Genomic DNA, 125,518 nt, shown 5'->3' on the forward strand with positions numbered 1-125,518 from the left:
TTGAATTTTCATCTTTGTATTTGGGACATAATAAAACTTAATTTTAGCACAGAAATATTTGACCAACACAATAATAAATAAATACAAATAAGTTTTTTTCCAGCCATTTATGGGAACAAATTATTATTTAGAATTTCTACAACCAAAAACCAAACTCAAAAATATAATGATTTGGTAGTAACAGATGTTTAGTTACTTTAATTATTTCACATAATTAACTAAATTAATAAAGAGATTTACATATTGTTCTCTGGGAGAAAGTGGACTTCATGGCAAATATTCAAAATGTTGTAATTCCATAATCGTTCTTACAACTTATCTGTATAGTTTAACATTTTGAAAGAGAAACAAATTTGCTTTCTTGCAGAGTTACATCAGCGGATTAATACACAACAGCTTTTGCCACCGGCCAGTTAGTTTATCTTAGCATAGCATAAAGACTGGAAACAGGGGGGAACAGCAAGCCTAGTTTTGCTAGAAATGAACAAAAGAGCCACCCAGCACCCATGGAAGTGCACATTGTGAATGTTAAGCCATGATCTAAAAGGCAGGAAATTTCAACTTGAAAATTCAGACTTGACATTGACATTAGGCGCGTTAAGGAACACAGAAATTTCAGAGTGCCCCTGAAGTCAGATTTCCTACTTGGAAAATAGAAAGATCCTCATCAGCATACCTCAAAGTCCAATATGGCTGCTCTGTGCACAAACAGTGAGGGAAAGCTGGAGTAATACCCTCTGTCAGAACTACTGTCTTTTGTGTCCCATTAAATCAGCCATAGACATGGTACTGTCCAACTTCAATCTGTGGACATTTGCTATGGTATTTGTATGCACAAAGCACAGTGTAATAACATTATATACTGACAGGGGTTTTTACTTTTACTCCCTTCATTTTAACACAAATATCTGTACTTTATACTCCTTAAACTTTCAAAACAGGCCTATTACTCTAGTTTAAATCCCTTTGAGCAGAACACCGATTTCGGCCTAAATTACTGGGACAATAACACATAGAAAAGACGATTCCTCAGTGACCTAACAAGACGAACAAAACAGACGAGAGGGAGACGCCACCACAGAGAAATGGTGAATAAGCTCAACCAGTAAGCTACTTTTATCAGTATTTTTTCCCACTTGTTGCACTGCAACGCAGTCAACTTGGATGTGATGTCATTCCCAGTCCCAACAGATTTGATACTCAGCATTTGTATTGAGCTAAGCTAACCAGCTCGTGGTGCAGCTTCGTAAAACATGAGCGGTATCAATCTTCTTATCTAACTCTTCGCAAGAAAGCTAACTGGCACATACAAAACGTTCTTTTAAAATAAATAAAATAAATCAAGTTGGATCACATACACAGTCAAAACAGCATAATAAGGGAATACTCTGATTAAGATGGGACAGCTCTGCAAATCCTTGATCAATCTCCAGTTGCCCCCTACCCCCAAAACCCAAAGCACAATATCAATGACACCAAAAATACTGTAGCAAAAATAGCAACCTTAAATTGATAATGTAGTTACAACAAGCTGCAGGTACAGTCAAGCTGCTTGTGCCTCCGTGGAGAGAGTGTACATATATCACAGTACATCTCTGAGTTACATTCGGCCCTCCGTCTGTCTGCTCTCTCACTGCAGATGGCTTCACAACTCGCTGCCCTCACCCCCAGCCCTCCTCCCCGAGCTCTGCCGCCGCCGAGGAACCAGATATCACCCGTGCCCAGATCACTCTGTCAGTCTGCCGGGGCGAGCCTGCTCACACCACCCACTCTGATGGGAACTTTCACCTCCACTCATGTCCAAGTGGCACCGCATGGACAGAGTAGCTCTGATAGCAACCCACCCCAGTCACTTTGATTACTTTTAACCTTTTTAACTTGCAAATGAAGCCAAAGAAGAAGATGGAATCCCTGTCGTGGAGCATCCAGTAGTTTAATTAAAATAATCTGTACATTTAGGGTGGATGTATCTTCTGTCCAGATTGATGTTGGCGTCCGTAAGACAGGTTCAGGAGATGTTTCGGCAAAGTGGTGCCTATACATTGATACATTTCCTGTATTCTTAAGCTTCTTTCGTCTTCAGTTTCTTCATCCTTTTGCCCAGTCGCAGGGTCTGAGGCAGCTAAGTTGGAGTCTGAGGTCAGTGGCGAAAACGCTGCATTTAGCGATCCGTGTTCCCCAGGTGAAGGACACGTGGAAATCAGCTTGGGGGGATTTGGTTTTACTGGTAGCCCACAGGGCTGTCCATGAGCGGGCTGGAGCAGTAGGGGTCCGGGGGGTCTTGGAGCTCAGTCTCATGGGTCTGGGCGTGGTCGTCCTCGCACTCCTCTTCCTCCGCCGGGCCGTGGCCTGAACTCTGGGAGCTGGCCATGGCGCCGTAGCTGTGGTGGGCCGGCGAGGGCATGGGAGTCAAAGCCAGCTCTGGCTCCAGCAGCACAGACGCCACAAACAGCTGAGGGAGGAAGATCAACAGAAAATTTATGATCGCGTAACACAATAAATCACTCAGTTCAAGGGGAGAACATGAGATCAAAGTGTGGTTTTAGATTTGGGCTTGTTTTCCCACCCTACAATTATTAAGTTAAGATACAAGTTCTTAAATTAATAATCCTGAGAGTTCATATCCTGAAAAACTAATTAAAGGAGAAATATTCAGTATATTTACTGTACTACTAATAAAATGACCATGATATGGCATCATAGATTAAGAAAACATGCAAAATTGAAATACTGGCTTCTCTGACAACAATGCAACAGCCAAGATTTTCCGTTCCAGTCTGGGACATCTGTTTTTGTTTTGGCCTGTGTGACTCCACACACAGCCCAGTTAACATTTATTCACTTTTCACGGAGCCAAAATTAATACAGAACGTTTGCTGACTGAGTGAGGGTTTGTGTCTGTTTATGAGTCGTAAGAAATTATTAATAATCTTTTAGAAGGAGTAGATGTTTATAGCAGTTAAACTGAGCAACATGTTAATGGAGTCTGTCAACATATTTCTGCTCGCATTGAAACTTCAAAGTTTCCTTATAAAGAACTTTTTTTTTTAGCCCAGCATTTGTGTTAGCATTCCTTGTCAGTTTGTTACCAATAATAGTGCCTTGGTACTTGCACTCCTGTACACTTTCAATGTTTGTGTTGTTCATAGTTACAGGCCAATGTATTGCCAAACAATATAAATAGTCACTTTTTTCTAGAACTGGGTACCAAAAGGATTGAATGCAGGTTTTGATACTACTCAGTACTTGGTTATTACAATTGATAAAGGTATTGAGTACTAATACCCAGCCCTAGTTATATATAACAAATACTTTTTAAGATGATTGAATGTTTTGCATCTAAAATATCTGCAAAGTAACTAGCAACTTAGGTTGTCAGATAAACATAGTGGGGTAAAATGTATAATATGCTCTTCTGTAATGTAGTGGAGTTGTGTAGCATAAGGTGGAAATACTCAAGAAAACAAGTATCTCAGAGCTGTATTTAGGGTAAAAATAATTCTTCACCACTTCATACAGTATTGGTGGTTTTGCATAATCACTTTACATTATTCTCGACCATTTTCCCAAACATACCATAGTTTATTAGTTTATTAGTGTGGTTTTGATGCCCCTCCAAGACTTAAGCGATCCTATTAAATTCAAATCATACCATCAATGTTTTTGACATCCCTGCAGCACTTACTGTAAATCCACCAGTCTGGAAAAGTAATTGGACAACAATAACCAATGTCATTTTTCCACAAATAAAACTGATTCTCATGTGTCAAATTTCAAGTGTCTGACAACTGTGGCTGCTAGAACTGTAGAAGAAATGCAGTAAGAAAAAAAAATATATAAATGCTTTGTAAGATAGATAGCTAGATAGATAGCTAGATAGCTAGATAGATAGATAGATAGATAGATAGATAGATAGATAGATAGATAGATAGATAGATAGATAGATAGATAACACTGATGAAAACTAAATGTGAATCTGTGAGTCTAGTAAGGATAATAAGTGTTACTGTACACTGGAGGCAGTGGTGGATGTCACAGTACTCCTGTCTGCATCAGTGAACGTCCCCTCTGCTGGTTGATCAGACATCTGAAATAAAACAAAACATTATTATTCAGGCAGTATTAGTTAATCTTGAGCTGAACCTGAGCTCAGAGAGTCATGGTCACTGACCTGGTAGCTTGTTGACTTGTCTGGTTGCTTCCTAAGGCACAAGCGGAAGAGGGAGAAGGCAATAGAGGAGAGCAGGGACACTAAGGTGAAGAGGGTGATGGGATGCATGGGACCTGTGACAATAAGGGGAGATTGAGTTTTAAGGTGCATTCATGATACAGTGAAGGTTACAGAGACTGCAGCAGTGTAGAAATGGAAGTGATACCTAGTCTGAGCACAGAGAAGAAGAGCAGCCAGAACATGCAGAGGATGGGAGCCACGATGACCTGGCTGATGGCTGCTCTGTGGATGCGCTGGTTGAGTTTGGTGGGGACGTATGCATAGTAGATGTTGTATCGGTCAACCATGTGCTTCAGGATCACATAGAGCAGACCTGGAGAGGCACAAGAAAACATACAAACACTGACTTAACTGATCAGTACCTGCAGTATAAAACAGAAAAACAACATTCACAAAGCATTCTTTGGAAAATGGGAGGACTGTATAGTTGATTTATATTAGAAAGACAGAAAATCCTGGTATGATCCTTTAATATCACAGTGATTATTTTTATTTTGTTCTCTCCAGCCTCCACCAAACCCCACACATACAGAAAGACGTTTGGGGTTCAAGTTCTGAACTTCATGCAATGATCAATATGCAATTAAAATTATTGTGACATGGCTACACTTTGATTAATTTTTCAAATTAAAGGGATCGTTTGGATTATTTGATGGAGTTGTGCTGACTACCATCTACTGTAGTTAATAAACTGTATCAATAAGGACCTCATGCCACCCAACCTCTAAATGAAATGCTGCGTTGCTTTGTGGTTCCACCCAATGAGTTTTAATTATCTGCTTCAGAAAAATGTTTATAGCTGATAGCTTAATGCTGATCTACAGAAAGCAACACATGTGAAATGCACAGAACAGCAGGGTATTCTGGATGAAAGGGCCCGCTCGGACTGACGATTTGACTGCAGAAGTAAATAGAAGCTTTTTGAGCTCTGGGCAGAGACAGGAGCAGAGTGGGCGTCTGGCTCGCAACTCACTGTGTCTGGGTGTCTGGGACTACAGCAGCAAATTCACACAGTCTGCATCGGACTGGCAGGCAGTAGAGGAGAGTGAGGTCACAGTATGAGGAGAGACAGCACACACACACACACACAAGGCGAAGAGAGAAGGTGATGGGATGAAGGAGAAAGACAGAAGGTGGACAGAAGGAAGAGGTAGACGAGGATAAAGAAGGGTCACCGTGCTGTATGTTGCTCACCGAAGGGTGTAATGATGGGACATGTGATGCTGTAGGTCATACTGACTGCAAAGATACACATGGTCCAGGCATACTCCAGGCCAAACTGGAACTCATAGGCCTGACTCTGCAGTTAGAAACAGAAATAAGGTAAGATTTCACATCTTAAAGGAACAGTTCACCCCAAAATCAAAAATAATTTTTCTTACATTTTCCTCTAATCCAATTTAGATGGATAAATAGCTGTACACATAGGAGGAAAATATATATGTATTGATTTTGGGGTAAACTGTCACTTTAAAACTGGGCACAGTCTAATGCATGTGACACAAAATCACTGAGAGAAAGATGAAAGACTCCACTAACCCGTTTGACATGAATACGCTCAGCCTGGGACTTGGCGAAGCAGAGGCGAAGGGCGTACACCGTCAGCGCTGGGATGCGAAGCAGCTCCATAGATGTGCCAATCAGACTGGATGTGATCACATAGTTTACGAAGAACGCACCGTTGTCGGGAAGAAACACACATCTGTAACAAGAAAACAATGAAATCCGTTTGGCTCCTGGCATGTCAAGGCTGTGTCAGCTAATTATGCAGCTAGCTCCACAGCTAACTGAGCTAACAAGCTAATGTCAGCTAAAGATAACAGCAGACAGCAGTTAGCGTACTTGGTACCTTGGTACAACACTCTGTCATCAAACTGGCCTCATAACATTTAATGACATCTTTATGCCAAGTCCAAATGGTATCACTTTAGCTTATGTCCATGAAATTATTCATGGCACAGTTACAGCAGCATTTGACAGTGTAATAAAACTTAATGACTTCTTTATGACATGTCCAAAATGAACCACTTTATTGGAGGTCAGGGAAAACATTCATGATATAGTTATAATGGTCTCATGATGACCCGTGTCGAAACCAACCACATATGACAGTATAATGTCATGTTAAAACATAAAGCTGAAGCTTTCTTTTCGCTGTTCATTTCAAGTTGTCATAACATTAACAGGCAAATGTTGTCTTGATTAAACTCAAGTTGTCATAACAAAGACATCTCCAACAATGTCAACTTTGCATTAAAGTTGAGTGTGTCTTACCCACTTGGCCAGTGAATTAGTATGACAACTTGTCCATCTGTGCTCCCATTGTGTACTTAATGTAAGTAAAATCTCATGGTGCATCTGTACTCACATCTGAGCAAAAGATCCTCTATAACACATATTATCACTTTTATCACAATACAAACATTTATTTATTATAATTTCACAAACAACTATATTATTCATGGAACATTTATTAACAAAATAATTGAGGTATTCATTTGAAACTTTGGAAAATGGAATCAAAGCAGCAACACACTGATAAAATTATAGATGAGGTATTGGAACTTGAAAAAAGGAGAGACGGATAAACAAGCTATTCCCACTATGGGAAGGATGGTTTTAAATGAAGTTTTTTTTTAGTAAGTAGAGTATGGAATTTGCCTCTGTATTGGGACACGAGTGTGTAAACTGATATAGTTAAATAATAAATTATGGTCGTCACAAAATCACACTTTGACTTGGTTTGAGAGTCACTGCCTTACTTGACTGAATCTCATTTTCTCTATTTTCCATTTGTGAACAAAGGGAAACTTTCTGTCATATCAGGGCTGTGGGTGGGGAGGAGGAGAGGGTAGTTTGTTTGTTTGTCTTTCTCATGTGTATTTGTTTATGGAAAAAATGCTATTTTGCCTCAATAAAAAACACTTAAAAACACACTGAAGTCTGTGAGTCCTGCAGTAATGCCATGATACTGTTTTATTTCAGCAAAAAAAAAAAAAAAAAACATGCTATCTTACTGGAATTTGACATCCTTTTCATCCAGGAAGTTGACATCAAAGAGCCAGGTGAAGAACAGGTCCAGACTACAGAGAGAATAAAAAATAAAAAAGACATACTTTAAAAAAAAAAAAGTGGTTAAAATCAAAAGAATTACTGAAAAAACATGAAAGCAGAAGCTGTGTTTGATTTGAGTGGAAGTGTACCTGGACAGACCCAGTGAGGGCAGGAGGATGACCATGAAGACCAGCAGTAAAAAACACTTGTGCATCGTCACTTGGTTCTCACCAGATCTGAGACATTAAATGAAGACCAAGTGATCATAAGAACACCATTATGCAATGCATGTTAAGTTATAAAACATATCTGCACAGCTCCCTTCAACATAATCAGTCCATAATGTGCAATAATGTAATGTAAAGTCAGCTGACTCTACATTTACAGGACTGTTGGGCTCATTAGCACGAACTACGCTTTTCACTCCAGTAAACAGTTGATTTGCATTCGCTCCTTCGCACATCACGCCTGCACAACACGTTTGTGGGGGTGGTTATGTAAAGAAAGGGTGCTCATAGGTGCTGCGTGAGGTTGTCTCCGTATGCACAGTTGTTCCGCTCCTCCTCCTGCTAGTCACCATGTGCCGCTCCTCTGTGCATGGTGACTACTGTGCATATCATTATCCTCACATGGAGATCTCTATGACAACCTGCCCAGAATAACAGTGCAGGGAGAGTGACAGAGAAGAGGAGGGAGTGTGTGGGGGGGGGGGGGGAGTAAAAAGAGCAACAGGGTGAAGGAGAAAAAAAAATAATTGAGATGAAAAAAAAAAAGAGGAAATGCTGGGAGTTGAGAGGAAGACAGATGAAGGGTCCATTTGAAGAAGCAAAGGACAGGCATTTCCATTTCAGAGGAGAGAGGAGAGTGGTGGACGATGGCTGGTGAGTACCTGGTCCAGTGGGACTCAAAGAAGGCTGAGTAGTAGACGATGAAGGGCAGGAGCACCGAAAACGCCCACAGCAGGAGGGTCGGGAAGAACTGGGTAATGACCGGGCTCTGGATTGGACAGTGAAATGATTAATTAAAGTCAAGATGAAATGGAAAATGACACACCTCACATCCCCAGTCATATGTTTATCTATTTAACAATATATCCCCAAAATTAGTTTTTATTTTAATATCAAAGTCATGCAAAATCCAATCATGTTTTCCTCTGGTAAAACAAAATATGACATATGTTTACATAAGCTAAAACCAACCAGTTTCATCCAATAATATCACACCCACATGTCAATCAAACCTCAATGTCTCAAGTAGCTAACCACTAACTGACGTTAGCTCAGATAGCCATGCAGCTAAGTTGCTAAAAGCCAAACCCAGCAAAGAAAACCACCTTTGTACTGTATCCCCTGCCATCAAACCTCCATCAGTCTCAGTGATGGTGTTCAGTCCCAGTTTTGCTGTGTTCACAGGGAACTCCCAGGGTCTGCTAGGTTTATGTAATACATAGGTTTATGTATTAACACTCATTTAACATTACTGGCCGCTTCGACAAGTTCTTCACTTGCTGCCTGCTTCATACAGTAAAGGCGTAAATATGCTGAGGCAAACTGCACTCTAATTTCAGTTTCATTTGCAATTTCTGAGGCTGAAGAGGGTTAAAATGTTGTATTAAGGTCACACTGTTCAACTAAATCTCAGAAACTCTGACCCGCAGACTCTCCACAGGCCTTGTGACGTTGAACTTGTCCATGGTGTTGACGATGATGGCGGGAGTAGTGAGGAAGAAGAGCAGCAGGAAGAGGAGGATGTTGAGGAGGACACATCGGAGCCACCAGCGAGATCCACACACTGACAGATTTTCCCTGGTGACGGGAGAAATAATGAGCCTCAATTCACACTCGTCATCCAGCAGGACAGACAGGACTGTTAACACACTACTGTCCCCTGACACTCCTCTACTGTATGTATTGACATAAGCCTGAAATAGCCAGCTCTTTGTATGTGAGCTGGTGAGTGTGTTTCCACTGGAGAGCAGCACACTTCAGCGCTCAGTTTTAATGAAGGAACAGAAGTACCTGCTCCTCCAGTCGTCTATTAGTGCAAAAACACACTTGCACACAAACACACTGCAACCAAACAGGCGTGAAGCACAAAGAGTGAGTGCTACCATCTCTTTGGTTTAATCTCCCATACATATGCATCACCCATTTGTTACATAATCTCGCTGGGACTGCTGCATTTGCTTTCCAAGATAAGAAACATGCATTATGGCTAATCCAATCATGGACAGGGAACAGGCTTTAAATGGTGTTTGCGATCTGCTACACACAAGCAACAACATAGTGATGCATCTTAAAGGGACAGTTCACCCCAAAATCAAAAGTAGCATATTTTTCCTTTTACCTGTAGAGCTATTTAACCATGTAGAATGTTTTAATTTGAGTTTCAGAGTTTTGGTGATATTGGCCGCAGAGATGTTTGCCCTCTAAATGTAACTTAACTAGTTGACACTTGGCTTGTGGTGGTCAAAGCGCTACAAAATACATTGAAATACATTTTCTTTCGACCAAACTAAACTAAACACGACAACCGTATCACCATGCTAGCTAGAGCAGTATTTCCACTCTTTGGTAATGCTTGACTACCCTTGCTTTTTTCCCATTGAGGATAGTACTTAGTACGTGGTACTTCTTTTGGCATCACCTCTTCAGAAGTTCCTGGCGAGCCAAGCCAATACTAAAATGTGACGTGAAAACACTGCAGACCATTTATTAGTCAGAGAGAATCGTCACAAGTACGACATGGGATGTTTGACACGGAATTCAAATCCGCCATCTTTAAATAGCAAAGATACCAGTAACAGCGACCATAGTATCTTTCATTAACTTGACCCAGACTTTTAGAAAATGGCAGCCTGCATCCTCTGTTTGGTTGCCATTGAGAGTATCCAGTGAGAGCCGGATGGAGCAACTCAAAATTAGAGGGTATACCAAGAACTGTTGGCCACACACGCCTACCATCTGATTTTTGAATAGTACAAGGAGAAGTTTTACAAACTAAAGAGCTGGAAGTGGCTTGACCAGGACTCATCATTACATATGTCTATCTGGATGTGATATATACAAACAGACTGGCGAGTAATGGGAAGGAGGAAGGCTTTGACTTGGCCACGGCATTGTTGGAGAAAATGGTGGAAGATGCTAAACATCAACTCTGAAATCTGATTGATCTAGTCAGCTCAGTGGTGCTTGTTTTACAGTTCAGCTGAGGACAACACCATTAATGTTTACATCCTGCGCTGTCACGAGCACGATCCTCTCATCCATGAGCTGATGTACAGTAGAAAGAAAATAGTTCTTGCATGAAACTGCTCACAACAAGATCTGTGGATTATCTTGAGTAACTGGGTCATGATTTACAGAAAGAGCCACTGCTGTTGAGTTTTAACGTCTATGATTTTGTCGCTTTGAGCACCAAAAGCCAAGTGCCATATAGTTCCATTATATTCCAGAGAGGGCAGACATCTCTATAGCTGACATCTCCAAAACTCAGCAGCTCACACCAAAACAATTAAGATGGATAAATAGCACTACGGGTTAAGAGGAAAATTATGCCTCATTTTTAGAGTGAACTGTCCCTTTAAATGCTGCTGTTAGTTATTTTGATTTTCTTTAATAGGAACACAGAGCTCAATGACAAAAGAAGTAGGAATAGTAACTCTAATGCAGACACTCTACAAAAGCCAAGGTGCATAATTTGGCATAATAATGTCTACCACTTGACTAAATAAAAAGACTCTTTGAGGTCCATCATTACGAGCTAATGTTACATTGACAAGAAAAATTACAGCCCACAAAACTTTGGTTAAAAGTCTAGTCACGATCCCGAGGTTTTCCAAAGATACCCAATATGTCAGGGTTAATTACAGGGAAATGTGTCTAACTGATGCGTAAAACATGTAAAACTGGATATTACACTCAAAATATGTGTCTGGATGGGTTTTTCTCCGAGTGCTCCAGTTTCCTCCCACAGTCCAAAGACGTGCAGGTTAATAAACTGCTTGTACTGAAGGTGTGAATGTGAGTGTGAACGGTTGTCTGTCGGTATACCATGTTTCTGTTCAATGCATGCTGGGATCGGTTACAGCTCCCTACAGGCACACACGGGATGAGTATAGACATGATTTTTTTGGAGTGGGGTTGTGTGAGGTACTCCATGGTCAGTGTATTGACTACAGTGGATGGCGGTCAGTACACCTCTGGTTTGGAGAAGCAGAGAGGAGTACCAGCATGGAAACAAAAAAGGTCCATCTAAATAAATCAACATCATACAAACATTGTCACTGTCATGCCAACATCGTCCACCGAAATTCATTGCTTAGCTTCATTGCTGGTGCTTCTGTTTCTGGAAACGGGGTCATGCTGACTGTCATCTACTGTAAGTAATACACAAACACTGTTTTACCTCATACAACCCACTTAAAAACCTGAACTATTCCTTTAAGTAGAAAACTAGTGTGATGTGGACTTTGAGGTTAATCAAGGAGAAATAAGAGTAATTGGACCATTAAGATTTAAGAGGCACAAATAAAACAAAAATAAAACCTGTTCCAGTGATGTCAGTACTGACCAGATGATGTCACTAGGAGCAGGTGCGTAGCTGACCCCCCATTTGTGCGACTGCACCACCGTCGTTATGCTGGACTGCTGCGGTCTGCGGCGGCAGTGCACGCGACTGTAGTCCTTCACAATGCTGGAAAACAAAACAAGATTTATAAAAGCGCTGCAGAAATCAGCACCAACACTCAGTAACGCCTGTTTTTATGTCCCTGCATGGGTTTTATGGCTGCTCCCTGCTGTGACAGGGTTTGCATGATGAGAGGACCTGACAGACACAAACCTCGGTGTCATGCTTTTTGTTTACTCACACAGCAGTCATCCTCTCATCACGGAAAGTCACAAAGGCGATGCCAAGCCTCTTCATGGAGATGCGGTTCTTCTCAGCATTAAACTCGTCTGTGCGCTTCTCTTCTAACTCGCTGTAGTACTGTTCTGCATCCACCTGCAGAGAAAAAGTTAGAGCACACATTACTCACTGCATCTTACAGAGATCCCCAGATTTGAAGCAAGACCTACATTTGGATTATAGTGCCATCCAGTGGCAACACACTTTCTGTGCAGCACCATGCAATCACCTACTGATCCCAATTAGATTGATAAAAAAGTACCTTCTCAAAGCCACAGATGTCGCAGCAGAATATCTGAGCACACGGATGGGTCTTGATCATGATCTTTCCTTCCTTTTGTGCCTTTGTGGCAAAGTACAGCCTGCCTTTCATCGCCTTGCGCCTGCAAAACACATCATCCTCATGAGTCTGGCATTGATCACAAACTGTGCTGTTCCAGTATGTAACAGTTATTGTACCTCTCTAAGTCCAGCCTCATCAGCTTGTGGACATCGAAGCAGAAACGGATGTCAGTGACAGTGCAGCTGGGGTAGGCCTCACTGGCGAATGAAGCAGAATGAGTGGGTCAGAATCAAGGTGGTGAGATCGTCAGTGTGACATGAATCAAACCCAGGGAAAAGATTTAACTCGACGTAATGAAATAGAGAAGAAAACAAGCGTACTGGAAGTGTTTGGTGATGAGTCCTGGGTCAGAGATCTCTCTCGGTATGGAGGTGATCATCAGTGTCCTGGCTACCTGCAACACACAATGCAACCACCATGAGTAGTTTTGTTATAATGAACTGCAAGAACACCATCTTATCAAGTGATATCAACAAAGCTAGCAGTGTGGCTCTATGGAGAGCAATGCTGGTCTCTTGGTCCACCACATTGGTACAAATATCTAAACACATTTGATACACACATTCATTGTAACCAGAAGTTGAATCCTGATGAAGTGGCCGTGATCCTGTTAGAATTCTGTACAACTTAAGTCGGCCAGTGGAATATTGATTCAGACGTGTCATACACACAGCAACCAGACGTTTTGGTGATTTTGGTGCTGGGAAGACGTTTAATTCCACACTTGCAGCTTGATAACTCGTCTGGATAACTGAGGGAGACTGCTACTTCTGTTGCTGAAATGTACACACAGCTTTTAAACTACGTCAGACCTAAAAGGGTCTATAGAGCGCCTAAGTCACAGCCCTTCTGGTGAACCACCATGGAACTGTAGTCATCCCGCTTGAATTGTGCCATGAATTACACATAATAAATTTACAAGTCAAGACACCTGCAATTTTTCATAAAACTGTTTTAGTGTCAGACTGTGAAGATACATAAATAGAAAGACTACACACCCAGATTTTCTCCCTCCAAAAGCTAATGTTAGCTGCTTAAGCTACAGTGTCTGTGTGTTGTTGAACTGGGATGTAGTCACACAGCAGAGGATCTTACTCTTTCTTTTTTGTCACAGCTGATAAAAGCACCAAGAGTCGCTAAATAAAAAACTTCAGGTAAGACAATGATGCAAGAGACAGTGAGATTGATGTGGGTGACGTATATTGTGCAAGATGCAGAGATGTAGTTCACTGAGCGGTTTTATACAAAATTAAACCAAACTATGACAAACCTACCACAAATTGAAATTTTCTTGACTTGTACAGTTATGTTTTAACTTGACAAACAACATGTGTAAAAATAATTTGTCTCTCATCACTGTTTATATTTTTTCCAAATTTAAGGCCCATGGGGAACACTGGAAGGGGCGTGGCTTTGGCACTCCAATAACATGTGAGCTAGCTTCCTGTTTCCTGCACTTAGATATGCTATATGCTAAACTCAACTATGTTGAAAAGAATGCATGCTAACATGCTAAACTACAGAAATGGACTTGATAACATGGACGTTGTTGCAGTGGAAGAATGAACTTGATGTGTAAACAGCATGACGTGTTGGTGACAGACCTTTTCATCCTCTCTGTACTCCAGCCGTATGGAGTGATGAGCCATGCACAGCAATGTGATGATGAAGTAGACCAGAGCAAGGATGCTGTGGAGCCACAGAAACTTGTCCCTGTGAAACAGAAAAAACACTGTTGTAATTTAAAGGAGTCCAGTGTTATTTCAGGAGATTTGATGTCATTCATGAAGTGTTAGACTTACTTTGCGCTAACATTAGCCAGTGTTGTTCTTCCAAAGTTTTCAGGACTGTCTCCTGTAGAAATAATGAAACATGACAGAGAGTGAGACATTTTAATTTCTAAATGACTTCAAGGAAAACCCCTCCTCTTTTGTCTGGAGCCTGAGGCAACAACGAAGCAATGTCACTATTCAGGGAAAACTATTTCCATCCAGTTTAATGAAATCTCTCATCTCAATGAAATTTCACACAAAATTCAAACATCGCCATCATGCCTAACTCTGCTCTTTTAATTTGGGCACCCTTTGTTTGCTGTTGCCATGGCAGCCTGTCGATGGGTGTTGGTTTATTTAATGAGCAGGGTGACACACTGGTCTATAAGATGACAGCCAGCAGTAATAAAACAGTTTCTGTGGACAGCCCAGCTTCTCGTAGACCCCATAATGGCTCCTGCCTTCATCCTGTTATGGAATGGCTTACTCAACACTTCCTACAAAATAAACACACAGCTGCCAGAAGGCATTTCTGCAGCGATTTAGCAGCTAATTTGCCACCCCATGCCACCCCTGACACCTACATGTGTGTGTTCACAGGAAATGAAGCACTTTCTATTTCTATAGTCTTACTTGGGGAACCACTTGATGAATTGCCAGTGGTATGCTGGCAACTCCCATTAAGTGAAATGAAACTTTTGACAAGTTCAAGATTTACTTTGAAATTTGAAACGGAAAATGGGCTTCAGCCCAAACATAAACTGTAAAAAAGAAACTACTTTTAACTAATAAAAGTTAGTGTCCACCCTGCCTTAAATATCTGAAAAGACAAGTTAAGGTAATTTTGTAATGATTCAAAACAAATAAACTTTTCTAATCAAATAAACCTGATATTAATTTAGTTGAACCAACTTTTACGTTACACCAATGAACATTCAAAAAAAAAATCGATTTCCTTTTACATTTTCTCAGTTTGAAATGTTTGTTTTGTTTGTTTTGAGACTGAATTCAATACTAACCTTCATCATGGTTTGCAGTGTTTTCATCATTGTGTAAACAAGCAGCCATGACTTATCTTAAAGTATATTAGAGACACATAAAGTTTTCATCATGTATGTTATTTGTCAAACTATAAAAAAGAAGGGTCACAAGAGAGCGTTATCTCTCAAACAATGCATGCTTGGACGTCTGCTAATTTGCTGATCATGTTTCTTTAGAAACTTAATCGAATGAGCTGACTGAACTCTGAACAGTACATTCATTAAACTCACACATCAAGTTAGAAGAACTCATGTTTATAAGTTCAGAAACAAATACCAGAACTTTTAAATTAATTAACTTGAATAAATAAAACCTGTATATTTACATTAAATTAATGAGAAATGATTAGTTTATTTCACTAAATACCTGTATGATTTATTTTAAAGTGTTCCATAAATACATTTACAAGATAGAAGAAAAGTATCTGAGAACATACTATGAACATAATAGTAAAACATAAAACATAAAAGACATGACGCTAAATAGATAAAAACCTATAGAACAAAAAAAGTACACAAAGGGGCTAAAACTGGAAAGTAGGCTTGGCATGGTTGCCTTAAAATGTATTCTGATACAACTACTAATGACCTGTTAAAAAAGTAGTCAGTAACCTAATCCAAGTATCACAATATTAAAGTAATGTAAACTGATTACTTTCTCATACTTTTAGATTGCCTCAGTACCAACTTTGGTCAAATTGTTTAGCTTAATTTCTTTTATGTTTGTTATTAAGTTTATCAGTTATTCCCTCTTTGTTATGCACAAAAGCATGTTTAGATGAAAAGCGGCAATCGTGTACTAAACACTCAAACTTCAAGTAAAGTGCTGGGTCATAATCCTGCAAAGGAATCCCCATTTTTTACCAAATGTAACTGTATTCTGATTACTTCTTTTTGGAATGGAATACAGTTACCTTTCATTTGTATCTTGATTAAATAATACATGTAATACATGTAATCCCTTAAGCCTGTCAATAAATAAGTAAAACAGCTCTGTTGATTTTTATATCACTTCATCCAGATTTCATCTTCCCCCATTTAAATTGTGGTAGTAGTTTTACCTCGTAGTGTTGTTTTATGGGTCATTTTAAGTTACAATTATGCTTAATATAACTTATGCAAGAGAGTTTGGCTTTTTTTTAAACTCAGCTTCACCACAGATTGTTTTAAACTTAAGTTTCTGACCATTTAACTAACAAATCATTTGGTGTGTGGCTGTGTGCGATCGTCTCTGTGTGGCCTGGCTGCTCTCCCTGTGAGGTGCCCCACGTGTCTCTCTTGACTGAGGTTAAGGATATCCCTTGGTTTTTCAAACGGTCGGCTAGCTAGACCATCATGTAGGGATGAAAATACCCAGGAGTTTCCCGGAAAAGTTGACCGGCAGGATTACGGCCAAAGACAGCAAGCAAACCACCATCATGAGCAGGATGATGTGGCGTTGGAAGGACAGGTATGTGACAGCGTCAATGCCGCATTTGCTACGGATCTCTTCATCCCTGCAAAAATAGAGAAAGGGGGAACTTTCAGAGTCTCTTAATCGTGTTTTCAAGACATCCCAAATACTGTATCAGCCATAATAATATCAGAGATGCTGCAAATTCCCAGAGGTGTGGACTCCAGGATTTGAGTCAAAAACTTGATGGCTTTGGCCTCAATTTTGATTTTAACATCAGTTAAAGGCTCATCATCTTGAGCCTTTTAAACACACAATATGTAATTTCTGATTAGGGGGACTGCTTCACCTTAAAACAATTTGGGACTTGAGTGCAAAGACTGGGGACTTGAGCCTGAATCTGCTCGAGGATTCTGCCTGTTAGTTTTTAAGTTTTTCCTCATCACAGTTGCTTCAGTGCTTGCTCTTGGTGGGAACAATTGGTTTTATAAGGAGTAGAGTCTAGACCTGCTCTATATGTAAAGTGCCCCGAGATAACTTTGTTATGATTTGGCACCATATAAATGAAGCTGAATTGAGCTAAATTACTTGAGACTGTCCCACCTCTGGAATTTCCACAGATCCAGATGTGAAGATAATCAGAGAATCTTGATCTACCATATGTATGCAGCTCTGTCAACTGCCAGTGCAAATGGGCTGACAGCTTATACCTCATCATGAGTAAAACTGTGGCACCACTACTTTGGTGCCAGAAGCTGTGGTTACCAGACTGGAGGTTCAGGAAACCCAGTGTCATAAAATAGAACAAAAAAAAAAAAAGAAAGAAAGAAAGAAAAGAGGGGCATGCTGGTCTCATGGCAGCCCACACATTGCGAACTTGCAGGGTGGGTTTTGCACTTTCCCAGGGATCCCAGGGTGAGCCACTGGCATGAGAGCTAAAAACAGAAGCACCCAAACTCCACCACAATACTATGGAAACCATGGTCACCATGCAAATCTTCTTTTTTACTGGCCCAAATCTGTTGTGTGCAGTCAGACTCAAGCAAGTGCAAATATTCAACGGGAAAACCACGGCACCAGTGGTCACATGAGCCCAGACTCGTTTGTTTTTCCTGCTAAATGAGATATAACACGAGACTTTACATTTGACGGTGACATCAGCTTTGAAGACGGAGGGCCAATAAAAGGATGGGAGCTAAGATGGGAGAAGGGTAAAATAATTACAACTGCTTTGTGCACTTACTTCATATGGTAAAGCGATGAGAGCCACGAGCAGAAGCCCTGGAAGGAGAGGAGAATCATAAAACAGCCAATGGATTCGTTATTGAAGATAATAAATGACATATGTATGCAAGTCTGTGCACACCACGTCTGGCTACTTGCATGCATCCACTATTTGCATAGTAATAAGGTCTGCAGAGTGACACAGATTTAATAGGTCTAGCCTGGAGCAGTAACCACTTTACTGCAGCCTCAGCTCTGTGTAGGCACAGGACAATGACTCCAGTCTGAGTCTTTGTCTTACACCGTTATAAACATGCAGGCAGTGACCTCAGTCTATCACACAGGTGTCATGGAGTCACAGACAGTCCAGCTGAGTCATGATCCAAACTTTCCTCTTACAACAGTTGATGCGGTGCCATCTCAAACAAGTGGACCTTATTATAAAAGTGCAGCAGGCAGCATTTTTAGACATCAATATGTCACTGACAAATTAACTGTGACACATTGCAAATACTTGAGAACAAATCCAGGAAGACTGATAGACTGTTTGTGGTATTGTTGGTGATAAAGTGTCTTAAAAATAAGATGTGTCTCAACATCTCCCATAATGCCTTCTCCTTTATATTTAGCAGTGTACAAGCAACTGGAGACTGTCTGTGTTTCTTACCCAAACTATTCTATTTTACTTCTTAAAGGTACCCTGGACAGTTTTTCACCACAGGTGGCGCTGTAGAGCAGAATTAAGGATGAGCAGGTTCCTTTATTGTTTGTATGTGTTCTACCAGCAGATGCATGGATAGAAAGGAGTCTGGACCAAAACAGAAGTGGGACTGTTTTCACTGGGTTAGGTTTACATTTTTGTAGCACAGTTATGCCTGTATTGAGTTCTCTGTGGTTAGCTAGCTCAGTTAGCTGTGCAGCTAGCAGTCCTTACCTTTAAAGATCAAATAAAGCTTTATTAAACCTCCTCATCCCAGTGGTCCAAAGCAATTGTGCTAGTAGTGTGAGCACAAACACTCCCCCGGTGATCTGAGGTCCCAGTCTGGGGGTCCGAGGTTCCAATCAGCTAAAGGCGAAGATGTACTTTTTCGCCACACATTTGCGCAAGCATAGTGTTAATTTCAGAAGAACTACACAACCATCACGCCAAACAAATTTAGGATACATGAGGCAAAAGCAAGTATATCTTCAACCTAATAGGACAGATGGCTAACCTGGTTAGTGGCTAGCAGTTAGCAAGAGTTAGTGGTTGTATGTACTACCACCCCAGCAAAAGACGTCAGTTATGCAGGTGTTTCTTTAATATGTGGCCCAGCACGTATTAATGTACAGAAGGTAGGTGGTCAAACATGTTCCAGATCACTGCAGCAAGTGGTTTGAGCGAATAGATCACAATGTGTCTTGGTGGTTATTTACACTTGCATTTAGTGCTGTTCACTTGTGATTGGCTCATCCAAGACCCATGCTAATACCAAGTCTAAACAGGCTAATAGTTATGTGATACATTGTTAATAACAAAATATTAATCAGTATATCTTTTAAAGGAAGGCCACAGAAAAGAATACTCAAGTAAACACAGCATGTAAACACTTTCGGTTCCAACACATAAAACAGACTTTGCAAAAAATTTTATCAGGTGAAAAGTACAATCAACTTTTTTGTTAGACCTTAAGGACACATAAAATGTGTTTTGCTGACAGAGGCTTGGTGTAAACAAAACAATGAAATCCACAAGGCATCTTTAATTGATTTGAAAAAGCTATTAAGGGATTCCTTGGTGCTTTTAGAGGCTGATGAAAAACTCACCATGTCCTTGGTCTCAGAGTCGGAGGGGCTGGACTCTGATGGAGACTTCTCTTTCTCACTTGGTTCTCCATAAAAGAGGGATGTGAGACTGAATCGGGAGGATGATACACAAAGAAATATGAAGAGCGACATATCGATTATGGCCTGACACGACCTCGTCAATAAATCTCATATTTAACGCAGTGCTGTGAAGGAGATCACATAAAGAAGACATAATGTAACTGCTCTAGACAGCACCTGTTTGGAATCAATCCCTCTGTGTTTCTATACATAGAGCAGACATAAAACACATACAGTCCGATCAAATCTAATAAAGCCAGTGTGATGATTGAGTTTGTGGATATTTCTCTGTGGGCCATACCACTGACAATTCAACAGCGTGTCAAATTAAGCAGCATAATTGAATTAGTATGAGAGCGGACCGCTTGGCAAAACACACAGATGCTGTGTGCCCTCGGGTGCCGTGAAGCCGCTGCCGGTCAGGCAGAACTAATCAAGCCTGCAGTCCCCTGGAGAGGAGACTCAGGTCAAGCAGAGGAAAACCACTGCAGACTCATGCAGACTGATGGGCAGACTTGACTCTTTTTGTACTCTTAAAGGTATCTGAATAGGTGCTGAAACAATTCATTTAGTCGATCGACCAAATTTTGAACAGTGTCTGGTGATATTCTATATTTCTGTCAACCAATCCCATGAAAAGACCAAAACACACAATGAATTATCCTCACAAGTATTGTCTGTGTTGTACGGCTGCACAAATAATGGACATATTATCGAAATCACAATATGGCCAAGTGCAACATTAAAATCACAGAAGCTAAAGGAGAAATGTTTCACTGAACGGTATTATGATGAAATACTGTGGTGCTGCAGAGATACAAATCTTGTTCTCCAGATATAAGAAAACATGCTTTTTTGGTACTGATCCCAACAAATGTCACATCAACATGATTTTAATTTAGTTTGAAAATGAAAATGGTGATGTAAAAATGATTATTCCAACTAATTGTGAATCATAACACAATTGCAATAATGCAGCCCTACTGTTTTCTTTTCCAAAGCATATTCTTTTGTCCTGTCACTGAAAATACTCACATGCACCATATGTGTCTGAATATAGTTCCTCAAAAATACCTGACTTATTTGTGTTTGGGTAATATTTGCTTCAGTTCAGCTGTTTTAGGAAATTATTTAGATTTCTACAAAGCAAAAATTGTATTCGATTTTCTGACATTTAATATCTTATAGGCTGTGTAAAGCAATAGTATATATGTATTCTGAGTTTGTCACACCACAGAATCATGCGTTAGTATCCACCTAGCCAAATTTGAATGACTACAAAAATGTTAAGTATACAAAATTAGGTTTCAGATTTATGGAAAAATACAACATGGCAAATCCCAACAGTCTAGCAGTTTAATGCTACATGATTCAGTCTTTTCACATGTTTTCAGCAGTAATATTTTAACATGTCTAACATGTACAGAAACAAATATCTGAATTTCCTTTATAAAGACTTTAAATGAAAACTAAAATATTCACATTATTAATCAATAATGGAAATTATTATTGGTTGCAGGCATAATATTAACGGACTAACAGGACTGTTCCATTGAATTGAACTTCCCTGTAATGTTGTAATGAAGGTTAGTTCCACTGACCTTCACTGTGTGGTCATTAATAAATGATTGATTGATTGATCCAAACCACACTGTGTTTGGCATACCTCTGCTGCAACCTCAGCATAGAATAGGTTGCAGAATAACTTGAAACGCAAAGAAATAATCTTGGTAAATGCTTTTAAAATCTAAAGAATTAGAGACAGATTCATTAGGATGTCAGAGTATTTGATTTACTTGGTTATGCAACTATTCCTGCAAATGTATATTTTTGAAATGTGAGTTCTCAATCCTTGTTCATCACATGTTTTCTCATTTTCTGTTTCTGTGTGTAACTTTGTGTTTCTGCTGCTGACTGACTTGCCCAGGTCTCCCTTGAAATAGAGATTCTTATTCTTCATGGGACTCTCCTTGTTAAATTCAGGTTAAAATATAAATACAGTAATGTGTATATGTATGTCTGGCCTGTGTTAACACTTAAATACATGAATAAATTACCATGTTGCACTCACTATGTTCACTGCAATAACAACAAATACATCACAAATTATTAAAAGCAAAAGCAGAGCAGAGGATCTTTGTGGTACTTTGCTTCCTATGCAGTACCGTTTATACTCAGCAGAGGGCGCTGGAGGCCTCAGGATCTGGATTCAGGAGTGGTTCCACTGAGATTTATTTCTCCATCTTAAATGTTGACGTGGCTCACAGACTGGAAAGTGTGTGAGATTTTAAGTTGAAAAATACGAGTGATGGATGTATTCACCTGTCATTCTCCATCAGCAGAGCCAGGCGGCCATAGTCCCACGCAGCTTTCCTCAGGCAGGAGAAGATGAGCAACAGGAACTGAAACACAGGACCAGAACATGAATGCAGAGCTCCACACACAGTCTGTCCTCATCTGCTCTGGTCCTAATATTACCCCAAACCTCTCCATACTGCTTGATTTGAAAGCTGAGGCCCCTCATAAATAGCCTACAAATAATACTGTAGGTTCAAAATGCAGCAGCAATAATGAGCCGTCTTCTTTCTTTAGAGTAGTACGTGGTTGTCTTGGAAACTACCAGAGACAGGTCAGCATGCACACGCGAACACATGCTGCGCACTAATGACGAATGAGCGTGGTCAATAACAAAAATAAACCTGAATAGCCTTTATTCTGCCACAAACAGAGAGCTAAACTAACATCACAATGAATAGGAAGAAGCATTTTTGTTGAAATATTACGGTGAATTCATGCTCTGGTTAGATATCTAAGAGCAGAACTGGGCGGTGATGGATTCATGCTGACAAATGCAAATTGAGTGAAAGTGCTGATGAATGTTTGACTTTAATTATGGTATTAAATCATTAACTCATTTGACTTTAGAAGACATTTGGTTTAGTGGGCAGAGATGACAGCCATGTTAATAAGAAAAAAAGCTTCCATAAATGTTTAATGAATCAGTCTTTAGTGATCTAGAGCAGTGGTTAACAAAGTGGGATCCAGGGACCCCCAGGGACCCCTTGGAACCTCCTTAAAGACTTAAGGGGTTTCCACGGGGTCCCCTGCAGAAAGGGGAATCATTTATTTTCACTGGCTGCACTTTCAATTCAAAGTTAATTATATATTATTAATTATTTATCTAGAAGCTTGTTTTTTCTAGGTAACGAAATAAATTAATCCATTATCTCAAGAAAATGAGATCTTAGCTCGATATGACGAAATAATGAACCTGTTTTCATGAGAAAACAAGCTTTATTATCTTGAGATAACTAAATGATTAACCTGTTATCACAACAAATTAATTTTTTTATCTTAGGATAATCAAATAATTAACCTGTTATCACATGAACTGTGTTCGCCCGATATTAGGAAATAATAAATCTGTTATTACGAGAAAACAAAATTTGTTGTGTTACGATAATGAAATAATTCACTTATCTTAACAGCATTAAAAAATAACTGCACATACAGCTGCTTTCGGCTTCCGAACAATAGCGAAAAAAAAAAAAAAGACACAATGTATGACTATTTTGGTGATGTTTTTTTTATACACTTTCTGTAATAAAACATCTAATAGTGAAAAACTTAATCAGATGGGGGACTGTGGGACAAAATCTTGATGGGGGTCCATGGTCTAATTTGTGTCACTTTAGGAGTCCTTGACATGAAATACTTAGAGAGCCACTGATCTGGAGTCATGCATAGACAAGCAGGGCATCCTTGACTGAGACCTGGAGATGAATAATGAGCACGGTGTGCTCACATTAGCAGTCAGGGCCCAAACTCCTTCTTTAAATATGAATCTCTCCACTGTTTTCCCGCTGTCTTTCTCCTCCCTGTTGTTTTATTTCATTTTGGTCTTGATGCGTGGGCATATTCTCCTCAAATCCCACAGATGATTTATTCTGTATGATGGTGGGATTGATGCAGAGGCGTGCTCCCGTCACCTGGGGGGGGGAGTGTGTTTTGACTCATGCTTGTCATTAAGAGACAGCGCTCAACCCTCTGTGTTGTCTTGACAACCAGGCAGCGATGAAATGAGCCAATTAAAACGCGGAGGTGGCAGATTGAGAGTGATACCAGTGCAGAGATCAGGCTTGACAAAGCCTGACAGTGGAACCGAGGTGGTTGTCGAGTGGAATCTGAAGACTATTATTATGTGGAGACAGCAGGAACAATATGCAGCTCTGTGTGTAAACAGTGTATACATGGATTATACAATGTGAAAGGAACGCTTAAACATGCAGATTTAATGTTATTTGATATCCATGACATGCACATAATGTGTGTTTGGATTTGTGTGTGTTCTTGTACATTATTATAAGACAAATCCCAGACAAGCAGGAGACAAGCAAAAACATCCACTGTGTTTTGCAAGGCAATGGCTAAATTTAAAGTTTGGGTTAATTTTTTAGAGATATTTCCCTGAGACAATAAAAATTTAAAGGGCAACTTCTGTATTTTTCAACTTTTTTTCACATGTTTTTGTGTCTAAGTGACTAATGGGGCCAACATTTTTTGAAATTTGTCCAGTATTGAGGTTGCAATGTAATCCCTGTTGTGTTTTTCTCACTGACAAGCTCAGACTGTTATTCAAAGTGTCTGACAACATTATGATCAAAATGATCTTTACAGAGACAGACATTTTTGTCAAAGAGTAAGATATGTTTCGTTTAACCAGAAACAGCTGTTTCATTGCCCTCGCCAAACTAACCAGACTCCCTTGACAGAAACAGTAATTTATCACTGTCATTGTCATCTTCATTCAACTTGAAAGGAGCTAAATAAAACTCACCAAAAATGTCTCATCTCATCTGACTACCACTCTAACAATCATCAACTCTGGTTTGTCAAAATAAACCCTTTGTTCGCCATGTTAGATGAGAAAATATTGGGAGAGGAGCGAGAGGGAGGTCACACATTATCACATCAAACATGGTGGATAAGAGGTTTATTTTGACCAAAGAACCGGAGCTGGTTATTGATGGAGCAGTGGAAAGGTGGACAAGATGTTTTTGGTGAGTTTTGCTCTGCCTATTGAATGAACATTATGATGATACATTTACTGCATCTGTAAATGGAGTCTGGTTGGTTTTGTGAGGGAAATACGATATCTGTTTTTCATTAAAACTACTATACACAGAGTATTTAACCGGTTATATTACAGGTGCCTTTGTAGCAATCCTTTCCATAATGTTGTCAGACATTTTAAAAATCAACCTGAGCAAGTCAGCGGCAAAAAAAGCATTGTTAGTGTATGATGAAGTGCAGTTGCTTGAAGGGATTACATTACAGCCAAGTTTGACTTCTTCTGGCTGCGGTGCTCTCCTTCAATACTGGACCAATTTAAAAAAATGTTGTCTGCATTATTCACTTTGACAAAACCATGGGAAAATATGGTTTAGGTTGAAATACACCAAAGTCACCCTTTAAAGCTCCCGGCTCAGCAGAGGAATATGAAACAAATGAAGTATTCCTCGGTTTCATATTCTCTCAGCTGAACCTTTGCTTACTTTTTCTTTAACTGAAAAATATCACATACAGATATATATGACTGTGTATCCAACCATCCATCATGTATTCCTGCTTTTACTTGACAGGGTCACTAAGGGCTGGAGACTATCCCAGCATGCACCAATGGTCACCAGTCGATCATACAGACGGACAGCCGTTCGCACCTAGGAGGAGTTTTTAAGTCTCCAATTAACCTATGCACATGTGTCTGGACTGCAGGGGGCATCCCACACATTTTGAAGGTGATATCCAGTTTTAGATGGAGGAAATCGAGGCGGGGGGAGAACATGCTCCAGACAGAAAGGCCCTAGACCTTCTTGATACGAGGTGAGAGTTTTAACTTCTTCACCACCAAGCACTCCACATGACATCAGCAATACAAAAGTCCCAGTTTATGTTTTTGGGCCATTGGACTGTGAAGTTTGTCTGACTCATAAATGAAGTCATAATATTTTGTGTTTCTCTGCTTAATGAAAATAGTCCTGTCTTCCTCCTGTGGTACAAACATTACTGACAGAGCGCACTGAGTGGAACAACAGCATCGGAAAACATTAATAACTTTAGCTGCTTTTTATTTTGTCTAGACTAGTCTTGGTTGTTGTATTAAAGGTGTTCTCCAGAGATATGATGTCATGTCATAAAGCTGGGGGCTTATGAGAGAGGAATTTAAAAAACAGTGCTCAAAGATGAAGCAGCAGCGGTTGAGGTGATTTGATTATACTCTTGCCACCTGGTAAAAGATCATGTCTTTCAAACTTGACTTACATTTGAATGACAGAGTTTGCCTTTCAGCATCATCATCAAACAGGAGGAGGACGTATCAATACAAACACTGCCTGCTGATGCAGAGTCATACTGTACCTGCAGCTTTGACATTCCTGCTTTCATCAGCTAATGGAGACACATGTGCAGAGTCTGATATAATAAAGTATATGCACTAAAGTACAATAATGACACTGACCTCAACTGAGTACAATTAGGATTAGGTTATGAAATTCAATTGTTTAAAATAAAACTTTGCCTGACACCAACTTTTTTGTTGGAGATCTGTTTTTTATTTGATTAGTTTTGAATATTTTGTAATTTGTATTTTGCTGGGCTATAAAAATAAAGTGTAATTTGTAACACATACTTCAAAAGCTTGCAGCTGTATATTTGAATACTTAGAGTACATTATTTAATGTGTGTTTATTCTAAAACTGAACACAGCCTTTGTACAGAATGTATTTTTGTGTTTTCAAATAGCCAACAAGACAAATACTGGCTGATCAGATGCCATTCAGTACGTGACTAATATGAATTAGTTGGTGCTTTGGTTGAGGGTTTAAGTAAAGACTAGGTTTAATGTTAGGATTACTATTATATTTAGGTCATGAGCACGAGTGTGTTGACATTTCTCCAATAGACAGTATGCCTGCATTAATTTCCGACATCCATGTGTGATGTCCAGCATGTCTAACCCTCCTGATGCTGCTGTTGTTCTTTATTATCATCAAGAGCTGGAGACAGATGTCCATTAGATACTGTATATTTACAGAAGCAGCCCTCTGACCATGTGTCACCTCCTGTTGTCTGTTTGTATCAGGGCTCTTCATAACATCTCAACAGGGTGTTGGCAGCTTGGATATATTCAGAAACCTTGTTGTCAAGGTCCTCTGAGCTGCAGCTCAATACAAATAAGAGATGGAGCAGAAGAAGCTTCCTGTTTAAAGAGAAAACATGGATCTAGCAAGAACTGAAATGACTGATGGATCAGTTGATTTCTGATGTATTTTGATCATTTATAGTTTTGCATTTTGAATGTTTTTTTTTTTGAGTTATCAGTAAGTTTTAGAAGTCATCGATTTCTATTTGATCTTTTAAGCAAAAACACTGTTTCCAGCTTCTCAAATGTTAACATTTCTATGATAGTCTCTTAGTCAAACATCACTATTGGCTTTGTCAGTAAACGATAATGAAATATGGTGTTATTCTAACATCCCTCTATTGCATAACTTAAAAAAAATCAGCTGCACTGGCTATTAAGTGGGACATGTTATTTTCCAAACAAATGTTAATTGACCATGGCTTTTCTGGAGTTAATTCTGTAAACTGTGTTGGTTGGATGGGTGTGTGTGACTGTGTGTGTGAGTCTGTACCATCCAGAGCACCACATTGATGGCAAGGACCGTGGGCACCCCTCCAAATGGCAGACCCTGGAGGACGCTGCTGCGGGAGTGCGAGCGGTAGCATCTCTCAGCTGTGCTGTTTTCTTCCCCAAACGAGTCCAGAAAGCTCAGAACATCCAGCTCCACCGCTCTCCCCTCCACAGGGGAGGCTCTCGTCACAAACAGCTCAGAGTGCGCCATCAGCCCTGGACCATACCTGACAGGAAAAATAGATAAAAAATAAAACTAAATCAACTTTATTTATCACATACACAGTTGTACAAGTATAATGTATATAATGTAATGACTCCTCTGCATCTGACACTAGTATTGACAGCAGTGAGGAGCCACTGCACAGCGCCTGGGGACCAACTCTAGTTCTAAACCAACACCTTGGTCAAGGGCACTGACAGCAGAAATTAACCCAACCTAAGCCCACAAGTTTTGATAGTGGGAGAAACTGGAGCACCAAGAGAAAATCCATTCAAACACAGGGAGAACATGCAAACTCCACACATAAAGTGAAGTGCAAAGGTCTATGGGGATTGACTTGCTTTTGGAGACAGCCTCAAGTACCCACATGAGGAACCGCAGTTTTTGGCACATCCATGTTGGATTAATTTTTTTCAGCTCTCAGATGCCAGCACATACACTGATTCTTAGTGCAATCACACTGGGTTTACTGACACTTCATACCATTTGCTTTAACATTTGCAAAACAGCGGCCCCTGTGGCAACATGTGGCAATTTCCAGTTAATGCTAAATGTTAGCATTTAGTAGTTTAGCTAACCCACTGTTGAGCATTTAGCTAAAATGCTAAGTTGTTTTCACAGTAGCACAAGATGAGGGAAGTCAGAATGATGCAAACGTTACCTGTAATGTGGGTTATATGACAAAAAGTTCTGAGCAGTCACACAATCTCTCTTTAAACAGGTTTTGAAGGATCAGTGTGTGGGATTTAATGGCATCTAGGTGAGTGTGAGTTTGTTAATTGCACACAGTTAATCTCGTCTTCCCCTTTCATGTGTTCAGGACAACTTTCTGTGGCCACGAAACTTGCAAAACATGTGACATATTTAGAGCCAGTGATTGGCTTATCTGTTCTGGGCTACTGTAGAAACTAGCGGTAAAACATGGCGGCCTCCATGAAAGAAGACCCGTACCCTCTGTACATAATAGCTCATTCTAAAGTAACACAATCACCATTATTGTTTTCAGATGATTATACACTAACGAAAACGTATTTATGAATATTATATTCCAATTCTGCCATATTCTGCTAATAAATCCCTGCAAATCATGCACACTGGACCTTTTACTTTTACTAAACAGTTGGCAATGAAACTACAAGTGACTAATGTTAAGATATTGCTAAATCCTAGCATTTAGTAGGCTACTTTAGCTAACCTACTGTTAGCATAGGCATTTAGCTAAAATGCTAGGCTGTTTTTGCAGTTGCACAGGAGGGGAAAAGTCATGAAGCCAGCAAACTAAATCTGTACTGCATTATGCAACAAGTTTATGCAACATTTGCAAACTTTAGCCAACATAAGCTAGTGCTTATGAATTCAACTTTTCATTTCATGTGTTATTTCTCCTCTGAAAAGTTGCATAGTCTTGCTTTAAACAGGAGCTTTAAGTCTTAGTCTTGTCATTTGTTGCTATAAAACTATAAGCCTGTATTTACATTAACTGGGAATTATGCTGTTTGTTCTTTTTAATGGAGACAGTGTGTGAGGCTGTGGTTATGTGATAAGCAATGAAATTGGGATTTAATGGTCTGTTTTTTCAACATACAACTGCTCTGACTCATTTTTCTCAGACAAGTGTCTGCCACTCACTCTAAGTGCAGTTATGATAGTATTTGCAAGAATCATCACGGTCCATTAGCAGCTATTGATCTGCTTCTTTTTCTGACAAATGGAAGTGGAGATGTCACATGGAAGCGACAAACTGATTGGATGACAGATATACTGCATGCTCTTTAAAAAGCTATAATACAGAACAGGAAACAGGAGCTAATGAGCCCATTTAATGACACAGACAAGAACATAGTTCTGTTGTCAGAGTGAAGAGACACGAGTCAGAGCTTAAACTGTGTACTCTGCGGTTCGAACAGCTTGTTGAGGATTGGCAGTTATTGCCACTTTTTGTGTACTTCCTTTTATCTGGAGAAGCACGTACAGGATATGATCATTCGCACTGCCATGACCACAGAAAGAAGGCCTGAACCATCTGTCCTCCAGCAGCACACACTTGCCTCAGTCCTCACTCTGGATCAATACAATCCCGACTCCCAGCTGCTCGGCGTGTGTACACTGCTCACTGAATAAACATTGTGAGGAAATGGAGCAGCAACAGACTGCTGACAAAGCTTTGCATCAATACTGTGATTCCACCTGAATAAAAGGCGTCAATCATCACATTTCACAGGAAAATAAAACTCCACAGTATATTGAAGAGATGCTGTTACCAATGTCAGTTTTGACAATAATTTTTCATTTAGTTTTTGTTTCGCTTTTTAAAAAAATTTAGTTTAGTAATTTTAGTCTAGGGTTGGTTTTAGTCTCTACCAACATTGTTATTTAAAAGCCTTCTGTATTTGAAATAGTGTGTCCCTTCAAATTTGCTGTTTTTTGACTTGTGGGAGAGGGAAAAAAAGGTATGTCTCTTTGTTTATTGCTTTGTAATTACGCCTAAAAAGTCATGTTGTAGTTATAATTTTACTCAAAATTAAAGTCGTAATTTTAGTCAGTGTTTTAGTTGTAATATTAGTCAATGTTTGCAAGATAATTTTACACAGTTTTTAGTCATAATTTTAGTCATAATATTCTCAGATAGTTTCATGATACTGCTATGAATTTTACTGATGCATATTTTTCTTGGCTGTAAAAACAATTCTATGAGAAGTAAGCCTTCCTTGAACTATGTGTGATCTAGGCTGAGAATGTCTTAGTGTCAAATCATTTCATATCATAGAAATATGAATACACAAGCCATTATTGATGCATTATTATTGATTTTCAGAAACTGTTCATGTTTACTACCTGAAAAAAAAAAAGACTTTATATTACTGAGGTCGTCTGCTAAATCCAGCGTCATTATTACAGTGACAGTGCGGCGTGCCCTGTAGTAAACACAGCTCTGCAGCAGTAAATGGCAGCCAAAACTGCATCACAACAACCCTCTGCTGTCCAACTCTCACAAGAGCTGTGAGGTAACACAATGATTGAAACAAGTGAGAAAAGGGAGAGGAAGCTAAAGGCCTCCGAACTGGCACACATCACAGAACCCAACCTCGGTGTGATTTATCACTGCGCCAATGATGTCACTTCCTCAGAAGCTCCATCACAGTTTTGTGAAGCATTTTACCAAACAGCACTTGTTGTGCAACAGAAGCCGCAGCAGGATGTCTGATGTGGGAGGCGAGCTGATCAATGGCTTACTGCTGGACTGCTGCTGTACATCACACCACCACAGAGGACTGGAGATGTACAGAAGTATAAAAATACAACCCAACAGCTCTCTTTGTGCCACTGTAGTCTCTCTTTCCTACTTCCTGTTGTGAAAGAGTAAAGCTTGCAGTCGATATTCTGATACTGTCAGATACACAACATCTGAGCCTCCCTGTGGAGACAACTGGGGAGGAGAATCCCCGAGGATGGATCACAGAGCAAATCCATAACGTACACTCACACAGTCTGCAGTCAGTCAGCAGAGCTGCATTTCCACTGAAGCCAATGCACCATACATCTCTCCCTGCCAATAAACGATGAAGCCATCGAAATCCACAAAAGGATTATTTTACAGCTAAAAATGGATTAATAACCACACAGGCTTACAGGACAAGGAGAGATCATGCAGTTCTAAAATAAAACACAGTCTTCCTCTCATTACTAGAGATGATACAGTATGAACACAATTATTATTATCACAGTATAATATTATTATTAAAATGTGATGAAAATGTTCAAAAAGTACTGATATACACACTGAAAGTTTTATAGTGAAAACCTCTTGAAATGGCATCTCGTCCCTGGCTGCTCTGCCTGCATCTGGGAGACTGTTGCTGTCTTTGCTGGATGCTGGAAATGATCTAGATTTTCAAAGTGTGGTATTCAAACAAAGTTATGAAAATGATTGAAATTTGAATCAACAATAGCAATTTTATTATGATACTGATTATTGTTTCATCCCTGTTAGGGATGTTAATGATTAATCATTAATTGATTAATTACTACTATATAAGAATTTAACTGAATAAAAATGTATTAATCAATAATTAATTGGCAGTACACAAGTGGAAATAATTGTGCCTTAGTTGACATTGTTTTGTCTAGCTGAGCTGTTTGTTGAATAAGAAAACTAATGAAAGTTAGGAAGAAAGAGAAAAAAATGTGGGTTTTGTATCTTAGTAATTATTTATGATTAAGCAAATAATTGATTTTTAGCATTTTTAACTATTTAGGTCAGTGAATTCTATATCTTATTACAGATATTTAAAATAAATACATTTTAGAGGAAGATTTTGTGTCTAAAATTATCATTTTGGAAACACATTTTTAGACATAATCAAAAGGGCTGCAACTAGTGACTGTTTTTATTTTCAATGAATCTGACTTTTCATTTTCACAATTAATTAATTAATTTATCAAATGACAAAAATTTGCTTCTCATTTGTCCAACTAAAAGTCCAAAACCCAAGGACCTGTTATGTACTATCATATGTGGCAAAGAAAAGCAACAAATTCTTATGTTTAAGATGTCGGAAACTGCAAATGTTTGAGATGTTTGCTTGGAAAATGACTGAAACTATCAAAATAATTGGCAACTAATATTATTTTGATCAACCAATCAATTAGTCGATTCAATAAATCAACCAAAGCATTTTTTAAATAAATCACATTGCTAGTGGCAGCACTATGTGATACTGTTTAAGTATTTATCCTATTTATCCTGTTTTTCTAACTGATTCAGTCATGTCAAAGTCTGAAATGGAAAGCTGCAGTAAACTGTTCTGTGACTATTTTTATATCCCTGTGATGAGCTGATGGTTGCAAACAATCAAGCAGCAACAGGAGCTAAATCTAACACAAATGACGACTTACAAACAACCAGCTAAATCTAAACTGGAAGCATACTGAGCTCTAACAAACTTTGACATGCAGAAGCTTAGACAGACCTTTATCGGCTCACTGAGCTGCTCCTCTTCCTGCATCAGACGGGTCATTCACTTTGAACGCTGCCGGCTTCTGATGCAAACAGCGAAACTCTTCCTCTCCACCTCCAGAACAGAGCAGGATGCTGAGGGATACAGGCTGACTATGGTGTGGTTTCACACAACATTTGGACAAAACGTCACAGCATGACTCAGCAGTTTAACCACGAGACTCCGTGGATATTCTCTTTCTGTCTCATCCATCACATATGAACACTCAAACATGCTCACAGTTATCCTATGGTATCCATTTCCTCCCCAGCTTACTGAACTCTGCAAATCTGAAGTCTGTCTAATCCTCTCCCTCTGCTCATTTCTCTCCTCCTCATCCCTGAATCAGGCTGCTGCCAAGCCAACGCAGCAGATTACAAACTGATGTTTGGCTTGGAAAGCAGTGTTGTGCCTCCCGCTGGCAGCACGAGTGAAATCTCTCCTCTCTGCTCAGTCAGGCTATTATCATCACAGATGCTGAAGTCAGAGCAGGAGCCGTGAGCCAATGATGAGATATACCTGAGTTTGAGTCAGAGAAGCAGAAAAAAGGGCAAGCTGTAAAGAAGAAACAGCTAGCTCAGGTCAGCTAATCTGCTCGTTGCACCAGAAAAAAACAGCTGAGGTATCTGTGTGTGTTTGAGTGTGAGACAGAGAGATAACATCCCTGAGGTGATAGAAACAAAACAATTGAACTGTAAATCAGAAGATCGATAACTGGCAATAAACTCTGATTCAATCCAGATGTCTGTCATCACCCCCTCATAATATTGTGATCACATCAACTTCGGCTGTAGGCGTAGCAGGGATTGTTTGAAAGCACCATTTTGTAGGATGTGTCACCAACTCCTCATTAAAAAAAATATAAAGAGAAAAAACAAGACTAAGACTCTACAGCCATGTTGACAATTCTATGAGTCTTTCGGCACACGTCATGAAAACATGTTCACAAAAACATAAAAGAGCTCATGTTCAGCTGGTATAATGTTTACCATGTTAACATCTTAGTTTAGCATGCTATCACATGCTAATTAGCACTATTTGTTTTGTAGGTATTTAGTCATATGTATTAGGCAGAGGTGGCACCAGTCATTTGGTTTGCAAGTCACAAATAAGACTCAAGTTTCAAGTCCTAAACTTTGAGTTTTGAGGCCCAAACAAGCCATAATGTGCTCTTCACTGAGTCTAATGCCATTTTAACAACAGAGCCTGAACTTACTTTTCTGTGTGCAACTGAAAATGACAAACAAAGTTGGAAGTTGTTACGTCTCCGTCTTTAATTTTTGACTCTCATGTTGTGCATACTGCAAATTGTCTTTTGTTGACCATCTTGTAGTTTTCTTGTATGCAAGCAAAGTTATCTTTGCTATTTTTTTCAACTGGCGCTCAGTGACGTGACGTTAGTTTCTTCATGGCTCTCTCCTATAATTTGACTGGATGTTGTCAGATTGTCCAAACAAAGTGGATCCGGGGTGCCAACTTACTGTGAATGCATAGCATTAAATTAATGCATTAATTCATGGCACGTTTTTTAAATAAAATAAATCAAACCATCCAGTGATTTTTGAGGCATTTCATTCAAAAATTAACCTCATGGCGGTGCTACAAAAAAAGTCAGGGGATCACTGAAATTCACACAATTGGTACAAAATAACATCTTTAAGGAGCCACTAGCAAGAACATTGGGCAGTGGTGTGCAACAATGTTCCCTGCCAAGCTTCCAACCAAGTGCTTTGGCATCCACTACTCACTTTTATCATCCTTTAAATCACTTCACCAGATCCCTAAACAAGTGCTCTGTCATGCTGAAATGAGGAGCTGAACCTGTGTCATCACATATAAAGTCATGACAGGAAGCATCTTTACATCTAAACATGTTTTAAACAGGCTGGATCCTCATTTCCAGCTGCACCAAGGCCTCGTCAGCAACATAAACCATTTGGTGGACAGCGCTGGAAGAGCGTTCCCTTCCGTCGTCAAACACTCATTTGGATCCAGATACATTACCTGCCTGAGAGACTGAAAGAGAGATGGCTCTGTTTTGCCAGAGAGATAAACCATAAATAAAATGTGAACTTGCGTTGACTTACAAACCTCTGCACCTTATCAACTGTCAGATACTGTGAGATAAAAGTCTACCCCCAAGGACAACTTGCAATCACCATAAATAAAAGAGTAATGGCTTCAGAGTTGTTGTTCTCTTCTTGACTGAACTGGCTGCAGCCTTGTTAAACATGCAGTTTTCCCCCGCCGCTGCTCTGTTTGTGCTGGCAAAGACTGTTCTCTCAGCTTGAGACAGCGATACCTGTGTGGAAGGGAAAGGTTTGACGTCTCCCCTGTCATTGACTTCATCTCAAAGGCTCAGAGCTGGTAGAATATGGATGAGCAATTTTTAGCTGTGCTCTGCATGTTAATCTGAAGCCGAGACCCTGATTATGGAAATCCTGGTGTTAAAAAGGTATTCTGTTAAAACAATCCCTCTCTAATTAACTGTTAACAAGCCAATAACACTCCGGGGACATGAGATGACATGTTGTGGAAACTGATTATCTTTTACAGCACTTCTCACTTGCAGTATGCTGACAGGTATGGGAGCACATTATAAAGGAAGCCAGGAGTAGACAATATAGTGCAAACACATCTTGTGTAAGAGTGTCAGCTTTAAAGTTGCATTGTTTTTTCACCTTTGTAACAAGGTGAACACTAACCAGATCAGCAAAAGAAAATGCAAGTAAATCCTTCTTTCCATCCACTACCATTATGCGATTATTAGGGCTTGTTTCTACAACAGTTCTGGTGAGTTTCACATGCATTGTTTGCTGACTGAATACAGTGTGTTTTTCTAGAAGTTAACAAGCCAATTAAACTCGTCTTAGTTTGATAAAAATAGAGAAACTTGAGTTCAGAAGATATGCAGCTGTATTTCTCTCTTTAAAAAGGAAAACAAACCTCTTCAAATGCAGCAAATCGACACTGAACCTTTGTGGCAGCGTTTGTAATTGTGACGATGCTGCTTCAGAGTTGAAGTCATCCTTCGCTGGGAGTTTATATTATTATGTTGACCCCCCTGCAGTTTTCCATCAACACACCAAAGAGCATTTGCGACTCCTACATTTTCCGCCGGTCACAGGTAAGACATCCAATAATCCACATGGACCAGAGGCTGAGTAATAGCTTAATAATGTCTTATCAAAATGGAGCTCAAATATAATCATAGACGCATTTGCAAAATCACATGAGGGGTGTAATGAGACGTCTCCAGCTTATCAGTGCTCTCATTCAGTTACACTCACTACATTGGCAAGAAGTGTCTGCACACCTGAACATTACAGCTGCATGTGGCCGTTGAAGATCTCAAAACCCTGAGCATCAATACGCTGCCTTTGTTCTCCTGGGAGGGTTAGGATTCTACGGGGTTGAGGTCACACCAAAAGGGAAAAGCTACATCTTTTTGAACCTGGTTTTGTGCACATGGGTATTTTCACAAATTGCTGAATGGAAGCACACTAGTTTTTCTAATACATACTGTATACTGTAGCATTTAAGGGATAATTCATTTTATTTGATGTGGGGTTGCATGAGGTACTTATCAATGGTCATATTAGCTCCAATAGTGTGTTAGCTACAGCAGGCTCACAGTTACAAGAGGCAGAGAGAAGTACCAGCAAGCGAGCTAAGCAATGAACTGCTGTGGACAGGCCAAGCAACAAAAGGTATTTTAGTCACTTAAGATCCACCTGAAGAAAAAGTAATATCACTTTATGTTTACACTATATTTAGAACATATTCTCATTGCTTGACTTTGCCTTTAGATGGCCTTTTCTGATGAGAAACCACTGTTAAGCCAAATATTGCTCTCTCTCTCTCTGTATATTTTTACCGTGCAGAATATGGTAGTTGCTGGTCTACTGCTGCCTTGGCCGGTTAGTTTGTTTCTACTATTGCATGACTTTGGTGAATCCAAGCCAACTTTTTTAATACCAAAGTCACTCAATACCACAAAGCAACAGCGGTTGCCCAGCAACTCCTGTGTTTTGTTGGTTTGGTTGGTTTCAGAGAGTGATATTTGGCTTATATAACAGCTGTTTCCTGTTAGAAAAGGCTGTCTGATTGCAAATTAATGCAGTGAAAATATTCTAAATATAGCATATGCTTATACTGGTATTGTTTTTTTAGGTGGATCTTTTTTTTTAAGTGGCTAAAATATGTTAAGTGTTAAAAATATGTACTGTTTAGCTTCCATCACCGGTTCTCCTGCCGCTTCTTCAAACTGGGGGGATGCAACTGCTATCTACTGTAATACAATGATTATTAATGAGTACCACATATAACCCCACTTCAAAAAATCCAAACTATCCCTTTAAGATTATTTAGATTATTAAGATTATTTTCCTTAAACTGGAACTGAGGGACCAAGACTACCAAGATAGTGTAGTGTCCGCAGTTTGTTGGGATATATTTTAATGGGGATGTCATGTGTGAGAGCATCTTATTTTGACTCTACAGGAGCCACAGGCCACTGCTGTGATGGTTGTGGTTGGAGGGTGGTGCTGGGCTGTGCGTGTGGATGGGCAACCCTTGTCAGACTCAGCCTGAGGGGAAGGAGAGGGCGGAGGTTTAAGCACAATCTGCTCACCACCTGCTCAGTGGAGCAGGGAGGGGGCTCTACTCTTTTCATACCTCACTCTCTCTCCATCACACAAACACAGATCAGTGAGGTGTGCCTGCTCAGAGCGTACAGTTAATGCAGCACCCCCACCCAGCCGGCCTCCGTCTGAAGGCTGAATGAGCTGTAGCATGACTGGAGCGATGACTGCACACGCACACGTACACGGGTGCTCAACAATCCAAACACCTGCTTTCTGTCCGTCTGCACATGCTCAGTAGGCCCCCAGGGGATCGCTGTGTGTCTGCGCTGCTGCTGCTGCTGCTGCTGTGTGGACTGAGCCATTCCTCATTAGACCCCATCTGGCATCAGTGATGGCTTCACTATAACGTGTGCGGTGGATGACAGTGAACCTGACTCTGGAGCTGCCTCGTCTGTGTTTTCTCTGCACACCTCTGAGCTTCTGGAAGATTCCACCCACAGCATATTATATTGCAAAACCTGCTGGAGCTGATCCTAAAGAGAAAACCTGAGCTCAGAGTCAAAATTACCTTCACACCCACATCTACAAAAAAGTGCAAACACTGCTCATCATAACAGATTCCTTCAGAGAAACCTGCACTCTCTGTAAGCATCTAAACTATATTTAGCATAAAATAAATTAAAATACGGTATATAGATGGTATATTAAATAAACTGAATCCATATTTAATACCCCTCCTCCCACACCTCGAAGCTCAGGCAGGTTGACACTGACCATGAGCACAAGACAAGCCTAACAATATACTTTCACACTGACAAGTGACACTGATCAGATGTTTATAACAGTCAATGGATAGCTCAGCCTGTTATCCCAAGATGATTTAAGTAGAATATTCAAAGAGAAACTGTGGCCCACTTATTACCACAGGCCAGAAGGACCAGAGAAAACTACCAACCCAGAAAAGAGGGTTACACAATCGTACTTGGCAGCATCACTTTCTCAGTGTGGCTATTTGTATCTAAGCTATTAATCATTTTGACTCAAGGTAGTCTGGATACTTAATGAATTAGTGTTTTTTTTTAATGTTTTATGCAAATAATTATGTATTTATTACACTTCATTTTGATTCCAGTCAGACTGTCAAGCCAACATTTGTGGTTTAGAGTCAAATAGCATCAATTTTTATTAATGCTGCTTTCCAATAATCTTGCACCTACAGTTGATATGCATTAATTATATTCCCTGTGAATACTACATTACTGCCAATCATATTCCAAAGCATACAGAGTTTTCTAATTCATTTCTTACTTTCCAGGACGTCAGTGGTTTTCATTCATTTCTGTCTGATATGAAAACAAAGTTCAAGTTGAAGTGCGCTTATTAGTGTGATTTATTTATATGTTGCCAATGTTTCATTGTAATTGTGTGGCAGTGACTCAGCAGTTAAGGATAAGATAGGATAGAAAGTTACTGTGCCATTGATTACTCAAAAAAAATCCCAGTAACATAAGAAAAAACAAACAAACAAAACAAACAAAAACAATAGAGTAATAAATATAAAGTGTAGAAGGAGTAACTGCAGTGCCTAACAATTGTTAAAGCCTAACAATAAAAATAAGATAAATTCAGAAAAATAAGTAAACTAAAATAAATAAATAAAATAGAAAGTATTGATACGATATTAAAGAGTAATTATATTTTAACAATTCAACTGTTTGTGTTGTGATGAAGAAAGTTCTAACATTTGAGTTCTGAGAGACTGTGCCACAGCTTTTACAGTTTCCAAATCTATAATATTCTTTCCTCAACATCCGTGTTTGATTATCAATTTGAGTATCAATTTTCTCTGGAAGCTAATTTTCATCCAGTAATGAAATAAATGGCACACAATGGACTTTTGGAAGATACCAATCTAAAAATTCATAGTAAGCTTCAGAAAATGGTCCGCAATAAGACTGAAACTATTATTCTAATTATCAATGAATTTGCTGAGATTTTGTTTTTATTTTCAATTAATTATTTGGTCTACAAAATATCACAAAATGGTGAAAAATGTTTGTTACATGGAACAAAATGTAGAGATATTTAGTTTACTGTCATAATCGACTAAAAAATACAATAGTCAGGCAATTGATTTATTATCAAATTAGTTGTTGATGCATTTCCAGTCATTAGACTAATAGATTAATTGACTGATTGTTCCAGCTCTAATGGGACGTGTGTTTCATTTGTAGTTAATGGATAAAAAATGCATAATCACCCATGTTATCATTTAAAAATGACTGAGCATCTGGATCACAGCCGACTAGAAGTCATAGTCTGCTCATATCACAGCATCGGATGTATAACAGATACATAAAAAGGTCCTGCAGGTGTATCAGATGGGACTAGCAGCCTTCAGAGCATACAACAGGCAGAATAAAATGTGTGACAAGTGACAGGATGAGCTAGGATAAGACGCTCCTACATGGGAAGCTTATGGTGGCATGGCCTTTGCTGTGTGTATCTGTGTACATCAGTGACAGTGCTGCATGCGTCTGCATCACTGTGACGGACCCCTGTGGAATAGCAGCAAAGTTCACAGCAGGAATCTCAAACAGCAGGGCGCCTACTCTCCACCGAAGACATAAAAAGAACAAAGGCGAGCCTATGCTACATAACTGCCGTGGTTAGATGGCAGGTGGAATACAAATGGAGGTTTCACAGCTAACCATGATACAATCAGCCACTGCTTTGTTCTGATATTCTGTTTGTGTTCGATTTTTCTGTCAAGAGGCTTCCACCAAAGTGTTTTCTGACATTTTTATTCATACCCAGCAGCCCTGTGACATGTGGCTGGGGAGATGACTCACAGAAATACATCTCACATATGATGCAATCTTGGATGTATTGCACACACACACACACACACACACACACACACACACACACACACACATGCCACACATCTCACTGCAATCACCACCACCCTCATCATCATCATCATCACTACCAGAGGGAGGGAAAGTGCACAGGAAGATGCCTGCATGGTGCTACACAGGAGTGTGTGTGCAATCTGTTAACAGCGTGGGCTGTTCCTCTCAGATCTTCAGTCTGGGCTCAAGTGGAACACTAACTCTCATTCATTACTGTATTAAAGGCACAACAACAAATATTTCCACATGTAGTACGGCACTACGATGATGTAAACCATGAGACAAAAGAAGTTTTTAAGCTAATTCTCTGGTCTCTCTGTGTGTATTAGGCAACTTGGGGCAATGTTTATGGCAATATTGGATATTTATACTACTTGAAAATCAACGTAATAAAAGACTTGATTGGTCAGATCATTTAGCACCCAGGTGTCTGTAGCCAACAATGCTATTTGCACCTACGGGGTATAAGTTGCCGATGTGGCTATTTACACCTGCATGGCAAAGACAAACCATGACGTCAGGTTGACGTTTAATTTTTAGACTTAACTGAATTATTTTTAACAGTTTTGAATTTTTATTTTCAGCTTTCAGTCACAGTTTGGTTTCATTTAGGAAACAAAACTACTTTGTTGAGCTTTGAAAAAGATCATGGTTTGTATCTGCCATAGTAATAATGCGACTAGTTACACCTCTTGGTGCAAATAGCGTTATTGGCTACAGACATCTTGGTGCTATACACCCAGGTGTATGGAGCCATATTGACTATTTCACCATGGGTGCAAATAGTGTCTGCCTTTCTTAATGGGATTAGACATAAAAACATACATTGTTGTTTGGTAACTTAAATTATAAATGGTTTTTCACTTCGCAGTATAAAATGACTGTGAAAGAAGATTTAATAAGTTTTGCCCTGTGTAGTGATATATTTTGGTGCAGCAGTGATTCTGGACAAAGATAGTTGATTGTTGAGGCTCATTCCCAGGTAGTCAAACTACGTTTTGGGTATGAGACTCTGCAGTCAACTCTCTTACTGACCTGTGTCCTGTCACAAGCTAGTGTATTTAAAAACTGAAAACAGTCAAGAAGAGAAGCAAAAGTAACTGCCTACCCCAGCTTTAAGGTACAAGATCAACAGAATTAAAATGAAATTAAAAATGATTTGATTTAATGTCATTTTTAAACTACATCAAGAATGAAGTCATGTTTAAACCTGCTGGTTTCATGTTTGACAACCCTGGAGTTTAAACCTTAACTGGACATTATTCATCAGCGCAGTGTTTGTTCTGCATCTTAAGCGATTTTCCAGACTTCACAGCACATATGTGATTTTGGCTCTTTGCACTATGGAAAAAAAAGAGACCATTAAAGGATCTTTGTGGATCTACTCAACTGTTTTTCCTGTTTGATCACAGAGTGCAGCTGGAGCTGTCCACCTGCTGACGGTGCTGAAACAAACACTGATAGAAACAAGCCAAACAGATAAAGTAGATCCACGGACAGACAGAGGCCTAACATTACTTGCCACTTGCTATTGTCTGCAGCTGTTTAATGCTGTATATGTACATGATATCCATCTCCCTACTGCAAGCTCTTTTTTCAATCTCAACTTAGAGTCTCCTGAAATATTAATGTCTCTGTGTTAAGATGACCAGCATTCATTTGCTCACTGTTGTTGGGAGACTTACTATGTGTGCACTTTTGCAATTTTAAAGTGACAAGCATTAAAATATGGAACAATTGTATACCTATATTTATAAGTAAAAATGAATGGTAAAAATGAAATGTAAAAATTCCCACTTAATTCCCATTAAAATTGTGCAATAATAATATCAAAATAATCAAGATAATCACAGTATGATTTTTTTTTTATTGACATATAATCAGCCTGACTGCACACTTGGTAAATGCACTTGTCCACCATTAGATGATATATGAAATAGGAGATCATCAAACAACTCACCACCTGTTTGATTAGAAGCTTTTGGTCAAAAGTTGCATTTTTTTTTTTTTTTTTTTGCGTAATCTAAAGTGTCTGTGGTCATCTTCACGTCAGATTCCAATGGTGACCAGTTTTCAAAAGCTACTAAGTTTTTACAGTGACATTTCAAAACCTACAGGGATCAGTGAGCTCCAGAGAGTGAGTTTAAAACCTCAACACTCTTAAAGTGAATAAAGGCTTTCACTGAAATCCTTCTGGAAATTTCTTACATGTTTTCAAAGCATAACAAAATTCATAAAGGAGAGTCTGAGAACATGATCCAGGTCCTGTCTAATTAACACTAATAGCCGTCATCACTGTCATTCATCCTCAGATGTGATGAGCTGCGTGCATTTGGACCTCAGCTATGATATTAGTATGTAACAGGACTCTCTGTGTCCTCGTTAAAATCAGTTTACAAAGACCAAATTTATAGTGTGTTATTACAGGCACATTCAGAGTAAATCATAATGCATTCGTAATGCTTTTTCACTTAACTCCTAAACACTCAAAATGCTTCCTGATGCACTATGTCAGCAGTCATAAAACATTATAGACATAATTTACAATGAATGATAAGTTCAAGTGTCTTAGGGATACTCTTGACTAGTTATAGACCAGAGGTAGACTGATAGGGCTTATAATACATTACGACTACCTATACCCATCTATACACACCTCAGCAATTAACTAGGACTCATATATGTGTTAAATAAAGTGAATTACATACTGATGCATCTATATCAATGTATGTTCCATCATAATGTCTTATTGTAAGTACTACGGTTAATGATGGTTTGTTAGAAAAGCCCAACTGATTGCTTTCATCCCAAAAATTAAGCTTGTCTTTTACTTTGATTATAACATGTAAGTTTTATACCTTATACCATTTCTTTATCTTATTCTTATATTCATTCCGAAACCAGACACATTTTATATAACAGTCACTTATGATACAGCAGAGATTCTTAAAATGAATGACGATGCATTACACTCTACTGACCACCAACAATTAAATGTTATGACGAAGCATGAATTATTACAGAAGCATCAACACAATAACAATGACAACTTATGATACTGCATTAATTTTTACAGTATAGTATGAGTCTCTGCTACAGTTGAGTTGAGTATAGGTAGTCATAATTTATTATAAACTGTATCATTCAACCTGTAGTTTATAACTAATTAAGATCACCCATGAGATATTTGAACTTATATACTTATATTGATTCAATCTTCAACGATTCAATACTATCTATGCAGAATGAAAATATTGATCTCTGGTGTCATCTTTAAGAGTTGATATAATATTGTATTGTGATAAAACTTGTGTTATACACCCCAAGTTACGGGAGTAGTCATAAATCATTATGAATGCATTATAATACACTCTGAATGCCGTATAACACACTATTGATGTGGTCTTCTCTCAGAGAATTAGTGACCTTTCTACACATGAATTTCTCTTTGTCAAACTCTGTCTCACCGTGACATATGGCATGACATATTCTTTGGCGTACCGCCATGCAAATGCTATGCTCGAGCAGCCCACTAAAATGTCAAAAATCCATTATAAAGCTGGCATTTTAAAGGCCACTTCCCTTCATCGTAGTCAGGTGCAAATGGCAGGAGTTGCGAGTTCATTTTCAATGGTGTCTGTGTCTTCCTTTTAAAATGACAAGATTACAAATAAAAGATGCAAACAAAACAGATTTGAGCATATTCAAAAACATCAATACTGTATGACCTCAGTTTACCTCAGGAGTGTTTTCGAAAAAGCTCACAGAGCCAGGCAGAGTTGAAACCTACTGAATATGCAGCAGAATTAACATGGATTCAACAGGTCAGACTACTTACTCACTTGACCAATAAAAGCTTTGTGTCTTTAGAAAATCCAGCAGAGTTCAGACTGAACAACAACAGGGTACAACAGAGAGAAGATAGCATGATCACAGCATGGATAAAAGCCTAAAGACTCCTTATTTATTAGTATTATTCCAGTGGGAACCCCACATTAGAGTTAAAGGTGCTCATTAAAGCTCCTCCACCCATCTGTCTCCATGAGGAACAATAGGTGTTGTAGTGAGGAGGAGGGATGGGTCTGTTTTGGGTGTATTAGTCTGACACGTTGCCAGAAACATCCTCATCCTAACCAGCCAATAACAGCACTCAGCCATGATGCAGGAAGCGTTTGAACGTTCAGATTTCACTTCATTTTAAAATCGGGCTTTTATAATAGAAATAAAAGGTGGTTCTCCCTCAAAACAGGCGATTTTTGGCGATTGAGTGTTCCCCCGCTCACTGCAGCACTCACAACAGTCTGCACACCCACCTTCCTCCAGCTCTGGAACTTGATGAAAAACGATTGCGCCATAAATAGCGCAATAAACCTCCTCCAGTCCGCGAACACATCACCAAACACGGATACATGAGTGTTAAAATTCACACATCGCTCACCTTTAAAAAGCTTCCTGGTCGCTGCCGTCTGCTCCTGATGATGGGGATGCTGTTGTGTGTTTTTTTTCCTCCAACACCAAGAAACAAGAGAAACTCCCACCGACTCAGGGGCCGTCTGACAATGAAACACCTGCCTGAACGATGCTAAGGGAGCGTCAACAATGCTCAACTCACAAAATCTATTTTTTGTCTCTAATTTTAGAATATAGCATTTGATTAGTGGCACAGCATGTGTAATTACATGATCAGCTGTCCAAATTAGAATTACTTATTTTGCTGATGCAATTATTATTATATTTTTAAAGCTGAAAATAAACCAGCTCCATGGTTCAGGATGAGACAACACGAGGTAAATAAACAAAGAGTGGATGTGTTCCGCCTACAAACTAAACAGCATGATATAATTAATCTATATGACCAAGCTGACAGCAGTGTAAAATTAAATCATTGAGGATGTATTGCCACCTACTGGAAAATTGTCTTTCTTGCACTAGAACTTCTACAGTCTTTTATTGGCCCAGACTAAATGAAGTTATTTTTATTTTGCCATGTTTGTCAACACGTGTGCAACATTCAATAACAACTAGATGCAATATTTAGTAATAACTGTACGCAACATTCAACATAGACACACACACACTCACATAAGTGCAATATAATACCGGTGCCTACAGTACAGTATTTTCCACTGCCTCTATATTAATTATTTATTATTGTTGAATATTTTATTTTATGAATGCACATTTTAGTAATTAATGTATACTTTATATTATAAAAATTATATTATTATTATTATTATTATTATTATTATTATTATTATTATTATTATTATTATTGCTCTGTCTGATCACTTAGCTTTGACTTACCTTTTTTACATGGAGCATCCCATTAAAAGTTTTGTAGACGTTTGTACTTGTGTAACCGTAACTATGAAAATAAACAACTTGAATTTCATCAAGTCAAATAGACCTGATTCATATAATGAGCAGTCAGTGGTGAAAAGCCCATGTCCATAGTTTTTCTTGAGTGTTTCCATTTCCTACCACTTTTATTACTCTACAATTTGTTCTTTTTTCTCCACATTATTTTTTATTACTTTAAAATTTGAATTTTACATTGCAAAAATATATGATGAGCATCTAAAATATTTCTACCCAAAAGTACATTAATTAAAGTTTGTTAGTGCAACCAATGACAACAGTAAATTTGTATTTACATATGATGCATAAATAATGACATAAATAATATCCATCTAATAGTATAACACTGAAAAAGACTTGTTTTGAGCACTGAATACATTTATGTGAAATATATTTGAAGTTTATTCAAATATATCTTTGATCCTTTAAATACATCTGCTAATAATACTGATGCACTTTTACTCATGTGATACATTTTCATACTAATGAACAGGGGGAGCTTACCATTATCTAATGGTCACCAATTACTTTAGGCTTTTTGCTAATTAATTATGCCTTTTTTAAAAATCCATACAACAACAGAACAGCTTCTTTCCCGAGGCTGCAGTACTGCTTAATTAAGTTTCTCATTTATGACTTACTATTTATTTAAAAGATCTGAAAGCCCACTCCCTCACTATCACCAATCACATTTCACTTATGTATCCTACTTAATAAGAGCTAGTCACATGCAATGAGTGTCAATAGACTTTTTCACGGCAGCCATTAACATGACACTAATTAAAGTTAGCAGCACCCTGACTCTGACTGACCAGAATTAGTATCATTGACACACCTGTTTACCTCTCTATTTTATATTAAAGGGACATTTCCCCTGAAAATTAAAACTACACATTTTCACATTCTTGCCTGTAGGGCACTTTATCCATCTAGACTGCTTTGGTGTGAGTTGCACACTTTTAGAGATATCAGCTGTAGAGATGTCTGACTTCTCTCCAGTTTTATAGGACTAGATGGCACTCCCCTCACTACTTTCTTCCTTCAGTAGAATCTACCAGAACCAAAGAAAGTAGTTCCTACTTAAAACTGCTCACAAGTTCTGTGAATTATTTTGAGTAACTGGGTCATGATTTATGGGAAGAGACACTGGTATTTTTATGGTGCTTTGAGCACCACAAGGTGAGGGCCATTGAGTCCCATTATACTGAAGAAAAGGTAGACATCTCTACAGCTTATATCTCCAAAACTCTGCAACCCACACCAAAAAAGGCGAGGGGTAAAATATGCATTTTTTATTTTGGGTTGTCCCAAGTGCCCCTATAATATGGCTGCTGTAAACATTTTAAAAAAATATTTTTTCCTCTAGGCCAGAAGCCAAACAATCTATTTTAAGAAACATCAAATGCAGTTCTACTTGAATGCTACACTTGTACATGGCTTTTCCTGCGCCAGATTTGTGCTCTTGCTGTAAGTATTGCTGTATGTGGATGTGGTCTGCTTAAAAAGGCGAGTAAATTAAAAGTAAAATATTAAACCAGGAGTAAAATAGACGCATCCAGACCAACAGGCGGCGGTAGACAAAGGAGCAGACACCCTGATATTGAAGAGAGACGTCGGTGCGGCTCAACAACACCTCCACTGTGTGCGTTTGAATGAATGCGTTGAGCTGAGAGGCTCCGCGGTGCTGAAAGGACAGCAGCTCCTCCGCTCCCTGACGTCTGCAGGTAGGCAGCAGTGATGACGCTGCTTTTATTAGATAATTGTTTTAATTGCGTCGTCATGGGAGTTAAATGACTGACGCCATCAATGGCACCGGTCTCGTCTGTTTCCTGAAGAAAATAGGGAGAGGAAACTGCGATAGACTGTACTGCTGCATATGCTTTCTGTCATCTGGGACATTCACTGGCCTGTAGTAGAGCTTCATAGCGTTTCATATCAGAGCATGAAGAGACAGTTTTAGATTGAATCTATGGCCGCTCCCTCCATCCTTCTTGTTGTGGTTTGATTCTCTGTGATTTGCACATCTGTTCGTGCTGTAGGTTAGGAGATCACAGTGAAAAGGGTGAGATATTCTTGGTATTCTCAATGGCCCATGAGTCCCCAGACTCTTAGCAGAGAAATTAGTTTTTTTTTTTTTTCTCAGCAGCAGACTTACATTCTTTATTAAATTGGATCACTCAATCTGTGTGATGTATCTCGTCTAATAGGGGGTGTGTCACTGTCTCCAGAGGGATTCACGTGGATAGACCTAAACCAAATCCTGCCCTTGGAAGTGATTTTTACTTTGCTCATTTCAGAAGCAGATTTATTGGCCAAGTATGTGCACACCAACAATGAATTGGACCCTGGTGTTAAATTGCTCTCAATGTACAAAGACAGCACAATTTAAAGGCAAATTGAAATAGACAAACATCTAGAAACAAGCTAAAAAAAAGATATATCCAAATGTATGCTTTTTAAAAACAATTAAAGTAAAATGTGTCACACACAACATGATTTATTTACAAAGCATTGTGTTGTTACAGAGATGCCCCAGCCTACAAATAATATTGTCCGGATGCTTCCCTTGGTACAGACCTGCAAAAATCATATTTTTTTTTTTAATGAAAGTCCTATTAAAGTTGTGACTCACAATACCTATCAAAACAACCACAATATGATGTTAAATCATATCAAGCCAAACAGTTTCTTTAGGTTTGATAACTAGGCCTGCTATGGCATGTTTATGACAGTTTATGTCATCTTGGCTACTGTCAAGTTGTCCTAACAAAGACATTGACAGGGTATGCTGTTTTGGTTAATGTCAAGTTGTCATTAGAAAGACATCACAAACAATGTCGACTATACATTTAAATTGGAGATTTATTTTGTGTTAAAGTGCAGCTACATAATGACTCCCCTGAGTTTCCAGCAGTAACCCTCACTCTCTGCTCACTGTGTCTTTCCTCTCCGACAGAAATGTTCACCAGGATGTTAAAACTCAGACTTCTCAATGCTGTAGCACCTGCATACTTCTTCATGGCTACAGCAGTCACCTTCATTTTGCACTTCTGCTTCTTCATCCCAACAATCTTCCCAAATCCGGACACATCACTGAGAACGTCTACGACTCTTCACACAGTTGTTTTCCTTTTCTTGATGTTCAATGCTCTTGGAAATTACGTAATGACTATTAAATATCCTGCTGAAAGTGCCAATGAGACTGCGGTTCCAGTGTGCTCGCCGCACTGCTCGGACAAAGTGGACGCACACTACCTCCTAAATGGCCGCCACTTCTGCAAACTGTGTAAAAAAGTCATTCTCAAGAGGGATCACCACTGCTTTTTCACTGGAAACTGCATTGGCAACAAAAACATGCGCTACTTCATCATGTTCTGCATCTACACATCATGCACTTGTTTGTACTCCTTGGTTCTCGGTGTGGCCTTTCTAACAGTGGAGTACTCCATCTCCTTTGAGAACCCGCTGACCTTCCTGACTCTTCTCCCACTCTCCACTGGTTACTTCTTCATGGGTGAGTTGTTTCATAATGCCAAAAAATAGCTGATAGTCTATGTCAGTAGTTCTCAAAGTGCGGTCCGGGGATCCACAGGGTCCTTAAAGGGATCCCAAGGGGTCCTTAACAAACAGCGCAATCATTTAATTTCACTGTAATTCCATCCATAAGTACAGAAGCTGAGAACAGACAGACTTTATTATCTGGAGATAAATCAATAATTTACCCTGTTATCACAGGAAAATAAGCTTTGCTATCCCGAGATAACAAAATAATTAACCCGATATCTCAAGAACACAAGATTTATAATCTTTATATAACAAAACAGTTAGCCTATTGTGGGTAAAAGAGACTTGTTATCTTGAGATAATGAAACAATTAACCTGTCACAGGAAAACAAATTTCATTATCTTGAGATAATGAATTTAAATGTTATCATCAGAAAATGAGCTTTGTTGTCTTGAGATAAAGAAATAAGTAACCTGTTATTATGAGGAAACAAGATTCATTAATTCAAGATAAATATGTAAACAAGCTTTGTTATATCAAGATAACAAAATAATTTTTCTGTTTCACAAGAAAAAGAGACTCGTTACTTTGAGACAAAGAAATAATCTGTTATCCTGGGAAAATGAGATTTGTTATCTTCAGATAACAAAACAATAATAACAAACATACATGGACATGAAAAAATTTGAGAACCACTGACCCAAGATACATACTGATGCCATCAGAATTAGATTTTTCCTTCTTGTTGTCTCTCCACAGGAACAATCTCAGGATTGCAGTTGTTCTTGGTGCTGATGCTGTACGTGTGGCTTGGCATCGGCCTAGTCTGCGCAGGTTTCTGCTGTCAGCAGGTGCTGCTGGTGGCCCGGGGACAGACCTGGTGTCAGATGCAGAGGGGGCAGCTCGTGGAGAACCACAGCCCCTGGAGAACCAACCTTAAGGACGTGTTTGGTACCCGCTGGATCCTTGGCCTTATCCTGCCTGTGCAGACAGTGGAGACGTGCTCTGAAGACACAGATGCACATAAACAGGACTGAGTGATCACCACGTCATATTGATAGCTCCAAATAGGTCGCAAGTTGTAGAAAATGCTTTCTTGGGAACCATGTGGTGATTGATTTTAAATACTTAAATGGATGCTTTATAACCTTTAAAGTAGTCCATGAAATAGTTAGTCTGTTAGCACACATTCCTTTAAGGACAGGAGCCATACAGTATATCAGTGTGAAACTTTTGAATAAGTGCATAGTGTAAGTGTATCCTTTAAATAAGTAGCTTTTGACAAGGCAATATTAAGACAAATAAGTTGGTTATTTGGGACATCCTGCAGTTTTACATGCATTACTACATGCATCAAATGTAGGGATGCACGATATTGTACTTGTGCCGATATCCGATATTGACATTGCCGATATATCCCAACCAATTCTGGCTGATTGCTAAAGCAACTGCAAAATATTTTTTTTTAACATCTAATTATAGAAAGTCTCTCATGTAATGTAATTAACATTTATGCCTACTCTTATTGTGATGGCCCACTGGCAGTAAAGTAAACTACAATGTAGACATAAAATAGTGTTTTTTGAAATGTAAACTTTAACTAGGAAAAATAAAGCTACTGCTGACAGATATATTTATTCTAAATTCTCTCCTGTATTTATGACTTAAGAATGGGTGATCAAACAGCTTTGCCAAAATCATTTTACTTTAATTTTACAAGCTATTACCTTTTCATCAGGTGCAAAAAGTTTTTGTTGGCAGGGTGTTTGGTATTGTAATACTCTGTAGCTGAAATGAGTATTAGAACAACAAACACTTGTTTCTAACAAAAAAAATAAATAACTACAAAACTTTTCAGCTATTTTCACACTTTATTTATTTATTTCGGATAATTTTTCTAAATGTTGCTGTAATATTTATTTTGGGGAAAAAGAGTGCACCACTATTCCTAACCTTATGTGGAACACAGGGTTGTGTTACACTTGAGGACAAAATTAGTATTACAACACTTTAAATGATCCTGACAAAAAATCATTCGCCAAAATTTTTTTCTCCCTTGCCTCTTAGGGCTCTTTGTTCACAGATTTGTTATAATGATTGGGATGACAGCTCTTAAGATGAGCAATTGAATTTGTAGTGTTGAAGGAAATGTGATTTGGCTCTTTCTCACATGGCTGACATAAAACAATCACTGCAAACTAGCAACTCTGATATCTGTTTCACACCTCAAAACACCTACATACTACAGACATGTTTGTGTCGTGATCGGCTTCTCATGTCAGCAGAATTGTCAATTTCAGGCTGAAATAATATTGAATTTTGAAGTTTTTATCGTCTGATACCGGTGACGTTTTATCGTGCATCCCGAATCAAAATATAAAGACGGCTTTGCATAAGTGCATGCATTCACAGCTTTGCAGTTTTATATAATGTTATTGATTTGAACGCCTCTGAGATTACCAGTCGAGTGTGTTGTTCTTCCACACTTTCTTGTAGGATACTACAATGTGACATTCAGGAAACTGCTGGTAGTTTTTACAACAATAATTTACTTTGACATCAAGGGCTAGCAGAAAAGAAAACTACAGTATGTGTCTACAGCGTAAACTGCCAGGCTCTACAACACTGCTGACAACAAACTGTTACATGTTGAGCCTGATCTTTTCTACTCAAGTGAATGTGACTCAGATAGTTTGATGAAGGTGCAGCGATATGCTCCTTTATAAGAATGGGTGGGGGAAATGTGAAGTTGATTTTACCATATTATTATCCAGGGTATTATTCACAATGTGCCATAAACTCATGCTTACAGATGACCCCAAAGATGAGATATTCACTACACTGCTAATGATAGGGCCCTCTGTATAATAATAGTAAGGACTTTTCACTGTTATGCTGCAGCTACAGCCACTGACATACTCACATCATGTCAAAGATGTTTTGGATTTCAATAAATATACTTTTTAGAGCTATTTTGTCTATTACTGTTATACCAATAAAAGTATTCAAATCACTACAAGCAGCCATCGTCTTCTCTGAGCAATAGAGTGAAATAAATGATGGAGAGGAAATGATCTTCAAACAAGAGTTTTATGACAGTTCAGTATTAGTCAAAGTGACATTTGCTGAAGAAATTATACAGAAAGCACATTTTACAACATGAATCTCTGAAAAGTAATCTTAAAATAATTTTTGTAACACTCCTTTTGCCCCTTTTAAAACCAAGACTGATTATCTTTTAGTTTTATATGATTAGAAAAAAAATGAAACAGTAGTGTATGTTTGCTAAAATAAATAATACAACAGTTAACATAGACTTAACATTTAAAACTCAACCATTTATGACTTCATGCTACTCGTTCTACAGCAACTCCAGATGCATTGCCTAGCCAGGGCAGGATCTGTCGTAATTCAGAGAAGAATATTAACTCTTTGGAGACCTTTAAGTACATTCAGCTTTCCTCCACACAAAGCTCACAATCTAAGCTGCTCAAGCACTGATATGAACAAACATGAACATATGAAGTACAAACATAACCATATCCAAAAAAAGGCACAGGCATTCAGATAAACATTTATATTCACATTGTTTTATCAAGACAGAATGCTTATTTAGGGATAGAAGTCGTAACATGTCTGAAAATGTTGTATGTCAGTAATCGCATAACTAAAGTGCAAGAGTCTAACATGAAACTAGAAAACTTCAGTCACCATATCTTTGCCTTGAAGATTCAACATCACACAGAGTTTAAGCAGCAGGAATGAACATGGCAGCAACATATGCAAAGAAAAAAAAATTATATGGCTACAGTAGGCCTACTTCACTTGCTACAGTTTATGTCTTCAGAAAGTCCTACGAAGTCCTTAAAGGTATATTTTGGAAAAAGGAGCTTGCTTTACCAGTAAATTGGCAAACTCGTTATAGTGTGCTTGGTTTAGTTATATTATTCACACAGCTTTAGTGTTGGTCAGAAACAAAATTACAAATAAATAATACTGCCACAAAGTAACAAAATTAATAAAAAATAAACAATGTAATGGTTTTGCCAGCCCTCTCCCACGTGGAGCCACGCAACTGTTGTGTAGTAGTATTTACACTTCCTCATAAAAGAGGCATTCAGTTTCCTTTACCATACATTTTAAAAATGTAAAATGTAAACATAATAAAAAAAAAATGACAGTAAAGAGGAAATCCATATGGTATTTTCTATTTAATTTAAAAAGTAAAAATGATGCTTATATATTTCTCTAAAGCCATCACATTCAAGGCATGTATAAGGAATCAACCCCATGTGTCCTCACATGTGCCGTAAGGCATGCGTTTTATGCAATTAGGAGTTCAACATGTAGAAGCCATAGCCCTATTGCAAGTGACTCTTGCCATTTTGAAGCAGGAGAGGCAAGAAAATTCATTATAGGCAAGGGTTTGAAATGTTAGCATGCTTCTTAACTCCCACTGGATATTAGTAGATGTGCTTCAGTGACATATTACAACCCTGATTCCAAAAAAGTTTTTACATTGTGTAAAATCTACATAAAAACAGAATGCAATGATTTTCTTTTTTTACCTATATTCAATTGAGTTGTACAAAGACAATATATTTAATATTCAAAATAGATGGGCAAATAGTTACTTAAAAACTATGTTTCTTAACACACAATTGCAAGGAATTTAGGGATTTAACCGTCTACAATCCTTTACTGAGTGCATGTCACAGATTGCCTTTGAAAATCATGGACCTTTTGTCTTGCAGGCTAAAGGAGAAAATGACCATTCAGGTCAAAGGCCAGCATCTGTGATGGTATGGAGGTGTGGATGGATGCAGATGGCATCATAGGTAACTTGCCCATCTACAGGTTTTACATACAGGTTTTGGAACAACATACACTGCCATGCAGATGACTCAGACATGTCTCTGCTTATTTCAGCAAGACGATGCAAAGACACATTCTGCACGTTACAACAGTGTAGCTTTGTAGTAAAAACTTTGGGTATTAGACTGACCTGCCTGCGGTCAAAACCAGCCTCCAGTTGAAAATACGTGGTGCATTATGAAGCGCAAAATACAACAACAGAGACCCCGGACTGTTGAGCGCTTCAGGTCATATATTAAGAAAGCATGGCATTCTGTTTTTTATTTACTTTTTTGGAACCGAGGTTCTTGACCAGCAGTTCTGAATGTTTTGGCTCCTTAACCTGCATATTAAATATATTCTGTACTTAGACGTTTCTGACAAAAGCACGAAAGAATATACTTCAGTTATAGTTTGTTTAGTCGCAATGCTAGATGCTGTAATGACTACTTCACACCAAGAAAGCTTTTACTGTAGAGATGTGTTTACACATTGTGAACCTCTGATTGAGAACTGCTGGTCATGTCCATCAATATTTCACTCCAGTACTCTCTGAGCTTTGGCCCCCCATTGCTCTTTGTCTGTGTGCTGCAGAGACAGCTGCAGTTTAGTCCAGAGTTGCGGGTCTCCACTGCTCAGAGCGTCCAGCAGCAGGCCCGTCTGCTCCTGAAGCTGCTGGAGCTCGCCTTGAGTGCGCTTATTCTCCTTGATCAGCTGCTTTGTGCGCATGGTGATCCCCAGCAAGCCAGACTTGTGGAGGATGTTGTAGGTGTTGCTGAAACGTTTCAGTTTGTTACTGTCCACTGAGAATGGATCCTGGTATTTGTCAGCAGCCATCCTGTTGCTGTCAATCTCTGTCCTGAATTCATCTGTGTAGGGTAGCAGAGAGCAGGTCCCAGCCAGTGGGGAGAGCGCCTTGTCACAGAGTGGCTCCTGACTCTCAGTCGCATGTGATTGGTTGTTTGCTGCTTCAAAGTTAGAGATGGGTTTGACTGGAGTTTGCGGTGCTGGGTGTGGGCTGGAGGAACTGTAGAGCCTGTGGCCACTGTGGTGGTGCCTCCTCTGACGCTGGTCATGTCTTGACGATGAACTCACCCTAACCCTGGAGGAGCCCACCCTCTTGGTGGGCACATCTGCAGGGTGTGGGGCAATTCTGGGATATGACTTAAGGATGGGCATGTAGCTTTTTGATTGTCGTGCATTTTCAGAGCCAGTCTTTGGAGAGCTGCTGCTGCCATTTGATACCATAGGCTGAAGGAGAACCACCTGTGACTGGGGCATCATTTCCATGGGTGAAGGAAAGTTCCACTGTTTTTCTGCTGGAGCCATCTGGGATGGCTGAGGAAAAAAAAAAAAAACATGTCGTAAGCTAAAGTGCAATAGATTTAAAACTGTACTTAGTATTGTTAAAATTTCTGTATTAAAATGCCTAAAAATGTACATATATATAAGTTATATATTTTGTTATAATGCGTACTTATATACAAAAGCACCAATAGTCAGTCCTATATTATTGTTGCAATATTGATATCAAGGCCTTTGGTCATATTTGATCTGATTTTGTACATGTCGCCTCGCCCTATTAGAGAATTTACAGTATGTCATTTTAGAGGAAATGTGTATATCAAGACATATATCAGACATTGTGGAATAGTCTAACAATATCGTAATATTATTTTTAAGCCATAAAATTCAGCCCTACAAGCCACTCCTTGCTATAACATGCAAGTATGTTTGTCAATGTCAGTGTAAGTAAAGAAGTCTGTGAACATGAATACATGTAGTGTGAATAAAAGTCTACCTTTACCTCGTCAAGGACCCTAATTCCCTGCCCGATTCATATCATATAGATTTTTATCTGCACAGATAGTTGGTAATTGTGAAGATAACAGCCCCCGTGATCCCAGACTACTTCACAATATCATCAAACATCTTTTGTTATTGTCTTAATGTGACAGAGTTCCCTACCGACAGTTCTTACATATTATATGTTTAAATACAAGAAGCAAATACAATCTGAACTAACATTCAAGACAATCCAATATACACGTAGGCCATTATTCATCAAGGAATGTCAGCCAGTGTTTCAGCTGCAACAGCTAGTCAAAAACTCATATAAACTGAGAGAAAATCTGTATAAATCCTTTCACCTAACAGAAACAGTGACAAAGTGGATATGTAGAAGATGCACAACTATGTTGCTGTGATGAGACTCTTTTCTGAGGCTTTATCTCTGTTACACACTATCAACTGCTCTCCCTGGTTTTACTCAAATTTCAGAAGAAAAAGCCAAACATGTCAGACTTAATGGCACTGTAAAACACTTAGAGTAATCAGAATTAAAAGCCAAAAAAACTCAAAGGCAATGAGGTAGGTAAAACTCAAGAATACTGAAACAAACTGTGCTACGCAGAGGAAGATAAGTACTGTCATACTTTACCTGCTTTACGACAAAGTTATTCAAAATGATCATCGGAGAAAGTCCAGCGTATGAGCCTCCCATCACAGCCACCTGCGGACCAGTCGGGTCCTGGCCGACTATCGACCCATTCCTTCCTGCATCCTCAGAGTCAGTCAGATCGACTGCACTGAGGTACTCAGAGCTGGCATCTGAGGAAGGGAACACAAGCATATGAGTCTCACCATGCTTAACACTTTTACCTTTCTATTGTGTACCTGAGGTAGAATATTAGTTTTATGAAAACAGTGGCAGATGTTGATAAGCATTTGGAAAAATGATACCATCAAACTGATGAGGAGGGTTTAACCAAATCCAGGTCAGCCTTCATAGTGTAAATAAAAGTCATAAGAAGAATTGACCCAATAGTGGATAACCTACATAGAAAATGTGACCTAGATCTCTAGATTTGATTAGGGTTGACCTTATTTATGACTTGATAGTCATGTTTTCTTATCAGGCAAATGTTAAATATACACAGTAGAGCTGAACAGTTCTTTACAATAAATAAATAAAAAAAATCGAATTGTGATTTTTTTGACTGATACTGCAATTGTTATAAGATTTGTGATAGAAAAGGGAATGATATTTTTTACATCATTATTCTCATCTTCATTGAAAACCATATTTTATTTTATTCTAATACAGATTTTTATGGGAATCTGTAAAAAAGATGTTTCCTTAAGTCTGTAGAATATGATGTGTACTCAAGAACATCTCAGCAGCACAATATTAATTTTAAATGGTATTTTGGCACCCATTTTGCCTAAAACAAATATTGTGTCTCCTGAAATTTGAAAATCACAGTAGGCCACACTGTGATTTTGATAAAATGTTCAGCTGTAATATACTGGTACACCCAGTTCACAACATGCGCCACAACTGGCACAAGACACATGACTTGTCTTGCCAGTTGCCACTTGAAGTGTGTCAAAATAAAACATATATTTTGGGACAAACACAAAACTGTTAAAAGGTGTGTAATTATAACACAGCATTATTGTAACGTAATTGAATCAAACCTGAGAAGCCTGAGTCTCTCTCCAGGTCAGGCTTGGATGCTCCAAGGTGTGTTGCTCTGGTGAATGATGGTGTCCTGTGTCTGTCAGGTCTACTAAAACTGTTCATGCTGGTCTCTTCTGGAAAAACGGAGAGTTAAGAGTTGAAAGCTAACTGACAAGATCAAAACAGTTGAGAAACTGAAATAGTCAAGAGTCAGTAAAATAAAATAAAGTTGCTTGTACATTATTTACACTGTATTATTTAGTTTGTTTCCATCTTCCCTGGCTGGGAATATTTCAGCTCAGTTGGTCATGGAGGGCGTTTCACAGACTGAATTACTATTTAGTCTGCGCTTACATAAATTATCGGCAAGTAACTTAGTGCTGATGGGTCAGTAGGTCAGTACCACCTTCCTGATCAGTCTACTCTACACAAAGGCCCAGAAAATGAGAAACACCAGTACACTACAGTAAATCAAGGCAATTCAATAGTCAATTTAGTTAATAGTTAATCATTATACCAAAAAGTGTTACCAGACCAAGTTTTCCACATTAATTAAGCAAACGCTAATAATGTGATGGGGATCAACTTAATCAATTTCTGCTTTTGTGAAATGCATCGATCTATCGGATGATGAAGAGGAGGAATGAGTAGTGCTTCTACCTAGTGGAACCTTGCAATATGGGTAATCTGAAAGACATTTGATTTGAACATGTTTCAAGATTTATGTAGGACTACAAGTAACTAACAATTATTTTTATTGTCAACTTATGGGTTATTTTCACAATTTAGTGAAGACAGGTGACAAACACTGCTATCTAGCGGTTAGGGCTTTAAGCACAACACAAAATGAACCACTGACTTGAATGTCTGCATATATCACAATACAGTGTTCTAAAATTTGAAACAGTATCGCAACACATAATAATGCGATATTCAAGTGATTTAATATTTTCTTAGATCCCTGAATGTTTAGTCTATTAAATGTCAAGCAAATGTAAAAAAAAAAAAAAAAAAAAAAAAAAAAAAAAAGCACAATCACAATTTCCCAAAACCTAATGTGACATCTTCAAAGGGTCTTCATTTAGAATCATAAATGACTAAGAAAACCAGTGAATCCTCAGGAAGCTGGTACCAGCAAATATTTGACATTTTTGCTTTAAAAAAATACTGAGACGATTAATCAATTATCAAAATAGTTGGCAACTAATTTTCTTCCAACTGACTATTTAATCAACTAATAATTGCAACTCTAGAATTATGACTGCACAAAAGACAGAGAAATTGTTCTTTGTGATTTTGGCTCATCTGTGGCTCAATCTGTTCTTTGGTTGAAAGGTACCCAATTATCTCTTTGTTGTTGTATCCATACGCACATGCGTACAATCGGATGATAAAATGAGGAATGAGTAGGGCCTCTACCTGAGGGAAAACAATCTAATTTTGTGGATCTCATTTACAAACAACACATGGTGCAAACACCTACAAATAGACATTTTTGCACTTTGAAAAGGATAGCAAACAGGTCAAAAGACCAATTAATATTATTCTGAAAGTTGTGGTCATTTATTGAATTGAGCTTGACGTATCAGGGGCCTTTCACACTCACACACGCAGTCTGATTACAGAGCTACTATAAGAGGTGCTCTTCAATATTTGCACAAAGTATGGTAATTATACCAACCAAACCAGCCACCAAAAGATTTCGAGGCAATCAAGCATAAGTTGGGCGTCTTAACTATCCAGTATTTCAGACACCATACAGCTAATGTTCACTGTTAGGGGCGTTGTTGTTCACATCCGCAACTTTGTCAAGACTATGTCCTTAATTGTTAATAACAGTTAACTTGCTGCTATTTACGGGCTGCTATAAGTCACAAAATCTTAGTAAGCGGAACAGAACATGAAGCTAACCTAACGTTAGCTGTTATCTGTTTGACTGTTTACTGCCCTGCGTCTGTTAGCTTAGCTTGGTTAGCTAGGTGACGTTAGCTGCCGTAGCTTCAGCTTGGGAACCAGCTCATCACAAGACTATCGATATGATATTTGGCTAATAGTATTATTTTGTTCAGAACTTACCAATACACCCTTTGCTTGAAAACAAATGTCTGTTTACAGTGGCATCCAAGGTTACAAACTTCCTACACTTGGACACGACACGCCTCTACTGTAGCGACTTCTACGTCTTCTTTGAGGTTTTACGGCAGCTGACATCCTGTGTGCTATAAAGTTATTACCGCCATCCTGTGGAGGTAGCTAGTTAGTTGACTCCTAACTCCTAGATTTTCCCCATCGCTCTTGTTCCCCGTATATCTAAATCTTTCCTGCAACAAACAAGTAACTACATGTTCTACAGTTTCTGGTAGAAACCTGTCAATGTTCACAGAAACTGGTAGATGCTATCAAACAGCTGTCTGGCTGAACGTGACTGAAGGTAACCTCAGATCCGGGAAAGATATCGCGAGAGTGACAGTTTAAACCCAACGATCTTTCCCTAACCAAGTGTTTTCTGTCTTTAAACTTACAGAGGTCTTCTCTTAGCATTAGCACATTATAAAATAAAGAATTATTTTGAAGAAAGTGCACAATGGAAAAACAATAATTAAAAATCACGCGAGAGTTTCGCAAATCAATGGTTACCTTTTAGATACAACTCTTGTTTTTGCTGCGTGTGCGGCCCTTCCAGGCTTATGTGGTTCTTCAGACTCCAGATGAGGACTAAATAATATAGTATAACGCCCGTGTCTACAATGCATTGTAAATATACTTATAAAACATTTTAATCTACTTATATCTTTCTATAAGTCGATAATTATATGCACTCATTATTATTTTTATGAATTTTTATGAGTGCTTGAGACTATACAGTGAATAAGCAGATCATAGCAAATTAATAGTATGTTCTTGATGCATTATAGACATAGATATCATAGAAAATGTTATCTAACATTTTATTTAATTGCATATGATTTTTTTTTAAATATTGTAGCAGGCTATTATTTTGTTAATAAGTTAGTTAATAAAAATAAATCACACAAGACAAGCTTACAACCATAACAATTTAATTACAAAATAAATATTTAAAAGAAATAAAAATACTAACAGTAAAAATGTTAATTTTTACAGTTTCATAGAGATTTTCTTTGTGTAGTACATGAAAAAAAAAATAAAAAATACAAACGGACATCACTTTACATCACTACTTCAATTGATCCCTTCCTTACTGCAGTGTTTCCAAAAACAGTCAAAGGTAGACACCTGTCGTGTGGGCTTGTGGGAGTCTTGTGTCACCAGACTGGACATAAATGTACACTGCTTCACTGCACAAAGCACAGCAATGCTTCAACATGTGTGAGAACCTTGCAATCACATTGAAAACAAGAAACAATAATTATAATTGATACTCTTTAATAGCCATCAATACTAAGTGAGGGTGCTTGATTGTGTTGATCGCGGAAGTATTGATCTGCCCAATCCGACTAGGCTTGCCTCGTCCGCTCTGCAGCCAAATACACACTTCCTGGTGTGCTTTAAAATAAACTGACATGTCTGTATGATTAAAACACAGCTTCTTGCAGGTTATCTAGGCTGTACCCATTCATTTTCTTTTCCTTTTGGCCGGCTCCTTTTTTCTGAATGGATTCAGCAATGAATAGATTACATATTAATTTAAAAGACAGTTGTAATTAACATTGTATTACACCCTCCAAAACAATGATAGATTCCAACGAACAATTTAGCTTTTTGACAATTTGGTATATCAGTTATTTATTTACACACAGTCTTCTATGGACATAAAACCTTTCTGATAAATATTGTTCTTGTTTAGGTCTGAATTGACAGTAAAACACTACAAACCCATGTCTATACTTTCATAACTGATAGAAAAATGATTGTGATTCACAACACTGTCCTTTCTCTAATCTTATTTGTATACTTGACCTAGAAAAAATACTTTCCTGTAGAGCAGTTTTGAACACTGTTTCCATAAACACTAGAGGGAGACATTACATTATTGCATGTACAAAGCAGCTGCACACTCATGCTGCTATGACAAGTCAAGACCTCTTTGATAATGTTTGAACAAAGGATGACAAACTTTTTAAAGGTTGCTGGTCCAAATAAATTCAGCTATATCAATAAATATAGACTTTAAAAAGTGTAACCATCTTTAAATACAAAAGAAACGACCAAATTACAATAACTGATACAGTAATAACAAGTATAAAAGAGAAGGCATCGGTCTGTTTGGTTCTACATTGCACTGGCTCCCAGGCATGTCCATTGTGTCCGGTGTGTAACAGCAGTGTTTCCACCAATCAAAACACACTTCATGTTGAAGCTGGTCATCACAAACGCTGTGCCCATCAGCTGGAGGGCGTGTCAGCAAATCAACCCAGCTGTTTCAGTCCCTGGCTTCAGACACAGTATTGATTGATGAGCGGAGGAGACTCGATGGTGTCGCTGGGTAGGAAATAAATAGTGAGCCACACTGCAACAGGATGGTCAGGTCGCCACTGCAGTTACCTGCGAGGGGTCTGGCACCTGAAATACACAAGAAAGAATAAAGCTTTTGTAATGTTTTGAAGCGATAGTTGTAGAGTATATAAATTAGAGCTGCAATTATTAGTCGATTCGTGAATTAGTGCTCAACTATTGAATTAATTGCCAACTATTTTGATGATTAATTCATTGTTTGGGTCATTTTTGTGAATAGTTTCTGTTTTCTTTAGTCTTCTCTGACAGTAAACTGAATATCTTTGGGTTGACGACGTTACCTTGGGCTTTGAGAAGCAGCCATCAGCATTTTTTAACTTTCTTTGTTGGGTTGTTCCAGTACCTTATCGATACTGGCGTCTGATACTTAGAAGTGTAGTGCTTTTCTTGTTTGCAAGTGCTGAAGCAAACCTTCAGTGCATGTATTTATGCAAAATTGTGGCTTGAGGTTGTTTACCCACTGTTCCTATAATGGCAAGTTTATACATATATATATATGTATATATATATATATGTATATATATATATATATATATATATATATTTATATATATATATATATATATATATATATATATATATACATACATATATCACTGAGTGCACAATCAAATTTTAGACTGACTTTATGAATAGTTTCATCATGTGTAGTATATTACGCAGCAGTCAGTCCACATGAGCTCTCACTCTTTTTCTTTCTCTCTCTGCATGACTACAAATCTGCATCACACTTTTCTCATCAGAAGGAGAACTGGAAAAAGACGCCTTTCAATACCAAAAAATATTGCTGGGCACACATATCTATGCCCCAAGCCAATACCACGTAATTTTTAAATCCAGAAACAGGACCCTGCTACTTCCCATCAACACGTATGCTATTTTTCCCCAGGATGATGAAGTCATGTTCTATGGCATTCACCCTCTCTATGTATTTATTCATTTTTTTCAAAGGGGTTAACCTGAACCAGGCCAACAATTGCCACAATATATATTTTTTAACATAATAATACATGTTTATAGCACAGTGATACTGCATTGATACTCCAGCTCAGCTGATACACGAAGTTCAGGTATCGGAATTTATATCAGGAAAACATCTCTATTTTTATGGACAAAACAACTAAAGTAATAAATCCATAATGAAAATAAACATTAGTTTCTAATGTGATTTTTTCCTCCCCAGATTGTTCCATCACCTGTCACATTCTTTCATTTTTTGTTTCTCCTTTCTCCTCCTTCCTCTTCCTCTTTGTCGTCTCCTATAAGAGAAACAGAGTCACCAATAAGCCTTAATTCTCCGAAATGGAAAATATTATTATTTTCAACAAAATATTCATCTTCTTACCTTTCAACCCTCACAACAGGTTTCCTGACTCTGAGGAGTAAATGTTTCAATAAATTAGAAATAACATTTATGTGCAATGTTGGGTAATAGTCATTCTGAGCATTTTCCAACCCTGTCTCTTAGAAATTACACTTACATACTACTAATTCTAATCTTTGATCTAAAAAACCTGCTCAAATTAGAAAATATTTTGGATATTAACTTACTAGGGAAGATAAAAATCTGCAGACATGGATCTCATCAACAAACTGTGTGTCAAAGTCACAAGGCAGGTGACATCAAAACGTAATTCATGGCCAACAACAATAGAAAAAAATCTGAATATGGAAACACATGCAATCAATCTCTTTGCGTTTTTTAGTATGGTTAAGTTACTATCATTAGGGAAACTTGGACTGGATTATGTTCACTGACAGCTTCTTTTAGTGAGGGAAGCGCTACATTTCTGCACCACACACAAGTCATATGGAGGAGGTTGGAGTAGATGAGTTTCACATCTGTCATGTGGTTAGGTTTAGGCAACAAAACTGCAATAGGAGTTTAAGTTTTTAGGAATAAATTGTGGTTTTTGGTTTAGTGCTAATAAAGTAACCTAACCTCCCTAACCAAAGTATTAATCATGCTTTAGTTGCTTGTAGGAAAACAACTAAAGTATATTTTTGGTGTACTTTTTGCAGATGCGTTGAATGTGAACATTTTATGACAGATACATTTATTATGTTGATAAAATACCACTCATGGTATAAGAGGTATAAATTAATAGTATGTAAATGTAACTTCTAGGAGCCAGGGTTGGAATTGTATGTTTATGAATATTTCATGTCAAATATTACGACTTGTTTTCTTACCTACATTCACATGTCTGATGCTCCACAAACGTCATCTCAACATATTCTTGACCTGGCTCTGATGGCCTGATTTTCAACAGCTGAGGGATAAAACAAGTCAAGATTATCGCTAGAAGCAGTTTCAAAACATACAGCAATGGCTCACAGCAAATTTCACAACAGCCATTTTGACATATAGCAGAGTAAACACAGGTGTTACCAGTGATATTAATTATGGTATCGTCGGGGACCTGCTATCGTGCTTGTTGGCTCACTGCAAAAGCTTTACTACACCTGTGTTTACCCAACTATTTCAATATGGCTACCGCGAAAAAGGTTTATTACATTGTACCATATCCTTGTTTTACCTGCATGGTGACATTTGTGGTTTGGGTGGGATGACACTCCAGGTTTTCGTCCCCACAACAGCCTGCACACCTCACCAGTGGCACACAGGAAGGACTGTAGATGTGCTCCACCTCCGTCGGGTACTCCTGCACCACCTCCACCAGCTTCTCAATGGTCCGGCAGAAGCTGCGACCCCACACTTCTTGGAACATCAACACTGTGGATAAGAGTAGGAGGCAGAGTGTGGGCCACGCACTTTGCAGTTACAAAAGAGTCAGCCTGTGTTTCTTCTGAGAAATCTTGGTCAGATATTACAGAGTAGCATTATATGTCCACCTTTAGCTTCTGTCCACAGTGCAGAGTGCAATCAACATCCAACTTACTTGAGTTTGTGTATGTCAGGATTGACAACTTGTGGTTGGTTAGTCGACTGGTTGGTCGATATGCTCTTGTTACTTTCATGAGCAGGGAAGCACTTCATAATCCATTACTTTCAGGAGTGTGACATATGCAGACCTGATGTGTTTTATTTTTCAGTGATAGACTATTTATTGAACATTTATTTTAATCCAAACTAATTTACACCTTGTCAAAGTGCGACCACAAAGCCCCAGCCTCTGGGGACAGAAGAGCTGAATGGATCAAGTTTATTTTTGATGCCAGCGTGTGTGGATTTCACTTCGTCTGAATCCTTTTCAATGAGGGGTGACCCCTAACGGTTCAACCTCAGTGATGGATAAAAACCAGCTGTCTGCGACCCGACTTCAAACTTAACAGCTGTAGGTTTTGTCATGCTTTATGTTGTTTTAGTGTTTATTTTGTAGCTTAGCCCATTGAACTCGGCATTAGCTTGTTGCACAGCTAATGTGGTTATTCCCACAGGCTGGGGTGATGTTGGACTAATGTTGCAACATGGAGAGACAGTTGAGAGAAACTGTGTGAACGTTAAGCTTCATTTGAAGAAACTAAATAACAGGAGTAGTAGTTCAGCTGCCAGTAACTGTTTTTCATGTTGCCTTTTGTAGACGTTTATATGGCAGTGCTTCACTAGCTCAGCTAGCTTTAGCTTTGTTGTTGCTCAATGACCCTTGTCAGTTTGTGCACTTGAGTGTGTTACAGCTCTATGCAGATTTACTTGATAGATATGCCCCACAGATAAAAAAAAAATAGCTATGTGTGAAAAATAAAGGGCCAAAATAACAGGAATTCATTTGCTTGGCTGCACAACTTTAATTAGCACCCATTCAGGCTACCAGGTAGCATGGACTGTGGCTGAAAGATTTTTTTCCACATTGATTAAGAGCAGGTAGAATTTCAGTTGACCAAGATTTTATTTGGTTGACTACAGTCCTAGAGTATTTGAAGTATAATTAGATCTACTAGAATAAACTAATAAAATAAAAAAAACTATTTCTCCTACTTAAATCAAATGCACTGTCAAACACAAACAGTTTCAGTAATTCCCTCAATAATACAGTAATGGTAACCTTATACCACACAGAAACATAAAACCAGTTGCGATATGCCAGTGTGTATCCTGTTTTCATTCTGAAGTAAAAATGTTTGTTTAATGTACAGTACGCCTTCCTGTGGGGGTATATGTGTGAAAGTGTCCCAGTTGCACAGTCTGTGGGGGAGGAACAGGGACAACTACGGTCGAACAAACATAGAAGGAAGAGAAAACAAACATTGGAAACATGGCCATGAACAGAACCCTGCTGGAGCTGGAGCTCAGCTGCCCCGCAGGCACCTCTGGGACTGCGGTGACCTCCGGGGGTCACCGAATGGAGCCTGACACCACAACAGCTGTTTATAAAAGCAGACAGGCTGGGAGGAGACGGCTGGGGGAAGCATCTACGGTAGGGAGATGAGGCCACGAACTCTAATGTCGTACAGCACAGAGGGCCAGTTCATCGGCCAGTTACAGCTCCTTGAGCTGGCCGTATGTCTGCTGCTTATCTGGCCTTTTCTATTACAAGTCCTCTAATCCTCTGGCAGCAAGTTCCACAAGTCTTTAACATTCAGTCTATTTCTCTTTTAGCATCATTAATTTACAGTGATGTGACGGAGGAAGAGAATATATAAAATATATAATAAAATTACTGTAAGCACACACTCATTGTAGTCACTGCATCAGTTGTTCTCATCTGATCTCATCTCATTTTAAAGTCCTTCATGGTTTCAGTTGATGCTAAATACACGGACTGACAGCCTAGTGCTGTGAATGAGGAAGGGAAATGGCAGAACACTGAGTTGTATGCGTCACTGTTGAATTACTAGCGTGTTTTGCTTTTCATGGTGTGAGTGTGATTCATAATAACTGGGAATGCTGCGTAGCAAATCGGCAAGTCAGCATCTGACTACAGCATGACGTGAACACAAAGGGAAACAGGAGCTAAAGAATCATCACAGAAATGAGACTGCATAGATGTGTGAATTGAGATTGTGATTTTGTTTTAGGATTAATTGTGCAGTACATGACAACCTCTCTTGAGTTTAACATGGCAGCGTCTGTAGCTCTGTAAGAGCACCTGTGCACTCTGTAGATGTAAATAGCTCATTCTAAGTTAACAAAAACATAATTATTATTTTCAGGTGATTATACATTAATGAAAACATAATAATGAAAATTATTTTGTTATGTTGTTTCTGCCAATAAATCCTGCTAAATCTTACACAAGACCTTTAAAAGGAACAATCCCAAGAATTACAGAAGATTTCATAAATAAAACAAGCAGAAATTCTCACCTTCAGTTGTACTGTTCAAGTCTGACAAGGGTAGACTCTGCAAAACAGGAAAGAAAACAAAACAAAATTATGATTATTTAATGCGGTTTGCTGTGACTTCATAATATAGATTAAAACCTTTAATCTTTTAGTTGAGAATGAAACAGATAATGTAAAGCATTAGGGACATTACACCTTCCACTACCTCAATACACGCCTTCATACATCTACACATCTGTGTCCTCTAGTGGTGAGAACTGGAACTACAATGAAATAAAGTAGATGATCACACACCTTTTTTTTTCCAGCCTGCAGTGGAAAAGTCTGTCTGACGAGCAGCAGATCCAGTCTCATATAGTATATCACTACTCCTCTGTCTGCCAACTGTTTAGGTTCAAAACCTGTTTCCTGTGGTGTAAGATTCAGCTGTCTATTTATTTTCCCATTGATGGCTTCCCCCTCTGTCTTGATTTTTTCCCATCACCCCATGATAAACAGACTGCATTTCTCATTTGCCTGGGAAAACATAAAACCTCTAGTTGACTCCATCTCAGGAAGGGAAATCACACGTTTGATAAAATACCCTCCAGCAGAAGAGCTGGACCAGCGGCGGCAGACAACCTGCCTCCGCAATCTCTCCTCCTCATCACTGGTGTTACATTTCAGTCTCTGTGTAGCACGCACACCTGATGACATTTATACTGCAACACTGAGAGTTAGATTAACTGAACGTGTTGGACAAAAAGTTGTTATATAATAGCAACAAGACAGACAAGAACTTTTCCAAACGTTGGCAGTAAGGACTGACTAGCGTCAGCACAGTGCTGCACTGAGCTGTTTTTTTCCAAAGTATGTGATTAAAGAGGAATGTCCTGCTTTAATGATGATGATGCATTCACACTCACACAAACATTTCAGAGGTTCCCGTAAAGCTGTCACTGAGATAGTGAAGTGCATTTGAGACAGATCTGTCCTCTCTGCAACAGAACATATTGTATGACAGAGCCTGACTGATAGTGAAGCCAATTATATAACTATTATTATATATTATCTGGCCAATACTCTTTATTCAGAATATAACACACAGAATACAGAAATACTAAACACACATTTTTTGCAATGATTCCTCAAATGTGGTTATCAAATAAACGTAGAAAAGATATGTAATGGAAGCGGGATATATCACAATTTAACAACAAACTTGATGTCAGGACACTGAAACAGTAAACTTCATTGTTTTTTTTATAATTTGCCTATAAATACCTAGAAATAAAAAGACACTTAGAACAAAATATATAGTTTAGGCCTGTATTAAAGGTCACATGGAGTTGAAATGTGTTTTTATCACATATGTATTGTGCTACACGTCATGTATACAACATTATCTGGTCCAACAATGACAAAAAAAATCATTTTGTATACATTCTTGGGTATTTGTAATGTTTGTCTTTTCTAGAAAACTAAAACTCTTGAATGACTCATCCTGCATTCAGGAGCGTACACTAACAAAACAATAACTTAATCATTTTATTCTGTGAAGCTGGATCATATTTTATGGAGAAGATATTTACTAGTTTTCCCTCTGATGTCTTCCGGCTGCTCAGCTTCAACTCCTGATGATTTAACCCCAGAGTTTCCTGATGGACAGACCGCTTTAGCTTAGCTGTTACTACAGTAACTAATCATAACTGTTAGCTGCTGTTCGTGGGAAACAGAACCAGGTTCAGCAGTCAGTGAACACCATCACCAGCCGTGTTAACTGGGAACTCTCAGTTTGGGAACGGGTTAGGACTGCTTTAGCTGCATGGCGGGGGCTGTAACAACAGCATTACTGGCTGCTGTATATGCCAATCAGTGCAGTAAGTCTCTCACTAGCTGCCTATTATACAGGAAACATGTAACCAACAAGCACTTTGCTAGCTGTTTCATATGAACTAGGCCGATATATCAGTGGGACTCCACCGTATGACAGATATGAACAGCTACAGAAGAGCTTCCGTGCACTTAGGTTTAGTCCTTCCTGTGTTAGGGGGCTCTGTACAAGGGTCTCCCTTTTCCTCCAAAGTGGCTGCTCATCTAATGTACAGCTGTTGCTCCGACAGAGGAGTCGTTCTATAGAGTGACATTCACTGAACTGTGTCGGTTTTACAACAGCACCACAGGATAAGAGCTGCACGAGCAGATTCTGCTTCATGCTCAGCATGGGAAAGTCACAGTTCAGTTTAACTTATTGAAGTCACTTCCCCTCTCCGTGGCATTGATTTTTTTTTTTTTATTCTGTCTCCAACAATGCCAGGCAGATCAAATAAATCCTTTGGCATATGATCTGCTCTCTCTCTTGTTGTCTATGCGTGTTTATGAGGCCGCTCCACATCACAAGGCCTTTTTGGCTCTGGATCCGCGTTGCCATTCAGAAATGTGGTGAGGTGGGGAGGATTTCTGACCTCGGTCATGGGTTAAGCCTTGACATGGCGAGGAAGCGTCTTTGGCACCTCCTGTGGTTGAGAACAGATGAGTGAGCTGGCCACAAGACGCTGCCAGATTATAAAAGGCTGCATGAAGAGCCTCACGTAGCCATTCCTTCCTCGTGGTGCACTTACAGTATTACTGAATGATTAATGGTGACTTGGAGGTTATTCAGCTCTGCTGGAACAGGGAGAGCCTCTTTACATCACTAAATGTGTATAAACTTGTCTAATAAATCCCAGTGGCAGGATTGCTCTCTAAGTAGTCCTCTCACTTCAGTCCCTGATGACCTTTTTCAGGGAGTTTTGACTCATCCTTAGTGAGGGGCTAGCGTTGCCGTGTGTCATTTTCATTTATTGTTTTCATAATGTGGGTGTTAAGACCTCTGAGACTAACTGTGATCGAGGGCTATGCAAACTTGACTTGACCTGACTATAAATTCCTCTGCTCTTGGCTAATAATGGAATACCTCAACCCAGTGTGCTCTGTATTGCATGTGCAACATCTGGGGTTTGGAAAATACAAAAACTGTTGTGAAATCATTTAAATTCCAATCCAGATTAAAAACAACAACAGCACCGCACAAAGGAAAAAAATATCTCCACTGTGAAGGCTCTATTTTCTGCACAATCTAACACAAAATATATTCCTATTGATGCACAATTAAACATCAAAGACAATGCCCAAAAGCAACTGTGGAGGGAAATATGTAACTACTAAACTGCAGCTAGAGGTTGATTTTTATTACAATTTATTTGGTAACATCAAATGTGCAAGGAGCAATCTATGATATATATTTACATTGAAAAAAATGGATGCTGAAGTGAGGAAGAGATAGATGAGTGATATAATGTTGGGGTTAAAGGGATAGTCCAAATTTTATTATGTGGGGTTGTATGGGGTGCTTCATAATTCGCAGTCAGTGTATTACCTACAAATGATGTCAATCGATATGCCCCCAGTTTGTAGGAGCCACCTAAAAAAGGGCCCTTTCTGATGGGAAATATAAGCCAAATATCACTCTCACCAAACCAACCAGACACCTTTCCCAAAAACAGTAAATTTAGCTCACAGAACATAGGAACTTAGTTTGTTTATGCTATTGTGTGACTTTGGTGAGTCTGAACAAACCTTTAAACACTAAAGTCACACAATAACACTAATAAACTTACCAATCTAGGCAGCTGTTGACCAGCAATTCATGTGTTCTGCAAATTAAAAGTACTGTTTTTGCCTGTGGAGTTTGGTCGGTTTGGAGAGAGATGTTTAGCGTATATAACAGCAGTTTCCTGCAAGAAAAGACTGTCTAACAGCAAAGTAAAGTGGTTAAAATACTTTTAATACTTTTTTTATAGGCTGATCCTGAATGAACTGAACAGTTCATTGCCTGGCTTCCAACACCAGCACTCCTACTGCGTCTCCAAACCGAAGCAATGCCATTTACTGTAGATAATACACTGACTATGAATAAGTACCGCAAACAACCACACTTAAAAGAAAATCTGAACTATCCCTTTAAATAGTGGGCAGCTCATAGATGTTTCACTGACGTGTGTCAAAGTTGTTACGAGATGAATCACCAGCCTGCAATTATGTTTGATTACTTGCGTAATCATGTCAAATGTCAAAAATGAGAAATACCCAAAGTGGTTTGCTAACATTGCTCATTACTCTGAACAACAGCATGAAAGAATCATAGATCATAATCATACAATTTCTAACATGGAATTTGAGCTTGTAAAAGCATGGAGTTACTGCATTTGAGTTTTATTGTAAGTGACAGTTGGCACTTTTACTTGAATAAATTAGTTAAATATGGTTACTGATTAACTGCCCTATCTTTTGTGCCAGAGAACTTTAGTGGAGAAGCTATTCTCATTAGTTAACATGTTGGATATTTGATCAGGGTCATACTCCCCCTGCCCCTCTGGTCACTGTCCCATAGTTGTTTGACCTTGTTTGCAGCTCCTCAGAGACCTTTGTCTAACCAAGATGGACCAGACTGCAGAAAAACGGACAGGGAAGTTAGTTTGAACAAGAAAAGGATAGATTAAAACATCTATAGCAGTTGCATCAGTAATGAAGCTGTGGCAGTTAGGGGCTGACATGCTTGATTGCAAAGTCACTTTGTAAACTAGCCTGGCCTGTTTCTAAAGTCTCTGGTGAGAGTTTATAAGCTGCTGGCTGAGAGTTTTGTCCGTCCTCTGGGTCAGATCAGAGGACCTGTTGTGTCCCTGGGCTCCTGCTGTCAAGGCCGCAGAGGCTCCGGGCCTCATTACTCTAAAACTCCCACACAGCTGAACTGCGTCATCTTTAACCTCTTCGCTTAACTCCATCTGTCAGAGGAAGGGCAGCATGCGTAGGGAGCGAAAGCAAAACATGATTGGGACCCAGCATAATGGTCATAAAAGATTTTTCAACTTTATGGGTCAAGCTAGGGAGGGGGGGTTTATGGGTAATTCAACAGCAGGTACTCTGGCCGGTAGCCAAGAAGATCTGGACAGCAGCCAGCTGGTTCCATAGAGTGTTTCCCAAAGAGAAACGGAGACGACTTACAGATGTAAAGTAATGAAAATCCAATGCAGATATATATATATTTTTTTTGCCAGTTTAGTCTAAAAGATATGACAACTTCTTGCGACATGACTGGACTTGAAGATTCTGCAGACTTGGATTAAGTAAACTAGGTTTCTCTTTTCCTTTGGATTGCACAACAGCAATGATCGTAAGGGTGAGACATGGTTTGTTTCCAAATAATGTGAAATGAAATGTATTTGAAGAAGCCAAGTGAACCACTTTCACTATGCTTTAAATCCAGATAATCAAATGCAATAATAAACAAAGACTTGAAAACATTTTACATAAAAACATCAACCATGACCGGGTTGTTTGGTCGCAGCTCTTGCAACAGAGTTGTTGAATTAAGTCAAACTTTTAGTATTAGTGCCAAGCATGAGAAAAATAAACCAGAGGAGGAGGATTTTTATTTTATTTTGCACCATGCAAATTAAGTCAAAATGTCGAGAATAAAGTGGAATATCATGTTGAGAATAAAGTCAAAATGTCAACAATGAAGTTGAGATGTTAAGAATAAAGTTGAAATACGTCGATAATCAAGCTGAATGGCAAAAAAGTTGAAATGCCAGAATAAAGTTACTTCAACTTTATTCTTGACATTATTCTCAAAATGCAAAATTAAAAAAAAAAAAAACTTTCACTAAGTTTTTTCCCTTATGCTTGGCCCTAAATCTCCACTAAGAGTAGTTCCAAGTAGATAATTCTGTTCAAAATGCTTTTATTTTCATCAATCTAAATCAGTCATCGCAGCAGTTCTTTGGCAGTTGGTACATTGTGGCTGAGAAAAAAATTCCACCATCATTTCACAAGAATTTCACCATATTTGGTGTAGTTTGAACAGGAGAGGGATAAAAAATTATAAAGATCATTGTTAGTGATAAAATATGAAAATCAATACTAATATAAATGTAGTATCAGATTTGTAGACCTATATCAAAGCCCCTTTATCATCAGCTTGCACAATGATCACTTTCAAGTTGAGTCAACAGACTGAAGGCTTCAGCTGGCAAAGTCTTTCAGCAGACTCGCTGGTAACAGCAAACTGAGTGATATGTCTTGTAATTTCAGTGTGCTGTCCTTGGATTAATTTGGTATGGTTTTAGAAAACCCCTCTTCAGTTCTTCTTGACTCTGGCAAATAATAATCCAAGCTCAATTGGGCATCATGCCATTATTTACATTGCTTTCCAGAAGGGTCTACTTTCAAACTTAACCTTATACGGTGAGGGCGACAGTGTGGATAAACAAGCCACAGATGAGATGCAGGCTTGTGGTTTGGTAATCTCGGTCAACTAATTCTGTTCTTTAACAGAACAGTTTGGTGATTTGGGGGATGCATGCAGAGGGGAAGTTCAGCAAAAAAATCTTTAAAAAAAAAAAAAAGCAAAGCTAGCAAACGTCCCAGTCATAATCCAGACCAGTAAAGCACCTGCATCTCCAGCTTCACTCAGTGAAAATATATAGGCCTGGGGTTGGGATAGTGTCCTGGTTTTGGTCTGACTGAAGCTCGACTGTGAACACGAGACCACACAGGACAGAGAGCACTAAAGCAGAACAAGTGAATACAAACACAGAGACAGCCAGACGAGTGAGAAAGAGCGCTACCTCCCTGCCTCACTGATCCTCCTCATCCATCCTTTATCGAGAGCCAGATTCCACATCATCAGCACCATGACCACGACATTAATTCTCAGGCCTCTCACAGGGCCTGCAGGTCACTGTATCTATTCTCCACTGCTACAAAAGAAGGCCAGGTTCTGTTTTGTATACATGCGGTGGGTGAACCTACAATGACAGCGGTGCCATTACAGGTCTGACAGTCTCCAGCTGGGTCTCTAGGGTGGTCAGGTCAGGGCTTGTGATCATAGAGCAATGCCAAAACACCAAGAAATGTTAACAGAGCATGTGGTGAATGTGCCACAACAATTTCCCAAGCAATGTGGGTCAATGGCGCCTCTGAAATCCAGAGTTACTCTACAGAAATTTCTGGCACACTTTAAGCTGGGCTGTGATACAAGTCAAGGCCACAAAGTAGCATAAATAAACATGTGTTACTGTATGATTTTAAAATACATACAGTGCCTTAACCATATATTTTAACAATCATGAAACACCAAATGGGTACTTAATCCTGCATAGTTTTTCTGTTTCCAGTTCTCTACTTGTTTATGCTCAGTTGGTGATTGCTAGACGAGAAGACCAATCTGTTTGTTAATGTTGAGATGAAATGAAAAATGCCTTTTTAACCCGATCGCATGCCCAGTCATTTTTAGCACCTATCTGACAATATATGCTGCAAAAAAAAAGATGAAGTGACCTTGTCGTGTAGTCTTAAACCAAGAAATTTCCCCTAATAATATCATGACATCCACCAAGCAATCAGTCTTCAACTTTTAGCAACACAGGGCTAAGATTAATTAGTTAGCTAGCTAGAAACAGCACGGTATGTAGGATTTTAATGCCACCACTTTCAATGTTAAAATCAAATTTCTCTTGTCTTCCTTTCCTGTTTCACTCTGAAATGCATCACAATACAGAAACTAGATACTTTTGAAATGCAATTTCATCAGCAGCTAGTTAGCTTAGCTTAGCTTAAAGACTAGAAATAGAGGGGACAGCTATTTTGGCTCAGTCCAAAGGTAACCAAATCTACTAGCGCCTCTCCAGCTCATTAATAGACATATTATATCTTGTTGGTTTAATCCAAACAAAAAACCAAGATGCAATAATAACAAACTGTGGTTTTATGATGTGTTCGTGTGCTGTATCTTGTCTTGGCTGGGAGAAGTTACTGACTGTGGCTTTTACAGGTCCCCCAGCAACATCCCTTAACCTTTAAATTTTGATTTTCTTTTCAATGTAGACAAGCCTTGCACATAACATATCTAAAGGCAGGAAACCGGAAAGGAGAGAGTTGACCAATGTTCTAAAAGGGTCAATTATGCTAACTGTCTCTTGGCTCTTTAATGCACACATTTGAGAGTGGTATCTACTACTCAGCAAGAAAGCGAATAAGCACATTTCCAAAATGTCAAACTATTCCTCCTCCTAAGATTCTTTTTCACGATAAAGATAATTATATCCTTTAATATTATATTTTGGCTTCTGCAGTGAGTTTGGAAACATTACAAACAATCATGTGTTCTTGGAGTGGTTGTCTAGTTTCTGAATAAAAAAGTAAAATAGGGTCAACTGACAGTGAAGAGGTAAGGGTCCATAAAAATGTTGATTTAGATAAACACCATTTCCTCAGTATAAGTCCATTAATGCATGCACAAATGTCCCCCCTAAGACACACACACACACAAACACACACAACTACTGCATAAACCATGCACATCATCCACAAACATACACACACACGACACAGGTCTTGAGATAAGGCTGACCGGTGGTAATTGTGGTCTCTATTACAGTAAACGCTGTTCTCCCTGTGTAAACCACAGTAAATTACATCCAGATGGGAGATTAAAGCTTGGTGAGTAGACGGCTGCCCCGAGCGCCACCGCTCCTCCTCCTCCACAGGAGGAAGGAGAAATCCATATTTCCTGATTGCGATTGCGACCCTCCCTTGGGCCGGGACATTACAACTAGGGAGAAATACCACAACAACACAAATAAGAGCCCTATCAGTCAGCAGGTCACTATCACTACATGACCCTGCATGTAGACAGCTGCAAAGATGTGCAAGCGCGTGAGAGAGCCAGAGACAAGTTTTCAAGAGTTTTTAATGTTTGATTGTAGTTAACTGAGCTGCATCTCGATTTAAAATTAACTCTGTTTGATCATGAAGAACTGAAACCTGCTCATGATTTTTACTGTTGATGTTTTGGATGTTTATGAATCACTTTTTCTAATGAAACTCAATTGTAACTGGAAATGTGACATCATGCCATCTACACTTGGAAAAACACACCGTAAACACAAACACAGGCACATGTTCTGCAATACAGATGGTCAGACTCAAGTATTGTTTTGTGAACTTAAAGGAAACACCTGTGTAACGTCATGTCCTGCCACACACAGATACAAGCGCAGGAGCTGAGACTCAAGAGACATTTTTGCTCAAAGACATCAGGAAAATACTTCACGGGTAAAGTGATGAGTTTAACCGCAAAGTCAAATGAATTAGGACAGAAGTTTTTCCTATATTTGGTGTCTGTGACCTTAAAACAGACAAAGAATGTGTAATCTCATACCAAAGAGGCTTACAGTTCTTATCCTCCACTGATTTCTCCAGCACTCAAGTGGAAATGCTGACTAACAGTAACTATTGATGAAAAATTTCACTTGCATTCTTATGTACACAGTCACTATGACAATAAAGACGAGGTATTGCATACAGACAATCTCTTTGTTGTGCTTTTAATAATAAGGTGGGGAAATATGTCGAATGGGCAGGAGCCAACAGGCACTGCAGATTTTGGCAAAGCTCTTCCAATCTCAGAGTGAAGCAGGATTTAAGCCGTAATATTCAGTGTTGTAGTTTAAACACAGGCACATGCACACACTCTGCACACGCACAGTGTGTAGTTTATAGTTAAACACAGGAAGTGCCAACAGGAGAATGTGTCAAGGAATGTGAACAAAATAACCGGTGGATGACAGTTATATCATATTCTCCATTGGACAGCCTCACTGACAGGGTGACCAAGAGGGCACCATTGTTCAGAAGGGAAACCCAGGTGCTTCCACTTTCTATCAAGAGCAACATATGTAAGAGACCAGGACAGTTTCAAGAGCGTGAATCACAACTGTACATGTCAATAGAGAGCACACATGGTCTGAAATCACAGGTATCAAGACAATGTTCTACCTGGTATTGGCAATTTTTAAGCTGCTTGTTGATAAATCACAACATGATATTTCTTATGCAAAAGGTAACTGCATCTAATGACTGTGTATAAATTCATCATCACTGATCTATGCAGATACATAATTTGTATCCTCAGCAGCAGCCATGTCCTACTTATATACTATAACACCAATGACTGTTTGCATAGTGTTATGTTTGTAGTTGTCAGCTTTGAACATGTTGGATCTAAAAAGGTCTTCGTCTTGGCACCACATGTCCATAACTTAGTTGTGTTTAAAAACAAAATAATAATGACAACATGGAAACATAGTACAATGAATAGCACCAACAGACTCCTTTTTCCCCTCGTCAGAAACGAAACTAAGACAACAACTCTATGGCAACTCTGAGGGGAGACACTACCTCAAATACAGCAGGCTTTCAAATCGTGATGTTACAATGGCTGAGGGCTCAGTGGTCGATGACTGTCAGTCATCGTGATGGACAATGGCACCATCCATCGGCACAATCCTAGTGACAGCTCATTTCCACAAAGGAACGACTACTTTTAGTTCTAAAATATAGTGCACCAGTGATACCCAGAGTATGGCCTGCAGCCAGCTGGTGGTCTGTGAAGGTCCTACGGGTTGGCCTTGAGAGGTAATGAAAAATAAGTGAACATTTTCAATTTTAAAAGGAAATTATCATAAAATATTTACGATTAACAAAGAAAAGCAATCAGAATTACTAAAACAAAGTAGTATTAGTATGACTAGTCTCATGTGTTGATCAGAGCTGTAATTCATGGCATTCTAGTTTGGAATTTGGTTGCAGTACACCAATGGTTCCAAACCTGGGGGTTGGGACCTCAAAAAGAGGTTGCAAGATGACTCTCAGGGACAGCGGGGGGGTTGTAGCTCAGCGGGTAAGGGTAAAATTATTTTAAAATCCTGAAGTATTGGAAATAACATTTGTTGTCATTTAGTGAAAAGAATTCATATTTAATGGCTGCACTGCCCACTGCTGTCTACAACACCTCCTCGGCTTCTGCCTCTTTTTAAGAGGTACATTATTACAACCTCCTTCAGTGTTGCCATGCTTGTTGTTGTCAGAAACTTTTGGCTCTTCTTCTTCTTCTATGGGATAACTTTTGACTCTGAACAGCACACTCTAGTGGATGTATTGCAAAACATCCATTCCAAAAGATGCATGGAAATACGTCATTTGAAACTGACGTATCTATTTTTGTATGTAAACGGAGCATAAATAAGGCTTTAGACATTTCAGGTGACAGCCGCGGTTTGGTTATGGTTTAGGCAACACAATGACTTTGGGAAAACATCATGCGCTGGGTTAAAATTACTACTTCCTTACAACAATCAGCACTGAATATTCGGCCTCACACAGGAACCAAACCAGTCTCTTGTGTAAAAGTCCTGTGTTATTACCTATCCATCCACCCAGGCCTCCTCCTAACATGGACTTTCTCACTCTTCAAGGTCCAGGTTTGTGGCCACTCTAGGCTCTCCTACACGCTTGGAAGGAGGGGTTAGATGGCTCGCCAGATGCTACTAAATCCTACACACTGGCGCTTTAATACTACATTTGTCCTTTGCTCATGTCATTATCGCCCCTTTCTGGAATTGCACTTCCAAGCATGCATGTACTTTTCTTACCTAGAGGAGGCAAAATGTGATACAGACATGGTATCTAGTGGAGTGGTGTGTCTATTTCACACTTTGGCCTGAGACTGATGCATGATGGGACATAAGTAGGCATTACGTTATCCATGAGGTCACAAGAAACAAAAGGTTCAGTCCTGCTGTAATACACTGTTATAACAATCTAACTAACTTAAATCAATATGAAGAATAAAAAGCATGCAATAAGCCACAATAAACATCTGCCTTGCTTCATTAAACACATTTAAATCACAGAGGATTTCCTTTGATAATAAATGACTGCATGTTACACACACACACACACACACACACACACACACACACACACACACACACACACACACACACACACACATGCTGAGCTATGTCTTAAATCTCTGGTAGTAAAGCAGAATTATTAAGTAAACTCCACCCTCTCTTGGCCGCTCCACGTTTCATAGCGGACGTGAATGACTGCATGATTCACAAGGCTGCTGACAAAGCTCCAACTGTGACAGTGATGAGAAATCATCATTATCAATTAGTGGCACATATTTATGGCTGGAGAATCACTAAGACAGACATTTATAAATAGGATTCCCAACCACATGACCAATGTTTGCTTTTTCCACTTTGGTAAGCCAGTCTGACAGTTTACTGTGGGAGCTGGCAGGACAGACACCTACCAGAGGAGTCTGAGAAAAGAAAAGAGTGTTGCCTGTCTGCTAAAAATGTGAAACATTTGGTTCCTGAGACGTAGTTATGACTAAATCTTTAACAACCTTTCCTTTTTAAGCCAGTCTTTCAACATAAAGCAATGAGTGGCAAATAGAGGGTTAGAGAAAGACCTCAGATAATAACAAGCTCAGACCTTCACACACAGTCTGTATGACCTGACAGATAGGTTGTTGAATCTCAGGATGATTTGGTTTACATTTGCTGTCAGTCTTTTGGGCAGCGGGGAACCATTTAACCTGCTACATGTTGAGGGCCCTGGATTTTGTCACTCCTATTTTGACCGAGCAGGCCATGAGCTGATTATGAGGATTAGTGGCGATGTGGTGATCCCATGCCTCTCCCACTCACTCTCGACTCAGCAACAGCTGCAAAGTCTCTGGCTCGAGAATTTAGTGGTAAATGGAGCTTTTTCCAACCTTGAGAGCCTGAGAGCATGACCATAATACTTCTTTAAAGGGACAGTTCACCCCAAAATCAAAAATACATATTTTTCCTTTTAGCTGTAGTGCTATTTATCCATTTAGATTGTTTTGGGGTGCATTGCTGAGTTTTGGCTATATTGGCCGTCTGCCTACCCTGAAATATAATGGAACTAGATGGCACTTCTGAGGTGCTCAAAGTGCCAAAATATACATTTGAAATTCTCAACAGCAATGTCTCTTTCCAGAAATAATGACCCTGTTACTGAGACCTTGGATTATGTAGGGTTGTGACAATAACAGCATTACCACAATACCATGGTCATGTGATGCCTATTCATTACGCCATCACCACAAATTTTATTTTGAAAGGTCAATCTCATGTTTGAGATTGATCAATTATTGCACAGTAGGCATTTTGGGATTGCCAGTGGCAACATGCTAACAACAACAACTGTTTTCAAGATGAAAAAATTGATAAATAACTACAGAAGACATCACGTGCTGGATCGCATCGAAGACGACGTTGTAAAGGTACAACATTAACATCAGCATTAGCTTAATATTAGCGTTTCCTGCTCAGCTAACTCTTAATTTTTCCAGCAGTTGGGAAATAACAGATGGGACATTTCTTGATCTTGAGAAGCTGCAGCGTTTATTAACTGACACACTGTAATCTGTACTGTACATTTACTGCCAGACTGACAACTTGCTGCATTTACACTATGTCTTTATGACATTTCACTTCCATGCCACATACACTTGAACACTGCCTTACTCCTTAAAGGAGCAACGCTACACTTAGAACAGTATGCTTCAATAAAGTCCTGTACTACGTAATTATTAAGGCAGTTGTGGTAAAACTGCCATCTCATGGAATATGTTGCTTTGTCACCATGGTAAGAAAAAATCCATACCTATTAGTTGTAAGCAGTTTCATTTTGAAATTGTTTTCTTTCTACCTAACTACAATCCCCAACTGTATCACCATGCAGAGGGAAATGTGCATGTAATCATGGACAAGAGCCTCATACTCATAATAATGTGGCATGTAAACATTAATGACTTAATGAATCCTCAGCTGAGCTGTAACATTAGTACTACTGAGCTAGCTCAACTGGTAATACGGTTGGTGGAGTGTAGTTCAGTAGAAAGAAAATGAAACCCCCTAAAACAAAGTCTTTAGATTATCTTGAATAAACAGGTCATGATTTCTAGAAAGAGACATTGCTGTAGAGTTTTTCAAATGCATTTTTTGGCACTTTAAACGCCAAATGTCATCTAGTTCCATTATATTAAGAGAAAGCAGACATCTCTGTGGATGATATCTCCAAAACTTGGCAACTCACGACAAAACATTCAAGATGGATTTTTCTTTTGGGGGTGAACAATCCCTTTCAGCGGACTGCAGCCTGTCAAAAGGGAAATTGCTACAGTGTTCAACAGCAGCAGTGTATGAAGTGTGACAGCGGCAGTGAATGGACACAGGAATGGTCTGGTTTTGCATTAAACATGAGAGCCATCACAGATAGCTGCCAGCCCCCAGCCACCTCGGGAGGAAATCAGACACTGAATGGGTTTAAGAGTTGGCACGAGTCCCGCTGTCCGATGGCACCTACTCTTACAAGTGTTTCTGCAGTGCAACACAGGCCTTTGAATGAGTTCTCACTCCAGTTTCGGTTCTGTCCTGCTCTGGCACATTTTCATTATAAGACTAAAAGGCGATGCCAAGGAACAGAGAACAGACCGGCTTTGTACTACTGCCAGCCCGACAGTGATATCACTGGCCTGAAATTAAGTTTCAATAGAGTTTTTTGCACACACATTACACACACACACATACACACACATCTTTATCATGGTGATTATTCACACTGCATGTACCCATTAGACATGTAGATGCTGAGATAAAAGAAGACTGAAGGGCTGAAAAGCTGCGAGTGCAGATGAAAAGACGGAAGACTGTAAACTTTCTTGCCAGTTTTATCTGATTCTCTGCCAACACTTTTAGTCTGTCAGACTAAGCAGCTTGCTAACTCACCAGCATATGTTACCTTTAGTGGTGGAAGAAGTATTCAGAGTCTTTACTTAAGTAAAAGTGCGTATACTACCATGTGAAAATATTCTACTACAAGTAAAAGTCCTGCATTCAAAACTTGTAAAAGTATAAAAGTAAAAGTAAAAGTATGTAAGTATCAGCAAATTGCACTTCAGTAAATTGTGCAGAAGAATGGTCCATGCCAGTGTTTTATTATATCTGATGTTTTTAATTCCTATTACCACTGCATTAATTTATGTGTTGCATTTTAACTACTTTTCATACTTTTGGATAGGTTAATCTGCAGCAATGCATCATATTTTATTAAGTCATCATATGTTTATGGTGTCACTGAGAACCACGAATCTTAAAAAAGTCTGCTTTTCATGAGTAAAACATCCTGTTTTCAGCTTTGTGACAATGCATTTTCCAGTTAATCTAAGCAGGTTTTTAAGTAGTTTATTTAGTTTAAGAAGTACAAGATTTTTCTCAAAAGAGAAGGACTATGAAAATTTGTAATCTGTCAGGCAAACGGAGTGGAGTAAAAGTACAATATTTCCCTCTGAGATATAGTGGGCTAGAAGTATAAAGTTGTATAAAATTTAAGTTCTTTTGAGGCTCTTGGCATGTTTCTTCATGGAAATATAACGGAGATCAACAGCAAGTACTAAAAGTAACAGTCAAAGTCTTCACAATTTAATTTAATCTACCAGGGAGTGTTCAAAATTACCTGACTTTACCCTAAAACTGCAGCCTAAACTGAAAAGTAACTATCAGAACTTTTAATTTCTACTACAGTACAGAGTAGTATATAGAGTACATGTACTTAGTGTCCACTACTGCTGCAATGTTCTAAAACCACTTTGTATTAACTTTCAAATATCTATCATGTAAGAGAGTCTCTTTGATGGAAATGTACACTGCAGAAGAAAAAAGAAAAAGGATCCCATCACACAAGAGAGGGAATAAACCCCGTCTGTGAAGCTGGGCTTTAAAGTATAATGCAGCTGTAATTATAAGCTTAGCAAACTTCGCCAAATATAACAGTGAGTCACTTTACATCATGTGTTCCACAGACAGAGTGATGCAGTTTGTCACGTTTCATCTTATGAATGAACCGAGCAGACTGGCGCTCATTCAAAACGTCGAGAAGGTGTCAGGAAACTATGAGTTATTATCACTTCATCCATACAGGCTTCTGGTGACTCAAACATGGATATTTGACTGTATAAAGGGGAATTAATAAAATAAAACAACAGGCAAATTGTTTAATATTATATCAAAAGTTGCACTAGTAGTTGCATTGCAGTTTTAATAGCAGACCCAAAGCGTGTCAAAATCTTCATATAATGAGTCTAATTTGGGGTTAAAACGGCAGAAAATACCCTTCTTCTCTTGCTGAGCTTGAAGTTTTTCTTACCTGTGCAGGTGAGCAGAGCAGCAGATAGAGAGCAACCGCAGTCTGGATGACAAAAGTCAGTTTCATTTCGCGATGTCTGCGGGTGGAGACGGGGGAAATGTCTCCAGATGCACACAATTGAAAAAAAAGGAGAAAAAAAAAACCAATCCAACAAATCCCAGACCTCTCAGAAAATACAAAAAAAGATGCTGACCCGGAATTTCCAAGTTGTCGGTTCCCGGTGGTTTAGTAATACAGAGAATGAGTGGAGTCACGTAGCCCCGCTGCCTCGTGTAACCTGATGAAGTAGATGGTGCTTACTAATGAATAAGGCCCCAGAGGAGAACCGGAGGTGCTGGGACAATAAAATAATACTGTCAAGAAAAATAAAAATGTCTTTATATTCACATTTACAATCAACCGAATTAAAGCACAAAGCCTAAAACGACTCTGTCTGCAGCAGGGGACAGTAGCAGCCGGGTTTCACAAAGCATTTCAGTGCACAAAGTCAAAAAAAAAAAAAAAAAAGATTCTAGTCAGTCCAGAGTCGCTCCAAGAAAAAAAAAAAAAAAAGTTTCAGTCCTGCTCCGAGCGCCAGTCGGCAGAAAAGCACACTTGCCTCTAATTGCCCCACACTACCTTTTCACAGGCTGGTCATTTAAAATCTCCTCCCCTTCTCCTCCGTGTGCTCCTCTCTGCTCTGCTTCATCTGCCTTCACAGAACTCACTGATGATGAGATGAGGCTTTTTTCTCCACTTCCCTTTTAAGCTCCATGTAACATGTAATGGTCACTGACACTGCTGCTGTTGCTTTACTTCTTAATTCTAGACTATACACCACAGGTGATTTACACCACAGTATACACAGGCATGCTGAGAAACTGCTTCTGAGTACTCAGAAGCTATTCAGGCAAGGTAAACACCCAGAGATCTTTTTCTTTGGTGGTGACATGGATGGTATACTCACTGATGAGCCCAGCAAGGCTCCAGGATGCACACAGACAGTGGTGGACTCAGGCTTTCTGAGGGGCAGGGGCAGAAAGCATGAAAAGGGGCACCAGCAGTATGTGGTGGGTGCACCACTCTGCCAAAAGTCATGATACACATAACCATGCTTTCTCTCTTCTTCTGCAAGAGAACCCTGAACTCTTATAAAGTTGCTTAGCTTGTCCAAATAGAAGTTCTACCTAGATCTCACTACAAAGGCTTATACCTAGAGCCATCTCTGAAAGGTTTCAACCAGAAGCCCTCATGAGAAGTTCCACAAAAACCTATGGTGTAATGGTTCCACTCAGGACCCTCTCTGGGGGATCTATCCAGGACATCTCCATCTTCCGAGGGTGTTAACAAGAACCCATCCAGGGGGTTTTACCGACAACCCTTTTATATTCCAGGGGTTTCATCTAGGATACACCCTGGAGGTTCTACAGGGAATCCTCTTATATTGTGGTACAAAGAACCGTTGACGAAAGAGTTTTTTTAAGGATTTCAACAATCCTTTCTTTGGATGAAAAGGGTTTGTAATGGAACCCTTAGACCCAGACCTTCAGGAAGAACCCTTTTGGAAACCCTATTTTCAGAGTGTAAAGGGCATTTTTCCTCATTGTTTTCCACTGGAGGGGTGCCCTAGAACACAAATAAGCAAATAAAGTCTCCTGTGACCCACCTGTGGGTCCTGACTCAATCTTTGGGAATGATTGCCCTAGAAGGCGATTTACCAGATTTTCTCCATTGGAAGTCCACCCTAGTGGACATTTGATCACATTTTCTCCACTGGCCCATTCCTGAGGACACTTTATCGTATTTTATCCAGGAGGGCACATTTGCATCTTTTTTTTTTTTTTTTTTCGAAACTCCCCCCACCCCTCTGAGTCCACCAGTGCACAGAGATTTTCCTCAGAGGCTTTAGTGCTAAGTCAAGTTTGCAGAGACAGAAAAGGAGATTCCATTACTGTTGACACATAGAGTTAATCTTCAGTGTGGGACTTGTGTGTTTGGAGAAATCTTGGAACGAAAGGATTCCTTGTGGGCTTCCACACATTCCTCCAACACTGCTGAATAGCTCCACTGCCTCCTTCTATTGTACAAGACCACACTCAGGAGTGGTGGTGGTGTTTCTAAACATCACAAGGACTTTAGGCAGAGGAAACCATCCACCCCCATTGCCATCATCATCATCATCCTGGACAGAGCGTCAGTAAATGCAAACAGTCATGGATTTTGAAAGACATTTCCCCTAATTAAGCTGGGCAATATCACAGTAGTTTTTTCCTAAATTGTATCTCTTACATGGCAATGATGGATGCTCTTTGAAAATTCAGGGAGAGGACAGAATGTAAGCGAAGCAAACTGTGATTCATCAGGGAATTGGAGTCTACAATTATTCTGTTCTAGCCCTGTCTCTCTCACTGTGCTGTCATTGTCTGGGTGGTGAAAGTTTTATTTCACAACAGTATCAATCTTCTTTTTCTGACTGTCTATTTATCCGCCTTATTGCCGCAGTATTGCAAGTGTAGATGGACAAAAGACTACCCAGGAGCTATTTTCTGCTTTGTATGTCGTGAAATTGGAGTTGAGATGAAATGAAAAGTGCTATTTTTTAATCCCTTTCAGATCACATCCCCATCATACTGTCTATTTCACAATTTATGCCAAACAATTACAAAAAATCTATTTATTTGTATTCTTACATCAGTGTCCGATCATGTTTTTCTCAAAACAAAATAAGACGTGTGCTTAAGAATAATTCAATCTATGAATCAATCAGTCTTCAACTTTGGAGTTTGGTTTAACTGGCTGTCCACTCTTGAAAGGCACCAATTGAAAGACACGATTTTGATAAGCACAAACAGCAATCAAAGGAGAGACAGAGGTTCCCTGGGTAAGTCCAGGGGTAAATTTCACCACTGTCCCCCATATTGTTCTGCATCCTTGTTTCTAACATTATGTCCCGCCTGTCCTGTTTCACTCAAAAAGACATTGTAATATAGAGGTTAGATACTCATCATCAAGAAAAAGTAATGCAACTGTACTGTGTGATACAGTACAAGTGATTTTCATGTTTTGTTTCAGTTATTTTGAATAGAAGAGCTGAACACCGTTGCTACACAGACTTCTGTTTGCTCAGAGGATGGAGCCAGACTCTTAATGCCATGTCGCCATCTGCTCAGTGATCTATCTGTGTTTTTCAAGGTGCACCAGCAGATAGGGCCAAATAACATCACTCAAATTGTTTGCACTTTAAATACACGCTGACAAGACAAGAAAACCTGGCTCGATTGATAGCGTATTCCAGGGAAGATGGATCTGTGTGCTGCCAGACTGTGAAAAAACCTTGAGGCCTTCTCTGCTTTTGCTAAAACCGTAAAGCATGACTGTTAGTCATGTGTCTTCTTGTTGTTGTGTTTGGACAAAAGAAAATGTGTCACTCCTGCTTAGATTTAATTTTAGCATTTTCAAAGACTTATTCAAACAAGACACTACCCATTTGAAAGATGTCTCCTTAATGAAATCAAGATCTAAAAGAGAAATAGGCTTATTTCCAGTCTACTGTGCAGATAAACAAGGCTCTAATCAAGGATTTAAAAACAACTTCATTATTTCTTCATTATATCAAGAATGTTTGAAGGATTTAACTCATCCAGAATTAAAATATAAAGATCAAAATGTCAACTAAACCTCTTCTCTAATTGGGTTTTGTGATAAGGCTCCATGATTGAGGGAAGGTCAGCTGGCTGCATCAGTGAGTCCCTCGCAGTCGGCAGTGTCTCTTGATGTTGTTAGGACCAAATGGGTGGCTCTCAGGAACTGGAGTGCCAAAGTAAGCACATTTCCCTTTTGCTGTTGACCCCTCATTTTCCCAGATTGCTGAGTAAAAAGTAAACAGATGAACAACATTAATGATGTCCATTCATCATTGTTGGGGCAGCTTTGGTTTCCTCCACAGTGGGGCCTTCAAGGGGAAGGTGGAGAGCCAGGGAGCCCCTTAACTTTGAAGGATCTCATTAACAATAGTTAGAGCCCTACAGGGAGACCGAAGTCTCTGTGGAAGACAGAAGTCAACTGCAATTACTATAGATTTATTCAGCATCCATGTATCATCTTTGATTTAAATGATCTGAATTTAGCTGAGTACATATTTTATTGTGGAAATAGTCAAGTTTTTATGCTGAAAACATAAGCTAACATTACTCAAACTATATGGAATCTAAATCATTACAAAAGACTATGCTGCACTGTAAAAGAAAAAAAAAAGGTGAGAAAATACACTCTTACAATCTTTTGTTGAAATAATTTACAATTCTTCTTTAGATAAACTTGAATCTTTGAGTTTTAGAAACCCTCAAAAAATGAAAGAAATGTTCACAGTGAGCTGTTAACTGGTTTGTCGTTACTTGGTGCTTGAAAATTAAAATTAAATTTTTGCCATTGAAAGTATGCATTTAGCATTATTCACTTTTTTTTCAAATATGAAATAATACATTCAAGTTTTTTATTTATTTATTAATTATTATTATTATTTTTTTTAAGAAGACAAGTAAATCATGTAAACAAAAGATTATAGGTTGGAAAACATTTTAATTTTTGTCCCAGAAACTTAAGAGCTTTTTAGAACTCAGAAATCTCATGAAATTTTACCCATGTTTTTAGTGTGCACCTGTTCCCAGATTTAATATAAAATTGATATAATTTCAATATACTGCTTCAGTGAACATGCTTCTTTCTTTGGTCTAATTTCCAAAGTGGTATAAATAATTTCATCTCTGAGGAAATGGAAAGTGAGCCAGTATTGAAGTTTGTTCCCCTGTCAGATACACTGTAAAACATCATACAGGAATATAGTGGAATCAGGCGATCTCTTCTTGTTAACTTTTTTCAGACCTTTTCAAACTCATGAAGATGAATTTTTCTGACTTGAAGCCTTTGAGTTGATTTAATGTGCTGCCGTGAGTTCACTCAACCCAATAACTTCTGTTTCAAAAGACAATTGATTAGCTGATTTCCCAGCATTCAGTTGTTTGAGAGTAAAAACTATCCTCAGACCCCTCTCTTTTATTGCTTAAAGAAAACATACACGATGGAAACATACTGCGTGTCTTTAAAACGTTTTAAGATGAATTGTTTCTTTTTATAACAATGAAAAAAATCCTTTTTTTTTTAACTCATGAGACCACTTTGTAACAATTTTTCCAACCCATGTTCAGTTCACTCATATTTTTATGGCAGCAAGGGAACCTCAGATTTCAACACAACACCTGTTGTCTTTGCTACATAAAACCAACTGGAAATGCTAGGGGGATAAAAAAAAATGTTAAACATGAAAACCAAAGAAAGCACATGTTAGAAAATTAAAAACAACCTGAACAGGGGGATTCTGGGAGATGATGTAATATGACTTTACTCATGTTAAACCACCTGGACAGCAGACCCAAACAGGATACGACAATATTTAACATCCAGACACGTTCTTCCTGTCATTAATTAGCTGTGACAAACCATGAATCTTTTCCTCCTGCACCAACTGTATTATTGTGGGGGAAACTATATTTGACATAGTGGGTAAATAGGAAGTGCTCCAGCCGTGAGTAAAAAGCTGCTTACCGTTGCCTAAGGTGATTAGCATTATATCACAACAAGTTCTTTCATTTAAAACTTGTCAGATCCTGTTTACACTTCCATGTTACAGTGACATATTTTTGTCTCAGGCACATTTTTTGTTCCTGTCAGGTGTCATCCTGTTTTCATGTCCAGTCTGTTCATGTGTGAGCATTGTTTCATTATTTAGGAAACCAGTAAACATGTTAACAGACAATTGGAGGTTATTTTAGTCTGGAGGCATCGTGAATCAGTTCTTGCAGAAATCTCCAGATACTATTTAACTTCATGCAGCTGCGTCTTGGACATCACAATGTCAGCTGGCGGAGGTAATCCGCAGGCTAACTGAGGATTTAATTCTTGATGTCACGAGAAAATATGGTTGACTTTATTCTGTTTAATTTGAGGAACAATTATAGCAAATCATATGGCATTCAATCAGTGCTGAACAAAAACTTCCAGTGAGTGAAATGGAAAAGATTTGATACACTTCTGGCCTCTGACACAACTTTGACATTTTGGGAAATACATGTATTTGATGTCTTTCTCCAAACTTTTTGATGAGAAGATGATGCCATTCTTATGCTTGTGCATTAGACGCACAACACATAAGTTCTACTGTTTGGGGTCTTTCTCACATTAAAACAGTATGAAACAATGATTCTTGAACAAACACCATTGCAGACGAAAATCTATCTAACATGATTCAGGCAGAGATCATGTTCATGGATGAGGTAATGTACTGCAGTTTTATTCATGTCAAGTTTGGTCACATTCGTCAGCTACTTTTCTCACATTCTGACCTAGCCTGTCTTTTTTTCCCCCCCAGAAATTAAATAGCAAGTAGCAGCTAGTAGGGAATGCACTGTTATCTTAAATAAATTATGAATTTCTCTCTGTTTTTCTATTGTTGAAAATATTTGGGATAATGTAAGTATATAACTCAACTCAAATGCCTGGTCATTCCATGGCACTTAAACCATGTTGTAGCTAGATTTTTGTTATGATCTGCAAGCTCTGTCTCTGTTTTTTTTTTTAAACTAAAGATTTCATTGGCATGTCCTTTTCTGGTCCAAAATTCAAAATGTCACATAGTTTTGGTAATAAAATGTAATATAGAATCACAATCAATAATACTTTAATAATAATCATAATAATGATGATGATAAGTGGAGATGAGTTGAGCCACTGGTTCAAATTTCTCCTGGTCTTTTGGCACAAATTACACCACTGCTGCCATTTTAACAAACTTGATCATCCAGCAGTTTAGAGCTCATGTAATGTTAACAGTAGAGCCTCATATTGTATCTGCCTAAAGCAAAAAAACAAAACAAAAACGAAAATAGATGACTCTTCAAAAATGTGTGGTCACATGACCAATTGTGTCTATGGTTGCCAAGAAACAAGGGGTGGCTCAACTTTTCCGCAGCCTCAAATCACATTGGTGTTAATATTTCGAGATGTGCACAGCTAATGCTTCATACGGGTTCACGATATGCTAGGCTGCCATCATGCACACACATATTTGTAGTTGAAAGCAAGCACATCTCTGGGAAGAAAGTGAAGAGATGTATTTGCCAAACAATGTTGAACTATTCCTTTAGATGGAGCCATGTAGTGCTCAAAACGTTGTTCTTTAAATGACATTTAGTCAGCTGGTAAAGTGATGTGCCTTCTTTTTTCTAATTATAACATACAAACTGGCTCATATAACATCCACAGCCACACAGATCCGGTCCAGAGATCTGTTTCTGTCCATGAGGCCGTGCAACCGCGACTGACCAGGAGCACAGCAGCAGCGGCGGCGGCAGCAGCAGCAGCAATGCCCCGAAAGGAAACTCAATGTTGATCTACAATAAAATTTCATCACCTCCACAAGCTGCAGGAACAAGAGCCTGTGGTTGGTAATATAGAAAAGGAAAAACAGCTCCGAGAGTGAGTTATCACGGTTTGTGTCAGTGCCAGTTGTAAAAGCCGTTAGCTTTATAAATGAAGAGCGAGTGGAGCACACTGAGCGGAAGAGGTCCCGCAGTCAGAGAGCAGGTTATAACTCAGGCCTGTGGTGATACTCTAAACTCCATTAAGAGGTCCCACATGTGGAGCACATTCACGAGTTCATGGGTTGACGCTGTTGGTGGTGGCTCAGCCCAGGCCATTAAAACAGATAAATGAGATGTTTTTAACATCTCTCTCATGTTCAAACATTCACTTCAAATTATAACCCCAAAATTATGTTTAATGTAAATATAATGTTCACTCCAGCAGGTGTACTGCAACAAGCTTCAGATTACTCTGTAAACAAGCGTCCTTGTATACTTACAGGGTTTTTCAGCCCTCTGACATGTTAGTAAAAGAGATAAAGGAGGCAGAGGCTAATGGAAGATACCTTTTAATAGTAAATGTTGCACTGAGATCGATTGGCATCCAGATTAGATTTATTCCTAGAAGCAGGAGACACTTACATAAACATGAAGTCAATCAGGCAGCGAGATTTACTGGACTGCAATTGCCTTTGAGTGCTGGTGTTTATTTTTTCAGGGTACAGGGTTTTTTAAAAACCCTCAAATTAGTTAATCCTCCCTCAGGGGCTATTTCTAATACATCTAAAAGGTTTCCTCAGACAACACACACATCAGCTACATTCATAAAACAGTCCTGGGTAAGCTGACAGGAGCTGTGTAACGCTTGTACAATTACTATAAACATGACATTACACTTAAACTTTACACTGAGCTCAAATAAACATTTCTATAGCTGCACATGAACTGATATAAAGAACATGTTCTAATGCTTTACTGTATAATGCTGCAGCCCACAATTATAACATAATCATACTGAAATGCTGCACCTTTATCACTCAAAAAAGAATACACCGACATATTTGTTTTCTTCCTGAAAGGTACATGAAAGGATTGATACCATTCCTGTTAATATGATGCCAGACCCAGCAGCTAATTATCTTAGCTTAGCATAAAGACTGGAAACATTGTCAAAGAGCTTGCCTTGTTCTGTCAAAACTCACCTATCAGTAGCCATTTTTCCATCCAGATGTATCACAAACTGTACCAACAGACAATAGATAATGTGAATGAATGCTTGTTCCCATCCATCCAGTTGTTCCCTTCCATCCAGTGTATGTGTGTCGCAGAACCTCTTGCTTTTCATTTTAACAGGTTAGAGGAGCCACATAGCCTGTGAGAGCAGGTGCGTGTCATGCGCAGCTGTAGCAAAGCTTCATCTAGAGATTTCTTCTGTCCGATGTTCACAGTTATTGACATCATACCAGCAACATGACATCTTTCAAGGTTTATATCTGTAGAATATGTCACATATGAAAAGATCAGGTGAATGGCAGTAATTTTTGGGTGGCAGAATTGACAAAATGTGCATTCAAGTGCATTAACTCGTTTTTTTTAAGGCAAAAACCACCTCAAGTGAGGAAAGTGACGGCATTCTGTTTTGTTTTATTTTTTTCAAATTTTGTTGTTTTCATCAACCTTACTGACTTGCAGTAAGACATGCACATAAAAATACATTGATGGAAGCATGGCTAATGAGATAATGGCTAGGGCGTTTGATCTCGTTTGTTTGATCTGTCCAAAAACCAAGTGTAAAAACAATGTGTTTCCCAAAATGTCAAATGATAAGTAAATACATGTTTGGATCCTGATGAAAAGGATCAGTGCAACAGATAATCATGATTGTACAAAGCCTGATCTTTAAAAAAAAATCAGAAACACAGCAATGTGAGAAAACACAAAGCTGGAATGTCTCACCCTTCTCAGATTATTCTAACCCACAGGGACTGTTTTTTTTAAAGGCACTGAGTTTGAGTTATGTTGGTGAAATCATCTGGTAGAAGAAGAGCCCTAAGAGGAAAAGTACAGAAGTAGGCCATGGCCTGAGCAAGTGTTGGGTTAAGTTCATCTGTGCGCAAGTGTTTACACAAACTGCAGCCAAGCAAAATTGTGCACAGAGATTTATTTATGTGTAGAGAAATACATTTACTCAAATAGCTATAGCTTGTAGAACAAGGAACAAGAGAATGGGAGCAGAGCGAGGAGAGGGTGGGTGGAGGTCAAAGAGCTAGGGAAAGTTAATAAGCTGAAATAATAAATAATACAGCCAACTGATGGGAATTTGGCAACAGAGCACATTTATTATCATCAGTTAACTTACATCACTTCAACACACACACAAAAAAGGCTGAGGTCCTCATTGCTCGGTGGCTACTGTGCACTTGCTGGAGATTTCATTACTCAAGACAAGGTGTATGTTTGTTGTTTTACTCCTGCGATTAAGTGGCTGGTCTTGAAGTGTGGCTGCCAGGGAGATGGTGGAGACAACCAGTCCCAGATGGGGCTGTTGTGCCCGTAGGGGACAGATAAATGAGGACCACCAGGGTAGATAAAACAGCTGGACAGTGACGGTGGCTCTGCAGGACGAACATGCATTATATTACGTGAAAGCAACTGCTGCAGATAAAGAGAGGTTACATGATATTCTCACTTACTTCTTTTTGACAAATTGTCAAATGGTATTGTTTTCCATTTGTAAAGGAAACATTTTCAGTGACATTGGCTGAAGTTTCATTTTCCATTACCCTAAAAAGAAAATAAGCAAATAAATACACAAGTTCCAGGATGGTGCGTCTGGGGTTGTGAGAAAGGAGGAGCCTGTCTGCCCCACAGTTAGAAATAAGTTTTGCAACAGGGTCGGATTTAGTCATTTTTGGGCTTAAGGAAAATACAGGCCTGGATCCTTCCATATCCTTTGTTCTGCTTGATTTTTTTATTTTGAATACACAATGAGTCTTAAAAAAAACTTAAATTCATGGTGGAGTGCGGAGGATGAAATGAGGATTCTTACAACCTCGGTAAAGAAGCTGCTCTGTAGTCTGGTGGTATGGCAGCATATACTTCTGCATCTCTTGCCAGACAGCTGTGGGATGAACAAGCTGTGGTTGGCGTCAGTATTAGGGCTGGTATCATTTGAAAAAAATACCAATACCAGTACTCTTAAAGTGATAGTGAAGGTTCTCCTTTATGAAGAATGCTAGATGTAGGTACAAAAGGATTGAATGCAAGTATCGTTTGACTGGAGAAATTCTGATACAATACCATCAGTGGCCCCATGCCATGGAGTTTGAGACCCTTGGCCTAATAGTAAGTCCCCAGCTGCTCTCCAGTTTCTTATGTCAGCTGCACTGGATGGAAAAAACTCTCAACTAATCCGCACATATCCCTCAAATATTTGGAAATGATTGAAGATGATTACTGAAATAAAATATTGTGTTCCTACTGATTTAGTGATTTAATTTCATTGAATTTTAAGCTAGATTCCATATCCAAGTAAAAGCTGATCACTGATATGATGTTCGCAGCTATTACATTAGACCCCAAGACCTTCCAATTCTTTTATTACATTTACAGAGATTTGACTAATGCAGTGTGCTTAGCTGAAGGATCTGCAACAGAGCTGAGAATCCTCTCTTTACAAACCAACTGTGAGGTCTTTCCAATATGGTTCACTGATGAAGAACAGAGTATCTATCCTGTCTGTAGGACTGTGCCATCCAAGAAATATCAAGTGTGATTACAGGCATGATTGCTTTCAGACTACACAAGACTGTGTTACCAATGGCAAATGCTTTTTATCTCCTCGTTGATCGGCTTGGGAAATGATTGAAAGCTGCTGTGTGAGGCAGAATATTGGCCTCGTCTGGGTGTTTAGCAGATCTGGTAGTGGAAGGGTTTGGTGGGGTAGAAGGTGTCGTGATAAGCTTTAAACCACAGTTGAAAGGGCTGGTGTTGAACGAACACAGACCACTAACTGAGTCCCAACACCCCAAGTCGTGAACGAGTGAAAATGTGCAGTGCTAATCACAAGAAAATAAACAGAGCAGCACCCCCAGGCATCATGATAACAAGAGGAATGACTGCAGGATGAGGCTGATTCTGAGACCCAGTCAGCCCATATTAATGTCAGTTTTGTTTCCTAAATTATAGGAATATCACAATTTCCTCCCAAAATGAGCCCAGCAGTATGGTGAAGCAGAAGCACAACTATACCAATGATTGCTTATTATTATCTTATTATTATAGATCATGCAGCGGTTCCCAATGGGGGTCGAGCTCGTCTGTAGCTAATCTTGCATACCATTGGACCGGTCAGCCTAAACTTCTGGTGCACATTTATGACTGCATACTCAAGGACCTCCTTGAAAAACCTACATAATACATCTCTGTAACCTATACTGACTGCTGACTCCTCACTCCTCTTAACTGGCTGGGAGGGGACGCAAGTTATCATCAAATGCTAGTGTAAATTGAGGCTCACCTAGCAGTGTTGAGGAGTTGAGCTAGTTAAATACAGCAGTTTTAACTTTGTTGACTAATAGTTTTCAACGGCATAATTTTTTCACTGATGAATACAAGACAGTACCTAAATAAAAATTAGTTTATGATGAAAAAAACTATGACAAAATGTATTTACACTATTTGTCAACAAAGAAAAATGAGACACAAATGTCAGTAGTGACGAGCAGAATCGGATGTGACCCCTGAAACTCTGGCTCTGCCCCCTCCAAGGAGCTCAGCAGTAGTGTTGTGTCGTTCATGAGTGTTTCATTCAAAAGCGAAATTCCATTCAGTTCAATTCAAAACGAACCGAACTGAATCACTTCTTGAAATGATCTGTTCTCTGTCAGTTCACTCGAGCTCTCAGTCAGTTGCGAGCGAACGTGCAGGGATTCACTCACTGAGCCTGTTTCACTCCGCTGAATCATCACTTAACGTACCACACACACTGTGGAGTCTGAGTGGTTCACAGTCACTATGTTGCTGCAGTCTGCCCATCCCCCTCTCCCTGCATGTCGTGTCCTGAAGTCTTGAGAAGGAAGAGTTACCAGATATTTGATGTAATAATTAGCTGTCATGAAAATATACTCACTGTATAAAAGAAGGTAGACTGATTTAGCAGCTTAGTTGCCCATGCAGGCACGCAAACGCAGTGTTTTTCAGTGTTTTGAAAAGAGGACATCTGTAAAGGATTAACTTACGTGTGTGTCGCTTCACATAGTTTATAATGTGTGGTGAAACCTGCAATATGACAGAATGGGTGCCATGAGTCTGACACCGTCTCAGATCGTCTCCCTGCATATTCCTGGTTACGTTCGTACAGTGAACTGGATCTGTGATTTAGGACACTGAAAAGACCAGCTTTTGTCATCACCACACAGCAGCTGTATGTCTGTCCCTCTCCTCTGCCTGGTCTTCACACATGACTTCTTCACTGAAATTTTTCAACAAGTGTCAGAGTGGCCAGTAAAAAAAGACACACTGACTCAGACTGTAAATTTAGAGAACAGTGCCCATAGTAAACATAATGCCCCAGGCAAAGAAGTGACGTAATGTGGTGTAATGTTTAAGTGGAAAAGGCCTGTTGTATTTTTGTATTTAGTCATACTATAATACATGGACATTGTGTGTGGCAGGTCTATAATACATAACATGACATTTTACCAAATAAATATAACTATTGATAAGCAATTTGAATACACTGATAGTCAACAATTGTTAAGTAACATTTTACATAATATATTACATGATATTGATGAGTCAACAAGGATTTACAAATTATGCAAAATATAGGTTGATTATGATGTTACATTTTAGTCATATACACTAGGGATGCTGGGAACATTTTTGAAATTACCCATTTTGTTCCAATCACTTTTAAAAGCATAATTTGTTGAAAATGTTCTCTAAAGTAGCTTGCAGCAAGAAAACATACACTGAGTCATGATTGGTTGAACTTGTCTCATGAGCACTTGTGAACTCCCAGTTTCTCTAATGTAAAGTCAGGGGTGGATTTTGTCAGTTTGGCGCCTGAGGCAAACAGGCAGGGGTGCCTCATCATCCCTTGTTCTCTCCCTTTTTCAGTCCTTGAATAAATTAGTCATACAAATAAACTTTTGAAGTGGAGAGCGGAGAATGAATTGAGGATTTTCACAGACTCAGGAAAGAAGCTGTTCTGTAGTCCGGTGGTACAGCAGCAGATACTTCTGTATCTCTTGCAGGACGGCAACAAGATGAACGGGCTGTGGCTGATGTTGGTTCATTCTTTGATTGACTTATGGGAAATAGCTGTAGAGATAAATAAAAATGTGAAACTAATTAATTTGTCACTAAGTCACTAATGCTTGGTAGATGGGTACCAATGATGTTCTGGGCATTTTTAATGAACCACTTTAGAGTCTTCCTGTCCTGGACTGTGCACATCTCACCCGTCTGTGATGTTTCAGGTCAGGATGCTTTCAGTTGCTCCTCTGTAGGTGTTAACAAGGTGACATATGAAAATGAGGGCTAACAACAGCTAATGACAACTGAAACACATCAGTCAGTGCTTTCATTGTCACAAAATATTCACACAATGAGTTTTTTAATAGATAATAATAAATAGAAGCAACTAGAACAACCTAATATGTCCATAAAATTACACTTCACTTTACTATAAAACAGCCTCTTAGACAGTTGTATATCATAATATCCAAAATCTAAGACAATATCTAATATAAAATACTGAAATATATTACCTAGCTCAACCCTACCAAGTTCACTCTTCTTGTTTGATTTTGTGTTTACCACTGGTTTGTTGGGGGTGTGTCACTACGATGCAAGCAGAGGTTCACTCACTCAAATGGGTCACTCTGGATTAAAGCCAACAAGGCCTGAGGGAGACTGCTTACAAATGGTGAGCCTCGGAGGAGCCGGCGTCTCTGTCTGGGGGACTCCATCCTAATCTCCAGGATCGGGGGAATTTTCCCATCGAGATGAGAAGCAGATGTCTCTCTTTTTCTGTCTCGTCACAACGACCCTGTTTCTGTCCCCTCCCTCATTCAGTCAAACCTGCCCCTCCATCCCCTCCAGGGACAGGGGAGGAACATGAGCACCATGGGAAGGGTGGCTGTCCCTGAGCTTGATCACATGACGGAGGAGCCCTTTTTTTGTGGGAGGCACTGCTTTAGGTACAGAGCTGTGAGCACATGGAGCTGGTCCAAGAGCTCTTGAGTTTCTCATGGAAAAACACAAACAAGATTTGATAAAAACGTCATGTTCTGGCAATTCCCCACTTAAGATGGACAACCGCTGGCAAGCTGGCTTTTCTAGGTGGACTGGAGATACTTTGACTATACTATTTTGTTCCCAGTGTTGATGTAGAGTTTGACCCCTGGCTTCTGGCAGGAGGAAGAATCATGAAGCTCAGACTGGAGAGACTGGTCCTCTCCTCCTCTTCCCATCATGCCTCTGGAGTTGGTATTTTCCTCAGACTCTAAAGCTCCGCCTAATGCACCTGCATCTCCCCCTGGGCCTGGCTTTCTCTTCCCTAGAGCCCAACTCCTTGGCTCCTGTGGCTCAGTTCTGACGTGAATACTCTGGCTCAGAGCGTAAACAGACAGAGATGAACTGCGGGCCAGTCACCGGGTGTTTGGTCGTGGTCTGTAAACAGATCAGCACGAGGAGGAACAGGAGCTCCCAGTGGAGATGAGACTAACTGACTGTCCTGAGGCGGGAGAGCAAAGGGATGAGATATAAGGCTTACATGGATGCCTGTTAAATGTCCAAGTTGCTGTGCCACCATCCAAGATAAGGTTTTTGGTATGAGATTGTTTAGGCAACTTGGATTCCAGGATGGCCTAGTGGTTAGAAAGATCACCTCTCAACCAGAGCATCAAGGTCAAAGCCCCCGATTTAACATGAATTTTACCTCCTGACGTGTCTTTTTTAGCAAGATACTGAATTCCTATAAAGCTCTGTGATGCTGCGGCGAAGCTGAGCCTGTAGTCTGAATTGAGGAAAGAAAATATTTGAGTTAAAATAAATATCTTGTTCAGTACAATTTCTGACAATAAGCAAAATAATTAAAAATTATCTTATATAGTTTTTTTGTATCATTTTTTTTTATATAATTAAAGCAATATTACATGTATTAGTGTGATTTGGTACTGTTTTGCCATTTGGCACCTCCACAATTTCTTAGTGCAATTCACTTATACACTGCTGTCATAGACATGGAGGGCTGCACATGTGCATTTGTTATGAGTTGATAATTTTTTACCAACACAGCCAAAAATAAAGTGCAGCATTCCAAGACAAAGAAAGCCAGTTTATCACTTACTCATCAAACAGTAAGAAAGCCAGCTCGGCATCTGTTTTGCAGACTTTTATTTTGTGAAGCTCTTGCCAATGACTAAAATCCAGTCCTGCGTTTACTCTTGTCTCTCACCTCTTGCTCAGTCACTCTCTCTGTTTCTCTTCTTAGCTTCCTCCATCAACAACAGCTAACAGCTACAAGTAAAGCGATCTATCCATTTGGAAATTCTGTAAACGACAGATTTGAGGCAAAGCAGCCAGGGGACATCAGACGGAAACCCAGAAAACATTTTCTCCATAATATATAATCCACTTTGACCAAAACCACCACATAGTTGGTGGTGTGGGCCATATTGTCATTATAGATTGTACTCGGCAACCTATGTTCAATAGTGCAATAGTTCAATAGGCTTGTCAGACAGGTTTTGTGGAGAGGAGGCAGGGTATTGACATGCAGCAAAGGGCCATAAGTTAGAGTCAGAATATGGGGCAACTGCTCTACCAACTGAGCTACCAGACAATCTGAAGCTGTAAGAAAAATACTTACATAATGTTGCTTTAAAGGGGGACTGCACTTATTTTACACATTAAAAGTCTGTTTTGGGGAGTGCTGTTGTATGTGAAAAAAAACTGTAGCCTATAAAACTCTTTGTAGCTCCAAAGGGAGCTACAAAAACTCTGTGGTGCTGGTGATGTCACTTGAACGTTGGCTGGGTCTGCAGAGGAAGACATACTTTTGAAAATGAATGAATTAAATCTGGGGGTGTGGAATTAAAAAAGAAACGAGCCTATCAGACCTATGTAACCCGCTCCTCATCTGTGTTTGAAGGTCACTGCTCGAGATTGCATTAGTCGCTACTAGCATAACACACCTGAATATCTGACCAAACAGTTGGCGATCAAGTTGCATTGTGGGTAATGTAGGTGCCAGGTTTTGACCGGGTAGAAGAATGAGTGGAATAAAACTGGTTGTGCTGCATCGGTTTTATTTACTTATTTATTCATTTTTTAATAGAGTCTGACAATGTAAGAGTGGGTGCAATGCTAAATCAGTGCAGTACTCTTTAAACATTAAGAGCTGTACAGGTCTTCGTCAGCCAACTGTGTGACAACAGGTGTGCGTCCTTAGCAGATAGAAAACAAAATATGAACCTCAGGATTCAGAGTAAATACTTTTAGGAAGGAATTCTGGGACACCTGGACTTTTTAGAAATAGTGTTTGGAGTTAGAAACTCAAGAACCTCTTTGAAACCCAAGTGGGCCTTGGTTACATTCCATTAAACAACTTGTAATAATAATAACACCACAGCTTTCAGTTCATTCATCATTAGTCATTCAAATTCCTTTCAAAATCCACCTATTTACATTTTTTCATGACAGTTTTATCTCAATGCAGCGAGAAGTGTCAAAATATTGATGTCAATTAAAAATCAAACCAAATCGAATCTAGAAAAATGTTAGACTGTAAACCTTAAATTGCTGTACTGTGGTATAATGAGCACAGCACAATGCACATCTGAGGCTGAGGCCGAGTCATGGTTGAAGGTTACTGAGGAAGATTACTGAGTCTGGCAGTGTTAATAAGGCTGTGTTTACATTCTGCGGCTCCGTGTTTAAGCAGACCTGAATGACCTGGGATTAAGGGAGGCTAGTGGTGGCCTGATGGTAGACACACACACAGACTCACACGCACACACACAGATGACAAAGTGGTGCCGATGAGAGTTTGAAGGCTGCGTTCAGGAAGTACTTTCATATCAGCAGGATAGCTGGAATGGTATGTATGTTCACAGCAGACACGGCAGCCCCCTCATTAATTAAACTTATCATTAAGTAAATACTGCATAAAAAAGCGCATGTACACCCAGATAAAATATTACAAACATTTTCAATGAAAACTAAACTAATTAAACTTGGTTTATAGTAAGTGTCACATTACCTCTTGTCATACCTGATTAAGTTATCAACAATGCAAAAATGCACTGCTTCTGGGTAACTGTGGTGTAAGAACCACAGGTTTAAATCTGATTATACATGGTTTCTGTTTCTTGCAGACAATATATTTTAGGTTCCCTTCTGGACATGTTTTAAAAGTATGTAAAAATATGCTATGCTACGATATTTATAAAATTTTGTCTGACATTGTTTTCCCATGTAAAAAAAACAAGCACATATACTCTGTCTCCCCCTAAGTCATAAATTCTGGATCTGGTTTCACACCGTCTTCACCTGTGATACTGGACTGATCAATACTGACTTCAAACTTGGAAGCTGCAAGTTTCAGCATTTTTATGCTACTCTACTGTTTATTTTACTGGCTAACCCGAGGTACGTGGCATCACCATGTTGCAGGGCTGTGGCTGGTAGGACTCCTGCAGGCTGCTTGGGTGATGTTGGAATAATGTTGTAATATTGAGGGACGGTGGAGAGAAACTGTGTGAATGTTGAGCCTCATTTAAAAAACAGTTAAATAACCAGAGTCGTAGGTTGATGTGGGATATCGTGTTGCTTTTTGTGGAACTTCACACTGCAATAAGCTCAGCTGGGTTTATTGTTACATGAAAGCTCCTCTGCTGGGGGATCTGCGCCAGTATGTGTGTGTTTCTGCCGAATTTAAATTTACTGATAAACATGTCCCCTGGTACACTCACTATTATATTTATATATACTATAGGTTTCCTGCCAAATAAATGCTGTTGAGATGCCAAATCCAGGCCTTGTCTAACAATGACAATGAATCACATTACATTTACTAATTAACCTGCGGGGCAGGCTACTTGTCCCAAAACACATGTAGGTGTATACTTCATTTTCATTCCTGTTTGGAGCCAATGAAAACATCTGTTTTTTTAAAGATATGTTCCATTACACTGCCAGTAGAATGAAAAGACACAGAATCATGTTCTGAGTGCAGTGTGCCTTACACTCAGAACAAAATGAGAAGAAAAAGGATTCTTCCTGACAGGCTGAGGTTCTGCCCAGAACAATTTGCTTCTTAAGAACCCTTTTTTGAACTCTTTCATCAAGAGTTCTTTACACCATCATATGAAAGTGTTCTTGGAAGAACCTCTTGGGTTTGTTCTAGTTAAAATCCTTGGAATACAAAAAGGTTCTCAGTATGACCCTGTAGGTGCATTCTTAGCATACTTAGAAGGAGGAATGGTTCTGGTTAGAACCCCCAGAGAGGGTTGTGGATGGACCCATGACATCATAGAAGGCTTCTCTGCAGAACCTCTCATAGAAGGTTCTGAGTGAAACCTTTCACAGATGGTTCTAGTATAATCCTTGATGTTGAGTTCTAGGTAGAACTCTCTTTAAGGCTTTCAAGTGTAACCTTTATACAAGGTTCTTCTAGGAACCAAATGGGGTTCTCCTATGAGGACAAGCCAAAGAACCCTTTATGGTTCTAGTTGGCACCTTTATTTTGAAGAGTGTATTATTTTTGGAATACTGTGATCTAACATTGTTATCGCAATAAACAACAACAAAATGAAAAATGCAGTGATATAAATTGTAGGTCAGATTGCCCACCCCAGGCGTGGGGTGGTGCAGTGGCAGTTTGTGGACGGGGCGGGACCTTTCTGTGTGGAGTTTTTGTGTTCTCCTCATGTCTGCATGGGTTCTCTAAAAGTAGAGTTAGTTTTGAAAGTTTTAAAGTTAGTTTTGATTATTGACAGCTTTTTATGGCATGGGTTTGAGCTGCAGTCTCAAACTGGAGCCTCTGTATAACTTCAGAAGAAACCATGAATGACACACTTGAGCTGTACAGATAAAACGGGCCAGATTTCACAATTTGTCAGACATGAATCCAACACTTTGACAATCATCAGGTGTCTTTGTACCTGTGATCAAAAAAGAACCACAGTCTTTTGTTTACACCTGATCCTGTATTCTCCCAACATACAAAAGCAGGCACTTAACGCTGGCTCATCTATCATTTTGACATATTTTGGACCTGAACAATTGCCACTCTGCTCTAATGTTCCACTGTTTAACCTCAGGTGTCGCTCTGCTCGCACTTCACTACACCTGGCTGCAAAGAAACACCAGCCCACAGGCACCTGCGCAGCCAGCACGCCGCAGATGGAGAGATTAATCACGCAGCGGATGAATGTTGGTGATTTATGGGAAACTGTGACAGTGTGGTCATAACACGCAGAAATGTATATGCGGGATGGCCTGGAGACTAAATGGTACTTAATGGGCCATTATTTGGAATTCAACGCTCGGACTCAAACCAAAAGGGGGTTCGCCTGTCTCTTCAGTAGGGGAACTGAGGGCAAGAAGCAGTCCCATATCCACTGCCTTTGATGGTGCTGTTACAAGTGATTCCCCCTCCCCCGTGTCCTCCTCCCGTGGTTTTCCTCCTCTTCTTATTATTCCTGCTCCTTCCTGAGAGGACATATTCCCACACTGTGACCAGAACGAGTCTGGGTCCTTTCTGTTGTGACTTTGTCCACTTTCACCGCAGAGATACCCAGCAGCTTTATGGCTCTCTGTCGGGGGCGAGGTTGGAAGGGTAAGGGGCTCGCCATCCCAAGGGACCTCCACCCCCACCCCCATTTCTGTCCCAGCTCTCTACAGTCTTCCACATAACAGATAAACTGTGACAAATGGGTTCTGGCAAGTGCTTTTTACACACTCACGTGATACCAGCTATTACACTGGTGCTCCTCTCCTCTCCGTACTCTACCCCCCTCTGGGTCCCCTGGGAGGGCTCTTATCAATGTGAAGAAGTCACTGAAGGAAATGCCAACTTAACTTGAGGAGCCTGCACACTGCTGTTCATCTTCTGTCTACAGTGACAAGGGATTTGCAGTGGCAAGGGGGGCCGGCATGTCTCGTAACTATTGAGCAGGGTGCCTTGTGGCACCACGGATGGTGTGCTGCAAGATTTGCATCGTGCACAGGATCAGATTACAGACCTCGGAGATGGGGCGCGGAGCATGCAAGCAACAGGATCAGGCTGAGCACGCAAGCATGGGAAATGTGCTCATGAATCGACAGACCTTTTTACTCTGGGCAGGAAACACAAATCTGCAGATGTTGAACAGCTGGAGGACATCAGGAACTACTGCATGGGAAATAAGTACTCATGAAACACAGTTCACACCGCTGAGTTTTACATCTAATAGCCTGTGAGATACAGTGCTACTGTATAAATTTCTAACTGCAGAGGTGGGAAGTAACTAAGTACAAATACCTTGTTACTGTATTTAAGTAGAACTTTCAGGTATCTGAAAAAAAGAGTTGTAACGACAAAAAGATGTAACAAGACGAGAAAGATGTATGAAGACAAAAACAACAAAGATGTAACAAAACAAAAATGATGTAACAAGACAAAAACAATGTAAAAAATACAACACATTCAAAATGACATACTCACATGATACCAGATGACAATGACGAAGAAGACCTAACAAGGTAAAAAAACAATGTAAAAGACTTAACAAGACAAACAGACCAATAAAGAAGTAATGAGAGACATGACTGTGAAGAAAAGAGGGGGGTGAAGTTATATAAAAAAAAAGACTTTAGTTTTTTTTATATGAGTATGTGTAATTCTACTTGAGTAAAGAATGTGTGGACTTTTGCCACCTCTGTCAAACAGAAACAAACAAATTGGATTTCTGTAGGGAGGGGAACAGTGGAATTGATCTTCACTGTTCCTGTTTATGAGAAACTGTGTTTTTCCTTGCGTGCATATTCTTAACCTGAAAAAGGCACATTTGACAGTTGATATTTATTTATTATATATTTCCTGTTGTGGAAATGAGAAGCTGTGGAAAGTGGAGCAGAGGAAGAGATGAGAGCACTTTGTAATTTCAAAGATGCAGGAAGATAAGAAGGAAAAATACTACATTTATTGTCTTGTCTAAAGCAGATGGTATCTGAGATGATGTGATGCATGCAAGCCAAGAGCAAGTCTCTCGAGATGTGAGGAACAAGTGAAAAACCTCAAATTAACAAGAAATGTTCATTCCCATGAACTGGCTGATGGAGAACAGGACAGATTATGCAATTGAACGCTTGTTTTTGTCAGTTCCCGGCTGTTAGTTTAAAAGTCAGCAATCATAATTTGTACGTGTGTGTTTCCTTTCATGAATTAATTTACAATAAATGACTGACAGTAAAGCAGCACTGCATTAGTTGTCAGAATCAGAAACATCTGTTACATTGTGCACCACCCATTCCAGTGAAAGTCTGAGATTTTGGGAACACATAGAAAACAAGATGTTCGAAAGGATCAGGTCAGCTGTGGTCATTGTCTGTCCAGCTGATGTTACTGTTTTTGTGTTTTTATTTAGACCAAAACTCTGCAAATGCTTTACATGCATATTTATGATTCTTCTAAAAAAAGAGAATCATCTATCTCAAGTACATAACATGTGTGACCTCAATAGTACAATTAAAACCTCTGAGCTTCAAAGTTTTTGAAAGCTAGCAGCTGTAAAATCTGCCTTATCAGATCAGTAAGCATTTTTCTCACCACATTTTAAAACATTTTCAATAAAAGGAATAAACATATATCATCACTGTCGACATTATTAACAGAATCAAGAATGAGCCTTTGGAGACAGCAGACTTTTTAAGGTTCAGCAGTTCACACACTGTTGCATTATTGAAAAAGGTTGCTGTCATTTTAAATATCAAAACATATCAAAAACATCCCTTGACTGACTAATTTACCAAACCTACATGTCTTTGGATTGTAGGAGGACAACATAGCAATGGGATGAAACCCATGAACACTCAACACAGAAAGGCTCTCGCTGGCCAGCAGATATTGTATGTTGTTGCTCTGAGGCATTAATGCTCATCACTGAACCACCCTCATTCAACATGTTCAGGTTGGTTTTGGCAACAAAAGACAACACATTTTCCCACTGATACACCTCTTCTTCTTCACCTCACCTTTTATATTAATATAGTGTTTGATCAATCAAATTATTAACAACAGATAAAAAGTTATTGTGTTTCCCCAAATAAAAGCCTGGTATCAAATAATGGCTGGGGCAACTTGCCATAAAAAGATAAACTCTTGGTGTCGGTCTTTGCATGCCAACCAACACACAGTACAGTCTATACCTACTGCATATATAAAGTGCCCTGAGAGAACTTCTGCTATGATTTGGCGCTCTATAAATAGCTTGACTTAACTTTGAATTTTTTTGAAAATTCTGCTGTGACTGCCGTTGTTACACAGGTGAGCATATCCCCTTTGGATTTTTTTCATATGACCCCATTACAGATACAGAGATATTTGCTTCTGAGCATCTGTTTCTGAGTCATAAAATAACTGTAAAACACTGGTTAACCACGTTTATTGTCCTATAAATTCTCCAAAATAAAGGTCCTCTGGTATTTTGTTATCTAAAAGCTTTTATTATGAAGCAGCAAAATTGTCAGCAATAACTCAGCATCATGTCTGTCTAGCTGAAAGTGACATGCTGAGTACAACAAGCAACGCAGGAGAGAAACTAAACTTCAAACTACAGAGGTTCAGTTAAAGGCTACAAAAGTACTGAGAGCTGAACACAGAACTGTTTAAAGTGTCTTCCTCTTAGTCTTTATCTCTGCTTTCCTGCACAGACATGAATTGAGGCTTGTCTGTCCCCACGTAGAAAAAAAAAACAGGGGTGGTGACGACACCAGCACCTTTCTGAAAAATTGTGAGATTTTCAACTAGAAGTGCTTGCAGCCACACAAAAAGGTCAGAGCGTTCGGGCACAGTGCCTTTTCTCCAGGCAGCTGCATGCTGCTGCAGATGTTCTCTGGTCTTTGGAAACAAGCGAAAAAAGATGCTGGTGCTCTGAAAATAATACCCTGTGGACACTGGCCCTTATACCATTGAAAGAAAGTAGTGCCTATATGAAACTGCTCACAAAAAGGTTTGTGGATTATCTTAAGTAATAAATTCTGTATACAGACACTGCTTTTCAGTTTTTAAAATTTATTTTTTTTGGCACTTTGAGCACCACAAGCTAAGTGCCACTTACTCCCATTATATTGGACAGAAAGCAGACATCTCAATGACTGATATCTCCAAAACTTGGCATCTCACACCGAAACAAACTAGATGGATAAATAGCACTACAGGCTGGCGGTTAATCTTGGGGGGGACTCTCCCTTTAGGGAACATCTGCCAAAACCAGTTAAAGAAAGGAAATCTGACAAGTGATATACAACATATCCCTTAATGTTTATGTGCACTGAAGCCAGGATAGATGTTGGGTCAGCAGACAGAGTGATGTCATCTGTGATGTGAGGGTGTATTTAAATGTCAAATGCATCATATGCAAATCACCGAATGAGATTTGAGAAATTATGCTATTTAGGATAATTTCACACTGGGCAGATTTCAGTCCATTAAGTAAAGAATCTCAAATTACCATTTTAACCTTTGTGTTTCTGCGTCACTTACTCAAAAGTAAGCAGATATTACATGCAACTGTCCCAGCCTGTCATAAGTACTATTGATCATTTGGAAGTGATCAGTGTGTTCCATACAGTATGGTGTATGCTTTATAGACAGATTTTATATCACTGACTAATAGAAACTGGGTCTGGACTCTGGGAGACTTGGCAATCGCTTTAACATCTGAAATTACTCCTAATCTCAGTTCCCAGAAAGAGGTTGGGAAATGCCGTCTTGCTGTGCAGTTGGAGCATTTTGACCCCTTCAGCAAGTAAATTATGTTTTCCATGAGGTGCCAGTGTGATAACTTTTGGCATGCGTAAGGAAGTCTGGTCAATTCACAGTAAACACTGATGCTGCAAGTTGTGTTGTAAGAAGCAACATTTTTTGTGATGGCTGAGTCATGAGATTTCTGGATATACAAGGATGTGGATATATACAGTACAAAGGTTCATCTGCCCATGATTATAAGGCCACGGGGTTCATACTTAATTTATTGAACAATCAGGTGATAAATATTTGCACACTTTAAGAAAAATAGCAATGCAGTTGGCTCTTTAATGCATGATATAGGGTGCCTGAGGAAGATGTTCAAATCTGAGCACAAGGATTCTGCCTTAAATTTAATTCTTAATACCATGTTTTATGTGTCCTCCGTGCTCTGTCTTCATGGCAGCTCTCATTCCAGTTCATAAAATGAAGAATGGAAGCTTTAAATCTAAATCCCCCAAGGGAGGTATAAATAGACAGCCTTTTTAGGCAGACACCATCTTCTCAGTCTTGCAGAATGTAGCTGCTATTCTCTGTTACAGTAAGTTGTTTTAAAAGAATGTTGACCTCCTTCACTTGGACTTGACTTGCATGTTTTATTCATGTCCATTACTGTTACATGATGACAGTGACATAACACCATTTGTTATGCAATTGTTGCTCATATGACAATAAATGACCTGTTTACAGTCATGTTCTAATAATTTGGACAAAGTTAGTACACTGCAGAGTTGACCATTTGTCTGCATTAAGTTTTTGTGAGTTTTCTGGTCTGCAGAATAGCTTGGTCCACTAACACAAGGGCCATACACGCCTCTGTAGAATTCCTGTGTAGATAAAAGCAGAGGGATTAAAGTTTAGCAGTGAAGCTGTCTAGTGGCAGTAAATGTACAGTTTATCCACAAGTAAACACTGCAGAAGAAGTTCAAGAAATGCTGTGTCTTGTTTCCCAGCTGCTGGATAAAGTGATGTAAGATTCTGTGGGATTAAAATGGGGCAGAGTGAGCAGCTCTCTGGCTGTGGACGACATTCTGCTCTGCCTAGGTTGCAAAAGTGGATAAAATATGTTTTCAGTGCCTTTTTATGCAAGTATTGTCGAAAAATAGACTTGAAGTCTAAATAAAGGCTTCGGGTCGTGTTTACGCCCATGAGACGCCACTGGGACACCAGACAAATGGAGCTGGTGCAGACAACTGCAAAGATTAAAATTAATGTATTTCTGTTGTGTGAGTTGCTGTGAGACAACAGCTAATGTTAGCATTTAGTCACTTCCAAGCTAGGAACAGTGTAAATTAATTGTGTCTTGGACACATTTATTCAAGCCTGGAAGTAAAAAAAAAAAAAAAAAATCAATAAAAACTGTCTTGCTGTCTCTTTTCCGAGTATTTGAGATAAGTAGCTCAAACAGGTATTTTAGCTTAGAACAAAATTCTGGTCTTTCCTTATCATACAGAAAAATACTTTTGTGTTAGATTTAATCTAACCACTACACAAAAAAGTTGTGTTCCAGTGAGTATAATGCCACATAATATTACTGAGTTAACCAGAATATTTGTTAAAACAGTTAATGTTAACATTAGCCAGCAAACTTGACTACATGCAGTGGCTTATAGTATTAAATAAATGTGTTCAAGATAATTCTGATATTTCAGAATTAATCTAAGCCTTTCCTACTGCATTGGTTAACACTATCAAATGGTATTGTTAATTAAAAAGTGGTTGAATGCTAATGTTCGCTGTCGTTTTAGTCGCTGATTAATGGGAAAGGGGTGAAATGATAGCGAATTGTCAGATTCTAAATCCTAGATTCTCAAACCACTGGTGGTGTGCAAGCTCCCTCTAGCTGTATGTGAAGGAATGCCAGAAATATTTCTTAAATAAAAACATATAATACTACTAAATACTTCAAAATTTGTGATGAAAATACATAAAATATCAGATCACTGCTATTAATCTGCTTGCTACGTGCTACTAGTGTGCATGTGCTTTATCCATCCAGCAGTTTAGGGGCTAGGGGCTTCACGAACGCTGCAGTCGTGCCATAAAAAAGGAACTGTTAGAAAGGGAAGTGCAGCTCAAGAAGAAAATATTTTGAGCAGCCATGTTGAAAATAAAGTTGATAATAGTGAAGTGCTAGTGGCTGCTTAAGAAGTGCTGGTGAAGTATTCATTAAACCTGCTAGCACCAAACGGTGCAAAACAGTAAAGGCAGTACTTGGAGCGTTCAGTATTTTCTGAGGTGGTACATGATGTAAAAAGTTTAGCACTGCTAACACTGCAGTACGACATTTGAGCTTCTCTGAATGTTCAGAGGAAGATGGTCACCATGTAACTTGAACTGCATGAATTTTTATTTGTAACACTCACACTGAGCCACCAAATTTAACTGATTCAAAGTTTCAGTTTGAAAGGCATGTAGTAAAGTTTAATGGGAAGGCTTTAAACGGACTTTAATGTTATAGATGTTGACTAATGATAAAAGTTGTACTAGTTTAATTAGATCTCTGAGTCTTAAGTGTAAGGTAGCTTCCTCTCATAAAGCCAGTTATAAGTAATGCTGCTCAGGGCTCCCCGAGTACCTCTTCATGTCTCTTAGCCGGGTAACTGAGCCTTGTTCACCAAACTTAATTACAGTCACTATAATGTTGTGGACTTTAATAATATAGCAGTTTTTATAGTGCAATATGACCATACCAAACTATCATTTACACAGGAGGCAGATATTCAAAGTGTTGACAAAGTAATCTATGTAATTATCAAAAAATATTGAAAAGTATGAGTATTTTCAATAAAAACTACAACAACAATAATGACAAAACACAATTCAACCTCACAAAGCTGTGTTTGTGTTATTGAGGCAGTTGTGGCATTTTAAGCAGTATTTCTTTTGGATTCTGATGAAAAAACAAATCATGAATGAAAACAGGCTCATTTATTGCTCATTATGGTTTCTGTGAAGCTGTGTTTTACCCTCGAAGTGATCAAAGTGTGATGTTTGAAAAGTTAAAATCCTGAAATGGAAAAATACTGCAATTAAATCTTTATAAAAGACAGTGGCTGTTTGGAAGCCCTGAGAGGAGGCAGTGGGATCTGATGATAGTCACCAGTCTTAATTGGGGGCAATAGAATTAGTCTTGTGTCCCTCTAGAGGCAGTTATCTGATTTCCTGACATCTAAACCTCCATAGAAAACATTTGACAAAATGTAATCCACAAAAAATAAATAAAAACTTAGTCACTAAAACATATCCATGATGGTGAATATTGAATCAATGTCACTTACATAAGTGAGCATTGAATTAATAATTAATTTATCTGTGATCAGTGCAAATGAGTGCAGTTAAGAGAAACATCAGACAAAATGGTCCCTCTGTGATGTGCAGCTCCCAGTTGAGAAATATCTACATCATTAAGAGTATATTCGGTCTGAAGTAAGTGCAAAACTCATCAAAACATAAGAGGACACTTCACTCTGCTTTTTACAGATTTAAACATTTGTGTGCAAACTGCAACCTTTTGCCCACTGTGTACTTCAGTGGCTGTGGGAATGGCTCTGTGTGTGCAGTTACCAGGTTGACCAGCAGGTGGCACTCTGGTAACGGCTGTAAAATAATGACAAACAACATAATATCTTGTAATAAGAAGTGGGGATAAATAAAGCTCCAACATTACACTCACACTGTGGAGCATTAGAGAATTTTGTATGACACAAATTCATTGAAATGAGTAACATTTAAGTGCTGCATCAATTTTTCTAACATCTGATTACATATTTTATGAATTTACAGGACATTATAAATATATTATGAATTTAAGCACCAGTTCCTGGACAATGATGTGCAATGACACTATAGTCTTTCAGCAGGCTATAGAAAGGCATTACAAAAAGCATTGCAACATTCAACAAAGCATAAATAAGAACTTGTGTCATACAAAGACTAAAAAACAAAACAAAAACAGTCACCATCATACATCGAGTAATACTACACTCTAGTCTAATACTCTAGTGCTTTAGATTCAGTAGTCTGAAAGAAAAAACAAAATCTCACAAGCTATTTTTCATTAAAATTAATGAGATGACACATAGTGATGTAATGACTGCATTTACTCTGAGCATACTTACATTTTTAATGCTGAATTGAAGTGTTGAACTGTAAAGATAACAGCTTGAATTAGAGAGTCTAACTGTGTTCAACATCAATCCATATTTGCACTATAGCTTATTCATTTTCTCACATTTACTGTGTTTCAATTGAAAGTGTAAAATTTTTAAACTATGTATATGTAATTGTATTCATGTATACATAACACTTTATTTGAAGTGGTCTGAATAAGAGTGTCATTATGTTACGCCCATAGAGGGCAAGATGACTCAAAACATATTTTAGGAGGGGAATTATTCTGAAAGCATAAATAAAAAAAAATCTCTGTGACTCAGCATGTCTTCAGTAGCTTTACTTTTAACTGCCAACTCAGTTGGAACAATACCATTAATTTAAATATATAATATATACATAAAGAAAACATATAAAGGCTATTTAAGATATATAATATAATAAACAATATTTAAATATAATACTTAAATATATACATATATATGTGTGTGTAGGATTTAATTTTTGAGTGGTTTGTGGTTTATGTTTTCTCTGTTTTATTAATTTTTGTCAGTCATCAATTTTATGCTAATGTTTTTATCTGTTTCTCCTAATGGTTGATTAGAATGAAGACAGTTAAAGCCAAAGACTGAACAGCTGTTTAGCAGCTGTAGTTGACTGTTACCAAGGCAACCAGGCCGCTCACAGGCACCGAAACTGTCACCTGTAGAGCCAGAGGATGAATAAGAAAGATTACTGTAAATTGTCAGTGTGATTGTTGTGTGAATATACAAGGGAATAAGATGATCATTTCAGTGATAAGAATAGTAGATAATAGAATAATATAGAACTGGAAATTTTCACTAGTATTTAATGCATGAAGGAGATATTAATGTAACACTGTGATTTTGACAATATATGGTTATTGTTTAACACCAGGATCAGTAAATCCACTGAATTCCAGTTGACTCACAGGGTTTTTTATTTACTGTTTCAGAATAATTCCCCTTGTAAAATGTCTCACCACAGTAGAAATTAATCATAGTACACTAAAAAGAAAGCATACATTGCTGACAACTTGTATAAACCCTTATTCGATGTTTTACCCACCTGAAAGAATAAATAAAAATCTCTGGCTGGTCTTCAGTGGCTTTACTGATCCTGGTGTTAACTGCCAACTGAAGATCGCAGCTCCAGCCTACAGCTTATATACCTGCAGGTGAGCTTGTGCCTTTTACACTCAGAATAAAAGTGTGTTTAAATTACTAGGTGGTGTCTTTAAACATACAAAATAAAGTGTGTAAACATGAATTAACATATTAAAATAATTTTAAATAATTCAAAAAGACTGCTGTCTTGACTACTCATAAACATGAAAGAGTCATTATGAATGTTAATGAATGTTGTCATTTGGTATGTTAATTAGGTCATTTTTAATGCAAAGTTGACATTGTGTTATGAAATTAATAAAGCCATTAATGTCTTTGTTATGGAAACTTGACATAAACCAAGATGATGTCTTTGTCCTGATGCCTTTAGCTTAAAGAAACTGTTTAGTTTTATGTTTTAAATTTACATTATGCCGTCATATGTGGTTCGTTTTCACACTGGCTGTCATTAGACCATTGCAAGTGTGTCTTCAATAATTCCCTTGATATCAAGAACTTCAGTTGTTGCTAAAGTGGGATAACTGCCGTCTGTTGTTATCATAGTCTTATTATAGAACTAAATGGGGCATTACTGCTCATCCTTGCAGTAGCCACTTGCGGTATTGCTGCGAAAAATTCCTCACTCGCCCAAAAAGCATTTTTCCCCATAGGCTACCATTATAAAAGAAACATCTATAAAACTGTTGACAGGACACGTAGAACTGCAAGCAAGGTAGTTTATAACTCTCTCTATTGTTTTTTTTTCTTTTTTTTTATCCATGGAGTTTTTATAATTGTAAAACTTTCCTCAAGCTGAACAAAGCTAAAAATTGGTAATGTCATCAGAGTATGAAGACCATGGGCAGAGTGGGAACTTGCAGGTGGGGGCAAGGGGGGAAACACTACTGTGCAGTGGGCCATATAACCAGGAAGTAAAGCCGGAAGCAAGGAAACTTTTTTGGCTTATACGCCAGGCTAGCAATTCAATGGGCGCCATCTTTGCATACACTATAGTTCATTGAAATATATCTATGGCTGTTATTTCTAGCTGGTGTTCGCTAGTTAGCTTGGTTTGCTGTGGAGCTAACTACATAATTAGAGGTCTCAGGTGCTAGGAGTCAAACCCAGCAACAAAACTACCTCAGTACTGTATTCCCTGTCTGACTGGCCAGTCTCTGAGGCTGTGTTCAATCCTGTTTGGGTCAGGATCTCGAGTTCAGCCAGACTGACCTTAATTGACAAAATGACGCTTACTGACAACAAACAGAAATATTCATGTTCATGACAGGTGTCTTTACATAGCTATGACAGTGTAATCCCCCTTCAAATAAATTGTTGCCCATCTAAATTTTGTTGTAAAGGTTTCAGATCACCTTTCCTCCTGAAATTTCAGTATTTGCTTGCCAGGACAGGAACTCAAGAGGCGGTTTACACATTGACTTTCTAAATGTGCAGCATAGTCGATGTTGGTGAAATATTGTGCCTAGCCAAAGCAAATAATCTATCACTAACAGTTTCCTGTTTCAAAAAAAAACCTCCTCAGGGGCTTATTTACTTGCGAGCATTGATTCTCTGTAAACTCCTTCCTGCTCAGACAGTGATCAACATGAAAGAGTGTGTCCCTGAACCTTTACCACTGCCATGACCTCAAGTGTTTCACTCAAGCTGGACCAGAGGAACAGATATTATGGGTGAGGCTCAAGGGTGTGCAGGCTCTGATTGGATGAGAGTCAGTATTTTTCAAGACTAAACTGGAACACCGTAAGCAAATGATAAGAAATTCCCATGCAGATGTGCTCCCTGGGCTCACTTACAAGTCATAAGGCAATTTGCTTTTGAAGACTTTTGATATTATTCTAGCAAAAAAAAAAAAAGAAAAAAGAAAAAAGAAAAAAGAAAAGAAAAGAAAAGAAAATCCTTATTTTGTAATTATTATATGTATCATGTGTGATACTAATGTTTGTTTGTTTGTTTGTTTTCTATCTGTTTTTTCTTCATAAAATGTGAAAATAATATAATTAAATGAAAAAAAAGGAAGTATTACTCACAAGTAATAAACTAAAGGAATAGTTTGACATAGTTTGACATTACATACTTTCTTTCCAGGTTTTAGATAAGCAGATCAATACCTATCTGTCTATATGGTAAACATGAAGCTACAGCCAGCAGTCTGCTAGCTTAGCTTAGCTTAGCATTAATACTGCTTTGACTGCATATACCCAATTGTGTTTAGCTGCTGAAATATTTCATGTTTTTGTGGCACTAAAAATTACTTTTTTTCTTTTCTTTGAACAACAAGTGCATATTGCCTATCTCAGCAACTAGAAGTTGCAACAGCCCTGTAGTCACACTTACTTTTGATAGCTTTTATTCTCTGGTTGTACTGCTCCAAAATGCTGTGTTGCTTCATTAGTCAGACAGTCAGTGTTAAGGGGTAATGTGTTACAAAGAAGCTTTTTTATTTGTTGTTGTTGCAACAAGCAATGTAATGTGTTAGTTTGGTAATTCAAATATTTCAATTGAAGTAGTTATTTAGTTGCATTTTTTAATAAGTAATAATTGCAATTTTACTCCATTTCCACCACTGAAAGAACTACCAGCACCTGCACCTGTCACCAGGGGAGACTTTTTTCTACTGTCTCAGCTGGCACTGAAATCGTGTCTTAAGTTGGGTCTTGAGATGAATGTATTGAACAGATTTCCCATGATCAAAACTTTCTTCAGTTCACTACTCCAACACCATCTAGACTAGTGTACCTGTGGAGAGGCTCTTTAGCCTCGGAGGTCTTGTTAGAGAAACCGGCTGTCTGACACACATTTTGAAAACCTTTTTCTGCATTATAAGAGCAAACCACAGAGAACATTGGCTGGGTGAGTCTACATAATTTGAAAAGCCTGTGCAGTTTCATAGTTGGCATGTTTCAAGAAGGCTCATTAGCTGCATGTGAAAACATGATGTTGTCGTGTTTTATTGTTTTCAGCCGCTACAAGCCTCTTGCCCAGTTTTCTGTTAGATCATCAGGAATTGCAAAGTGGTTTTCATTTTGGGTAACACAAAAACAAGTTAGTTTTTATTGGCAGTAATCTTGTAATGTAACAAGTTTCTTTTTAAAGCAACATTTCCCAAAACTGTTAGACAATGTGTAGTGACAAGCATTTCTTCGGATTAGCATTGTCTTGGTCAGGGGCTCTGTTACTGTGGCGAACCAGACATTAAAGGGTTAGTAACATTGGCAAAACCAGCAAAAGTAAGATTGATTTTGAAGTGTCATACATGAACCCTGTCTACTGCTGGAAGATGAGTCCATGAGAGAGCGTTGGGGATTCAATCATTTCATTCGGCCTGAATGAAATGATGAGTTTTACTACAACCGGATTTTCCTTTTTTTGGTCGGAGCATTTGATTTAGCATTAGCTGTCAGGATGTAAAGACAGTTTCAAGAAATATAACAAAAAAGCTTCTGTAATACATATTCTAGCTTGAGTGAAATTGGACATAGTGTAACAGCTGGAGCTGCTTGGAGAAGATGATTTAGAGCGACGCTGGTTCTGACCCAGTATGCCGTGTGCTCAGCCACGCGTCTCCACCACCTCGCCCTGGGCACCAGGCACTCAGGAGACAAATCTAGGCCTACTAGAACAATGGCAGCCTCCCACACCATTCCTCATTAAAGGACAAATGACAGTGTGCTCTATGGAGAATTTCCAAATCCCTTAATAGATCTCCCAGTCAATACCCATCTCAACCTTGAATTCCCAGCGTCAGTGTGCCATCAGAGTTCAACGAGTTTGACTCTGAGAATTGACCCTCCTGTATTAGATCGTGCTTAATGAGCTGTGGGGAGAGTTGCTTTAGGCTGAGAGTTCAATGGGACCATTAATCTGCCTGTGGAGCAGAAGAGAGAAACCCATCTCTACGGTCAACTCAACTGTAATGGATCTGATGTGCTGCTGTGGATGGAGGACACTACAGTGTAAACAACACAAAATCAAAAACACTGATCGTCCACAGCGAGGTCAACCGTGGTTCAACGGCTGCTGTATTGGATTGAGGTTTAAGTCCTAATTGATTGCCTGTCAAGTTAGACGCATCTGACTAACTGCTTCTGGGGCTGATGCCCCACGGGCATAACTCTATGGACGGCAATTATGAGATTCAACTGGTTAATCGCTCCACCACTTTGGTCCACACTGAAATATCTCAACAACTATTAGATGTACTGCCAGACAGTCATGGTTTCTCGAAGATGAATCCTAGTGACTTAATGATCCCCTGACTGTTCATATAGCACTGTGTCTTTTGTCTCAAAATGTTGAATGCATTCTTTTGACATTCATGTGTCCCTCAGGAATTGTGGAAACGCTGGCGATTCCCTGATCCTCTAAAGCAGGGTATCCCAAAGTGGAGTGCCTCTTGGGGGGTGTGCAAGAGGAAAAATGTAATGGTGGTGTAATTTTGGTATTCTAATTATTACTACTAGGTTACTGGGCCTACTCATGCATCTCTCTCTGTCTTCAATCAGTGGGAGAGCCTGCTGTATCTGGTTCTGAGCCTGTGCATGTCATTCTTTGTTTTTTACATGGCAGGTTTTGTGTAATATTTATTGCACTTAAATTGAAATTGTTGCAATATCATTAATAGCATCTGAATGCGATGTATTCACCATGGTGATGGCTGTAAAGGAGCTTTCACAGCACTGCATGGTAACCAGTCTGAGAACCACCTAAAAGCGGTTCCCCAAAAAGAAAAGCAGCTGCAACAACAGAACAACATCTATGCATGTTTGTGTGGGAGGCAACTGCTTCTAACCCCTACTTCCGTGTTTCAAAGTGCTTCCCCTCTGCCAACTTCCCTTCAGTGGAATGACTAGAGGCAGCCAGTTACCACGACGCAGTGTGAGAAGGCCTTAAATAGGCTATGTTGCTTTTTTTGAGATGCCCCTGGTCAGGATGTGGATGGCCTAAACTGTCTAAGAGCCACTGTTCCACAGGAACTATATGACCAAATACCAGCAAACCAATCATCTTCCCATCAGCCTCAGCAGAACATTATACCTAATAAACGTCAACACTTAACACTGTGATTGTGAGCATGTTGTTATCAGTATGTTGATGTTAGCATTTAGCAAAAAACACTACTGTGCCTAAGTACAGCCTAACAGAGCCGCTGTAGTGACCCTCAGTGTGTTTATGAAATCGTGCCGCTAAAAGGGAATTTTTACAAAGGGTTGTCAAGTTTTATTGCGAGTTAAAAATCATTTAGTAAGGCTTACAGGTCAATTACAGGCCATTTATAGGACATTCTCTCTGCCAACATAAAAAACATCTTTATCAATGATTTATTATCATTTATAGCTGCAGATTTGATGTTTAATTATAACTGCATTATTACCAAAAGAAAATACCAAAGGGTGTTGTGTTCACATTATCCTGGCAACCCAAGCATTGTTCTTCATATTAATTGCTTATTAGTGATCTACAAGGTATTGATAAAAGATTTATTTACCATCAATAATTAAACTGAATATATAGGGTTGTTTATAAACACAACATTCAAAGTTGGCCTGTCCTCCCTGGCTCAACAAACGAGAGAAAGGGATAAAGACAGAAAGAATGAATGAAGTGAGGGAGTGCTGTAAGCAAGAACAAATCAGTGAATCAGAGAGATAAAATGTTATTTTCTGATTGTTTCACAGAGGCTACATTCTAAAGCACAAATAAACACATCCACACCTCCAGACAATGCCAGATTTTGTGTGAATACAGCCAAATTGTTTGTGTATGTGTGTAAGACTCTCACTGCAGCTCTCACAGACAGAGAGGACAGAGATGGAGAATGTGATCTAACTGTTGTTCACTACATTTACACAAAGTATTGACCTCAAAACCTGTGCCACTTCTTGGATGGGAGCTACACACCACTGCCAAACAGCATGAAGCCTAGATATATGAGAAAATAAGAAAATACAGGCAGAGGGCAGAGTCTCTGCAGATATAGCTAGCACTACACACTGCCAGTGGGTCAGAAGTGATGATTCAGAGAGATTATATTTATATGAGTCTATTCATTGTGAAAATCTTGTATAGTATGCCTTTAACAACCCTTTATAAAGCGTGCCTTATGAGAGAGCGGAACCAGATTTTCTATTGTGTCTCAAACAGCTGAGGACGTTTCTTTCCTATGATGTACAGTCATGCCTCTGTCATCGGCCCACTGGTGCAACTGAAATAAGAAAAACTGTCTATCCAATCTGTTGAACAGCATCAGCTATAATAACCATCCTGAAATAATCTAAATTCAGCATGGGTGAGAAGCGAGACATGCCCCCAGCTAATATCGATGAACATTACAAACAATCCTGCCTGGTCAATCAGAATAAATGTCTCGTCCCCACTGGTGTCGTCCAGCCTTTGCTCCACAGCCCCCTCCCTCACACGAGCGGCCTAATCCATCATCCTGACTGCAGTGAGGAGGGGTGAAGCATGCAGAAAAGCTACGCCGAGGGATTTAACTTTGTTACCTCCCAAGGCCATAAATCTCCAAGCAGTTGCCTTAGGATTCAGCAGGTGAGACCAAGTTAAATTTCACCCAGAGGTACACAGCCTTTGTCCACTCTTATAAAATGAGAGCAGAAACAGCCTGCATCATGGGAACATGCTTAAACACACAGCACAAGGGATTTATAGATATCATGGAGGAAAGTACTGATATGATGCACATATGCATGAGATTGCTGAGAAGTAGCTTTACTAAAGGTTTGTATTAATGTATTGTGAAACTGAGTTATCTCAAAGATGAATGATATCACCACAGAATAAACGAATCATCCAGTCAATTTGTTCTTGACAAACAGTGTGCCCTAATGGACAAAAAAAGTCTCTCAGCCAAAATATATAATAAATGGACACATTTATATACTTAAGTATGTGTGCTTATACTCTGGACCCTCAGTCTGCAGAGTTCGACATTTTCACATTCATCTGCTGACAGAGGCAAGTTTCTTTGTGCTTGAGTTTAAGCTGTGTCACATGTGCTGTGACATCACAACTAGTTTGGAGGTCAATCCTGATCCCATATGCAACTTATACAAGTGTGATGTGGCAACATCAACAACAATAATTCATATAAAGGTGGGTATTGTCTTTTAAAATCCTTTGAACTCTGCACATCTCAGCTCCCCATTAACACTGATCCTTAGTGGATGGGTACTAATGATGTTCTGTGGAGTTTTAATCACCAGCTGTAGAGTTTTCCCATGATACCAGATTGTGATGTTTCCAGTCAGGATGCTTTCTGTTGCTCCTTTGTAGAAGTTAACTACAGTTAACTTGGCACAGGAATTTGGCTCTACCAGTTTCCTCAACAGACATTTCTGAGCCTTCTTTACCAGAGTGGGGATGTGTGATGTTCATGACAGATTCTCTGTGATGTTGATTCCCAGGAACCTGAAACTGTTCACCTTCTCCACCTCAGCTCCACTGATGTAGTCAGGAGCAGGTGTTGTTCCCTCCTTTTTCCAAAAGTCAACAACTGGTTTTGCTGATGTTGAGCAGTAGGTTGTTTTCTGTGCACCGCTCTGCAAGACTGTCGATTTCGTCCTGATATGAAGTCTCATCATTGTTTGAAATCCGGCCGAAAATGGAGGTGTCAAATTTCACAATAGAGTTCTCTCAGCGGTCAGTGAGAACAGGAGGGGACTGAGGACACAGCCCTGCGGGGCGCCAGTGTTGAGCACCAGAATGGAGGAAGTGAGACTGGCAAACTCTCTGGGGCCTGTTTGTGAGGAAGTCCAATATCCAGTTGTGTTGAATTGTTTTGACACTTTGCATCCAGTAATAAAACTTTTAAAATAATACTCAAATACTTAAATACTTAAATGGTGTGCTACACTGTGAACTTTAAAATGAGACAGAACAAGCAGAAATTTTTGGTCTGTCACTTTTTTGTGGATAACCACATCAGACATGTTATTATCTGATGTGCTCTTATATGGGGGATATTCTTGAAGGGTTTTTTTTTGCCTTTCGACCTTGTAAATCCCTGTGCACCCATAAAGGTCTCAAGTTTCTTTATCTCCATCTAATTAAGGGACAGAATGTGAAGTATCTCCAAGCGTATCTACATATACTTGAATTCTAAAGTCAAAGACACACAGATGGGGATATAATACACACAGAGCTCAGAAATATGTCTGAGAACAAAAAAACTGTATTGTATCTAAAAATCCCATATAGTAGCTCCTCGTCTTGGCCATCTCCTAATGAGGAGATGGAGAACCTTACTGTAACATTCACACTCATCTGGATTGGTGTATTGATTGTTCTTTACCCATACTGTATAAGGTCAAAGGTTAAGTGCCTTCTCATGTACAAGCCACATGTATAAGACATTTTGTTGATTGTTTCATTAATGTGTCTCCAGAGTCCCCTGTCAAGAAACATTAAATCATGTATTCATGCTTGTCAATGCATAGTCACATGTGGAGATGCTGACATTCAGAAAAGTGGATAGCTCATCAGTTGCTTATGAAAATTTAATGTGCAAAAACACATATATAGTAATATAGTTACATATAGTAGTTATGTGATATTCAGGCTAATTGCCTGCTGGGTCTGAGGTGCACATGTGACAGTGCTGACCTGAGAACAATAATAGTGTGTACTGCACATACAGTATTTAACTATCTTCTGCTAAAAGCGTGTTCAAACAGGCATGAAACATAGCAGTGAGTGAATTGGCATGATGGAGAGGCTCTGCGAGTCGTCTATTTTTAAAAATGCAGTCTGGTCATTGTATATTTTATTTATGTGCGGACTGGTATCCTCAAAAGGGAGCGAGCAGACTCATTCGCCAATTACCTCCTCGAGGCAAATCAACTTGTGTTGCTGGAGGGAGGCGAAGAGGAAACCCTAGAGGCCGTTCAGTGCTCTGTGAGACTTCATAAGCAGGTGACTGGTTTTCTTTGCATGGAGACAACAAAGAAAGGTCATATGAGGCTTCAAAGGACATTATGATATTTTATCTTGTGTGCAGCCACAATGGATATAGAGAGACAGTGAAATCAGCACTCACTCTCGTTGTTGTGCAAGAGAATATTGCAAAAGGAGAAATATCCCATTTGCTTCTGGAATGATTACACATTCTTTGCCTAAAAATGTGATTATTCATTCTTAAAATCTGCTCTGATTGGATTATTTATTACTTTTATTTTATTAGTCCTTTCTCCCTCTCTAATTAAAACCATACATTACCACAGAGACCTGGTGATCAAAGTTATTAAATATTTACCAAGCTTTCAAACGTGACCTTTGCAGGCCAACATGCCATGTAGCCTCAGTTGAGGTCACTATATTCAAATGACAACCCCTTCTTCTGCCCAACAAGCCTCTTTCTCTCTCTCCACTGCGCGAGCCAGGTTATCTTTAGTGCACATTGAATATTTATACAGCAGGTGGCCGGGGAGTCGGTCACTGATCTCTAAGGTGACTTGCTGAGCCTCTGTGGGGGGTGCTGCTGCGCTGGGGTTGGCCTGGGATGGAGTCACATGGGACATATTGTCTCCTCAGTGTGTCCTTTTATTCCACTTAGGCAAAGGATTATGTTTTCTGGTTGAATGCCTACACCACAAGCACACCGAGGAGAGGAGTCAATGAGCTATTAGAGTGAGACAATTATATTCAAACTATTTGATTTATCTCAGAAAATACATCATCTGTCAGCATGAAAATCAGAACATGAACCTGGAGCTAAAAATAGAAGCCACGCTATCTGCATACACCAACTGTACAAGCTGCACAGAATAAGCACCGCTGTACTGTAACAGAGAAATCCCCTGTCACACCACACACAAAAAAAGTAATGGCAAAGGTTTAAAGGAATAGTTCAGATTATCTGAAGCAGGGTTTGTATGAGGGACTTCTCAATAGTCAGTGTTTTAGCTACAGAAGATGCTGATCGGTATGCCCACAGTTTGGAGAAGCAGAGAGTTGCACCAGCAACCCAAGTTACTGTAGCCACTTAAAGAATGTTAAACAATCAATATCAGTTGAAGTGTATGCTATATTTATATTTTCACCAATTCACTTTGCCCTCAGACAGCCTTTCCTGACAGGAAACCAGTGTTATAATAGCCAAGTATCGCCCTCTCCAAACCAAACAAACTCCACAGACGAAATCAGTAATTTTACCTCACAGATGGGAGTTACTGGACTACTGCTGCCTTAATCTGTTGGCTGGTTATAGTGTTATTGTGTGACTTCAGTGTCTTAAAAGGTTCGTTTGGTTTCACAGAAGCAGCAACTCCTGTGTTCTGTGAGATTACTGATTTTGCCTCGGTTTGAAGAGAGCAGTATTTGAATATTCATAACCTTACAAACTGTCTGACAGCAAAGTAAGGTGGTGAAAATATTCCAAATATAGTGTACACTTAGTGTGATATTATTTTTTGTTAGACGGGTGTTTTTTAAGAGGTTAAATACCTAAATACCTGTTGCTGTCCACAGCAGTTCATTGCTTAACTTCAGTACTGGCACCCCTGTGAACACTCAAATATCAAGAACCCTGATATCAATACTAAATATCGTAAAAAACCCCAAGAGAATACGTTGTAAAACCATATACATATACAGAGAGAGAGGTTGGGGGTTGGGGTTATCCTGCTGAAACAGAGGAGGTTAGAGGAGAGGAAGGTGAGGAAAGTGATTTGTGTCTGGGGATGCTCTGAATGCTAATCATGTTGTCTGAGATTGAAGTCAGCCTCATTCCATCATCATGGCAGGGGGACAATTAGAGACGATATTAAAGAATACAAGAATCTGATCGCTTTTAAGACATCGCTCCGAGGATTGAGTGATTTCTATGGAGATCAGTCGATGATGATGACACTGTCACACACCCCAGAGCTGCATGTGCATTTAAAAATCTAAAAAAGGCAGAACTTGCATTGTCACCGCTCATGCATAAACTGTTCTCTTAATGTGGGTTATGGCTGCAAAGACTTTTAATGAGCCCACTGCTGTCGGAGGGCAATTTTCCCTTTGAGCTGAATTCCTCTTTAATGCATTAGCAGCTGATAGAAAATAATAACTCAGATGAGTACCTTAGACATGAAAGAAAGCTACCAACGCATAATCTTCTGATGTAGCTGTTTACATTTTGTGGTGCATAAACTCTACAGAAAGTAGGCAATTGAAGAAAACTTTTTTTGGACCGTAGCTGCACAGGCTTGTAAGAAAGTGTCCAATAATAAATTAGCAATTCCCAAAAGGCGTGGAGAAACTTTCTGGGCATTGGCATTTCATTGTTGAAGCCACAAAGCTGTCCCTGAACTGAATGTGTGAGATAAGTGCTTTGGAGCGCAAACAAACTGAAACAAAAGAACATGAGGTGGAGATTGGTTCAGTAAGTAAGAGAGGGGGAGGAAGCACTTCTGGCATCCAAGGGCATCATAAACCGTAGCATGTGTCTGCACAACAATGCCAACAGGGGCGCAAATTCTCCACACACTGGGAATCGATTTCACACAGAGAGTGGAGGACTTGGAAAGAGGCGTATCGGAGAGACACTGAAATACTGCATCTTGTGTTATTGGATTTAGAGCCCAGTTTTAAGATTTTCTTTATTTATTTTTTTTTGCGCAGCATCTGCAAGCTGGGGGATCCAGTCGGCTTCCAGGAGCCAGAGCAAGAACCTGTGGCCAAGGAAAAGAGAGGAGAGAGGAAAAGAGATTGTTCTGGGTTTTACTTAAGAATAAAATTCATGTCACAATAAGTGAAATAAGAAAAAAACTTTACATAGTATGGCATAAAATAATGTGCACAAACTTCCTAATCTGTAAGCTTTTATATTATAGTTACAGGAAAAAGTGCTGAAAATAAAAATAACACTTTTGGTCCACATCCAAGTGCAGTAGGGAGTCAATAGCTGTGAAGCAGTGTGAGACAAACCTGTGTCACATTTGTTTCTCTGAAGTACATGTATATTTTATCGTGAACAATAAATGGAGACATCACTGAGAGGTCAGAAAGGAGCATTAGTCCACAAATATCAGAGAGCAGCAGGAAACAGAGAATGGAACCTGAAAATAGTGCCTTAAAAATAAATTTGTGTTCGGATATTTTTGTGTATGAGGTTGAATGAGATGTTAAAATTTATTTAATCTGTCTTTTTTGATGTTTCTACCCTAAAAACAGCTGTAGACAGTCATTGATTTTGAGAGACAAAAAAAGCTTTTTTTGGATCAATGAAGCTCAGATATTATTACAAGAATATCACAGTGATACCAAAGGCCACTTAAAAGTTGAAGGATCACCTATTAGTGTGTGACACGAACATTATAGTGATACAACTGCAACCATAAAATATTTAGAGTGTTAATTTGCACCTGAGTGAGAATAGTCGCACAGCAGCTGTTCAGCTATTTACACCCAGTCACCTAGTTTAGCTATACTGGAGGAATGTGTAAAATACAGGAATCTTCCTCCAGAGGGTTTGAGTTCTGTGTGAAACTAGAAGTCAATGTTAACTTTTCAATTTTATGACTTAGTTGACTTATTATTTGCAATTATTTTTTATAATTATTT

At 39.0% G+C, this 125,518-nt stretch overlaps 4 protein-coding genes across 5 annotated transcripts; 1 reads left to right on the forward strand and 3 right to left on the reverse strand.

Annotated features, from left to right (window-relative positions):
- Positions 1 to 506: 506 nt before the first annotated feature.
- tmem63c (transmembrane protein 63C) lies at positions 507 to 44,794 on the reverse strand. Its single transcript, XM_084742872.1, has 23 exons — positions 44,684 to 44,794; positions 27,526 to 27,751; positions 22,154 to 22,233; positions 19,772 to 19,859; positions 17,985 to 18,022; positions 16,702 to 16,844; positions 14,339 to 14,390; positions 14,141 to 14,249; positions 12,857 to 12,930; positions 12,653 to 12,733; positions 12,456 to 12,576; positions 12,156 to 12,289; positions 11,858 to 11,980; positions 8,937 to 9,090; positions 8,175 to 8,281; positions 7,435 to 7,521; positions 7,249 to 7,314; positions 5,771 to 5,933; positions 5,426 to 5,531; positions 4,377 to 4,544; positions 4,172 to 4,284; positions 4,013 to 4,087; positions 507 to 2,452 (listed from the first exon to the last, which is right to left on the reverse strand). Exons 2-23 carry the CDS (start codon positions 27,733 to 27,735, stop codon positions 2,222 to 2,224), a joined length of 2,523 nt encoding a protein of 840 aa, XP_084598998.1. The 5' UTR covers positions 27,736 to 27,751; positions 44,684 to 44,794; the 3' UTR covers positions 507 to 2,221.
- A 2,427-nt stretch (positions 44,795 to 47,221) lies between these two features.
- On the forward strand, positions 47,222 to 50,768 carry zdhhc22 (zDHHC palmitoyltransferase 22). The gene is made up of 3 exons (XM_084742755.1): positions 47,222 to 47,327; positions 48,560 to 49,117; positions 49,868 to 50,768. The coding sequence occupies exons 2-3, from the start codon at positions 48,562 to 48,564 to the stop codon at positions 50,143 to 50,145; spliced, it is 834 nt and encodes a 277-aa protein (XP_084598881.1). The 5' UTR covers positions 47,222 to 47,327; positions 48,560 to 48,561; the 3' UTR covers positions 50,146 to 50,768.
- Positions 50,769 to 54,017: 3,249 nt separating this feature from the next.
- Positions 54,018 to 59,799, reverse strand: cipca (CLOCK-interacting pacemaker a). 2 transcript variants are annotated; one of them, XM_084743079.1, is made up of 4 exons: positions 59,502 to 59,799; positions 57,443 to 57,556; positions 56,403 to 56,572; positions 54,018 to 55,300 (listed from the first exon to the last, which is right to left on the reverse strand). In XM_084743079.1, the coding sequence occupies exons 2-4, from the start codon at positions 57,546 to 57,548 to the stop codon at positions 54,500 to 54,502; spliced, it is 1,077 nt and encodes a 358-aa protein (XP_084599205.1). In that variant the 5' UTR covers positions 57,549 to 57,556; positions 59,502 to 59,799; the 3' UTR covers positions 54,018 to 54,499. The 2 variants fall into 2 exon arrangements, with proteins under 2 accessions (XP_084599205.1, XP_084599204.1); XM_084743078.1 differs by having other exon boundaries at positions 57,443 to 57,559; positions 59,502 to 59,796.
- Positions 59,800 to 60,469: 670 nt separating this feature from the next.
- Positions 60,470 to 84,116, reverse strand: pgfb (placental growth factor b). Its single transcript, XM_084743140.1, has 7 exons — positions 83,280 to 84,116; positions 67,188 to 67,224; positions 64,460 to 64,656; positions 64,113 to 64,192; positions 63,265 to 63,294; positions 63,116 to 63,178; positions 60,470 to 61,967 (listed from the first exon to the last, which is right to left on the reverse strand). The coding sequence occupies exons 1-7, from the start codon at positions 83,343 to 83,345 to the stop codon at positions 61,946 to 61,948; spliced, it is 495 nt and encodes a 164-aa protein (XP_084599266.1). The 5' UTR covers positions 83,346 to 84,116; the 3' UTR covers positions 60,470 to 61,945.
- Between the last annotated feature and the right edge of the window lie 41,402 nt (positions 84,117 to 125,518).

Source organism: Lutjanus erythropterus, chromosome 18, assembly GCF_056507025.1.
Source record: "Lutjanus erythropterus isolate fLutEry1 chromosome 18, fLutEry1.hap2, whole genome shotgun sequence".
Taxonomy (NCBI): domain Eukaryota; kingdom Metazoa; phylum Chordata; class Actinopteri; order Lutjaniformes; family Lutjanidae; genus Lutjanus; species Lutjanus erythropterus.

What these genes read in the sequence shown, in the direction of transcription:
- tmem63c (XM_084742872.1), bottom strand. Translation starts at nt 27,735, where the DNA reads ATGGCGCACTCTGAGCTGTTTGTGACGAGAGCCTCCCCTGTGGAGGGG. An exon ending in AGTACAGAGAGGATGAAAAG is followed by an intron (nt 12,931 to 14,140) that starts GTCTGTCACCAA and finishes TGTGTGTTGCAG; the next exon opens with GTAGCCAGGACACTGATGAT. An exon ending in ACATCTGTGGCTTTGAGAAG is followed by an intron (nt 12,290 to 12,455) that starts GTACTTTTTTAT and finishes TTTTCTCTGCAG; the next exon opens with GTGGATGCAGAACAGTACTA.
- pgfb (XM_084743140.1), bottom strand. Translation starts at nt 83,345, where the DNA reads ATGAAACTGACTTTTGTCATCCAGACTGCGGTTGCTCTCTATCTGCTG. An exon ending in CTTGAACAGTACAACTGAAG is followed by an intron (nt 64,657 to 67,187) that starts GTGAGAATTTCT and finishes TCTTATCCACAG; the next exon opens with TGTTGATGTTCCAAGAAGTG. An exon ending in CATCAGACATGTGAATGTAG is followed by an intron (nt 63,295 to 64,112) that starts GTAAGAAAACAA and finishes TTTACTCCTCAG; the next exon opens with AGTCAGGAAACCTGTTGTGA.
- cipca (XM_084743079.1), bottom strand. Translation starts at nt 57,548, where the DNA reads ATGAACAGTTTTAGTAGACCTGACAGACACAGGACACCATCATTCACC. An exon ending in GAGAGACTCAGGCTTCTCAG is followed by an intron (nt 56,573 to 57,442) that starts GTTTGATTCAAT and finishes TCCCTTCCTCAG; the next exon opens with ATGCCAGCTCTGAGTACCTC. An exon ending in ATAACTTTGTCGTAAAGCAG is followed by an intron (nt 55,301 to 56,402) that starts GTAAAGTATGAC and finishes TTTTTTCCTCAG; the next exon opens with CCATCCCAGATGGCTCCAGC.
- zdhhc22 (XM_084742755.1), top strand. Translation starts at nt 48,562, where the DNA reads ATGTTCACCAGGATGTTAAAACTCAGACTTCTCAATGCTGTAGCACCT. An exon ending in CACTGGTTACTTCTTCATGG is followed by an intron (nt 49,118 to 49,867) that starts GTGAGTTGTTTC and finishes GTCTCTCCACAG; the next exon opens with GAACAATCTCAGGATTGCAG.